Source organism: Dermacentor albipictus, chromosome 1, assembly GCF_038994185.2.
Source record: "Dermacentor albipictus isolate Rhodes 1998 colony chromosome 1, USDA_Dalb.pri_finalv2, whole genome shotgun sequence".
NCBI lineage: Eukaryota > Metazoa > Arthropoda > Arachnida > Ixodida > Ixodidae > Dermacentor > Dermacentor albipictus.
In genome coordinates this window covers 74,624,984-74,769,162 of record NC_091821.1, presented here as the reverse complement: position 1 = coordinate 74,769,162, position 144,179 = coordinate 74,624,984, and the positions used below count along the sequence as shown (strand labels likewise).

The 144,179-nt window shown below is 46.3% G+C and overlaps 2 protein-coding genes across 4 annotated transcripts in view; one reads left to right on the top strand and one right to left on the bottom strand.

Annotated features, from left to right (window-relative positions):
• The window catches only part of Ddr (discoidin domain-containing receptor 2), a 283,107-nt gene extending 238,288 nt beyond the window's left edge, over positions 1–44,819 (top strand). For 2 of the 3 annotated variants that reach the window (XM_065434481.2, XM_065434482.1), the window contains exons 4-14: positions 4,085–4,316; positions 22,959–23,106; positions 29,418–29,597; positions 31,009–31,350; positions 35,246–35,490; positions 36,689–36,842; positions 37,660–37,823; positions 38,922–39,074; positions 40,256–40,566; positions 41,897–42,131; positions 42,720–44,819. In XM_065434481.2, coding sequence (XP_065290553.1) covers positions 4,085–4,316; positions 22,959–23,106; positions 29,418–29,597; positions 31,009–31,350; positions 35,246–35,490; positions 36,689–36,842; positions 37,660–37,823; positions 38,922–39,074; positions 40,256–40,566; positions 41,897–42,131; positions 42,720–43,019 — 2,464 coding nt within the window. In that variant the 3' untranslated portion in view covers positions 43,020–44,819. The remainder of the gene's footprint in view (positions 1–4,084; positions 4,317–22,958; positions 23,107–29,417; positions 29,598–31,008; positions 31,351–35,245; positions 35,491–36,688; positions 36,843–37,659; positions 37,824–38,921; positions 39,075–40,255; positions 40,567–41,896; positions 42,132–42,719) is intronic. The other variant, XM_070522397.1, reaches the window with a different exon arrangement.
• A 25,935-nt stretch (positions 44,820–70,754) lies between these two features.
• Positions 70,755–131,424, bottom strand: LOC135903973 (O-acyltransferase like protein-like). The gene is made up of 15 exons (XM_065434490.1): positions 131,133–131,424; positions 100,792–101,018; positions 99,992–100,103; positions 97,157–97,247; positions 96,746–96,840; positions 95,559–95,729; positions 93,797–93,893; positions 89,970–90,047; positions 85,440–85,605; positions 80,414–80,493; positions 79,475–79,594; positions 77,497–77,617; positions 74,158–74,341; positions 71,358–71,500; positions 70,755–71,201 (listed from the first exon to the last, which is right to left on the bottom strand). Exons 1-15 carry the CDS (start codon positions 131,422–131,424, stop codon positions 70,755–70,757), a joined length of 2,424 nt encoding a protein of 807 aa, XP_065290562.1.
• Positions 131,425–144,179: the final 12,755 nt, after the last annotated feature.

Here is a 144,179-nt window from a genome sequence, read left to right as displayed (position 1 = left end):
GGAGGAATACTGTACGGGCCTCGGCGGCGGTCCCCGTGCCGAGTGGCTGTACTGCAGCGTAGCGCACATAAGGTCGCGCATGGCATTGGGAGCAGGGGAGGGGGAGAGGGGGGGGGGGTAGTGGTTGCTTCGGTGTGGTCAGCTTCTGCGTGGGCGGGCTCATAAAGGCAGGAGAATAAAAAAAAATTCGCAGTTTAGCGAAGGACCAAACAGCCTTGCAATAAAAGCAGATGCGTGCCGCGTGTAAAGACCAGTCTCCCCGTGGGAGAGAGACAGAAGGATCATTGTTGAAAACTTAGACGTAGAAAACACATCGGCAAGAGGGGCGAAACGCACATGCACCGACGAAATACAGACAAAAAGAAGGAGGTAATAAAGGCACGTAGTAGCGGTATGTGAGATTCTGCGAGCACTTCTGGCAAACTTTGTTTTTAGAGCAAAGCTGTATATGGCTGGCCGATTGGTCCATTCCGTCAGTCTGTCGGTCGCCTGAACGCGGAAAACTCCTCCGGCACAACCCCATGCTCATGCGCAAAAGAAGAAAAGAGAGAAAGAGAGGCGCGCGATTAGCCAACAGCACTTAGATAGCACAAAGCCTGCTTACTTCGATCCATGACGTCACGCTGCCTGGCCCGAAATTTCCATTCACAAGGCTGGCGTGATGAAAGCGGTGAGGACAAGATCACTGTTGCCTACTCAGGAGGAGCATTGCCATTAGATTCTATGGCAGCCGGGCCAGGTAACATGACGTCCTCGATCGGAATGAAAAGGCCTTGTGCACGCTATCTAGGTGGTGTTGGATTAGCTGCGCCAGTAGTGACGTCGTTGCTCTCCGTCGCAGCCGAGCATGCGCGCAGCAATTTCTCTTCGGCTCTGAAATGGGTAGGCTACGCATCATACGTACTCCTGAGGAGCAGGCAGCTTTCCATCAGCAACGCCGCGAGCAGAACCGGGAACGAGCTAGTCTACGCCATGCCGATGCTGCATCCCCGGCGCAAGAACAGGCTCTTGCAGCCTAGCGCAAGCAGCAACTGCGTACCGATGATCCGGCCGCTTACCAAGCCATCGTTTAATGAACCGCCGGGATTAATCGAGTGATAAAACATCAGGGCCGCACGTTTCAGCTTCGCTGGTTAACCATCTGTACAGAGTGCTTGGGCGGCGATATTTTTTTTAAATGCTTTTTGTGCTTCCTATCTTTGAGTTAGGCAAGGCTCCGCACTAAGGTTTTCAAAGGCAGTTCGCGTTCCATCTCGAAAAATACCTATCGGCACAAGCGTAGGATAGGGTTTCAATTTCTTTTTTTATGATGCACCAAACGTCTCATTATTTGATGGCGAATGAAGCGAAAAGCAAGTGTCAGAAGTTTCACACTTTGATTTTAGCTCAAAACAACGAGAAGCGATTGTCAGAAGGTTTGAAACGGTGACCGGCCAACCAAAGAAATGACCAGGATGTAAACAATAAGCACCTAAATAGTTTTGTTTTAATGGCGTATTGAACACCTGCTGTGTAATTTAAGTAGATCAATGTTACTCAGTGTGTTCTGACATTTACTTCAAGAAGAAAGCACTGAGAAGGGAATTTTGAAGGTACTCATCATTCTCCGGTGATTTCACTGTAAGCAACAATATTATGCTTTTAGACGAGCGATTGAGGAAAGCGGAAAGGCAAACAGTTTGTAACAGACTTTTGTTTACTTCGGGAAAAAAAATTGCAGTTTCGCCCGAGAAGCAAAGCATCGATTGCGATAGCAAATTATTGGACAGCTATACGAAATACTGATAGTAGTTTTATCGGCCGCATAAGCTTGTAAAATATAGGCACACTAATTAAATCAACAAGCGTGGCGTCACGCGCGCACAAGCAAACATGAACACATCTCACTCGATGACTGCGGTAACTCGCTGTCAAAACGCTGGCGTGTGGAAACGCGGGCGCAGCAGCGAGTGAAGTGACATTCGTGCTGTGTATCGCTTCAACGAAGAGTGAGTGTCGAGAGCACACAGCACGTTCAAAGCTACGAGTCGCCGAAGCACCTATAGACTGAAACATGCGCAGTTGCAGCCGGAGTAGAACGCCGCCCCCTCTCTCTCCCCTCGCGCCGGTGCCTCGAGCGCGACGAAAGGCGGCACGCTTCCTCCTCCCCGCTTTCGTCTCTTTCGCGCGGGCGAGATTGGGGGGCGACTGTCGGCTCTCCTCGCAAGGCTTCGCTCGCACATACAGCATAGCGCGCGCGGCGACGTGTTATCGTCCTTGGACGTTATACGGAACATCACCGCGACGGCGACGCCCACGCCGACGCTAACGGCGGAAAGGCACTTGGAGTGTCCACATAGTTACTATCGCAATAATAAAACCTCAAGGAAATACAAAACGAATGACATCAGAGAGGGATGCGCACTGGCATATATCACGCGCATCTTCATCGCGCATTCAAATTTTGAAGAAAGGATATCGTGCGCACCGCAAGGTTCGCAGCACCAAGCGACTCATTCGCTTGCACAGTTCTAAGTAGTTTACGCGCAGGAAAGATGAGCGTCATGCAACTGAGACTCGCAAATAGGGCACTTATAGTAGAAATCACCCTGTGAGACTTGCATTGAACGGTGAATCAAAGAATGAAACTTTCCAGCCCCGTCAGGTCTCCTAGCAACAGCTGTTGCCATGCTACACGCACGCGCCCACACTAACGCACGCAATAAAATATCGCTAGTTTGGAGCCAGCCTCCGTCTTGATTGCTTCCAGCAACGTGGAGATTGGAGCCGAATCGGGTTTCGAAATAACGCGGATAGTGCGAAGCGGGGAAAGAAAACTTTACGGCCGTCGCAACAGCGCCAGGCAGCGACCGCAGCCGCGTGACTTTTATCCGCCGACGCGCAAGGCGACCGCTTCTGCCGCGACTTCGGCGAGGCGCAGTCTCTGGGAGCCGCATTTATAGCAGCTTCGCGGCGGCGCTCGGCCTAAGTCAAATAACTGGCGATCTTCGCAGGCGCACTCCTCTCGGGCCTAGAGAGGTGCGCGTGCCCGCACTTCTCCGTGGCCGTGCAGGCCGAACCTAATGAATTCCATCTTGGGTCGCGCGGCGTGGTTTAATTAAAACCCGATTGTCTGTAGCCGAGGCAAGCTCGCCGGCGCCGAACGCTGGCCGCCAGATATGGCCCAGTCGAGCGGCCGCCGCCGTTCTAATGGGGTTTCCCCGGAAACACGAAATCCGGGAACAAGGGGCCGCTTTCCCGCATCGCGCACGAGAAAGACGCGCTTAGCAAAAGGGGAGCGAGCGGGTGGCAAGGCGCGCATTCCGCTGCGCTGTGCTGTGTGCCGGAGGAAGGAAGTGAGCCAGGTGCAACGTCTGCGAAACGCCTGGACAGACGCGATAGCGTTCCCTCGCAGGCTCTGGGCGCGCACCTAATGATGGAGTGCGAAGCATACGCGCGCACGCTCTGAGCGCCGATGCCATATTCCATAGGGGCTCCCGCAACTCGCCGTGGTTACTGGGGGAAACAGAAAACTTCCTTTGCGCCCCTCCTCCATCGCTTTATTTTTCTTTACGCCTTTGCAGGAAGCAGTGAGACGACAAGGAAAGGCTCATCCGCGGAGTAATCTAAGACACCATGCTGGAAAACTCGCCGCTGCAGAGCAGTTAATCCTCGCTCTCTTAGGAGCCTTCTCGCCGAGCGCTAAGGAAACCTGGCTGAATTTTGTGCGCGAGTAAGCAGTATCCAAAACTTTCACCACCTCGCTCTGGCGCACCTGCGGTAGCTATACCGTTTACCTCTGCGGTGAAGCACCTTATTAGTTTATTTCGTTCGCGTATCCACCATGGCCACAGGCTCGCAGATGCAGGAAAACCAGCTCAGTCTCCGAGATTAGAAAAAGAAAGAACTAATAAAGTTTTTCCACTCCAACTAATATTGCGGACCCAATAAAAGGAGTGGGCACGCAAAATTCAGTGTCGGCAAGTCGGTGTCAGTGCACGCCTTGCCTCCTTTCGCGAATGTGCCGTGAGTTGTGTGCGTGCGTGTGTGCACTTCCGACATCATTTGTGTTGTATCTGCATCGCGTGTGTACTTCTCCATGCAGGCTTCTTCGGGAACTGAACGGCGGCGCCTGGTGTCCGGCGCCGCAGATCTCTCCGCAGACGCACGAGTACCTGGAGGTGAACCTCCGGTCGGTGCACGTGCTCACCTCGCTGGCCACGCAGGGCCGCTTCGGCAACGGCCAGGGCCGCGAGTTCGCCGAGGAGTTCATGGTGGAGTACTGGAGGCCCGGGCTGCACAAGTGGCTGCGCTACCGAAACAGGACACACCACGAGGTGCGTTCGCATTAAGACACGCTCCCTCCCCTGTGAAAGCACTCACTCTGAGGCGCCCGTTGTTTCATATATAGAGGTAATGCTTTCCCTATACTGTCGGTGGTGGCTGGTGGAGCGCTGCGTGCGCGCAGTTCTCGCCAAAAGTTGTGCACGTGACTGTTGGGGCCACCACATAGCTGGGGCTTCTCATACAGCTGTGACAAATGGTTATAACCGAGTTCCTGCGGCTCTCCCGTCACCGCTTCACGGCCCTTCGAGAGGGTGTGGTCGACACCGGTGCTCGCCTTTTGAAGTATGCTTTTGCTATTCTAGATTTAATAGCAGCGCTGATATATAGGCAGCCCGAAATCAGCTCCCTGCATTCGTGAGGCGGCTGATACGCCCTGTGTCGATCCGCTCATATCGCCGGAGAGGCAAAGACGGATATTAGCCTGTCTGCCTGTTCAGTCCGCTGCTGCTAATGTAGGGGCGGGCGCCAGTCGACATTTCTTCAATCGCAACATAAGTTTTGTCTTTGTTTTATTTCGCATGAATTTACACGTGACATAATGAGGGAGCGAATTCAAATAAAAAAAAGTTCACGCAGAAACTCCCTAGCGGGATATCTCAGATAGGGCGTAAACATTCTTTCCAGTCGCTCACACACACACACACACACACACACACACACACACACACACACACACACACACACACACACACACACACACACACACACACATATATATATATATATATATATATATATATATATATATATATATATTGTTATGCAAGTATTGTCCGACGCTTCGAGAAGACCAACTCATGAACTAGAATTGTGGTACCTGCCACACGCAACTTTTAAGGATTTTTGAAAGCGTTCGCTGAACCACCATATATATCATTGGTGCTATGATCACCAATCACTGGTGCTATGATTTACCTACGATTTACCTAAGACTCCATCTATCAACCTAGGATTTAGTGTGGAACAAGAAGAAGCAATTGTACTTGCTTGTGCAACACAGGTGGCCTGCAGTACAGCACAGTACGTCATGCAGATTCCCATACAGCCAGGAAACAATGCAGTGTTCTCGCGTCATTGTCAAAATTCTGAACATAGAAGCACAGACGTAAGGCTGTGCCCGTGACGACGCGACACGGCAGCGTGCGGATGCACTGCATCCTTTTGAAAAAAAGGAAGGAAATTCTACCAGAAGACATCTTGCACACATACTGAATCGAAACGGACTTACACTCGTGGTTCGCGTAACTCCTGCAAAGGTATCTGTCTTCACTATCAGGAAGAATTGCTCGGCCATAAAAGCGTTTGGGAGGCATTTCACTTTTCCGAAGAAAATAAACCATGTACACTTTGTTACATTTGCATTGCATTACATTTACATTACATAGCAACGTTCAGTCACCATGCGCAAACTATTCCGAGATGGCAATGTATTTTTGAATCTACCGAATCAGGAGGATGTGGAGCTTAGCGTAAGAATTCTTTATGCGCTTTGTCTTATGGAGAAATACATTTAGAAATGGCAAAAATTACCTATATCACTGTTCGAGGGCGCGCGCAGCCTCTGCCACGTTTGTTTTGGTAGACGATGTGAAGGATGAGCTCAGATGGCAGCACAAGGTGGCGTGTTTTTTAGGCGAATGTTGCGGAAATGCAACAGTGTGTACAGGCAGCTCCAAACCGTGTTAGTTTCTGTTTTTAACGCTGTTTCATTGTAATGTTGCATAAGTGCAACAAGGTGCTGTAAAGGGATAATCATAAATCTCAGTACTCATGCGTAGTCATAACGCAGTTCATACATAGCCTATAGGAACACATGTATTCCTACACTCTCAAAGCAGTTGCACCCTTTGGGGTGTATATTTGCCACACAACGATAATCGTCATCTGTCTTGCCCGTATTTTCTTTCTTTAACGGTGTTAGCCCGGTACTTCCAAGTCACGAACGGCATGCACGTTATCAGCACGACAGAGCATTCTCGACAGGAAAGTAACTAGCGCAGCGTTTTCAAGAAAGGAAACGCAAGCAAAACAGATGACGATTATTGTTGTGTGGCAACATACGACCCAAAGGGCGTACATTTGTTCAAGAGTGTATGGAGCACATCGTGTCATGCGTTACAAACAGACGTACGGACAGAGTTCCTAGGAAAGTAGCCATAGAATGCATTAAAAACATATTCACTCGTATTATACAAACACGGTAAGAGGGGCTTATGAAATGTGACCCCCATCAGTCATCGCTCGCGGAAGTTAGGTCATTTTGTATTTTCCGGAGGAACATTTACTCGTCACTCTTTGCGCGATTCAGCGTGCAGGTTGCTGTCTCTTGCTGTCCTTTAGCCAACGATACTAAACCAAGCACAAGTGCTAGTAACATACACGTCTCTGTGCCTGAGAAAAATGAAGCAAAAAAATTGAAGGCCATTATTTATGCGTCACTGGCAAAGTTTCGGTTATACTCTGAACTTGTAACGCGAAAGAGAATAGCACTCCCATACTGTGCCGTGGATCAGAGGTCCCGTGATGGATGTGTGAAATTATTTATTTTTCGTTTTTTGTATACGCTTCAAACGGGGAGGCACTTTCTAGGTTGTGTTTGATATTATGCAGTTCTTGCTTTTAGCTCCTTCTGTAGCGTTACTGCTAAGTTGACCACCATAAAGGGTAGACAAAAATTGGACGTGGATACCACCCGTTTTCAATTACGGCGTTTTCCTTTCTTTTTCTTAATAGTTTGATTCTCGCATGACATGCTTTTACCTGCTAATGATGCTGATTATCCCCTTTAGAACAAGGACTTTAACATACCGCGTAAGTGTCGCGTAAAGTACCGCGTAAGGATTATTAAACTGAGGTACACAGGGCTCTTGTTGGTGGTGGCGCCATTCTATGCCGATAAACGCGTGCTTATCTTTATCTGCACCTCTTAGCTCTCTCTTCACCGATAGTAAACCTTTGATAAAAACCCATCTGCACCTACGCTCGTTCGCAGCTTGGCAATAAGAAGAAAATAAAAGCGAGATTCCGAGAGCTCACTGAAGTAGCTTCCTTCAGCTCACAAAGATTTGCCGAGGCTGCAGATTTGCTTGTGCGAGTCATACCAACGGCAAAGCGCATTTCCTTCTCTTGTTTCTTCTTCTTTTTCTTGTCCATGGAAAAGGCCGCATTCTTTAGCGCCAAGGCGCGTTTCAGTCGCCCACCGGACGACTGTACAATGCGAGAGTTCCTCGCGTTCTTGTCGGAGTGACTGTGCGCGGAATGCTCAGAACGCAAGGAAAGGCCTTCGCTACGGCAAGTCCATGTGGCTGCGCGAACACGCAGTCTTCGTAATTGCCGCACAAAGTGACTACCTGCGCCATGCGGGTGCTGCAACTGCTATATGCAGTGGCTGTTTTCGCGCGACTCGCCTCCTCCCCCAACTCGGGCGTCCGTCCTGCGTCCCGAAAAGGGTCTTCAGCGCAGGCTCTCCGCGCGGATTCCTCCCAGGGTTAACGGCTCCCTCACACTTGCTTCTGGCTTCTTTCTCTCTTTCTTTTTTCGACAGCACAGCTCGCAAAGCGACGCCGTTTCTGTCAGCCTTGTGTAGACTAGCGGTGTTCGAGTAGTTTGGCCCTTGGCAAACTCGTAGCGCTGTACGGCATAGCTTGAGCTCTCATACTTGCCAGATGGCATAGCAGACACACATAAACATGCATATATGTCCGTGCGCGCGCGCCAACGCCCAGCGCCTGCTCTGCCGCAAATGTCTTCTGTTTTATTGTTATTTGATGCGTGTCTGCGCTAAAAGACAACAATCATGCTTTTCGTTCATTCCCGACAAGCTTCTGGCAACTTGCACAGTGTCCGGGACGTAGCACAACTGGTACAGCGCACTAATTTTCGGTTGATTCGGATACAGCTGATTTGACCTTCCGCTTGACTCGATATCAAATGAAATCTAAAGGCCGGATTGTGTTCCCTTGGACTGGTTAATACCTGACGTAATGTGAAAAAACAGCTCCAAGGCGGGACACAGAGGACAAGAACCAGACGCAATTCATCACTTCGTTGTGTCCGTTTGCTGCCCTCTTTCAGCACTGGTCCTTTGTGCTGTTTTTTTTTTTTCAAGAAGAAATCTGAAGACCTTAGGGACACGTTTTTTTCTTACTTGCCATCTTTATTTTTACACTGTCGTCAGTATTGCTGTTGCAGTGGCAGCCACGTTGCATGTCACGTGATAAATGGCATGACGTCATCGCAGCTGAGTGTGTGTATAGTCGCAAACTGATCGATGTCACGTGTCGTTCGCTTCTCGCTGCTAGCAACGTTAACCCCGGTACAGCTGCGAATTGCCGTGACGGGCAGCCTCGAAATAGTTTAGCGCACTTGGTTTCTCAACATCTGGTCAAAATCCCAAAACTTTGGCGCACGTTTCACATTATAACATTTTTCCACGTCTGGTATATCTTCATCCCATTAGGCAATAGAGCCCGTGGGCACAGCACAGGATAAGCAACGAGAGTCAAGAGCCATTGTCGTGCGGTGGCACGCATGTCACGACAGGTTAGAGTCTGGTACAACGCTCGCCACTGTTCGGCGACTGTGAAGGAGAATGTAATAATAAAGAGGAGATTGAGAGAGAAAGAGAGAGAGAGAGAGATAATGTAAGACTCGTACAGACACCGGCCCTGACGGCGCGCCCGTCTCGCATGATGCGACGCCCCGGAGGGCTGCAGCACAGCGGGGGACTACGACCTGCGGTCCGCAGTGAGTGAGTTCGCGCGCGGTCCCACCGTCGCCGGCTTGCCGTTTTCAGCCGCGAATGAGCTCGGCACAAGCGCTGGCTGGGTCGCGCGTTCGTCGTACACGGTGCTGCAATGTCAGGCGCTCGAAAAGAAACGCCACCATCACCAGGGCTATGTACCGCGGGGGGAGAACAGAAAAAAAAAAAAGCGAACCTTCATGGGACTTGTAAGGATGACTTTGAGGATGGGGAACGCGAGCACAAGGCGTCATCTTTGTTGGTTGGCTTGGCGTCGCCATCGCCGCCTGTAATCAGACGCCGGAGTTCAGTACTGCGCCTCTTTTCGACCCTCGGAGCGCGACGCATCATCCTCCGCACTACGATGGTCTGGGCGGTCGCGTCGGGAACTTTTTCGGGGTGAATATGCACCCACGTCGCAGCTCAGACGTCGGGCGGCGAACGTCCTGCGCACATTCGTCGCGCTCCAGCAGGTACCGCGCCTGGCTAAGCAGACTCCCGAGCCAAAACTGCTGCATGGGACGCCTGGCGCTACGCGTATTCGCAGAAACGTTATTTTACCACTGGGAGGGCGGATCGTCGTTGCTTGGTCAAAAAAAAAAAAAGTTAGCAGTTTCGACTTTTAAGAACGAAAAGGTAACGGTGAAGCGGGCAAACTGTCGAAACAGCCGTTCGCGATTCCTCTTTTTTCTTTTGGCCCAAAGACCAAGCCAATTTACTTTTGCATGTTTTGTTTGTTTTCTTGTGTTGTTTCTGTCTCAAAACAATTTCTCATCTTTCCGTCCTCTTGCTATATATACATTTTCCACCGCTGTGGTCTTGTACTTCACGCTCCTTATTGGCCCGAAATATTCGTTCCACATGGCCTGCTGAAAACTTATTTCGTAATAATAATAATAATAATAATAATAATAATAATAATAATAATAATAATAATAATAATAATAATAATGTTTATTCCCACCAAGAATGCACAACAGCACGAACAGGCCTGTCTAATTGTCTCAGTTGTCTTGTAGGACTGTGCCTATGAACATGATACACATGGTGAAAGAAATACATAAGTTGATGAGACTTGTAAAACAAAGAAAAGAAAATGAATGGCAAGAAATGGAAAAGAAAAACAAGATAACATTTGGTTATTCTACTTAAAACAAAGGCAATTGAAGAAGTAAATATTATGATGCCAAAATGTTCTGGAAGTTAATTTCACCATAGCTCCTTCAATAATTCTTTCAGCGTGCTTTTTGAAGCCGCGTTAAAGATTTAATCCGGTAACTTATTAAAGATGTCCGGCACATATCCACAGCGTCTGGCCGCACCATACCTTGTGGCTGAACGAGGACCTACATAACGGACGTCTTTTCGAAGTTCCCTTGTGGCGGCATTTTTTTGTTTGAATGTGAAATTCCAATAATGTTTGACGACAACTGTTTCTATCAGCAATCATCGAAAGTTTGATAGACCAAGTTCACGGAAGGTATTTGCAGCTGCTACTATTGGGGAATTGTAGGCAAGATTTTTAAGAATACTTTTTATAATCCTGTCTACCCTGCATCTCCAACGATGCGAACAGAAGCCGAAGACTGTAATGCCGTATCTCAACACACCGTAACACAATGCATGTACAATATATTTTTTTTTACGCACTGGGGTGCAAAGCTTTTGATATTAAACAACAGCCAAGCGACTTACCTCAGTTTTGGAACAAATAAGTGATAAGTGATGTTGCCAAGATAAATTACTATCAAAAGATATTCCAAGATATTTAATACAATCCGCGCGTGGAATAGGCACACATTTACAAGAAACACAGTTCGAGTTATGTAAATAGAGAGGTATGTTAATTACAGTAGTTACAAACAAGTTGTGTTTCTTCGGCATTGGCAACAATTGCGTTGTTAGTGAACCAAAGCATTTCATTGTACACGTCGTTTTGCACCATTTCAGGGGATGTTACAAAAGAAAGATGTTATGCCAATAACACAGTGTGGTCAGCATACTGGAACACCAAACATTTTGAAATTGCCAACAGAAAGTTATTAATGCAGATGTTAAACAATAATGGCGACAAAATGGACCCTTGAGGAACTCCAGCATTCAGCGACAGCTTAGAACTAAAAACACCCTTATCATCGGTAGCGACCACTTGAAATCGGTTGTTCAAGTAATTGTCAAGAATGTTTTAAAAAGGACCACGAAATCCCCCAAAATACAGCTTATTTATCAAGATTTGAAGATTCAGGCTATCAAACGCTATCGCTACTTCGAAGAACAGTGCACACGTAAAAAGATTCTGATCGAATGCCACGAACAGTTCATCTGAATAATAATAATAATAATAATAATAATAATAATAATAATAATAATAATAATAATAATAATAATAATCGAACAGATCCGTGAGATTTCATGTAGAGGCCCAGCAGCCAGTTTTGTTTTATTCACGTGGTTTCTGCGGTGTGAATCATCTCGGTAACCTGGGCCCGCATTCACTAAAAGCTGTTACGATGCAACTGTACGGATTAGAAAATTGTGTGTGTGTGTGTGTGTGTGTGTGTGTGTGTGTATGTATGTGAGAGAGAGAGAGAGAGAGAGAGAGAGAGAGAGAGAGGCGACTTGCGCCAGTGTTCAAATCACATGGAGCTATCGATGTTCATCTGTGGTCTGTGTAAACGTCAGCAGCAAGCCCCCGACCGCAGGTAATCAGAGGGCGCCTATGTAACATCTGGTTTAGGTAACATTCAAGTGCATGTGCGTTGTACACGAGAAACGTCTTGAGTGAAGGTACATACATGCCAAGACCTGCTTTCAGTTCATCGAACGAGGCAGAGAAGAGCGCCGAAGCTTTTCGGAAATCAATAATGCGACACCAATTAGGAATGTTATAACCTATGCTGGAATTCAATAAATTGCGCTTCTAATGAGCGGGGTGGGGTTTCGGTAAGACAGAAAAGGGCACAAAACAGAAAGTTCCGCCCCCGTGTCCTCGGGGCGTCACGACACGTTGACACCGTATTCTTGGGACTACAGTTACTAGTTGATTGACTGACAACCATTATTCAACCTAGTGGTTATTGATAACCTCTTTTTCGAAACACAAACAGCCTTAATATGCGAAATTGGTTTGAGATCCGCGATGACATAGTAACGTACCGGAAATGCGGTTCAAGTTGCGAAGCTTTGCTCTTAATTTTTTTTTTTAGTAATAACCAATACTCACAAGGACGCATTTATGATTCATGGTATTCACGATGTTTGTGATTAGGTGTTCCGTGTTCCAAATACGTGTATAGTTATTATTTTATTGAGTCTCCTTTATAGCAGAAGCATGTAGCTACCATGATCTCACACCATAATCGTAATAATCATAATAACGTGCAAAGTAATCACAGTCAGGCACGTTCGTGCCGCAGTGCCGTCCTGAGGGCCGTTTCGCATTCGTCTATACACGTGAAGTAATGCTTCTTCGAAAGTGTCACCCTCGTCCGTTACTCGCGTGGGCAGAGTTTGAAAAAACAGCAAAAGAAAGAAGTGGAGGAAACACACTGTCGGCAGCGTCGAGCACATTCCCGGGAACGCGCGCCTGAGTTACATCCCGGCTTCTATTTTACGCACACCTTCAAAATTAACAAAAATAGAACAACGTATAAGAGACCGACCGCATTGAAGAAGCCGTAAACGGGGGACATTCATGCGGCGGCGCGCGAACGTTCGTTTCGCACGATGATCCGGACGCCGCCGTCAGAGCCGGCGGCCCAGCGCGGACGCGAAATGCTGCGCGCTCCCCGCGTCTTATCTCACCGAACGCATCTCCACACCCGAAATATTCGCGTCCCGAGAATTCGCCCGCTGCGCCACCCGCGTGATGGCGAAGAAGGGCGACGGCTCGTGCGGAGATCGCGCGCACGGTTCGCGAGGCGCCCGCTTTAGCAACATATTCGGCCATGCGCGCGCTATTCGGCACCGCGTAAAAATGGAGCGCGATGACAAAATGCGCCCCGAGTGCGGGTCCAGCGTCGCCGCGCGGCCAGGGGCCGCCGGCGGCGAGCGCCGGAGCGAGACGCTGTTCTATCTCGCGTCGACATCGCCTGATGCGATGTTGCAACTGCGTGCGCCGCCAGCCGCCGCTCGGGGGTGAAACCGCGCAGGTACGCACAGGCGCGCGCGCGCTCTCTTCAGCGCCCGTGCGCTGACGCAATCGCGCAATATAGCTCTGCTCGAGGCGGACGAGACTTCGCGCATGTATACGGAGGTACAGTGTACGCGATATGCGGGGTGCAACGTACTGTGAAACACGGTTCGCCGACGAGAATAACTGCGACGCGGCCGCGCTAGATACGTATAGCGGCCCGAAACTTTCACTGCGCCGAGCGGGCCCTATTTCACTGGAGGGAAAAGGCGGCCGCTTTCAATCTCGTAACAAGACGCGACACGAATGCGCAGGAATGTCTCACTCCGTGAATCCGCGAGAAGGAGCGCATAGGCCGAAAGGAGGCTGGCGCGAATGTATACTTGCTTGAGAAATTTGGACGAAAGTGTAGTGCCATTTTTTTCCCCGTTATTTGACATGCGGTGGGCGTTACTGGTTGCTTTCTATTTGCAGGCTATACAAATCTCCCAATATGTAATCCTTACCGTCATGGTGCTGTTGGGTTTCAGAACATTCGTGTTTGCTGCTGGCAGCAGCGAACGACACTGTATGATCGCGCAATGCTGAAATCGCAAGAGTTATTGTTTACTGAGGAGGCACCCAGCTTATTGGAAACAGATGGGCTGTCATTCGCAAACCAAACCTGACCGTATTCAGGTCCCCACCTTTCTCTTATACTTGTATTCTTACAGGCAAGCGGGCTTTAGTTTGACTCTGGGAGCTTGACCTGATAACAGCCATTTTCGCAGTGCTATTACCAACATTAAATCATTCCGTTTTTTTTTTTTACAAATGGAAAGCTTTTTTGAAAGCTACGGCGTGTAACGGGAACGATCTGTACCCTTCGTTTAACGACGGTATCCACTGCCACTCGCGTTACTGGCTCATACGGTGTGGACGAGATCTGGCTTCACATATAGCCGCTTGTAAAATCACTTACACCGCACTCGCGACGGGCGGGAGTTGCGAGACCACGTGCGGCCATTTGTTTGCGTATTTCGCCCGCTGGCTCAGCACGAAGTCCACGTGCTGGCAACGTGCGACCCCGCAGTTCGAGACAAAGCGTTCGCGAATCGGCGCCAAAGCCTGGCGGCGTCGAATGCTGCCTCTGCGGGGAGCGCCCGCGGTTTCGTGCCAACGCGAACGCACAGTCACGACAGAACCACTCCTACCGTACGCTCCACCCCCCACCCCCTTCCCCCACCCTCCCCTCCTCCGCTGCCTGTCCGTCCCCGCCAGGTGGCCCCAGGGTGCGAATCCGACCGGCGGGAAAATAAACACCGGCCCGTGGACCCCGTCCGAAATCGTAAAGCGGCCGCGCTTAGGAACATAAACGCTCACGCGCCGCCTTGGTCGGGCCCATAGCCTCACCCAATTGTTTTACTGCTGGCACGCATCGCTTTCTTAGCTGCAGAGCTAATTACATGCAGCATCACCGAAAGTGAGCTTCGCGTTAGGGAAGAAGAAAGCGAGGACGCGACGATAATGTATAATGTTTTAGCCATTCCATGTTTCTCGTATCAGCGCTGCCTTGAATCTGCTCCCTTTTGCCAAACTGAAAGATTTACCGTACATACTCTAACACGGCAACATCTGTAGAGCGGTGCGCGTTTTCACATCACTGTAGGCAATCGGCAGTCTTTGCTGTAGACTTACCAAATAAATACCTATATTCTCTATTTGACAGAAATTCGCCAGAAACAAGGCTAATATGTGGCCTAAACAAACCTGCAGCCTCAAGTTTACATAGAACGGAGTAAAATATCCAACAACCATCAGTTTGCATGCAACTGCGGCGCCTGTTCTCGTATTACAGCATGTATATAATATGACGCGTGGCGCTGAAGTTAAGCGCATATTTCCTCTGCAATGATCCCCAGCAACAACAACAACAACAACAACAACAACAACAACAACAACAACAACAACAACAACAACAAAACCAAGTTGACCAAACCGCGTGGCTCTTGGCATTGCATACGGCAAATAGTGCCTCTTATCTATCAGAACGTGAAAATGTGGACCTTAATCAAACTTACCGTCATAAGCTAGGGAACTAGGTGAGCTGGTTTCGTGTTTGGGCTTACCGTGTTCAGAGTGTAGGGTCATGCGGTTGTCTGTGAGTTGATGGGGCATGGCCAAACCTATTTAATTAACGCGAATGGCTCCAACGCCACCAAGAAAGCGAACTATGTTTCCAATTTGTCGTTTTTCCACGGAGGCGAACTCGCGAGCCTTGACAAATGGACAAGCATTCGAGATCACCGAGTACTCTCCGACAGTCTTCTTTGTAAACGGGCGCTGCGCTGCACGCAACTGCTCTCAGGATGCGTATAATTTAGCTTGGCACGCTGGGGCAACGCTGGCTTACTGCTGGAGCGACCCGTCACTGTTTCGCCGGCACGATTTGTGGCGCGAAGTTTTTCGTTTCGAGACGAACGCCTCTGTTTATTCTTGGCCGCGCCGGGTTGGAGATGAATGCCGCCCGGCCGTCGCTGGATGTGGCCTCGCGGAAAGGCGGGGATAAACGGCAGCGAGTGGAGGAGATTAGGAGAGGGCGATGCGGTACGGGAAGCCAGTGGTCGTAAAACGTTCTGTGCGGTGCCGACGATGAGTTGACGGATGCCAAAAATCTGGTGTTTCGATGGCCCGCTTGCCAGTTCTTCTCAGCCTTGCTTCCAAGGGAGAAAGAGGCAGGACTCAAAAACAAGGAGAAAGGCAGTGCGCTCGTTGATAGGCGGAGAAGGTGAGGCTCTACCACGCGAAAAGTCGATAAAAGTCTTCGGAGACCACAGCGGCTCGTAAATAACAGATAATTGCCTTCTGCGTTCCGACGAAGTTGACCTCAGGCGCCACCGGGTTAATATTATTTGCAGCCGCCATAGTGGTCGCTACACTACCGCGCCGTTCGCATAAAACGGAGAACAGAAGAGTGACGAAAGAAGAAAGTAAAGGAAGCTGCTCTACAGGCAACGCTTTTCAACTGTGAACTAAGACTCGCGAACTCACATTGCGTTCGCGGTGATCGCGTTCGCGCCACCGTTTGCCCGCATGAGTAGAACAACGCGTTCTTTACACTCGGTACGCCGATGCAGTTAAAAACAAGCTGGTCGTCGGCGGCTACGAAACGAGAACTTGGCGTTAAGCGTATGCGCAACTCGCCTGTTTCTGAACCATATGATTCAGCCGCTGTGCACGTTCATCTAAAGACAGTGCCTACAGCAACGCAGTGACCGAAAAAACCAGCGCTAAGCATCTCGCTTGCGCCTGCTAGCAGGACCCCGATACATTAGCGTCCCCGACGCACCTAAGTTTGTCCACGGCGCTTGCCACATAGGAGGCGTATAGCCGCGCGTGTAGAGCAAGGCACACGCGCACGCACTGACACCATAGACAGACACGGCATGCACTGACAAGCGCCGCAGGGAAGTGGTTCGCAGTGGCTGTTTATGGCGGGCAGGCGCCGGAGCATCTGTATAATGACCCCGGCGGATAGCTCCATCTGCGGCCCCTCCACTCCCCGCGTTCGATTAATCCTAAATCCAGGGCTATCCCCGCGGCTCTCACTCCCATGCCGCGGCGGCCTCTCGGTTCTTCTTTTTCTCTTGTACCACCTCCTCCCGACTCTCGCCCCCTTTTCTTTTTCTTTCTTGGCAAACGCTGACGTAAAACGAGACTGGTTTCACCTCTTCGCCTCTTCGGGATCAAAGTAGCCTCGTAGTTCCCACCGAGTGCCGCATTTTACGTGCCATACTTCCGTCGCTTGTCCTTGCTTTTCTGGCGTCTCGTCACTTTAGTGAGCAAGCGTTGTCAGTGCTCTTAGATGGGTTGTAACAAAATTTTTGCAGGCGAGAACTGTGTGCTTCAAAACTTCAAAAGAGTAGATGCATCAGGGGTACAACGAGAGATAGAAAGAGAGGGTGAGCGTTCTTGGTGGAAATGTGACGTCACTTGCGTCGTGCAATGAGGTATGGCGGAAAAAAATTGGAAAAAGGCCAGAATATTGTTCGTCCGATGTCCTCGCTTATCGTGTCTGGCACAGACGATGATCGAAAAGACGCTAACTGTTGTTACACATGCGATACCTATAAAGAAGCAACTAACGGAGTTGGCGTGGCACTTGTGACTTCCTTACTATGCTGTATACTTAGTTTTAATAGCTGAAGGGCCGCGTGAGGGACATGATGGTTAAAATTTTACTGAGTAAGAAGTGGAAGATAGAGACGATACGAATTCTGCATTTAAAGAAAGGTGCCAGCAGGAGAGAATGGGTGATTCTCCACCGAATTTACATTACAATATGTGCTACCATTTGTCCCAGAGAAATGCTTTCAGGATGCGTAAGTATTTCATAAGTGTAAGTCGACGTAGCCTGCTACCATGGCTGTTTCCGAACCATTTTGTAGTTCCGTCGTATCGGTACTGCTTCCGTAGACTGAGCGTGACGACTGCGAACGCCTTCAGAGCGTTGAAATGTAGGAGGAGCAATAGGGCCACTCTCAAATACGGCGCGTACACTTTCGCTGAAGGCAGGGCAAGTATACGCCGGCTGACTTACTGCTAGGTTCTCTATAGCCCGGTTTCGGAGTGCGCGAGCGGGCCGCATCTTCTACGCCGGTAAACGTGGCACCTCGGACTGAGGCGGTGACGAAGAGCCCAAGTGCGCTGGGGAGCGACCTAATTGGGACCTCGGGAGTTGGGGAGAACCGGACCAGTGCCGCACAGCTGAACCCCACCCGGAGGTTCAAGCTCTCGCCGTGTGCCGCCTCGTTCGCAGCGGCCTCATTTCTCTGGCCGAACGGAATGCCAGCATGATCGGAAAGGACGAACTGCCTTGCACGACGGGCGCAGGCGCGAGGCACGGTGTCTGCAGCGAAGACGGGCGATATAGAACGCATCAGTTGTTCAGGTGCGCCGACCAGCTGGGCCTTTCAGTCTGAGGACACACATACACACACAAAAAGACACTTGCGTTTCAATCTCGCTTCCGATGAGATTGGTCTGTCCAGAAAGAACGACACGGTTGTCTGCCGCGGTTCGTATGACCAAGTTCTGCCGTAGGTCCGTTCGGCACTCAAGTGTTGACGCGAAGCTTCGAGCGCAGAACCGCCGAGAAGAGACGCAACTTCGCTCCAAATCGATCAAGAAGCCGCATTCTCTGCGGACCACTTTCGCTGATATCGCTTTCTGTTCGCTTCAAATGGCGGAACCAGCGGAGGCGGCTGCGACAAAAGTGACTTGCCCGCGGGCACACTTCACGTCAGCGCTATACGTGTGTGCCTTCGCAGCGCAAATTCCCAGAATAGGGATATGGTGGGCAGGGTCGGGAAATGGACGACTTGCTTTCAGTGTGCTAGTAACGGTTCGGCCTGGACATTGCGTCATGCACGGCTGAATATATCGCATAGAGTATCTGTCTGATATTACGTATAATTTGTTTTAAACTTCTCGCTTTACATTCACGCGTTCAGGTTTCTGGGATATAATCGTCGTACATTCGTCTGCGCAGTGTCACAAACATCAAAACAAGTAGAAAAAAGCATATGAAATTTTCACTTCCAAGCATCGATTATGTGAAACTATATTGGGGACAGTGAGGGAGCCTTTAGAATTGCCGATTTACGAAAAGGGCTGCAATAAAGCTACCGCTTTAATTGCCGACCACGGTACGTACGTCTCAGATTGTGCGACTCCTTAGCCACCACTCCTCTCCGTGACGGGTGACGTGAAAGCCGTGAAGAACAAAGAGCTCCTAAAATAACTAAAATAACTAGTTTATGCACACTACCTGCCCGAACTATGGCGGATGAAATAAAGGACTGCAACTGTTGCGTTGTCGGTATCAATAAAGTCGGCTGGTGCAATGGTAGTTGTAAGTCCTTTTGTTTATTCACTCGCAATAGAAACGCATACATGCATGGCTCTTTTTCCCTCCTTTCCTGCCATAAATTGTATTGAAAAATCACATTAAAACAGCAAGAGAAACTCATACCTTTGTCGCGGAGCAGTAACTTATGCCCCCTTGTTTAAAAGCAGGGTTGCGCGTAAGAGGACGACGGGAAACAAAAGAACAGTGCTCCCGCGATGTCGTCCGACATTTTGCTGACGAGGAAGCACACAATAAAAAAAAGCATTACTGGGTGTATGAAGTTGTACAGTGTTGTCAAGCAACGCAGAACAAGGAGAAGGTGCAGGGGATGTCGTGCTGCGCCAAGGCAAGATTCCTAGTGACAGTTTTCCATTATTTATATCCCCCAGCAGGTTCAAATCAATGCCGAAAGAAGCAAGAACTAAAAAGAAGACAGACTGGAATCGAGAGGTTCGCGCTTCGCTATGAGTGGTGGAGCATTGATCACTCGCCAAAAGCGAAGCAAACAAGGAACAGGAGGAAAATGCATCTGAGACCGTCAAAACATTCTCGCTTTGGCTCTGTGAATTCTCTTCCATGGGCAAAGGACGCCCTCCAACCACGGTGTTGTACCCTATGTGAACTGAGCAAAATTCAACGTAGTTGAAACAATTCACGTTATTTATTCTGACACATTGTAGTCCATACATAGATGGCATCTCGGGAGCGTGTCGTTTAATGCACATTGACACAAGTAGAGCAGCGTGCCATAAAGAACACATTCGTCAGCCCTAACAGGATTTTTTTTCCTCTTCGCTTTAGCTGTATGTGACAAGGCCCAACTAATTGATGAAACCGAATGAGAAAGAATATTATGTACCTATATACGGGGTGATTGTTTTTAAGATTTACAGACTTTTTAAAAATCACCTGTCGCAGATAGCATGATTCTAGTCCTTTATCTGTATCATTCAATGAGGCTGACATTACTTGCAAGTGAAATGCGAATGCATAATCTACTAATAATGAAAAATTCACGAAATAACGTTTTAATTAGTCACTTTACGACAGATATTGCAATTTACGAATTCTAGCCAATGATATTGCAAGGCATATTCACTTGGAACGAATTTCGAGGATGGCACGGGCTCCTACATGTGCGCCATCAAACTGATGGTAAATATGCACTGTTGTTTATTTATTTATTTATTTATTTACAATACCCCTAAAGGCCCTCGAAGGAGGGTATTACATAAGGGGGGGGGGGCTACAAGAAGAAACACAAGTGTACATTCAGGTACAGCATACATAAAAAGAAAAAACATTTACAAGAGATTTTTTTTCCGCTCAACAAGGCAGTGTAGTTATCATATTGAATCAAGAAACCAGAAAAAAAAAAGAAAAAAGAGTAGAAACGTACATAAAAGCATCAGGAGCAAGCAACAACTCACAGAGCATCAAAAATATCAGGGAAACACACTTAAGAAAACACAACATTTTTAGCAGCACGTCACAGTAGTGCAACTTGTTTCCTTAAATTTGGCTATGTCAGTTTCCATGGCTATGTATGAGGGTAAATCGTTCCAATCGATGATAGTGCATGATACGAAGGATTGAGCGAAAGTTGATGACCGACACAAAATGAATTTCACTTTGTTAGGGTGATGGCGGCGAGGAAAGATAATCAGCGGTGACTGAAAAAAATCATCACGAAGTGAGGAGTGGTGGAAAATTTTATGAAATAGTGATAAGCGAGAATGTTTTCGACGAAGGCTCAAGGATTGCAAACCGGCACGTTTCTTTAAAGATGCAACGCTGGTGAATGTTGAATAATCTGAAAAAATAAATCGAGCAGCACGGTTCTGCAGGGCTTCAAGGTTAGAGGCTAGATATACCTGATGGGGATCCCAAATTGTCGCAGCATATTCAATTTTCGGGCGAATGATTGTGATATATGCCTGTTTTCGTACGAGTGGTGGCGCTTGCTTGAGGGTTCGTTTAACTATTCCAAGAGTACGGTTAGCAGCTGCCAGGGTTAAATTTATATGGTGATGCCACGTTAGGTCAGACTGGAAAGGAAGGCCAAGATATTTGTAGGAAGTGGAAGACTCAATCGTGCTGTTATTAATGAAGTAAGTGTATTCAATTCGATACTTTCGGCCGTTAAATGTCATTAACTTGGTTTTAGAGATATTAAGCGACATTAGCCATTTGGAGCACCATAAGATAATTGTATCAAGGTCAGATTGCAAGCATTGGCGATCGATATCAGAGGAAATTGTGCGGTAAGTTACGACATCATCGGCAAGGAGTAGAACCCAGGACGTTACGCAAGAAGGAAGATCGTTAACATATATTAAGGAAAGTAAAGGACCTAGCACGCTGCCCTGGGGGACACCGGAAGTAACGTGGGTAAAAGAAGAATTATAGTTGTTAGCGGAAGTAAACTGGAGCCTGGAGGAAAGAAAAGCTTTAACCCATACGTGGACGTTAGGGTGAATGTTTAGGCATCCAAGTTTGAGAAGTAATCTGTGGTGCGGAACGTGATCGAAAGCTTTGGAGATATCAAGTAAAACTGCATCTACTTGTAAACCAGTGTCAACGGATGAGTGTAAGTCATGAACAAACCCTGCAAGTTGTGTTTCACAAGAGTAGCCCTTGCGGAAACCGTGCTGATACTGGTATATTATGTCGTGGCTTTCTAAGTATTTGGCAATTTGGGAGTGAATGACATGTTCCATGGCCTTGCATATAGTACTTGTTAGCGAACTAGGTCTGTAGTTATCGGTTGTTCCACTTACTTTTTAACAAAACGCTACTCTATGCATTAAAGCACAAAAGTAACTGGAACGCTCATCTATTTCTTCGCAGACTTTGGCAATGAATATCTCGAAAGTGGTGTGATCCTGTAAATTCATCCGAAATGGTGGATACGCCTTGCAATGTCACCAGCTATAATATGTAAATTTCAATACATGCAATACAAACACTAATTAAAATGTTAATTAGTGTTTTAATTAGTTGGATATGTGGTTCGGTCTCTTGTGCGAGTAATGGCCCCGTCTTTGAATATTCCACCTCAAGGACTAGAATTCTGCTATCGGCCGCAGGTGACTTAAAAATTCCGTGAAACTTAAAAAGTGTCATCTGGTATAGCGTTTACTTGACAGCAAACGTTTTGAGACAGGGAGACGCGTGAAATAAAAAATTCCGCCCGGCTATACGCTTGGTGATCAATAAATATGAGGAATATGCTTGCAGAGATTGACTGAACTTTTAAACTATCTGGTGGAATCGCTGTCTCGTCCTCCGCACTTCGAAAACTTTCCCGGATGCACGTACGTTATAGGAGGACTTCTCTTTATGATTTTTTCTTGTTTCTTTTTTGTCGTTGTTTTACAACACACGCCTAACGATACTCTGTTCGCACTTTCTCAAAAAAAAAAAAAATGCCTCTTTCGGAAGCTCCGAGCAGTTCTCGAGGATGCGCGAGCGTAACGCAGCTGGACGGGGACGATGGATTTGACCGGTGATTCAAAACGCTCGCAGTTTGTGCCTTCCTAGCTGAAGGATTAGCCTCATAAAGGAAGCCAAGTTCGTTCACTCGACGTTGCGTAGTGTCTCGTCGCGCGTGGCCCACGCATTCACGGCCGTTTCTCGCACCCCACGTCGGCAAACTCCGCGCCTGATCAGCGGCGCATGGGCGCCGGCGCGCTCTCTCAATGACACGGGCGAGTGCAAGTGGCAGAGAGGGGGGGGGTCGCATTGAACTTGCAAAAGCTGGCGGTGCATAATGAGCCCCACGAGTGGCCATAAACGTCACGCGCTACGAGCCACCCGCCGCTGTCAGTGTGACTAAGTGTTTCCTGGCCGCGCCGCCTCTCTCGCAGATCTTCGAGGGCAACACCAACACGTACACGGAGGTGCGGCGCACCCTGGACCCGCCCGTGATCGCCTCCAAGGTGCGCGTGGTGCCCTACAGCAGCATCCTGCGCACGGTCTGCATGCGCATCGAGCTCTACGGCTGTCCCTGGACGCGTGAGTACACAGCCGCCACTTCGCTTCACTGCGTCCAGACCTCGCGCTGGCCGAGAGAGCAACACTCGAGGAACGCATTTCGAGGAAAATTTAATCCTGTATTATTGGACGATGTGTCACCGAATGGGCGGGAAAACAAAAACTAGAAACTATTTGATTTTGAAAAGTCCTTAAACACAAAAAAAATATATGGAGGAAAAAAAAAGCTCTCGGCATTATTCGCCGTTGTTTCCGTGGTTAAGAAATTGATGTGTGTAGCTTGCTTTGTAATCGTCACGAACACAAACCTGACGCCCTGAGCTATTAACAATTTAATAATCAATTTGAGGCAACTGAGCCGTAAGGTCGTCGTTTGAAGCTGCCCCGTGTGTCTGGAAAGTCGGACACAAATGTTCACGCAGTTTTTTCGCCAGTACCTGTTTTGCGGCAACGAGAGCTGTGAAAGTGAGCCGTCTGTGCCGTCAAGCCACGTCGGCAGCCTAGCAATCTCGTTTGGTACTCGTCTCTCTCTTCAATTACGCCAACCACCGTTACGAAGACCTTGAAGGTGTCACTGCAATTGTAACGAGAGCGGCAGTCTCGCTCGGCAGGAAGGAAAACGTCTTGGGCGGCAAACACCGCGCCGCTCAGATATCTACTTTATCTTTCTGCTCCCGGCCGCACAGTACTGTAGGAAGGGCAAATATATACACCTCGTATGCCGCTCTTGTTAGGGTGCCTAGCTCCGATCTCCAGCACAGGATTAGCGCACAGCGAACAACGCCCCCTTATGGGCACCCCCCTCCCCCCTCCCCGCCTTTTCTTTTTTTTTTCGACCCTCCCCGTCGTCGTTGGTAATCCGGGGGATTGTTCAAATTAAATTCCCCACGCATTCGGCACCCGGTCTCGCTTTCTTCTGGGCTTCCATGTCTCCTCCAGAGACAGAGCAAAATTAATTTGGAATCGTATCGCGGGAATGCGAGTACGTCGTGTAGCGGTATGGTACCGCTCACTGGCTTCTTTCTTCATGGGCGCCTTATAAGTGCGCAGGCACGCCCGATTTCGTTCCTCTTCATTGGTACGCTTTGGCTATGGTTCGCAGTAACGTTTGTATAGTTTATTTTCCCATTAAATATGTTAACTCGCGGTGTGTGTACTTGTCGTGTTTACTCCTTATCGCTCATGAGTTAGCCATGACTAAAATGTTTTTTTTTTTAAATTCTATTGGGCTTTCTCAACTCTCTGATTTGCAGCAATGGTTTTCTGTTACGTGCGATAGATATTTCGCAACCAAACCACGTGGCCGCTTTCCTGTAGTTCATCTGGTTCGGCTAGCCACTGTGCAAAATAAATCATATCGCGTTCATCTATTTCTGTAGAAAAACGCCAGTTGTCGACCATTTCAGGACATTGCGCTCATTTCACACAAATTCTTCCTGCGTTTGATCTGCGTTTATAGCTATTTCAATCACGTAGGTGTCTTCAGTAAAAAAGAAAAAAAAAGGGAAGAAAAGAGAAATTATGCATATCCTACGCATTGTGGCAATTGGTTTACCGAAGCTTTCACGAGCCAACGAGGCAAAATGGAGCATTGTACGGCAAAGAGGTCCCGCAGATTTCAGCGACGAACGCATCCTTGAGCCACCATGGTGGACCTTGCAGAGAAAGCGCAACATTTATTCAGCGTTAAAACGCTGTTCAATTACCCGACGTGCTTGACCTTGTATAAGCGTACCACAGCGCCACCGTACAATGAGACACGCGGCGAATTTTTGCCACGAATGCGCCCCTTAACTTCGGTCTTCGTCGTCAGCTAAGAGATCAGGAAGCGGTTGCTGCGGGGGCCGACGCGCCTAACGCGTCATGCGTCTCCAAGCTCTGGCTTGCACGAGGAAAATTCGTTCACGTGTTTTATTCCGCCTTTTTTAGGCATGCGTCCGTGGCGTAATGGTTAGAGCATCGGGCTTTTAACGTGATGGCGCTAAAGGCTCCGTGTCGCAGAAAATCCGGCGACCCGTGCCAGGCGCCCAGCGTCGGACGTCGCTACGGCAAAAAAGAATTTCGAACCACGCATACCCAACCACTCTTCTACCACCAAAGTTGCTCATACCTTGTCTTTCATTCTTTACAAAGTCGTTCCTGGGAATTTTGAGAACGGTAGCCCACAAACAAATGTAATGAAAAAAAAAACACCTACAGTGCATATCTTTTATGTTAGTTCTTCTCGGACCGAAATATTAAAAGTGCGGAACAACAACAGGAGATCGACCCACGCAAGAGGCCGCGTTTCTATCAGAAAGCTTGTCTTCGCGCAAAGGGTTCGCCGCCAGCGTTTCCCGGTAAACGTTACGGGTACATAAGCTCCAGTTGCCGGGAAGCATGAAAAGCAATCAGGGGTCTGTGCCTATGAATTTTTTTTTGTGTGTGTGTTCTGGGGGAACCAGCTTCGGAATCAGCCATCCGAAACGTAATTTCTTTATATATAGGTCATCCTCGAGGTCATATAAACGACCGGACAGAAACATAGTTAAAAACCGCGAAGTGAGGGAAAGAGCCAACGAAAGCTATCGCTCTGAAAAGGGTGAGTGATACATGACCGGTAGCTGAACATATTGAAAGTGGTAATGTAAGCACGGCGATCAACGGACCTGCGTTAATACGCATAACCGTCTCGGCTTGCAACCACCCAGAAAAAAAGAAAAAGAAAAATATGAGCAGTAGGGGAGCACAAACAGCGAAGCATAGATAATAATTTTACAGGCAACACGACGAAGTTTCTCGTTTAGCAAGAGCTAGGCAAGTCTGTTGCTGCGTGATTGACCGCAGCTCCGCATGAACTGGGAGCTCGTATAATTTGCTCCGCTCTGGCCCAAGTAAGGTGTTCATTAATGCAACCCACCGCGGGAAAGAAGTAAAGAAATAGCGGTACATGCACGCTGCCACGACACCTATACAGGATGCGTGTACGGCAAAAGTCATCGATTCGTGAAAGCCTTGACGAGGGACCTTCCACACGCGCGCGCGCCACACACGGCGGTGTTTTTGCCTGCATGCGCCGGGTACACCTCGCACCGTGGTGCGCTCTCGCGCTGTACGCTTCCCCGCCACCGTGGAACGGTGCGAAGCGTAATAAATCTGCAAGCTGAGGCGCGCGAGGTAAAAAAAGTAAAGAGGAAGAGTAAAAGCCGCACTTGCCTAGAGCTGCGTGCTCATTTTGGCGACGACGTTAGGCCTATATGAGCGCGCGATAGAGATGCATGGCGTAATGACTCGATAAGAATGTTACGGCGTCCGGCAATTAAGTCGACGGAGCGGGGAACGCCCCGAAAAAGGCGCCTTGATTAGCGGCGACCTCCGCGTGGCACAGCGAAGGAAAAGGTCGTTTCTGTTCGTGAATCTTTGCCCCCCTAATACGGAACAAGCCCCCTGCTCACTTGCCGCTCGCGCAGCGTGTTCAAGCGCGAAAGGCGCCGCGCTTCGCGGCTGCGACGGCGCTTACCGTGAGTCCCCTGTAGAATGAAGCGCCTTACAGAATGCGCGGGCCAATGCGTACAAAGCGGACTATGTTTCTCGTTAACCTATCTGCCTTTCTTCTGGCATGCTAAATTAGTGACCGAGGTCGGTATTCTCGGAGTGTTTCACACATGGCTTCAGTGGCACGCGCAGGAGAAAGACAAATTACGCTTAGGTATATTTTGCATGCAGGAACTGCTGCTGTTAGGTACTTTTTTTGTTATCAGATACACGCTTATAATTTATTATATTTTACATCGGCTGTCTCATGCGCACATTATGCGCACGGGTTTCTTGACATTCTCAACACGTGGTGTCTTGGCCGAAAACTTTTGTCTGTGTTACTCCCTTGTGAATGCACTGTGCAACATCGTAGAGCATTTGGTCGAAAGGAAGTTGCAAGCGCGGCTGTGTTTACAATCATCTCCAGACCCCGGCGGAGTTTGTTCGCTGTTTAGCGATTAAATTAAAGCCCGAGAAACTCGCGGATTGTCGTGGCTGTATGAAAGCTGAGGCGATGGCGCTATAGCATGGTCTCTAACATTTATAAGTTTCGGCTCACGAAGGCACAAATAATGTAACGTTTGAAGCTTGGCTTGGTAATGGTCTTAGCTTAACGGTAATGGTTTTAGCGAAATCAAAACAAGTCATGATATTATTCAACTTCCGAATGTCACGAGTTCTTATATTTGTTGCCTTAATATTTAATGCATGTGTTGTGACCAAATCAAACATGATCAGGTAGCACGTTGATACGTAACATTAATTACATGGGCTGCACTAAGTCCATAAAGCAGTTGTTTCTGTTTGAAAATAAATAAATAAATAAATAAATAAATAAATAAATAAATAAATAAATAAATAAATAAATAAATAAATAAACGAGAAAAAGAAAGCAGCGCTGTTTTGTTTGCTCCTCGGCAGGTGTCACACGGCTGTCACGACGGCCAATTCCGCCAGGTGACGCTTTGCGGCCGCCACTGCGTTCGCTTTCCAATTCTCGACGATCCTGCGCGCTTGGCCACTGCTAACGGTTCACCCGGCTTCTCGCAGCTTGCAGCCGGGGCGCGTATCGTTCTTCCAACCTCCTCTCGTCATCTCGGCGACCACGACGGAGAAATTGGGGGGGGCTGTCGCCGCGAGCGCTGTCTCGAATCAACAAAAGCTCGCGCGGCGCCGGCGCTCTCACGGCGGCCGGCCTGGTCCAGGAAAGCGCGCGCGCGAGCGTCGCCGAGATCTGTCGCGCCGTGGCCCCGACGCAGTCACCGCCACTGCTCGCTGCCGCCGACTGCTTCCGGGGTTCGTGTTTGCTCACGTGAGGCTCGCCATAGGTCCCCGCACTTCGTGAGAATCTCGGCTGCCGTGGGCTTTCATCCCAGCCTTGATGAACCGCGGCGCGCGCGCTTGAAATAGTTGGCGCCCGCTCACTCGCGCTGGTGGTGGGGGGGACCCTGTGACAGCGTAAACAAGAAAGCTCTCAACCCCTTGGGCAACGGTTGGCTGCTGCTGCTGCTGCTGCCGCCAGGAGCCACTTCCGCCGCTCAGCGACGTCTGCGACCGCTTTGCGCCAAGCCCTTGTTGCTGCGAGCGCGGCGGTTCACTGTATACAGTGTGGGGTGACAGACAGCCCAGAGAAGTGGCGGCATTTACGTCGATCGGCAATAAAACGCCTTTTCCGCAGGGGTTCAACGACCGATGGGAGATAAGCTCGCATGGCGCGCATCTATCCGACCAACTGATATGGTGGCCCACCACCCCGGCACCGACAAGTATATCACGCCGGCTAGCCTGGCGTGAAGAGGGTGGAACGCGGTGCAAGAATAACACGACGCGTCATATATCGGCCTCCGGGCACGCGGAACGCGCTCTCTCGCTCCATTGTACCTTGAGTCGCAGCGCAGAACAGAACCCAATGCCAGCGGCTCCTGCTCAAGCTTCCCGATGCGATCAGCTTCATAACACACCGTGCCTTTCATTTCCGTGCCCCTGCTTCCCATTTTACATGAAATCACGCGCGGCCTTTGTCTGAAAAGAAAAAAAGAAAAGAAGCCGATAGGAGAATCAGTGCGGCTGTGTTGTGGTTGCGTACTTCAGCCCTATTAGGAGTCATGGTGCTATGGAAAGCTATGGAGGTGTGGACGAGAATTTGCCTAACTGTATACTGACTTCAAAGATAACTGCGGATGCAACAGTAGATTAAGAAGGCGTCCCGGAGCCATATTCGGTCATGCGCGCAGTGGTTACGTTTCTTTTCACAATCACTGAACCTTTGCGAGCAAGGGCGCAAAGCATGCCTCTCTGCAGATTCCTATCTCAAGTCATTGCGCTGGCATGCGAGCCTTTCGTGGTTAAAAAATAAAGTGAAGCCATCGGCACTTCTGTGTTTTCCCTCCTCTCTAACTACGTTGCAGAGGTGCGCTGTCCCTTAACCTACCAAGAAAACAGCCCTGTAATGAAGTCTTGCTAACTATTCTTTCATTTAATTAACAGCTACCTGCTACCGCTGTTGTATCACCGGAAAAAAAATGAAGGAATTACCAAATTATCGTGATTAATTGGTGAGCCTGGAAAAGTTGTCGCGTGTCTCATGGAGAAGTAATGCCCAGGGGATGAAATAAGCATGCTCATTGAACTACCTCAGACATTTCTCGAGGGGACAGGTGTCTTAGAAGGACATATGTATTGGTGGAACTGCGGCAATCTTTGGTGGTCACTTCGCTGGCGTGAAAGTGAAGCCGATCACGCATGCTTTTGCTGGGGAACGGAGTTCAAAGGCCGTACTTATTACAGTTTATTGGGTCTTGGTTTTACGTTTGCAGAGGGAATCCTGTCCTACTCAATACCGCAAGGTGAGCGCCGAGGCACGGACGTCGACCTGTCCGACGCAACCTACGACGGCATCAAGGACGACAGCTACTTGCACGGCGGCCTCGGACAGCTCACCGACGGCGTCGCGGGCAGCGAAAACTTCAAGCTCGATGTTTCGGGATACGGCAAAGGTACATAAAATTAGTCCCTTAATGAGTGAACAGGAACATCCCATATTTGTAATCAGTACAGAGACAGGCCATGTGTCCGGCGTTTAGCCAATGAATGTGAGCACAATTAATCGAGTAGTGACTGTGTAGCCCCCTTTGTCCCGAAAACATTTATTGGCGGAAGTTTATAATTTTTGTGGCGCTTCCTTTCGCGCGCGCGCAAAAAAAAAAAAGAATGGAAGGAAAGAAAAGAAGAAGAAATGACAACTGTCATGATGCCGTGGAGGCTTCAGCGACTGCATAGTTTGGGGAAAAACCTGTTCACCATAATTAAAGTCGGCGTAGCTTCGCCGTTTTCAGTAAAGTCTGACATACACGGGCGGAAACCGGTCCTGATATTCAGAACGAAGGGTACGGTAGCTATTTAGACGACGATGTGCTGAAGACATTACTTTACCAGATGTTACGAGCTGTGGCAAGTGTAATTCGTTAATTATTTAAATAAATAAAGTAACGACAGAAAAAGAAAGAAAAGTAACTTGCTGTTGACAGCATCGCAGCTGTCTAGCCCACTCGGCTGATGGTCAGCAGTGGGGCGTAGGCAGGTAAAATGACATGAAGAGAGGATAGCAAAAAGGATAGAATAAAGAAAGTAACTATATACATATATACGACAAAGAGACTACAAGTAAGGGATATCCATAGATCGCTTGTGAAGTCACTTCATCGAAAGAGTTTGTCCCCCCGCTCCGCACACTGCGACTGCTTGGTCACGTAGAGCAGCGGGGTGTCTAGACGCACACTGTTTATTGAGCTGCCCTACGCGCGTGATTCGTACCGCATAGCTACAACTCCGCCTCGGCTCTGTCGACCGGCATCCCGTGCGAGAGGTAGCACCAGTTGCTCCCACGGTACCACGAAGCAGAGTAAACTAAAATAGCAGAGGTGGTTTCAAGCGCCATCTTCTCGCCGCAGCATTTAGACGGAAACGGTCCGGACAGGACCGGAGTGGGCTATTCTGATCCTTGCACGGTCTATTGCGCTTTGCAGATTTCCGATGAATAGCTTTGGTCATTAAATATTGCTTTAGAACAGTCGGAAAGCCACTGGTGCCGGGTATGATCCCGGCACCAGTGGCTTTTTTTTTTTTTTGTCAGCTGTGAAACTGTGAGTCCGGGGAAGGCGGGGGGGGAGAGGGGGCTCATGGGTTTCTAAAGTAACTTGTACATTTGTGCTACTTTCTCAATGCTCACTCTCTCCCTCTTTTCCTTTTTCTCTTCCTCTTTCCCTTACCCCAGTGTAGGGTAGCAAACTGGACGCTCGTCTTGTTCACCTCCCTGCCTTTCCTGTCATTGCTTTCTCTCTCTCTTTGTGCTGCTTTCTGCTGAATGAATTACTTCCCACTTTCATGCACTTTTCCTGCCTTGCGCAGGGTACGAGTGGGTCGGCTGGCGCAACGACTCGCTGCACTCTCAGCCACTCGAGCTGGTCTTCGAGTTCGACACGGTGCGAAACTTCTCGGCCGTGTTCCTGCACTGCAACAACATGCACACCCGCGACGTTCAGCCGTTTCGCGCGGCGCGACTCTCGTTCAGCGTGGGTGGAAAGCACTACCTGGGTGAACCGCAGCACTTCAACCTGATGCCGGGTCTGTTCAACGAGAAGACACGCAACGTCACCATCCGGCTGCACAACCACGTGGGTCGCTTCGTCAAGCTACAGCTTGAGTTCGCCGCCAAGTGGCTGCTCCTCAGCGAGGTCTCCTTTACCTCCGGTAAGAAATCCTTCCTCCCGCCCTTAATGGCGAAGCTGCCTGACCACACTCATTTGTCGATATTGCCGGCTAGCTTCAGAAGCAGGCTGCACACTACATAGACACCTTGAAAGGCACGACTTTTGAACAGGCGAAGGTCGCAGGCTCTCGAGTAGACAAACTGTGAGCCGCGAAGATTCGCAGCGCGCGAATGGGCACGTGATGGTGAAGGATGCTGAAATAGAAAGGCGAGCAAAATAGACAGACCTAGAAGCATCCGGTAGAAGTTGCCAATGCACGCAGAAACACGCTGCTTTCACGCTTCAGATATTTGTGGCGGGCTCTGTGTGCTGGGCTCAAATTGTGTCAGTGCTCACGCTGCGGTAGTTTTTGGTGCATACTACAGCGCCTCAGCAACCAATCTGTTTGAACGATGGAAAGAGCCCTGCTCTGGTGCGTGCCATGCCATCTCAGCTCTGTCTACCACCGTACAATTCGATGAGTATTAACGTTTGGGCACTAGCGATGCACGTGTTCGTTAGGTACCTCTGCAATGACTCTTGCTGACGAAGAGTTGGCACGACCGTTTCTTTCGCTTAACTCTTGACTCTCCAAGTGTGTGAGATTGGTCAGGTTCGGTGCAGCAATACCTGGCCATTCATGTGCAGTCATCGGGTACCTACTTTGTTTTCATCCAAGCACGCACGAATGTGCTCTCGTCTTTAACCGAAGAAGGTTCGTCCCTTAGCAGCCTTTTAAAAGTCAATTTGCCGTTCCATGTATCCTTGTTATCATACGTCAGATTAAAAAAAGAAACTCATCACACGTCATAAAGGTGGATATGCACATTGACTAAATACATTTTTTTTGCAATGTCATAATATGCAGATACTTACGTGAAAGACCATTTGCGTTTGAAACGCACTTAATTGCGCACGGGGCGCCTAAGTGCCCCCTCTGTCGTTCTGTAGTCTTCACACGAGCACGCTCCGGCTATGCGATGTACAACATTATGTCTAATGCTGAAGAAGAAAAGTCTTAATTTTTATTTGCAAATGTCCTCACGCGAGTTTGAAATATTTTATCGCAAAAATAAACATTTGCGCCATACGACGAAGCTGCAATATTTCAGTGGCCTTTCATTATAGTGTTCCCCCAGATCGGCCTAATTGAAGGTGAAAAGTGCAAGCGACACACAGGAGGAAACGGAAGGGCTTGCACGTGATTGTGCTATTTCTTACGGAGACGCGTCTTTATTATACTAATAAATGCTTACTTCACGGCAAAGGCAGTTGCGGTGTCACACGGCTTTCTTGTGATTTATGTGATGACTACCATCCAGGCTTCCCTTTCTCATTTGCGAATAGATAGTTAACTAGATACACTCGCGTATTCGCATCGTTTTTACTACCCCTGAAAATAGCTCAAATTGTAACTGAAGCGCCAGGTTCTGTTCATTTTGTTAAATTTTGTACGAACCGCTGATGTCCTTGTTGATCGCCATTTTGTGAAATTTCAAGCAAGATCGATCAAAGTAAAACTTGCTGAAAAAGCTGTCTTCGACCTGGAATGCAGACACCAGTCATTCGAAGTATGTAGAAAAAAAAAATAAACACCAAGGAGTGAACATAACACTGGCGGTTGGAAAGAGACGCAAATAAACGATATTATGTATTTGCGGTGTATATCTACATGCTGAGTTTCTCACTGTTACTTTGCTTAACATCCTTAAAAAAAAAAAAAGCTTACCAGATTGTTTGTTCTCTCCCTTAACCACGTTTTCCATTGTTTAAGCTTGTTTTACACGTTGCACATTGCGATGCTAAAAACTTTCCGTTAGCAGACGTAAAACTTACACAAGAAAACGAGCTTCAGTGTGGGGAGCAAGCATGTTGTTCGAACGGGTACGCTCGAAAGCCAAGCTCTTCTCTATCGATTCGAAAAAAAAAAAAAACACTCTTACCCCGGAACGCCAGATGGATGCTTTTGTAACTTTTCGCCTCGCACGCCGATCGGTGCAAGCGGAAGAGTTTAATCGAAGTTTTCCTCCGCGATTCCTCTGAGCGCGCAGTGCCATCAACCCTAGCTCAGGCTTCGGCTCAGCGATTTGCGAAAAGCTGCTGTCGATCTGCAAGGAACCGAGAGGGCGCCATGAGTAATCGAGCGTTGCGACGGCATCTCTGGCGCCTCGGCGTAAACTCTGGGCAAAAATTTCGGCGCATCCGCATGTCGCGTCACGACGTTATTTCTTTTTCTTTAATTTTTAGTTCGTCGCTTCACACTCTCTCCCCATCGGTTTCTAGTGGCGCGCAAAACTCCACACAGAAACAGAGTATACAAGGAAAAGACTGCTAGGATACACAGACTTTTTTTTGTCTTTCTTACGTCAATGACTTCCTAGCCATGTCGCCAAATTTTTTTCTTCGATGATGATTTTTTTTATAATTAAAGTTCAAGTGCTACCTTCACAACTACAGAGCGCCTGAAGAGGAAGTTAAATGGTGCGAGTCGGGCGGGTATTCTATTCGCTATTCCCTAAGTGAAGCTATTCATCTGTTTCTGCGGCGTCACAAAGATACGCCATAGGACGAGAAAAAGGGCATAATATATTCTCGCGTGACAGTGACTCGCAATTCTAAGCAGTACTAAGTACTCTTGCAAAGCAGCTTCCATTAGTTCAGCATACCTATATTAAACGTAGCTACGTAAAAAAAAAAAAAAAACGTCACAAGCTGGTTTTCGTTACTACAATGTTTCGCAGCCCGCGCGGTACCACAGATCTGTGTCGTTAACTCGTCTTCACAATCTGCATGACTCCTTATTTCCTGTTATAGCTTTTTACCCAAGGTTCTTTACACATATTCTGAGTTTACTGCCATGTATCGTATCATATCTGACGTCAAAAATGTTTACTCCGCGAATGCCACGGCAGTAGTTTGCTTTATTTTAAGCTATATATGGTGCTGTGAGCCCTAGCCAGCCGGACGCTTTTCTGCTTAACATCCCTGCTTTCCTCCTGTCTTTCCTCTCCTTGTCAGAGAAGAACGACAGCTCCCCCTTCTTCGACCGTCTCCCCCTTCCCTCATTCCAGGGTAGCCAGCAGGACTCTGTCCTGGTTAACTTCCTCCCTTTCTCTTTCTCGTCAATGAAAATCGTTGCCGAGAAAGACCAAGGCTGTGCACTCGCTCCGCGCGTCCAATAACTAGCCGCAGACCTGACGCACACAGCGTCGTCTCCAAGAATATCGATTCCTATAAGAGCATCGTGGGCTCCTAGTCCACTCGACGTACCTACGCGTTGACTTTTCTTTAGGAACTGCGTCTGTGGCTACGGGAATGAAAATTAATCCAAGCACGCGCTGTGCAGCGACAAAAATTGGGGTGCTGCTTTCTAACCTGATTCAAGCATGGCGTGTGAGGCGTAGAAACGGGCTTCAGCAACCGAATCCAGCAAAGAGCAAACATACGATACGCGCGCGTTCTCCGTATGCCCACGATGCAGGATTTAAGCTCTTCAGGTACTTATAAAAGCGCGTTCATCACCCGGCCATCAACTTGCTTTGATCGAGCAGAGCGAAGCCTGGTGGTTAGGCCACGTGACCGTTAAAGCTGCACCCCTTTTGAAGTGAGCCCTTTGCTTGTCACGATAGAAAACCGTTACCTTTCGCATAATGAAAAAAAATATCATAGGGAAAGTTCCAGCATGGTTTTGAGCCAGCTATGATTAACAGTTAGTGTGAACCAACGATTAACATTTAGCGCCTGTCAGACGCATTCGCGCGACCTGCTTTGCGGCAAAACTAACCTTGCAAATGTTTGCTAACGACGAGCACGAGCTTTCTCGTAGGTCGGGTGGGTGGGTTGATCATGGAAGCAGAGGACTTGCGAAATCTCATCATGCCTCGTCGCTCTCACAGTACCCGCCGTGGGCAACTTCAGCGAGGAGGAGGCCCCCGCGGCGCCCCCAATCGTGAGCACAGCCATGAGCGAGGACCCCATGTCCAAGCAGTACGTGGGACTGGTCATCGGTGTGCTGGCCGCCGTCATCCTGCTCCTGGTGCTGGTCATATTCATCATCGTGGCGCGCAACAGGCGCCGGAAGCACAGCACTCCACACGCCATCCTCAAGCCACTCGACAGCCGCGTCACCATCAACATGAAGGTGAGCAATGCGAACAAACCCGATAGCATCGCGCTAAGCGCCAGATCCCGCTGTAGTCTGCTTCGAATGCGTTGGCAAGATAAAGTATAATACAGAAGTACGGCATGGGGCGAGGGAGGCGGTTGTTGGACTAGTCGGCGTATAGATTCAGCAACATTTTTAACCTGCGCGAGGAAGGCAGGACGTAAACAGAAACTATAGGCGCACACACGAAGCGCAGATGCACACATGCTTTGTGCGCGCGTCTATGTTTCTGTTCCCGTGCTGTCTTCCTCACGCAGTTTAAAAGTGTTGCTAAAAGTATAATACTTTACTTAAGCGCAGCGTTCGGGGTTTGAACAAAACTTGATGATTTCAGCTGCTACTGTTTCGGTCCGCGCGACATGCTACACCACCATCACGCGCCACGACAACGCCAGTGCCGGTGTTTTTCACCGGTCTTTGCATTGCCAGCGCTATGGGGGACGGAAAGGTCGTGCAAAAAAAAAAATGGAACTAGCGATTAAACTCACCACAGCGCGATATGAGAAACGCTACTTCACTGCAGCGCAATAGGGTAGAAGGCTCTGTGGCACAATCTGCAACGCCAGAGTTCACCACGCTGCCGAAATTTCCCATATTGAGCCATCCCTCAACCAACCTGATCCTGATATCGCATTCGCAAAGCGACGTAGTGGCGCTTGTGGCGGCTGTTGCGCGGCGCTCGCAGTGAAGCCCATAGTTCGAAGCGGATCGGCAATACTGGTTCATAAATGTTTTGATCCCAAATGTTACTTCCACATGTCAGGTGATTTCTGGAGGCGTGAATTTGGTATGTAACATGAGTCTTTACTGCTGGGCTTGTAGCCATTTATTGACACTGCCTTAGACATCTGCCTTGTAGCTTTATGCTTCATTATACACATGCTTCATAAAAGCTTCCAACGCAAACCCTTTGAAATGGCCTTTAGGGCATTTAGAGTCTGTGGACTAGTGTAGGTTTAGGAATTCAGCACAAGAAAAAAAAAAAAAGAACAACGTACAAAGATGCTCAATTCATGACCCTAATAACGCATTTATTAGTTTCGTTGTCACATACTCTCGCTGAGTTTTTGTCTATCGAATGCTTATAAGTGACGACAAAATAGTGCCAGTAAATCTTCGATTTCCCTCCAGTGGTCTACCTGACGTGAGTGTTTGGTCCGGCTGTCTTTTGCAGGATCTTGCGTTAGCCTATTCCCCCCAGTACGTGGCACGGGAAGCTAATGGGAATCTTTATGGCCAGGTCGCCCTTGAGGACCCAGATCCTGACAAGCTGCTGTACCATGAACCCCAAGATTTTAAGCCCATCTACCCAGGAACCTACAGTAACGGTGAGAACTTCACTATCACCGTGTTTTCCGCATCGTTTAAGCTTAGACAGTTAAAAAAAAAACAAAAAAATATGAAGTGTATGCAACTATCTTGCCTCGATACATTTTTTTCTGCCTGGTGCTGCATTCACACTGTATTTCAGTACAGTCTTTTTCTTTGACGTAACAACTAGGTGGAAAATAAAAAAAATAAAACGTATGAAACACTTATGTCTAATGTTAGAAGTTAGACGTTCTAAGAGCCACTTTACCAGCATGACAAAAAGCTGTAATGAGCTGGCAAGGGACTGTGGTGATAGATGGTTTTTTAGCTCGAATACTTGTCCTTCAATCTTCGGTGAATTTCTTGTGACTTGAAATGTTTAGGATATTTCCGTTTCACCTGATTGTATGTACACCGTGCACCTAATAACCAAACGTTTGCCTGCTGCAAATGAGCGCTAGTCTACGTCTTGTCTATGTCTTTGTGCAACATCTGCGCTGGTCCCTCTCGTGACATGCAGTTATTGCCGTCGGTAGAATGGGAAAGCCAGATCACAACTTAGTTTGCGCCCGCTGTGTGTTAACTTGAAACTCGCCTCGTATGTTAGAAATATCTGCTCTTTGGGCAACTTGGTCTTCTGATAAAGATACAGCTAGACACAGTAGCTCTAGAACGAACTCGTGTTTTGTCTTGCCACTGGCGCCTTGCCCAAAACTGGTCCAATTGTGCAAGCCTACTCTGTCATCCCTACACGGGTGGCGCTGGCCCTTGAGTAACAAAGATGGGTTTGCGGCTGCACTCGCTTAACATTCTCTGCGCGTTCCTTCTCTCCAGAATCAACAACGTCCCGCGAGTACGCGGTGCCCGACATGAACAAGAGCCCCGTGCTGGGCTCGCACAAGTCGTCACCGTTTCCGCAGACGAAGCCGCCGCCCCCGCCGGCCGCTGAACAGTATTACGCTGCCACCGATGTCGTCGTAAGCCTGCCCAATATACAGGTAACTAGAATTTCTCGCCAGAATTTCTTAGGTTTGCTTTTAAGTACAATGCAAACTTTTCTGACTTCACGTAATTTGAAGTAAGCTTTATGCACATCATTGCCCCCCATTTTTTGTATGTTGTGCTTTTAACTGGCCTTCCGCTTTCTTAGGAGGTTCGCGTTTGTCCGTAGAATTCGTAACCTTTATGTGCACACACACAGTCACGATTTATAGATTGCCAGGCTCACCTCCACTAGAAAAGTGTTGTGCGCTGCCCTTGCCCACACGCTCGTAGCTTCGCCACATTATGATCGTTTGTGTAAAAATGCACGCTTTACAGGGTGACAAAACTAATTTGCGAGGGAAGAGGATTATAAATTCGTTCACAGGACGACCACTTATAGAACTCTAAGATAATACAAGCTATTGGGACAAATCTCTATGGGTTTAAGAATAAAAAATAAACAAGCAAAATCTAAACAAAAGGGCAGAAGTATCAACCTTGTCCGTGCCTAGCACCAAAAGACATTATATAAACGAAAACGGTAGAACCTGTTGGATCATGTCATCTTGGCGCCTGGTATGTGATCAAAAATGGCAAAGCTTGCATTCTCAGCAGTGAATTCAAAGAGAGGGAAAAGTTAGCCATGCGTAAGAGTGGTAGATATTTGCGGTATATACCAAACGAATCTGCAAAAAAAAAAAAGCCCGCTTTGTGAGCTACGCTTGAACAACGGGGGAATGAGAGGCTCGGAATTGAAATATTGGTTAAGAAACAAATAACGGTGCTAAACAAAAAGAAGGAAAGAAAATGTTGCTGGCTGTGTCGCTACCTACGTAGAGCAACCATAGTAAGACACATCGCTTCATTAAGTTCCACTGTTGCAAGCTTTATATCAGCTGTGATTTTATCCTAAATATACATGTAACAATATTTCACAAGCTACATTTATGGGTATATGTAGGCCACCAAAAAATGAGCTCTCTGTACTAATGTTGACATTCTTATGTTATCTATGGGGTAGCCAGAAGAAAGCTTTGCGTGAACCATTATGCGTGCAGATTCTGCATTGCAGGTGTTTGAGAAGGCTGAAAACTTCACGTTGTCACTTTCAGGGTGTGAGCGGCAACACCGTTTACTCTGTGCCGACGCTGGACCTGTCATCGGCCGAGGAGAATTCGGGAGGCGCCACACTGCCGCCCGTGCGGGAAGTGCCCCGGCACAGAATCCGCTTCATTGAGAAACTCGGCGAGGGGCAGTTCGGAGAGGTGCGTTGCGGCATGGTCTTCAGACGCGTTAATTATCGACTCACATCAATGCCTTGCGAAGAAAGGCTTCAATTTTTTAAACCGTCCAAGTTTTTATTGCATGTTTGATTAAAGAATAATAATGTGGTCGGGGTCGATTGTGCACGGGATCATGCAACCATTAAAATGTGCAGCATGCCACGTGTTATCTTCGTGCTGCAGCGTTACGTGCAGGACTTTGCGTTTGGCTATGTACGCAAAATGTAAGGTCCAGCTATTCGACGTTTTACAATACGCAAAGCTATCGAACAAGAGTAGAGGCGCATTCTACCGGCAGTTACTGTGGACTGAAATCATGGACATTGCTATCTGCTACATCTCGCAGCAGAGATGCGCGTGCTGCTCTTGACGCTATTAACTAAACACTAGCATGAACCTAATGTCAAGACATTACTTGATTCGGAGTGCCTCATAACGTGAACGTGACGATATGCCACGTACAAGAGGGCGAAAGAAATCATTGGATTTTTATGCTGTCTTTTATACCTACTCTCACCAAAGGGATGCAAAGGTAGCTTCTGAACATGGCGTTGACGTTTCTCCAGATGGGACTGTCTTACTCAGGGCAACAGCAGTTATCTTTGGGAAGCCTTATACGGGGGCTGCTTTCCGGCGGAAAATGCCCGATGTGCGCTCTGATTCACTTCAGGAAGCGCAACTGTTTTACCAAAAGAACAATTACTGGGAAATTATCGTTCAAGAGCCATCTTTCAAGTTGTATGCCTTTTTAAAGTAAAGCTGGTGCATGATATAAGGAAGTAATGAGCTCATACAGTGGTATATCGCAATCACCGGCGTAGGGTTTGCGACTGCCAGTAGCGAGCATGAGTCTTTCATTTGACTGAGGAAAAGGCTGGTCGTCAGTGACGATAGGTAGAGTTTTCATTTCAAAATTACGGTGCTCATGCCGCGCAACTTTTTTCTAAGCTTATAGCTCGTAATAATTTTTCAGAACACTAGCGCCCGCGTGAAGCCGAAGCCTCGGATCCTTTAGAACACATTGCGGGCGCCCGGAGGGATTGGCTCTAGTGCGACGTTCAGTGCTAACTTTCTGCGTACTCAAATAACTACGCACGACGCTCCCGTTTAAACGTGGCGAGAGCCAGTAAGCGAGATGTGAAAGGACGGCTCCTTGCACGCAGGTGCACCTGTGCGAGGCCGAGGGCATTCCCGAGCTCGTGGACGTGCCGGTCAGTTTTGGCACCAAGACACTGGTCGCCGTGAAGACGCTACGCAAGAACGCCACCGAGCACGCGCGCGCCGATTTCCTGAAGGAGGTGAAGATATTGTCCCGGCTTCGTGACCCCAACATCGTGCACGTATTGGGTGTGTGCACAAGGGACGAGCCGCTCACCATGGTGGTCGAGTACATGGAAAACGGAGACCTGCACCAGTTCCTGCAACACCACCTGCCCGACACGTTTGCACCACCTATCGCCAACAACGTGCTCAGGTGCGACGGCGCTCTTGATTCGTTGATACCGTCACCCTCACCTATACTAGATGGGCTCAGCAGAAACAGCACTTTCATGCTGCGAATAGTGACGTTGATTTGATTCCAAGTCAATTTGCAGTGTGCACGACTGCTCTGCGATTGCAATGGAATGAAATGCAGGTGTGCGGGAATTTCGGTGCGAGCAAAAGAACCGCAGATGGTGACCCTCTTTACGGCTTAGCGATTGTTAAGAGTGTCGGTAGGAGGGCGTCTTCTGCCGCGCACAGCGCAACGTTATCGCACGAGGCGCATGTCTCAACTATTTCGCAGCAGTGGTGAAGCCATCATTATTTGGCCTTCTAAGGTAGTCTGCTTCCCAAGTACTGAGTGCTGCTTATCTTCGGTGATCTGACGAGAACAGATGTATTTAACATTGCACAGCCAATAATCCTACGGCGTCCGTCATAGCCTAGGTGTAGCTATGGGATATTTCACTCAATCATTGTCAATCAATTCGTGCGCACGTCCCTTTACTCTCTGATTCTCAATACTGCAGGATAACGTGGAGGTAAATATACGTCTAAGGTGCGAATCTTCATCTAAGAAATTAGTTAACGGCATGGTAAAACAATTAAGCGCAAAGAAAAAAGAATACAGATGGAACGCGCGTCTTGTAGTCTATGTGAAGCGGTTAATCAAACGCTATAAATGTGCTCGTTTCATCTCTGTATATTGGCAAAGAGGAAAGTGGCACGCGAGCATGTGCCCTCGCGCACCTGTGCTACATACTCGTTGCGACACACGCGGCGATCATCTCGAAGAGCTAGTGGAAATATACAGACTGGGGTCTAATCGTTAGAGCATCGAGTTGCTGTGCTGGTGGACCGAGGTTCGACCCTACCATCGGGCATGTAATTCAATTCTTTTTTTTTTAAATTGGGAGCTATACGGTAGGACAGCAGCAGCAGCCATGGGTTGGAACAGTCCGGGAGGATTCGAAAAGAAAGCTTCGCTTCAAAAAATAGATCAGCAGTTCCAACAAAAGCGCAGTTTTATTTGTTCGCCTTGTCTCCTGTGCCTTCCTCGGGCGATTCATTGGTATTGACACAAGCGGTATTGGTCGCATAGCCGGACACATCTAAGCAATGCGGCATAAAATTTCGTCCTGTATGATGGTCTCACCGGAAACGGCTGGTATCGTTCGCCTCTCTTCTTGTCCGTATATCTGACAGGCTAATACGTCCTGCTTGCTGCATGTGCCCACAAATAATTTTAAAATTTCCGTAGATGGGGGGGACTTGCTGCTCCTAACAAGCTTATGAGATCTTTAAAATTTTCCTTCTTACAGCTACGGAAGCCTCATCTACATGGCGACACAGATAGCATCAGGAATGAAGTACTTGGAGTCACTCAACTTCGTACATCGGGACCTGGCGACGCGCAACTGTCTGGTCGGCAACGCGTTCACCATAAAGATAGCCGATTTCGGCATGAGTCGGCAGCTGTACGCCTGTGACTACTATCGTATCGAAGGCCGTGCCATGCTGCCGATCCGATGGATGGCCTGGGAAAGCGTACTCATGGTGCGTACTGATGTTTTATTTTTCTTAAATGCTATGATTATGGCAGCGGAACGACTTCTGTTAAAGCTTTCTTTTCACTCTAAATGCGGCGCTGAATATCAGTGATCCCTACTTTACTGCTTTGACTTCGCTTGCCTATAACATATGAGATTTCTCAGTGACGCTGCTTTAATTCCCTGGCAGTCCTTTATTTTTCATCCTGCTCTCAACCCCTAGCAAAAATAGCATACCGAGTACCATTCCAATGCATAATGCCTATGTAGGGCCCAACGTCTCCACTTTTTTCGGCATAAACTCTCTCTCTCTCTCTCGCTATCTGTATTACTTTCAGAAGCTGAATGTACTATGCTGTAGAAGATTCTTGTTATGGTCGCTTATGCGAAATATTCTTATTTAAGAGTGTTATATTCCGATATTTAGTGAGACCCCCACGATTACAGAGGTTTTGGTTTGGCAGTTATTAACGTTTGAGTTGGTCACTCGGATTATTATCCGTTAGCGGAGTCTCAATTGATGCATGATTTCTGACCAGTTGTCTCCAATGCGCGTGCATTTCAGTCAATTCCGCACCGTGCTCTTTATGCGCAGGGCACCTTCACGACCAAGAGCGACGTTTGGGCATTCGCCGTCACCCTGTGGGAGATTCTGACATTTGCACGCCAGCAGCCGTTCGCCTCCCTGAGTGATGAGCAGGTTATCGAGAACGTGAGCCATTTCTACCACAACGACGGCCTGCAGACGCACTTGCCACAGCCGCCAAATTGCCCCCGTGAGATCTACGACCTGATGCGCGAGTGCTGGCAGCGCAACGACTCGGAGAGGCCAAACTTTAGGGAAATCCACCTCTTCCTCCAGAGGAAGAACCTCGGATACACCCCAGAGTCGTGAACGGTCGCCCGCTTACCTGGCCTCGCCCCGTCGCGCGCCGCAGGCACCGGCATCGCGTCACGGCGCAAGCAGGCCCGTCGTACCCCAAGAAACCCTTCCTTCGTGGACCGTTTGTCTCCGACTCCCTGCAGACATCGCGTTTCTCGCGAGCAAGCGCCATTTTCACCGTGATTGTGGGACGTCGCAAATGTGTACTTTCTCACGAGACGCCGTGCGCAAATCACGCTGGCACGAATCCGAGAACGGAAAAGCACGAAGATTCGGCGCCAGAAACATTGTCGCTAAGCAAGCTTTTGTGTCGCCAGATCTTTGCGGATATTCATCACTCGCGATCGGAAGGGGGTTACCATGCCCGTGGACTCCATGAATTGAGGTGGCTAATGCAGGCAAGATCGAGTGCCCGCGGAGGCTGATGAGCTTATATTTGGGCTTAGCAGCATGCACGTGCTCGATAACCTGCCTACTACACGGATTTGTAAAATGCCCGAATACCCTGATTCCCTGAAGGCAAGTGTGCTCTGCTGAACTTTCCGATGTGGATTCTCGACGAAGAAGAAGCAAGAAGGCACCACTTCGCCAGCTTGGAATTGAGCTCCGTGCCTGCACTGAGCCACAGGCGCCTTGGTGGCAGTCTGTTGACACGAAGTCCCTCGCCGCTTCCCCATTTGTGCCATGAGACTTTTCCCCTCCCTCCTCCCCTTGTGACTCTACTGGGCACGTGAACTGCTTACCTTCCTTTGTACATACGACCAACCAAAGTATAGTAATGCCTACGTGAAGCACTCCAGAAGAGGACGCATTGCGTCGTATAAATACACTCTGCCCAGGCTGTAATATTTGAGTGGATTTTGATGTGCACGTACTTATAGATACACCATGCTTTTGTGTTGTTGGTAAACACTTTGTCAAGTGCAACTAGTGTCACTAAAAGCTAGTTCCTTTATTCTGCAATGGAATTGTTGTGTGAGTTGCCATACACATCTAGCTTTGGAATGCATCTTGATGAAATACTTTGTATATGCTTGATCAAGGCACGATGCATGTTAAAAATGAAACTGTCTTTATCCAGTAATCTGCTTGTCTTGTTATTCTCTTGTACCTATGTCTGTGAAAAAACATGGTAAAGGTTGAGCAACTCATTGTCATGCCATTTGTTGGCCTGCTTCGGACAACAACTGAGGTCACATTTACTTTCTTTTTTGCCCATCTTCCATGTGATAACGTGCTCAACCCCTGTACAGATTTTTCCTCGAGACCATGGCAATATTTCAGACTTGACTAATCTGCCCTTATTTATATACATGATTGTGAAAGTCTGACGATATATCTAGCGAGGACAAATGGCCTCATGTTTGAAAAACCAAGCGATGCAGAACTGAGGAGACCATGTTGTATGAAATAAAGTGTTGTAGGTTCACCTGTAGACAATACAATTCCTGATGAAGCTGTGTGCGAGAAAGCAATACGAGTTTTAATTATTATTTGCAGTATTGCTTCAACTTTCAATATCGATGGATCTACGATAAATGTGGCCACCTAAGGAGTCATTCTCCTTAACGAAAACAAACGTAGATTTAAAGCTAGCCAGTCCCTCCTGTTTACTGTTATTTTTATGTTTGCCCTTCCACATCAAAATTTACTATTACTGTTTCAGATGTTTTAATGATTGTGACTCGAGCCAGAAAGGTTAGTTTTTGCTTCCTTGTTTTCCTGCCTCCAATACCATTCTGCACAAGCGCAGTTGTCAGTTGTTGAAATTATGTAACAAGACCAGAAGAGAAAAAAATTCTGCCTCCATGAGATCTGTGTGCAATGAGTCAGTCGTGATCTTATTAAACGCAATATTGCAGCACTCTAATTATCCTGCTGCACTACTCCGAATCATGCAAATGTCATCATAGTGTTCCAAGCAGTGCTGTCATGCTCCCTTCTAGAAGTTGATGGTTGTTTTTTCATAACATCTTGATAATATGTTTGCAGAGCTTGAAAATATGGCAGGGACCACGTCACCTCAGACACTAGTACCCAGTCAGTTGCCTGATGTTCCTACGGACACAGTGCGCGAAAGGCATCTACAGATTGTTTTTCTTTTTGTGTGTGTGCCTGTTTTATGTTCATGCTGGTGCCCTCTACTGGTAGAAACAGTCAACACTGGCGTGAGAGAAAGAAGCATCCCGTGATAAGCTATTGCTTTCCTTTAAATTTCGACCTAAACCAGAAAAGCCTGAATGAACGAGGCACGCCGAGGTGTAGTTACCTTATTCAAACGTAAGTTCTAAAAACGTAATCGCCACAAAGTTAAGAAGGGTATAGCTTTCTGTTGCAATTACTGACGTAGAGATGTTGCGTCTGATAACCATGCGTTTTTCGACTGCTTGGCTTATTTGAGAAATGTTATATCGTATTTGCAATGTTTGAGATAAATGAGAATCAAGGAATTGTAGGACTTTAGGCGAATATCAAGAACAAACTTAGGCTATTAAAATACCCAATTTTGTCACTGTGTTGAGAACTAAAGCTTTAGCATTGTCTATGACATGTGTGCGTTTTATTTTTATTTTTTGGCAAGTAATGAGTACATAATTACAATCAATATGAAACGCATAGTGCGCATCATTCCTGTGCTGTCATCGCCTTAAATCCATAATTCTAAAGAATGTGTTTAGAGAAAGGTGTAGTTATTTCTTCGGATACTTTCCTTAATAGATATCTAATGACAGCATAGTGTAGTGTATGACGCCAGTACAACACGAAACAAGCGTTAAGCTCGTGGAAAGGGAAGTATTGGCTATTTGTGGTGATAGAAGTCTAACAATCTACGCTTTATTTCGTGCTAGACATTGTGATGCGTTGTCGTGCCAGAATATGGAGTCAGAGCGATAAAATAGTCATGACCGCATGGAGACAATATTGTCACTCAATTCAGTGGTATTCAACCACGGGATTTTCGTCAATGACAAAAAACGGAATGACCGGATTGTGATGTCTCTAACAGTCAGGTGGTGAGCGCAGACCAGGCGGAGTTCATGTTCTGGTACAGCAACTTCCGCCGGCCTACAGTTACAAATTTTCCCGGGGTGACATTTTACGTCCCTGTAAAGGTGCCCCTGAAGTTCAAATTCTCCTCAATGCGTACTCGTCACTCATACGCCACTGTATTTTATCTCAAGTTTGAAGGAAAAAACGATCAGCGAACATTTCTGGCCACTGTATGCCCATTTCTTATGTTTACCACTACATGTCGTGTAAAGCAACGCCTTTTATGTCCAATGAACTATAAAATACTCAGAAAACAGCAGCAGTGTTTTTTTCGCAAGCCATCTGCCCGTTTCGCTTGTTAAATGTGTATTAGTTGTCGAGTAACCATCCCGAGCTCATTTAAAGAGACCATTTTAAAAAAACCAGCACCGGATACAAGTCCTGCAAATGCCAGGACGTCAATAAAACAATCGTTAATCTTTCTCTCTTTCACTCTTTAACTGAGCTGTCACTATTTTGCACGCGTCACGTAGGCGATCATGCCGTGTCAGTCTACAGGGAGTAAGGCAGCCACTGTCTTGTCACTAGCACCTTCATCTGTGTCTTTGTACCCGCGGTTCATTATTTTTTCTTTCTGTCGCCGCACAGAGCAAGAGGCGACGCGTGTTTCCAAAAGCGCGCCCGCGAAATGTGGTACCCATGTGTGTGTGTGTGCATATGTGCGTGCGCGTGTGATGTGTACGTGAGTGCGAAGACGATGGCGCGGGACTGCCGACGCCCAGCTGTACTGCACCTTGGTTCCCCTGGTCACCGTTTGTGCACACTTCTCGTCGCAAGCTCTTAGGAAAATAACGGACAATCTACAGCCAATAAAGCACACGGATGAAATAAAAAAGAAGCCCTACAGCACAGAGCCTTGCACCTCCTCCTGATTTGATTTTCTTTTTCTTTTCTTTTTTTTGCGTTCAATACTTGCATTGCTTTAATTGCTACGTACGTGGTGCGGTGCTTCTGAAAGAGGCATGACGCCGGCCTCGAAGAAAGCAACGACTCAAAGGAGTGCTACTTGGCCTGCTGTCTCCAAAGTGGTTGGGATACATTTCGTCTACAAGGGGAAAATATAGTCCACTGGTCAACGGATCGTGCATTTCGCCGATGCAACTTTGAGAGGTTGATGTCGCTATCACTATCACACTATCACGCTAACTATCACATTTCTGAGCCTCATGTAGTTCGAGCTCCACGCACATGGTGTCGAATGTCAGTAACGAAAGTGTCGGCATGACGTTTGATTGGGGGACAGGCTGCCGCTGGCGTCATACACACGGTAGTGCTATAGCCCCTTCGTTATCGGTTGTTTAGATGGCGTGAAGCCAAGTCCATATAAACTTTGTAATGCGTGAACCTAAGTCCATATAGACTTTGTAATGTAGAATGGTAAGTTGCGTCTAGCCCGCGCCACTGTTTGATCGGGCTGATGTCGCACACACAGAGTAATGGTTTCGGGCCTTGCGTATCTGCAATTCTGGGAGAACATATTTTGGAATTATTTGTGCAACGAATCATCAGAATTCGAGTGCGAATCCTAATACGAGTCAATGTGTCGTGTTAGGATCCGGCCTCTAAATATTGATGGTGATAAAGGTAAGCCAAATGTTGCCTATTGTTCCTCTAAATAGTGCATCGTGGAATCACGCCAGAATGCCCCCTGTATCGTTTCTGTTCTTGCGTGTTCTTTGCTGCATTACCAAAAAGACCCGGTAAATCCACTTGTTTGTCTATACTTTGCACCCATTTCAGCCGCAGAGAACTCAAATACAGGGAAGGTCACAGAACAGAAAGCAATAGAAGCAACTGTGCTGTCACTCTCCTTGTGCGAGTCCTATCTGCACCTTAATATAATATAGTATGGGGACCCACCGCCTCGTGTTAGGTTTCGCGGGATGTGATCACAACCTCTTTTTTCTGAATAGAAGTTGTTAGATTGTGCAAAAGACTGAAGTGTTGTGTTTCGTTCAAATACTGCGCGCATAATGAATGCACAGTGCTATATCACCGCGTTAGCTCAGTACCTGTGACGTTCTGCAGCTAAGCGCGACGATGCGCATTCGATTCCCTGTCACGGCAGCTACTTCTAGATTCTGTAAGATTACAACATGCCCTCGTGCTTCTATGTTTAACATACCCAAGTGGCCACAAGTCATCTGGAACTTCCCACTACACTGTACCTCATTAGCCAATATGCAGCTTCAAGACGTGAAGCCTCATAAATTATCATTAGTTAATAGCAAAAACACTTATTAACTTCTTAAAAACAATGCGCTTATTAGGTCAGAGGCGCACTTTTTCTACCTTGTCTCTGGACACGAATGTCTTATTTCATCCCGAAAAGATTTCCTTTCTGCAGTTGAGCCTGTTTTGTGTTTGGCTAAATTTTATTATGGGATGGTAATATGAACACGTAGGCTATTTTATAGCCATCTAGCCAAAAGTTTTCAAGTCAGTAAGGAAGATCACGTACAAATGAAACGAATGCTTAAGAACAAGAAGCTCAAACGAAAAAAAAAGAAAAGAACACTAAGTGAACACACTCGGAGAAACTTGAACAAGCAAAGCAGACAGTCAGGCGAAGGGTGAAGGGGGGTGTGTTCAGGGGCACAAAAAAAGCTTAAACAGTAAAACACACAACGCGATCATTACAAAGATGCGAAACGGTTTCAAATGAAGGCTATAGGGACAAAAGTGCTTAAACTATGAAGTTTTTAGGAGACACTAAAATGACTGATGGATGGGCTTTAACCATGAAAGCAGGAAAGAGACTAGGAGGAAGCGTCACGTGACAATCTTGAAGTTTTGTCATAACAAATATTAAGGGTCATGTAAATAGGCCCTCAACATAGGATGCGCAAGCGGTAATTCCTAGCCGCCCACTGCGCGGTAACTATAGTATACCGTTACGGTATAGGGAGTAGAACGGAGAGTGGGTGGCGAGGACCGATCGCGATGAGGGCGTCACTGAAAGCTACAACGAACCAAACAATGTCTTCATACGTTCGGCAACCATGGGGGACCTAATTCGAAATATTCAGCATGCACATTTGGCACCGGTGGGAAGGAAGAACGGCGTTAGAGAAGGTTGCCTGCCTGCCTGCCATAATGCTCCCTCCCAGTCTCAATTCTTTTTTTTTCTTTTCTTCTAGCATGGGCTTGACATACGGCTCGTAGAGACGCCGAAATGAAGGGGTGTGTATTAATTTCCACCATCTGCGGTTCTTTAATGGGCACGGTTCTTTAATGCACACGAGCATTTATGCATTTCGCCATCATTAAAATGCGGGAGCCGAACTCGCGACCTTCTCAGCAGCGACACGCCCCAGTCACAGAGTCACCATGGCGTGTGGTGCGCAACTGTGACATATGATAGCATGCAGAAACAGAGGAGCCACACTATCAGGACATGAAGACATTAGAATGGACTTTATTATGTATTCAAAAATTCCATAAAAAAAGAACATGTGTTCTCGTCGCCCTTCACAGTTTTCTTTTAGATACTTGTTTATTACTGCGCTCGAATACTGCGTCTTTTTCATTTTGTAAACTACTATAAGCAATATTAGATGGCGGGAAGAACTGCTGAAGCTGGGATAACCTCGTCTACTTTCCCATGAAATATTCGTCTCGGAAATGGTCAAGCTGAGTACGACTACACCTATTGCGTGGTACCACCCATTCGACAGCGAAACAGATGGAGCGATGATTCACACTCGGCAACAATTATTTACCGAGCTACCGAGGCATATCGAACGCACCGAGTTGGTCAGGGAGAGGTGGGGGAGTTAGCGGTATTGGGATGCAGTTGGCCGACCGCTTTCAGAATGAGTGCCGATGCAAACACTCTAGCCGGAGAGTGCAGTGGCGAACAAGTAACACCAACAGCACATTTGCTTCCCTCCGACTCTCCTGCAACAAGCCGCGTCCCTGCTTTCTCCTCTCCTAGAGTACGCATGCCTCGGAGCCCAGTTTCAGCGCGATGAGGACCCAAAATAGGCGTTGTAAAACTGACTGAAGCGATGCGGCGACGCTCGAGACCTGCCAGCATCACGCGCACAGCGTTATACTTGCGCTGTGGTCTGAACGGAGCGTAGCGCTAGTACAGATAGTACAATTCTAGTGGCACTCTGAGGCTGTGGTGCATCTGACAGTTTGGGAAATTTCCTTTCGGGCCGGATGGGCGGCTACCGAGACGCAGCTTGGAGCTCTAGTTCACAGCTGCTCAGTTTGTGTTTACCATTTTATTGGACGTGTCATGACTCCCGAAACTTTCATACTTGACAAACGCGCAGACCGATTTACACGGTAGTACTTCACCGCTTTATATATACTGGGACCGTAGGCTCGGCCGTCATCCGCGCTGCGGGCCAGAACAGCACTGCGGCATTTTTTAAAGACTTGTGAGTTCTGCAACCGCCTTTGATTGCGCAGTCAACACTGTTGTATGTGCGCGCACATGTCTTGTTGCTGCTAGTTGCTGCTGACTGTTGTTTTCCTCCTCCCCTTCCTTCATTCTTTCCCGCCCACTTCCCGCTCCCCAGTGCAGGGTTAGCCTCACCGCCTGGTTAGCCTTGCGCTTTCCTTTTTTTTTTCCTTCGCTGTCTTTGAATGTTTCATGGTAAACTACACGCTCAAGAATGCTCCAGGATTTGTAGTTTCGTCTCGCAAGTATGATCATGATTCTTGGAACTCTTTTTTTTCCCCCACTCTAACGTTGTGTACCCGATACGATCCAGTACAATTGATATTGACGCTATGCAGCCTTCCCGACAGAATAATGTCCGGAACGCAGTGTTCAGTGACATGGTTATAGAGTAATAATAGGTCGTAGAGTGTAACACAGGGTTAAGCAAGTATAAGCACGCAAATGAAAATGACACCCCCCTTGTAGAACACAATTTCACTCCAACATGCGTTACATTTCTAATATCTCTATCGGCTGGGTCGTTTCCTGCCGCGTTTATAGCACAAGCGATTAACACATTTACCTAACGCTAATACCTTTGAGACAAAAGCGATTGAAAGCGTCTCCTTACAGTATTCGACAATACCCGCAAGAATCGTTTTATCGAAAGCGCCACCCGGTAGGGAAACTAGCGCCATCTAATGGAATGTCCGTTAGGCTGTCTTATTTGGCCGGCTGCAACGTTGCTTTTTCGTGCGGGAGAACGGCCAGGTGAAACGGTTTTTACTGGTATCATTTCGCCAGCTAGGGAATGCACCTTGTGCTACAGATTGCCTGTCAACATACATGTCGAGTGCATTCCAAGGTAAAAAAAAAAAAATCCTTCTATTCGTGGGACACTTCATGTTTTCACAATCATAATTTGGAAACATGAACCCCGTGCTCAGGATCGTGACGCCATTGCGACTGAGCCACAGCTGCGTGTGCCCGAAACGTAGTTCAGCGACAAAGAAGCGATACAGCTTGCAGACTGACACGCTCACCTTGTTGAATTTACATTACCTTTAGTCGTGCTTAAGCACGGTGTGTCGGATAACTTCAGCCAAGATTTAATAAAAAAGAGAACGTGCCGGTGCACTGTAGGAGGACGCGACTAAAAGCCCATTGTTCGACACTTTATTGAGGAAATCACACTATCCTTTTTATTCTGTATAATTGCATAATTATTGAGACTGTTCTAATAGGCACATGCACGAATCGATTCGAATTGAATACGAATATTCTAGAAAAACGACCTTCGGTTATCAAATCGAATACTGAATATTTTCTCATTTCTGAACAGTCATGCATAAAGTTTGCGTGGAAACCGCTTGGTGTGAGAGACTGAGAGAGACAGAGAGAGAGAGAGAAAAGAAAAGACCTAGTTACATTATTTGGTACACATGTATATGTAACGCCTTTCGCAACGGAACGTTCTGTCAAGGGAGGAGCTTGTCAGTGAGAAACAACTACCTTGAGTTATTCGGTACACCAGTGCAATGACAGTAATGAAGCAAGGGAACTGCATGTCGTGAGATGCATTTACGGTGTTGTGTTTGTCGAAGGAGAGAGATGGGGTATCACAGCAACGCACATTGTTTTAAAGTTATGCAAACAAGGTACGAATGGCCGAATAATAAATTACTTTGTTAGTATATCCATAGGTGGTGCGCAGGGTTTTCTATTAGGGTGGCCAAACTAACATGTAGCGACCGCAGTCCTCTTGGTTTTTAGCGTGCTACCCACCCTGGGGCATTTAGAGGACATTCAACGAGAAATTGAAAGCCGCCAAAGAATATAATATTTATTATTTATTCAATGATAGCTTATAACACTTCTACATTATAATGCGGTAGGTTCTTGTGCAACGTGTACGTCTTTTGTCCACAGGTCATTTTAAACGACCTGCAACCATGTGATGTGCCAGGCACTAGGATACAAACTGGTGCAAGGAAACGCGACGTTAACGGCTTCCTCTTTTTAATAAAGGGAAAATGAGACATCCACCCAAATGAAGCAAATTGCTTCAAAGGAAACCGATACGGGTTCCTCGAAAGAAAAGCCTCGCAATTGAAGAAATCTTTTTGTTAGAGTTAGAGCGCCTGCCTCAGAAAGGTGGTGGCCCCGGGTTTCCAGTCCCTGACCAGGACGAATTCTTCTTCAACTTCGAGGCTTTTCTTTCGAGGAACCCGTATGGGTTTCCTCTATAGCAAGTGCTGCGATTATTAGTTTATAAGTGTTGCAATAACTGTTAGAATAAGTGTTACAATAGCAATACTTTCCTCTTCTTGCTTTTTTATGCGTGCTATATTAGTTTCGCCTGCTGTCCTCACTTTAATGGAGGCAGCTTCGTTATGTTTGGTCACTGAAAGGGCAATTTAATGGGTTGTTTGTTTTATGGGGTTTTACGTGCCAAAACCACTTTCTGATTATGAGGCATGCAGTGGGGGACTCCGGAAATTTCGACCACCTGGGGTTCTTTAACGTGCACCCAAGCCTAAGTACACGGGTGTTTTCGCATTTCGCCCACATCGAAATGCGGCCGCCGTGGCCGGGATTCGATCCCGCGACCTCGTGCCCAGCACCCAACACCATAGCGACTGAGCAAACACGGCGGGTAATTTATTGGGTGATGTGTAGGTGAAGTACAATATAAATGGGTAACTGGGGATTTCGCAATAAATTACGTATGCAAGCACTCTAGAGTGTTACGAGCGTATCTAGCGAGCGGGGAAGAATTGAGCTCGCTGCCATGGCAGAACTGTAAAAGCCACCAAGACTAAATTTAGCGAAAGTGGCTGGTACGCTATGGAAACTGCCTGTGCAAAGTTAAATGGGGTTGCTAAAACACAGCATCTGTACAAGAAATTCTTGCAAACGTTTATTGCAACTGTTCGAAAGACACAACTTCGCCGGAAATTGGGTTGTAATTGTAAGGTCGCAAACATATGCTGTCCCTTTTCTTTGTGAATAAGGCAAGTAATGTATGTTAATTGTACTTTGTTGCGTATAACCTCAATAATAATATTACCTAAACTAGCGATACATTTATGCTGTAGACTTGAACACAAAGTGCACTTCTTTGTTAAATTAATTGTCGCAAAGGTGCACTTTTAATGTGGGCTGTACTGCTGCTACTGGGCGAGATCCTGGACCTCTGTGAGGCACTCATTGCCTATTTTGTCCCTGCATCACCTTGACACTTTATATACTTGCAAGAAATAAATGAAAATTCAAATAATTTTTCGGGCCCCCACGGTATACCATGTGTGATTAATAAGTAGGTCTATGTCGCTTAAATATAAATTTTACTGAAAGAGGCACTTCTAGGCTCTTTCACTTATTATGGACACTCCAGGTGCATTTTTGCCGTCGCTGTCGCCGTGATGTTCAATATAAAGTCTAAGGGCGTTAACACCGTCGCCGTACGTGCGAGTGAAAGCGTGCGAGAGTGATGTTGAATTCCAATGGCGGAGTCGGAGCAGCCGACGGAGTCCACGAGCGAGCACTCGACTCTGGCGCAGAGCAACGCCTCCAGATCCGCGAGTGGAACAGAACCTGCGCCGCCGGAGCAAGGCGGAAGCGGAACTTCTATCGCCTAATTACCCAGGATACCTTGCGTGTTGTCATTTCCTTCCGCTGTTTGCTACCAGCACCGGCGCACCGGTCACTTGTCTCTTCAGCGCCGTTCACCTGTTGTTTCTTTAAAAGTTCGGAATGGATATCTCGCCAAGCGTGCAGCAGCTTTTGCTTCCTCGCGAGTCGTGACCGGTGGCGCCTCCCAGCAGACAAACGTGGTAAAGGAAATACGTGACGCAGAGTTCCGGTCCACTCCGCCGATTTTGGCGGAGCATCTTTTTCTGCTCCACGGAGTGTCTCCCGCTCTGAATCCCCTCCGACTCTCTCATTGGAACACCTTACTCCCGCCCTCACTCTGCCATTGGAACAAACTTGCTCCGAAACGAGCAGAAAAACTTGCTCCGACTCCGCCATTGGAATTCAACATAAGCCGACGATCACGGCTCAATCTGGCGTGCGCAAGGGAGGAAAGCGGGGAGGAAGCGCGCCGTCTTCCGTCATGCGCAAGGAATCGGGGGGTGGGGAGGTGAGGGGGGGGGGAGGCCGTTGTACTTCGGCAGCCGCGAGCTGTCGCACATGGGCTTTATCTCGAAAGCTATCTGCTATGGGGGCATAATCTAGGTGGGCTAATGGTTCGTAGCTGTGCGTGTGCTGTGTTCTCGCCGCTAAGTTTGCGTTGAAGCGATAAAGAGCACGGTCACTTCGCTCGCTGCTGCTGCCGCGCTTCCTCACGCCAGCGTTCTGGCAGCGAGTGTCCGCCGTCATTGAGTGTTATGTGTGCATGTTTGCCTGTGCGCGCGGGCACCATGCTTGTTAATTTAGCTAGTAAGCGTGTGTTTACAAGTTTGCATGGCCGATAAAACTGCTATCCTTACTTAATACGGCTGTCTGCCAATTTACTATCGCAATCGATTCTTCGCCTTTCGGGTGAACTGCGACTTTTTGTAAACATTTTGTAACATAGCAATCTGCTATATATATATATATATATATATATATATAGCAGATTGCTATATATATATATATATATATATATATATATATATATATATATATAGAGAGAGAGAGAGAGAGAGAGAGAGAGAGAGAGAGAGAGCAGGTCGTTGGCGGTTTGCCGCCCCCCTCCCCGCCACTTGAGGCATAGTTGGTACGCCACAGACACAGTGCTCTCAATGGTGCCGCATAGTAAGAAAACACATCTTCCTACACAATACGCGGCTGCTGATAAAGTGACAGTGCAGCGACGATTTCCGATTCATCAGGCCGCACCCATTTCTCTTCGCGGCGTAATCGAGGGTGATGGGTTAATTTACCAGCCAACGCCTTCCTACTCCTACCCTCTTGGGGGCTGTGTAAGGTTAAAGGTAGTATTCGTTAATGGGCGGCACGTTTGAATCACTGCGACAGCTGCGCGCAAGTGGGTAGGCGCATGCATTTTTTTCATATTTCATTGGCTTTCTTTAGGACGTGGTACAAATTATAGCACAATAAGGAAAATGTTAAGTTCTAGTGAATCGGACATTTCCCGCAGAATAATCTGCAACACTATCATTGCAGACTTGGGAAGTTGATTAATTAGACCTGGCTTGTTATGAAATGAAATAAACACAATAACACGGTGCGACTTGCTTCTTGCAGTGACAAAGAACTTGCTTTTAGTCGCGTGCCCCTCATGTGCACCGCCATATTTATTAACCTTGGCTGACGTTAGCTGGCCCTGCCTGCATAATTGCTAAAAGAAATTTTGATCAAGCGCCGGAGAATAATGGTTTCTTAGTCAAAGGTTCATCAATCACTTTGAGGCTGCCAACGCTGTTAGAATTAGTACGATGGACAAGGCACACCAACAAAATACTGCTGATTAACTGCCGGAATATTTTTATCGGCAAGGCTTTTCTATTTCATCAGGCCTGTGCTATGCCCGACGAGTCTCTTCTACTTAGAAGTCTCATTTACTGATCCCTTCACACTCCTATCGGTCTTAGAACTCCCTCAATACTATATCGCCACCTTTCTTCTCACATTAACCTCGGTTGCTCCTTCCACTTCGTTACCTTTTTCGCAATTTATGTACTCGATCCTCGTCTCACTACATCTCCGAGTCTTCACAAGGGCATAATCAAGAAAACACACCGTAGAAGCCGCGAGAAAAATATGTACATAGAAGTTTTCCTGAGGAAGTCTTGAAGGTTATAGCAATGTTTTATTGTTTTTTCTCTATCTTTGTTTCTTTCCTTCCGTGATTCTTTCTTGCTTTCTCTTCCTTCTTTTTTCGTTTTTTTTTCTTTTTGAATAGACGTTACTATGGAGATGCTACTTGTAACGGCTATTGGTAGTCTTGTCTTGATTCTGCTAATTAATACTTCAAGAAATCGGCAGATTTCGGTGTTTACTCTCGCGCTGAACTCGTTTGCTGCGGCAGCTGCATGCTCTCACAGGGGACACAGTTTTCAAGAGGTCCTTTGCGATACGCACCGCGCAGTATTAGTCCTCTACAGTATTGCCTGTGGTGGCCCCGAAATACATGCAGAGAGACCGCCTAGCTCACGGTCCGTACGGTGCCCCGAAACCTTGCACATTTTGCCAAGGAGGAGCCTTAGGCTGTAGCCCAATGCATGGTTAGTGCGTCCGTCTCCGTAGTGCACATTGCAGCAGGAGAGACTTGAGTTCCAATTGTTGCGCCGCACTTTTCCTTTAAGTGCTTATTTGGCTGGCCCTAGTGCATATTCCGCGACCCATTTCTGGCGCCAACCGGAAAACGAACACCAAATGAAAAACAATCCAAATAGCGACGTGACCCTAGACATAGCAGTTTTTATTTACTGCTGTAGAGAGACTGAGAAAGAGAGAAGTGAAAGGCACGACTGCTGTCGAGACGCCTAGCAACTGGCGAAGTGGATAAAAGCGTGCGCTTTCACGAGAAGCCTTGAATGAAGCGAGGAATCTCTGTAAGTCAGGTCAAGTTTCATACAATCACCAGAGAAAACTGTGGCGCTAGTGTCTACGGGAGCTTAAAGTCCCTTGATAATTTGATAGTACAAGAGAGAGAGAGAGAGAGAAGTGGGTCTTGTGGGAAAGGAGGAAAGGCTGGCACTATCTTCTGCAACCCATACGGGAGCACGGCTCAGTGCCAGCAGGGTGGAGGCGATGGGATTAAAAGAAAGAGAGGGTAGGAGGGAGAAAGGTAGAGGGTCGTCCCAGCAGCATCAGAGCAGCCCGGCCGGGAGGGCCCAGTGGGTTCGACTGGAGGAGTAGGCTGGAGGTAGACCGTATCGGAGGTGGCCCAGTAGAAGTGAAGTAGTGGCGGATCAGGAAGCCCGAGGTGGTGGGATGGCCGTTAGGCCGTCCGTCTTTGTAGAAATTTCCTATAGTCTCGCCGAGGGCCCCGACGAGTCGAGGTACTCGACGACACTTAGAAAAGCTGGTAGCTGGTTACGACAGGGGAAGAGGATATCTTTCTGTCGTGAACATGGGAGCCCCAGGCGGTGGAACTCTTGCAGAAGTCGGCAGTGGCGCTGCAGGTCAGCAGGGCAGGCCAGCAGGAGGTGCTCCAGAGTCTCTGGTTCACCACAAGAGGCACAGGCTGGCAAGAGGGCTTTCCCAAGGCGGTGCCGGTGGGCTGCCGTCCAGTAGCAGCCAAATCGCAGTCCGAGCAGCAACGAGGCATCCCTTCGTAGGAGGCCGTGCTGTGAAAGAGGCCGTGGAGGCCGGCCGAGGGATACCCGTTTGTCCGGGTGGCAGGCGATGATGTGGTGGCGCAGCCTGTGTCTCGAGAAGTCTGCGGCCGTTACAGCAGTGCTGAGGGGGACGCTTGAGTAGTGGGCACTTTTTGCAAGAGTGTCCGCCTCTTCATTGCCCCAGGATGCCCACGTGTGCCGGTAGCCAATGTAGGGATAGTGAGAATCCTGCGTCCTGAAGGGTCGTCAGTCTTGAAGAGAGCAGCGCAACCCCAAGGCTAGCCCTGTCAGGGTTCTGCAGGCACAGCAGCGCCGCCTTGGAGTCGCAGAAGATGGCTGCCGGGGTCGCTGGCAGCTCCTCTACAAGTAGGTCTACAGCAAGGTGGAGTCCTGCTTGCTCTGCTGCGGTAGAGCTTGCATGTCCCGGGAGACGGCACAACTTGCTCTTTTGTAGGGCCGGTGCAACGCAGGCTGCTGTGGATGAGCCTGTCTCCGGTATCACAGATCCATCGACGAAGATGTGAAGGTGGTCCCCAAATCTCTCTTGGATTAGAGAGGCTGCCGTCTGCTGTAGGGCACATGCTGGGGAACGGTTCTACGAGACACCTGGCAGCTCCGTCGAGATAGGGATTGGTGGCCGATGTGGTGGGCGATGCTGTACAGCGTTAGCAGGCGTGTCCCCTATGACTTCCTTATAGGGGCCACACAGCCGTCCCATGTGTGATGCTGGCCGGAAGCGTAGGCGGGTCAGGAGTACTTGACAATCTGCGGCATGGTGTAGGCGATCAATGTGTCGTAGCCTCTGTTGGAGGCAGAGTAATGGCAGGGGCCAGGCACCTGCCTCAGCCAAAGTGGCGGCCACTTGTGAGGTTCGGGGAACGCCAAGACAGAGCCGTACTGCTGACCGGTGCTGCAGCTCCAGTTTCCGCAGGTGGGGTGGGGGCAGCGCCACAAGAGGGAGGGAATACAGTAGCCGTGGAGTGGCTGCAGCTTCAAATAGCTGCAGGGCCAACCTGGTGGTACAGCCCTGTGAACGGGCAAGGAGCTGTGAGGTCGCCTTGCGGACCCGAAGCGTCTGGGCGCACAGGGCCTTGGTATCCGGCAGCCAGGTCAGCCGATGGTCAATGCGCAGCCCAAGTAGGTGACTGCCTTGCTCCATGGGACCTGGACGCCGTCCAAGCGCAGCCGGGCAGCTGAGCGGTGAGCTGATGCTCTGGGATGCAGTAGCAAGGCTTCCTGGCCAAGATGGTGACGCTGATGCTGCACAAGTAGGCAGCCGCAGTGTCCAGGGCTCTTTTTAGGGCCGCACGTGCCTTGCGGATGTGTTTCGGTGGTCCCCGCACCTATATGGCGATATCCGCCACTCTTTGAACTCTGCCGCCACCGCGCGACCTCCTCGCCTCCTCCTCGCGCCTTCACGACATCATGGCGGGGGCCTGGAATCTTCGCTTTAGTAGAGAATGTTTTAAAACCACCTTTCTGCAGTGTTGTTCTGTGCGGACACTTTCTCCATTGATTTAACACGAGCCGAAATCATTGCATCAATGCGCTTTGATAACGAAGGTTGAGCAATCACTCATGACTGTGGTCGTGATGCAGTAATGCAAGAAATATTCTGCAGCCAATAATGTTTAGCACTGCAACGTATTTCGTCCTAATACACCTTCACCCTCCTTCATCGACCTTAATCCACCTTAATTCACCTTAACACGCCTTATTCCTCCTTTATACACCTTAATACATCTTAATACAATCAGCAATCAATAATTAACTCTTCTAATCAGTAATCATCTCTTATACACGGCTGGACATGCTTTGGTTCGCTTCCGGCCTTCCTTGGGTGACGTGATATTTTCTATACCTTACAACGCGACCTCCAAACAGAGATCTAAGGCTTTCGCTTAATAAGCCACATGCAGAGGGATGCGCCACAAGCAATACTAGTTCAGACGCAAAAAGTAAAGCATCTCCTCATGTGGCAGAAAAATGGACTGCAGTATCGAACTCGCCTCAAAGCTCCTTTTACATCAGTATACCACGTTTATAGGATTACAACGAAGGCGCCAAATAAAACAACGGACGAAGGAAGGAGACACGAGACAACCACTTAGGCACACTAACAAGTGAGCGTTTTATTTCTTGACACAGGAATAAATACCTGATGTCATGGATCAAAACAACAAGAAGAAACAGGGCCGTCATCTGCATCGCACAAGGAAACCACAATACAGAACATTCTGTATTGTTCTGTTCTGTAATGGTACCGTCTTCACCTGGGGCAGTGCGGCGCTTGGAGACTGAGCGTGTACCGCAGATACTCAATAGAGAAGTCTGCCTCGTCCATCTGGCAGGCAGGACCACAGCAAGAAGTTACGGTACTCTGACTTGCCGGACATAAAACGTTGACGTTTGTGATGCCACTTGACTTGGAAGAGGCGAAAAATTCTACAAATGGTTCTGCAAGAATTTTCCGTGACTGGCCGGTCCCTATGCACAATGCTGCCGTTGGAGTCCTACAGACTTTCATCATCATCATCATCATAATCATCATCATCATCATACCATCATCATCATCGTCGTCGTCGTCGTCGTCATCATCATCATCATCATCGTCATCATGGTCGTCGGCATCATCATAATCATCATCATCATCATCATAAGCAGCAGCAGCAGCAGCAGCAGCAGTAGCCTATTTTATGTCCACTGCAGGACGAAGGCCTCCCTGCGATCTCCATTACCCCTGTGCTGCGTCAACCGAATCCAACAAGCACCCGCAAATTTTCTCGTTTCATCGCCCCACCTAGTCTTCTGCCGTCCTCTACTGCGCTTCCCTTCTATTGATACTCATTCTGTCACTCTTGTCCAACGGTTATCTTATCTGCGCATTACATGACCTGCCCAGCGCCATTTCTTTCTCTTAATGTCAACTAGAATATCGTCTATACCCGTTTGTTCTCGGATCCAAACTGCTCTCTTTCTGTCTCCTAACGTTATGCCTAGCATTATTGGTTCCATCGCTCTTTCCGCGGTCCTTAACTTGTTCTCAAATTTTCTTTTTCAGTCTCCAAGCATCTGCCCCCTATGTCAGCACTGGTAAAATGCTCTGATTGTACACCTTCCTTTTCATTGATAATGGTAAGCTTCCAATCAGGTGCTCACAATGTCTACCGTATGCCATCCAACCCATTTTTATTCTTCTATCAATTTCAGTCTCATGATCATGGTTCCCTGTGATTATTAGGAGCGCGTAAAGCCTTTAGTATGCCCTATGCATTTCCGAAGCCACTTGCCGAATTCTACGAACTACATGGGGCTGCCCAGCTCTTGCGATGAAGTCGCTTAGTGTGCTGGCGTATGTCTGCATCAAGGCGGTTATACAGGGCCACGTCGGGGCTACTTTTATAGCTCTGCGTTGTCCTGTAAGCGCGGCGTCGGCAGGCGCGGAGCCTCAAAATCTTCAGATCATGGTTTGGTTTGTCTGTGCTCCGCCGTCGTCATACCGTAGCTTGTTGTAGAGAATCACTCACAAGCTTAAACAGCCTGTTATGTGGTGGCGCTTATGAAATCAGTTCACGAAACTTGCGTCAGTTTTTCACCGAGTTTGTCACCGAGCAGTGTCTGGGGTCTCGAAGTGTCTTATGACATCAACCAAATGGGCAGGTGTTCTGAGCTCCATGGGTCAGCTTCACATTAGCAGGCCAGGCACACCTCTGTCGTTGATATCGCAAGGTCTATGGTGGAATGCTGTTTTCATCTGCCCACAAATTTAGGTGATCTTTCACTGGGTGTTTGAAGATTATGTTTGACATTAAGCTCCTTAATCTCGATTATTAAATCTCTTTTCGGAACATATCGCTAACGTCCTCTCAGCTATCATTAACCTGATTTTTAAAACCGGTGTTTTACCACGTGAAATCAAACGCGGTCGAGTCATTCCCGTTTTCAAAAAAGGTAATCGCACGCTTACACGGAATTATTGACCCATTTGCGTTCTTCCATTTTTTAATAAAGTTATTGAAAAACTTCTCGAAAAACGTTTAACAAAATATTTAGACAAATTTAGTATTCTTTCCCCTTTTCAGTTCGGCTTTCGTTCAGGCTTTTCAAATAATCTGGCACTTATATCTCTTACTGATTATCTCAAAAAGCAATTGATGAAGGTAAATTTGCAGCCTCTATATTCGTTGACCTGTCCAAGGCCTTCGACTCAATTAATCACACAATTCTTTGTGCTAAACTTGAAGCCATCGGAATAACTGGTCCGCCTCTACTTCTAATCCGCAGTTACTTACAAGATAGAATTAATAATATTTGGGGTTTTACGTGCCAAAACCACTTTCTGATTATGAGGCACGCCGTAGTGGAGGACTCCGGAAATTTTGACCACCTGGGGTTCTTTAACGTGCACCTAAATCTAAGCACACGGGTGTTTTCGCATTTCGCCCCCATCGAAATGCGGCCGCCGTGGCCGGGATTCGATCCCGCGACCTCGTGCTCAGCAGCCCAACACCATAGCCACTGAGCAACCACGGCGGGTACTTACAAGATAGAAAACAAGTCATTAATATTTCTGGGTACTACTCTAAAGAAGCTACTACTAACATTGGTGTACCACAGGGGTCCATATTAGGTCCTCTACTTTTCCTAATTTATATTAATGATCTGCCCAGTTGCCTCTCCTCATCGAAGTGTATTCTGTACGCAGATGATACTACTATATTTAGCTTTAACAATTGTATATCAACGCTAACACGCGAGCTCAATGAAGATCTCGTGAAAATTTCCACATAGTGTGAACTTAACAAGCTACAGATTAACCATAATAAGACCAATTTTGTCGTTTTTGCCTCACATCAGTGATCGCCTTAGCTCCTTCAGTCTATTTCAATCAACAATCACCTAATCAATGCAGTTGATCATTGCACCTATTTAGGTGTGGAATTTGACCGCCATCTCAAATTTCACCTTCACATTGCTAATGTTAAAAAGAAAATGGCATACGGGATACGCGTTTTAATCAAAGCACGACCATATTTATCATTCTCTACTCTCATGTCGCTTTATTATGCTTTTGTTCATTCTCATATTAACTATAACATTGAATCATGGGGAAACACTTATAACAGTCACCTAACTTCGTTGCAAGTCATTCAGAATCGAGCTATTCGGCTAATAACATTTTCACCTCGTAGCATTAGCGCAACTCGGCTGTTACATGCACATAATATTTTGAATGTGACTGACCTTGTTAAATATAACCTGGCCATATTTATTTTTAGGGCATTAAACAATGATATTCCAGTAACCATCATACCGAAGACATCCCTTACTAATACTAATAATACTAGATTTGCTGAAGATATTAACTTCATTTTACCCTTAGTTCGCCCCAACCATGGTAAGCAATCACTACACTTTTCAGCTTTATCTCTGTGGATTACATTACCATTACCTTCAAAATTGTTCAAAGCTCACAGATTTCGTACAGAACTTAAGCATTTTCTTTTAGCTTCCTCTTCTTTGTCTCTTGATTTCGTTCCCGCATATATATGTGTATATATATATATATATATATATATATATATATAAATATATATATATATATATATATATATATATATATATATATATATATATATATATATATATATATATATATAAATTCTATATATATATATATATATATATATATATATATATATATATATATATAGATATATATATATATATATATATATGTGTATATATTACTTTCTTTCTTTTCGCTATTTTTGTAGTTTCACCTTTCGTTGACTAAGTCAAAGCCTTGTTTTTTGTTTAATACGTACATATATGCTGCTTTTCTGTTCACCTAAAACCTTTATTCGAAAATTTTTCATGTTGCCATTGTTGTATGTATTATTAATTCTAGTCATCATGCACAGGAGGTCCCATTTCAGTTTCTAACTACGGGACCTCCTTCTGTATATACATATGTCGTAATTATCCTCATTTTGTCATGAATAAAAACTGATTCTGATTCTGGTTCTTAATCTCTCCTTGAGGGCTATTTATTTAGAATGTGGAAGAGCAGAGAGAAGACCTGCTCTGTCCTGAACTGCAAGAACAGTGACAGACATGAAGGTGCGGGATGAGACTGTGCCGAGTTTCATTCACTTCACCTGCGCAAGGAGTCTCCGTGTTCATGAACGTTCATCATGCACGCCTTTCCACAAAGCACGCACAACAAGCTCAACCACCAGTGACGGATAGCCACTTGCCAGCAATGACTGCCAGGCTAACACCGCCTGCAGCAACAACGAGGCGTTACCGCGTTACCACCACCGCTGGCACAAAATATCACCGAATGTTGAACTTCGATAGGCATGCAAGTCTGCGCTACGTCCTCCCCACGCAAGTGCATCTAACATACCCAAGAAGCTTCACTTTCCACAGCAGCGAAGTCAAACGTAGAATAATAGGCGGATGCCGTGAGTTCTTTCTCGGTGTTGTGAATCAAACAGCTGGCCGGTGATCGCTCGCTCACTTGAAACGTTTTTGTGCCCGCGTAAGCGAATACATTTTAATGTACGCTATAAGTAATCAGAAAACCTTTCCCAAGTTATCTGATCAGCGCTGACGACAAGAATGACGCTGTCGGAATCAACCACCGTGGCTGGAGCTGGTAGCAAAGAGGCATTTTCTGCGCGAGCACACACGTCTTTCCCCGAATGAAGTTGCTGCACGAGTAGTTGACGACAACAGGCGCAAAGCCGTAACAGCCTTGGAGATCTGAGGCTGTAAAGAGTGCAATATAAATGTCAAAAGGCTGTTTAACTGAGCTAGTTGGTTCATTTTTCGAGGACTGTAGCAGCAGAAATTATAGAATACAGACAAAGAAAGGAGCGAGCAGACGTGTACGTAGCTGGTTGAATTTTCTTGTCGCATGCTGCTAAGCACAAATCACTCATCATTGGTGGTATTTTCGAGCAGCTGCATCCACGTCTGTTCATTCCTTTCTGTGTCTTGTGTTCTACAATATCTGCTGGTACAATCCGAACCAACTAGCCCGGCAAGTGCCGTAGGAAATCCTCGAAGAACGCAATATAAAGTGTAGGAGCAAACACCGAGCTGCGGCATTCGTCGCATTCAGCTGGCAAGCTTGCACAGTATTAATATTATGGTGCACGCAGAACGGATAAGTGAATGGCGTACTTCCACTGCTTCTGCAGCTTTGGCCAATCTCTTGTCGTCTAGCGACCTACTGCTCACCGCGGCGGCCAAAATAGCAGCTGTAAGAGTCGTGCTTGCGGCCGCCGTGGCCATTGTAAGCGAGCGAGCAAACGATGATCAGAAGGCGCTCAATGGCGGGCGCTGTCACGTGACTAAAGACGGTGGCGCCCATGCGTATGGTGCTGTAAACGGCCTATACATGGCTGATTGTGAAATAACAGCGCGAAGGCAGGATACTGAGGGTAGAAAACAGACACGAGTTTATACGAAACCCGAAACAGACGCAACAAATTAGCGATGAGGACGACGGTTGTCGTAGACCTCGTAAGCCTAACGGTGAGCAAGGACAACGCAAACCCAGTTTCGAGCTTTTAAAGGCTGTCGCCAGTAACATCTTGACTTTTCGAATGATGCATCAATGGTTAATGCATGTATACACAATGTTTTAATGATATGACCATGACCACTACAGTAACACTGCTGTTGTCTTAGAAATTGCGCAAATAACGAGAGTGCAGTGATAATAACCATTAGTTGGTTTCACTATATGACGCTATGTGTTAGCTTGACTTGGTAAATACAGCGTAAGCCTTACAATGGAGGGCGCTGCCCAGGAACTCTTCTTGCATGTGACTTTCAAAGCGCGAAGAAATGTGAAAGTTATGGACAAAGTGTTACCTCCACAAAACTCTATAATTGTTTCCAAGCACCGAGGAAAGTACGTTAATAGAGGTATTAGTCCCTCATGATGTTTCAAATAATCTGCTTATTATTACCATTTGTGCAGGTTATATGCATGAATTATGCCTTGTCACATCTGAACTTTCGATTGTAGATGTAGAATTTTGAGAAGCCGGCCGCAAAAGATTCATATAAAAAAGGGATTTTGAGCTTGTTTCGTTGATTATCTGCAATAGAAGGTAGTGAAGGCCTTGATACAGCAGGCAATTGCTTGGTATTGAAACTGAGTTGAACATTGTGGCCGACAAGCGTCAGCTAAAGATTGCCTGACCGAAAACGCGAGAAAACAAAGTCATTGCTGTTCAAAGAACTTGAAAGCATGGCTGAAAAAAAATCCAAAAGAAATACTTAGAACTATCACGTGAAATTTTACGGCAAATCTGTTCTGCGGAAGCCCAGAAGCTGCAGGAAAGTTCATGAAAGAGAAATTTACATCCACCCGCTTTGTAGCATGGCACTACTAAGGGAACCCATGCAGGTTTCTCACAATGAAAGCTTTGCAGTTGCAGAAAAATTCGCCCTGGTAGGGGATATATATTTACCTTAACCTCTCCTTGCTGAGGCCGTGCAATGAGTCTTCTGAGGAATGCATGCATCTCGGTGCTTGTTGTTTCTCGCTGTGTCGTTTCGACATTTTCAAAACTTCTCGTAATAGAGGGTGAGCGTAAGCAATGTTAGGGCGCAGGGTGTTGCAGATTGCCTGAAAGCTGTATTCGAACATGTCTTCTCGCTCCGTATATTACGGCAGTCATGGCTACAACTCTGTCTTTCACAACAGTCTGTCGCACTTTGGGAAATATCTGTAGTTCAGTATACACTTTATTTCCCTGTTCCATATGTTGAAGGCTCCGAATAGCCGCGCAAAGGTACATAACCTATGCATGCTATATCAATATCTGACGCAATGAATCATGACTCCTGGGTCTTTCACTTTTAAACGTTTCGTAAGTAGTATTAGATGACATCCAGGGGGAGCCCGTATTTTATTTTTCATCTTTTTCTTCCGACACTAATTAGATGAAACAATTATATGCCTCTTTCACATGGGAAATGAGCATAAAATCGCGAACGATTTACTTGTAAAATCACCTCGTATGCTACTTTTTCCGATTTCATGTTGGTGGTGTAGGGATGACTTGAGTATTTGCACCATCCGTTAATATGACACTGTAACAACGAGCTCTCGGTTCGTCGCCCCACCAGTCTTTGAAGGCTAAACATTTCAAGGTTGACGGGCCTTTTTCCGAGTGCCTTTGACAATGTAGCATTGTCCTTGCATATTTGTTTGTTTACCAAGCTTTCACCCGCCGTGGTTGCTCAGTGGCTATGGTGTTGGGCTGCTGAGCACGAGGTCGCGGGATCGAATGCCGGCCACGGCGGCCGCATTTCGATGGGGGCGAAATGCGAAAACACCCGTGTACTTAGATTTAGGTGCACGTTAAAGAACCCCAGGTGGTCGAAATTTCCGGAGTCCTCCACTACGGCGTGCCTCATAATCAGAAAGTAGTTTTGGCACGTAAAACCCTATAGTTAAGTTTTTTTTTCCAAGATTTCCATTACTCTTATTGAAAGCTAAAGCAACCGATATCTTATAAAGACAGAATTTCACTTAGCTGTTCACAAGCGACCATCTACCATGCGTGGCTTAACAAAACATCTTATAGAAGGGACGCGAACACGGACAGGCGCTATTTTGTAGTTGTCTCGCTTGCGGCACGTTTTATTAAGCTATGCACCAACTATTCAAGCAGCGTGTTTGACCTAGTGACTCACTGATACCGTTGTCCTGGCCATTGATGATTGCCGGCTATACGTAGATGTTGTGCCAGCCAACATGTATGTATGTATGTATGTATGTATGTATGTATGTATGTATGTATGTATGTATGTATGTATGTATGTATGTATGTATGTATGTATGTATGTATGTATGTATGTATGTATGTATGTATGTATGTATGTATGTATGTATGTATGTATGTATGTATGTATGTATGTATGTATGTATGTATGTATGTATGTATGTATGTATGTATGTATGTATGTATGTATGTATGTATGTATGTATGTATGTATGTATGTATGTATGTATGTATGTATGTATGTATGTATGTATGTGTGTGTGTGTGTGTGTGTGTGTGTATTCGTTGTCGAAAGCTTCGTAAATCCAGGCGTTGCCTACTAGCAGGTAGCGGCAGCATGAATTGGAATCATTAACGACGTTTACATTCCCAAAGGGCAAAGAAACAATAGTGAGGAACAGTATGTTTCAGACAAACATTTATTTACAGAATGTTTCCAGAATGATGAAGACATAAGCTCCATAAAAAGCTATGTACACTATCATACAACTTCGATGTAAAAAAACATATTTGTGGTTTTGCTACGGTTGGTTCTGATTAGGCTCCAAAAAAAGTGAAGAGCTTAGTTCCACTGAAGAAAAAAGCGAAAGATGACACAAAATGAATCGGCTAAATAAAGCGTTCCCAGGTCACACGCGTATCATGAAGTCGACAACTTGTAACGAAGTAAGTCCACGTAAACAGCGTCACTGTATGGATGGCATTAAGGTTTACTTCACCATGACACCCTGATGAGGAGCGGCAAAAGTTGAGATACTAAGCTATGCCATACAAAAAAAAATAATAAGAGAGAAAGAGATAAAGGATGGGGGAAAGGAAGGTGGCTCTTCAGATAGATAAAAGCAAAATTCCAAATTAACAACAATTTTTATTCTCTATTTATTTATTGCAAATAACTTTTGAATACCTCTTTAGTTTGTAGGCAGCAGTAACAATATTTAGTCTTCGAGGAAATGATGTCCAGGAGAATTGTTTCAAAAATCACTGACATTTTTTTTTTAAATTTGAGAACCAAAATAACATGACATTGATATACCAATTCAGTTCCACCCCTGTTCTTTTCGGATTTCATGAATTGGCACCTGGCGAGGGGGCGGGGGGGGGGGGGACGAGGTTGTTATCAGGATAGAACAGTCGGCGCTGCAGCTAACGAGTGGAATATAGTCGACAAAAATGGAATCACTGCGTTATGCCGGCCTATGTTTGTATCGCTTTTACCCAATGCTTAAAGTCGCCGAATTCAGTGTGCTGCTAAGTTAAGGATAGCCGCATTTCAGCAGTCATTGTATTTCACGAAAGTGTTGCTCTAAGGATTCTTAACGAGTATTTCTCTAGAAAAAATCGGCTTGGCCTTCATAAATGTCGCCCAGTTTTCTGAACAGTGCTTCTTCAGCCAAAAGGCTAGAACACCGCTAAGGCACCACTAAGGTACTAAGGTGCTTGTGTGATCTTGCGTACAACAACTTCCTCAATATTGATTAGACGACAGATCATTAGTATAGGCACTACTTCCCTTCGATAATGACGCTCACAGATCAAATCAAGAGCGTGATGCCCTGCCGTCGCCTTCAGCGCACAGCACACTTGTAAAGGTAGTGGTGAAAGAAACATTTAGTAAGTTTAGGCTTCGAGTTAGGCATGTATCATGACGAAGAGCTAATCATCAGCATGATGACGGGATCATCATCAATTGGCTACGCTGCTACATGAAGCAAGTGTAGAACTTACCAAATGTGACGCACTTATTTCGCACTAAATAAAGTTACGGCAGCATTGATGTTACCAGGCATTGATAAAAAAAGTTGAGTTACAAAAAAAAATGTGAGTAGCGTACATTTTCTGAAGTATGTTCGGAAAGTGTTTTAGTTGTAAAAACGTGAACATGACAGTACAACAAAGAAAAGTAAATACGTCCTTAAACTCACATGTATCACAAGTTTCTTTTGTTGCTTACGCGCATCGCATGCATCGCAGTTAAAGCCCTAAGAAGTGCTGAAACATCATCAGCCAACGCGATCAGCCAACAGGCATCAGACCGAAGCAAGTCTGATGCCTGTGCAACTACGGGTGGATGTACCCTTGCGCTTTTGAATAGCCACCTTAATTAGATTTGATGCTATCCACGAGCTGTAATTGATAGCACCAAGGTTTCGATGGAGTTAACACTGAACCCATGAGAAGACACTTCAATGGAGAATAGATGCAATGTGACCCCTCGCATGCCACAACTTCCACATTCACATGTCATTATTGCGATGTGCACTTCCCTGAATACGACTGCTGTAAGGAAATGAAGGTAAAAAACAGAAAGAAAAAACTTGTAAGGGCACAAAGTACAAAATGAATATTCCCTGCTTGCTTCATAACTCCACGTTCATTCCCTTGTTTTGAAGCAGCAAACAAGAATGCGGGCAACATGAGTGGTACTTTGACAGACAGTCAAGTCAAGGGTGACCGTATCCTGTCGAGTCGCGGGTAATTACACTTATCAAAGAACAGAGACTAACGAAATTAACACTCTTAAAGCATCCAAGTGTCTCATTGATTCTTTCAATTGGTCATTACATTTTAAAGTATGATGAGGCAGAACACGTGAATCACTCGCCTTATTCATGACGAATAACATGAATGGCCTGACACCACGTCCACGTGAATTGAAGCATTGTGGGGATTTCATTTAGTTGGAAACAGAGTAAACGCATCGGAAACGTTCTAGGATCACGCCAGCAAACTGCTGGAGGCTATCTATATTGCTTGGAGTCCGTGCGCCCTTCAAGGGGGGACCACAGAATTCTGGAATTGAATTGTGAGAAATTTCATCTACTTGAAGGACTTTTCACCTTCGTTCTTCTAGCTTCACGCACTTATTGCTCAAGTGCATTACTCGGGCTGCTGTATTTGGTAAACATCGTGCGCCATCAGATCTATCTAGAACTCGGAATTCCTTGCCCGTTGCGCAGCGCACAGCAACACGCGACATGAAACACTCAGAATAAAGAATGACAGAGACCCTTCTCCGAGTACCGAGTCTGATAAAGAGGCCCAGTTCCGCCAAATCATTGCCCGTGCAAAGCGTGTGCCATGTCACTGACAGTAGCACAAGTCTCCCCTTCGAGCACCGTTCAAGCGTGTTCACTGTCCATAAAAAAGACAGCCACCTCCTGCAGCCAACGTGAGTGCACCATCTGTCTCACACGGCAGCTTCCGGGCTGCCAACGGAATCCCTGTGAGCATCCCTCGCGACGTGGGACGTGTCCTTGCCATTTTCCTTGATTACGGCCACTTCGGTGCCGTTCTCTAGCTGCCGGCCGACGTCCACGTCGATGGCGACATCAGTGTGGTGATTGTCCAGCTGCTGCTGCTGCTGCTGCTGTTGTGACGGCTGCTGGGCCTTCTTACCGCCCTCAGGTGCCTCTTTCTTGCCTGATGCAGCCTGCCGCTGCTGCCTCTCCCGGCGATGCAGCTGGGTGGCCATGCCGGCGTATATGTTCTGCGTAAGCTGCTTGAGCCTGGGCGGGCACGTGATTTCGCACGAGCTGAGAAGCTCGCCTAACTGAGCGAACGGCTCCTCCACGCCCAGGTGCACGAAGAATGACAGCACCAAGGTGACGGCGTAGTGGCCAAAGAAGAGGTGCATCTGCGAATAAAATAAAAGCTCTAGTTGGCCTAGACACCCCTAAATTGTAGACAAGTGCCTCTTGAATTTTCTGCCAACTCTCGTGCTGGAGCTTATGAGTAGAAACGGAGGCACATGCAAAACTACTTATGTGAAGCCAGTCATCCCACTACGCACCATGTCGAAGTGCGAGAAGAAGGTGATGTGCCGGTTCTGCGACTTTTGTGACACGATGACCAGGGGGTGGACCAAGAGCATGCAGTAGCTCAACCGGCCGACAACCTTCAGGGGCCCCCACGAGAGCCACTCGTTCAACAAGCCTGTAAACATTCGAACTGTTATATAAGTGCCTATGTATCTGCGAACGGTTGAAGGTTACACAGATATCGATGCTTGCAACATCACAAAAATGTAGACAAATAATTTCACTGCAACACTTCAACGGTGGGCAATCTGTTGAATTAAAACGTATATTGTACTTCGATTGTCATCAAAAATGGCCAGATGACTGCATAAGCAAATAACTTTCCGAAGTCACGTAATGTCGAAACATGAACGTTTTAAGTCGTATTCCTTATTCAAAAAGTGCAAACATATCGCCTGCATTAAGTATGCAATAGAAACTGCTCACCCAGAGATTTCGGCATCGGCGGTTTAATGAAGACAAAGGTGATGTAGAAATAAACACTAGATGCAAGGTAATGATGAGTCGAAACGTTCTTAGACCTTGGTCATGCCATGGTCATGGCTCATTATAGCCTAAGTCACTTTTGCACAAAAAAGCCCGATTTAACTTACTAACATGGACATGCTTTGTGTCTTAAAGCTCTATGGCAGTTTCTCGTGGACCATGACTTGACCGATCCTCTGTGGGCAGTAGTATAGTATGTGCGTCTTAATGCGAAACTTCCTTGACCGCCATTATCTGTGGACTAGTTTCTATATAATATTTTTTTTATTATTTCAACATAGACATGTATTGACCGCGTTTTGTAAAGTTGATTACCTTTTTTTGTTGTTGTTGCTCTTTGCAACTAAGATTTCTGGGTAACTAGTCTTTCAGTGGCCAAGCTCCCAGTATTCCACAGTTAATAAAGATGAAGAAGAATAACGTGTCAGTGGGCGCTCACCAATATGCAAAGTGTCCTAATGTCTTTGCAAGCTGGTGGATTTAAAGACACATAATTTGAGCTGGTGTTTCAGATACCTTAGTTGTGTTAACATCCCGTGTTTTGCTGCTGTATAGACATATGGTCTATAACAAATAAAAAATTGATTTTAATGCAAGAATATCTTAATATCTATGAAAACTTCTAGCGCGCCGAGCTCATAAGACGTACCCCTTGACACGTTACCTGGTGCTCACCAAATGTAAAATAGACTGGAATGTGCTGGATACGACAGATGCGAAGGGCAACGTTCCGGGAAAAGCAAATAATGACGCTCTTACTGTTTACAAGAAACCATATTTGAAAGCAATCTTGAATTACAGTTAGACACCGTTTTACAAGTAAACTCTTACGTAAAGTCTGCAAGAAGTGTTGCACACATGTGATCGATAAAGGAGGTGTATCTTTTTTCTTATTTATGAGCACATAGAGAAGAAGGCCTATATCCCCATGTGAGCAAAAACTACTATTTGTCCAGCAGCTTTGATATACGATGACAAGTTACCTGTGGTCGCAGGCACACCATTGCTATCGGGCTTAGGAACATGTCTATATATAAGTTAGCGCAAAGGACAACCAACGAAGCTAATCGGAGTTAGTTCAGTTATCTGTTTCTCGCACGAGAAGAAAGCAGCCACAAATGTAAAAATGACGAGGAATAATAGAAACAGGCTACACGTGGGAGGTTCAGTCCTATGCGAGCGCAGATGCTTTGCTTTTGTAAAAGCCGATCGCAAAGGGCTGGCGACCTCGGGATGCTGATCAACTCAATTCATGCCTGCAAGCTGGTTCGACTTATTTAAAAATAAGTAGGCCGCAACTTAGCACTAGTAAGTATGCGATAGCAATCTTAGACGGGGCTTTCCCTACAGTTGCATGCGCGTGCTTCTCGCGCAAGCTTGCCCACTCTCAATTACTAAAGTGACATTTTTATGCCGCATATCTCTTAAAAACTTGCGATTTCGTGCTTACTGTGACAGGCTCACGTACGCTCACCTCGAGTTTTCTGCTAGATACCTCTAATGTGGGGGACGTCCACCTCTAGAGCTGCAAAGGACTGCGTGATCGATGGTGGGATCGAACCGCTGTCTTCCAGCAGAGCAGCCCAATGCTTTAACCATCAGGCCACGATCGCTCATATGCTTCCCTCGAGCGACTCTTTGAAACTTCTGGCGCATGCTTCACGTGCCAATTTCTCGCGTTCTTCCCACGCGACAGCTGGCACTGTGAAGGGCTGTGTTAGACTGTAATGCCTCAGGGATCGGCCCATATTTCCCGTTAGACACCTCCAAACGGGTTAAAGTTCACCCATAATGCTAGCGCATTAGAATATTAGACAATTTGTTTAGAATGGTGCAACTGTGGACGCGGTAGTCAGGCTTTTTGTTGATGAACAAAGCCTCAGTTTTACCATTGCCCTTGGTTGTGGATTCATACTGGCACATACCCTTACGGACTGCTCAGTCTTACGTCGTAAAATCAGCTGCCAATTAAGCATTAACTAAGCAAAAGCGTAAGCGTCAATCTTCTTCTTTTTACTTTATAAGAAATCGGTTCAAATTGCATTTGAATATGTAGGCTGAAGTAGTAAGTATGGTTAAAGTGAAGCTCGCAAAATATTTTTTTCTTATTTTGGCAAGTTCCCATGACAGAAAGCACCCATGTCTGGTTGGAGTTCAACTGCCTTTTACACACACGAGGAGGGGACACCAATCTTACGAACTCAACGAATCACGAGGCATGTCGAGCAATGTCAACGTAAAAAAAAATAATAATAATCCACAATGCACGGTATCAACTGCACTGACGGGCGTGTAAGGTGCAACAGGCGTAGAGGACCCAGGCGACGGCCAGTGCCCATAGGGTCCGGTGCAACGCCGCGTACAACGAGGCTCCCGCTGGACTGGCCGGCTCAACGCTCCAGCCGAAGCCGCAGTGGAAGAGCACACTGGTCGTCGTCAGGCTTGCCACCCAACCCATGGCGTACGCCAACTGCAACGACAGCAGCAGGGTTGTTTTATTTCCTTCTTACTTCGTGTTTCATTTTTTTTTCGCTTCTCAAGGCGCAACGTTTCCACGCACTAGAGCTGAAGTAAAGCAGCGCGTGGTGCGTGGCTCCTCACACCATTGCTTCCCACCCGTCGAGGAACTCTATTAACTGAGTCGTGCTTTATCTGACGTTGACCGCGACTGAGGCAGCTCCGCACGAGCGCGAAAGTTTGTAACTTCTGCTTGTCGCTTATCTCATTCAAGGGCGCTTGAGTTGGGCGCCCGTTCGCCGAATACGCGCAACGGTGAAAAAAAATGTGGCGAAGCGCATTCTCCGATGGCACTGTCTGCGCTGAGCAGCGCGGCTCCGGAGAAAGGAAGGCCGGACTCAGACGGGGACGTTGCACTCTTTATCCGATTAAGTGCTGCGGCATGACCAGCACCCAAAGGGCTTCCTGCTGATGACACAGCATTATCGCGAGCCCTTATAAGAGCGTGTAACAAGACGAGCGTTAGAAAGGCTTCCCTTTCCACTTGCTTGTTACTTGTTTTTAAAGATAAATGTCCAATTTGGTACGCTGCACACTCTGTCACGAAATCGGTACAGCACTTCGAACGCTGTCAGATAAAAGAGAGTCGGAGGTTCAACTTGGAAAGCTTTTCATTTTGAAAAAAGTAATTTGCCATTGGGGCCAAGCGCCTTCGTTAATTATATGCTCGCTATCACAAGTGACCGTCGCCTCTTCTTACTAACTCCTCTGGCATATGAACGGCTTTGTTAAAACGACCCAGGATACGTGTCGACAGATCAGGTATGCCTTGTTATTCATTCATGAGATTTGACATCCCAGAGACGCAAATGGGAAATGGGGAGAACTCCGAAATAATTTAGACCACTTGAGGTTCTTTAACGTGGGCCGAATGTCGGCACATGAGTGGCTGCGCATTACTAGCGCATCGCGAATGCGGTTGCCGCAGACGGAAATTTGTCCCGCTAGAGTGGGTCACACCAGGATTGGACTACTCTAGAAATGTCAATGGCGCCCAAGATTTGCCTAGGAAGGGCAGATTATTTTCTAATGTATTGCGTGCGACATTTCACTAATGTGCTACTAGTTAAGAAAAATCTTTAGCTAAATTGTAGATTAAATTCGGGGGTTTTACGGGTCAAAACTACGACATCATTATGGGGGCACGTTGTAGTATTGGGCTCCGGATAAATTTTGACCACCTGGTGTTGTTTAACGTGCACTCAGTCCAGAGCTTATGAATTTCGCCTCCATCGGAATGCGGTCGCTGCAGCCTGGATGTGATCTCCTGGTCTGGTGCGTAGCAGCGCAACGCCAAAGCCACTACGCCACCACGGTGGGTGGGCAAGCTACGGGGCCAACTTTGATTTTTCAATTACAACACAAGCGAAACGTTCAATTGCTCTGAATACGCAACGGCAAACCTATTTTAAGAAATTTGCCGTGTGTAATAGGCGCAAGTTAGGTTCTACGGATTGCATGAAGCAAAATTTTGAAGCAAAACCACAACCTTATTTAGAAAAATTGGCATGAATCAGCAAATTACTAAAGAAAATTAAAGCTCAAAGCCTAGAATGTCGTACACTGCGCGAAAAGCAGCGATCGAAATTTTGTAAGCGGCACACCCGTTAGATCGTGTAAACGGGACAAATAAGATGTATGTCTGGAGCTTATAAGAAATCGTTACACTGAATGTGTCGCGTTTGAAAAAGTCATACTCACAAATAATTGGTTCGATTCAGATCTGAGCATACTCCAATACTGTCCGCTAGATATCGCAAGGTGCAGCGTACAGAATTACGGTATTGTCATTCTCTCTCTCTCTTCTTCTTCTTCTTCTTTTTTTGCTGAGTTACGGAGTTGTAAACTTGATGCCTCAGTTTTTTCGTTGTCTTTTTATTTTCACTCTTAGCAATTTTTGTACTAATAGGATGGACCACCTAAAAAAAATCTGCTATGGGTGGATTTCAGATTTTTTCTTTAGATGCAACAAACCTCATCAAAATCACCTAAGAATAGCGCGCAACTAAATAGGGCAGCAAAAGAAAGAGGACAATGCAGGCGCTCGCTCGAAACTGAGTTTACTCACGGAACGTTTGCGCACGAAATGACTCCGTCAAATGCGCTCCCACCCCTTTCCTTATTTATGCACGCAAACTTAACTGAATCTATTAGTGAGCATGTGTTCCATGAATAATCTCATTTGCATGCGCGCCCTTGTATTGTCGTATTTTTGTTTTTCAGTTGAGTTAAAAAATTAAATTATGGGGTTTTACGTGCCAAAACCACTTTCTGATTATGAGGCACGCCGTAGTGGAGGACTCCGGAAATTTTGACCACCTGGGGTTCTTTAACGTGCACCTAAATCTAAGTACACGGGTGTTTTCGTATTTCGCCCCCATCGAAATGCGGCCGCCGTGGCCGGGATTCGATCCCGCGACCTCGTGCTCAGCAGCCTAACACTTTCAGTTGAGTTGCCACGCGGAATAGCTTCATAATGGATTTAACTATAAGCATGCAGGCCCGTTTCACAAAGATACTGCAACAGTGACTGACAAAAATTGTTGTACATAATCCGTCTTTCATTGTCTTCGACTTGATCATTGTTCACTTTCACACCTTTAATACGGTAATTAGCGAAAGTGTGGTATTTCTTGTGCAGTCCTTTTTAATTGCATGCTATTTTTGGACTACCATGAGACAACTAGTCGAGCACGAATGTCATCTCATCAAATCTGCATGACGCAGTGGATCCCTAGGAAAACAATTTCTCTTCCCCCGTTTATTTTGATAGCAACTCAGGAGGTAAACCCTTCTCTTAATACTCAAGGCCTGTATACACACAGCTTTTCGTTCGTACGTGCTTTTTACCACTGGCCGGTAGCAACGCGATCATCTGGCAGCTGCACTTACGAACCGTTTTAGTGTGAGATATTTTATGTGAATTCGGGCCCATAATTGTAACTATTGCTGTCTGATCGGCTGCTACAACGGTGGAGGATGTTAGCATTGCAACTGAACGGGACACAAGTACACAGAGACACCGCGAGCGCTGGCTGCGCTCAGGGTATTGAAACATACAACTGTGTAGCGGAACAAAGTAACAGGTAAGAAGTGGTTGGCGCGTACCTTGGAAAGCCGATTTTTGTCGAAGTGACTAAGGAGACAGCCCAGGCCAAGGCCAACGCAAAACGAGCCCAGGTGCGTGTACGGTTTGTGGTATATCCACGTAGACAGGCGCTCGACTTCCCTGAAAGCGGACGAACATTGACATAGTGAAGGCACTTCGTTGCACTCGCAGTGCGAAGTGATGCTACCACCAGCAAATTACCTTCATAGCAAGAGTGCATGCAAAGCGTGAAGAGACAGAGAGAGAGAGGAGTCATAAGGGAAAGGCAGGGAGAGTGGCCTGGTTGAGCCAGGTAGGAGCTACCCTGCACTAGGGAAAGGGGGTTGAAAGACGACAAGGAAGAGTGAAGTTCACACTTTGCACGGGTGCACATACAATCAAGTGTTCATCGCTGAGTCAATCACAAGCGTTCAGAAAGGCTGGCGAATTTCAAGAAACGCAGCCGCACGAGGCGACGGCGCTAAGATCTTCTGTGAAAGGCCTGTCATCGAAGCTCCCCAAAGCTGTCCGAAGGGCAATACTCTCATCTTCGTATGCTGGGCAGTCGCACAGGAGGTGTTTGATAGTTTCTCCAACACCATATGAGCTGCAATTGGCACTGTCCACCATTTCAATTAGGAGTGAGCAGGCGTTTGTGAAAGAAACTCCTAGTCGCTCTTATATGCGGAAGCTCGCGCGCACGTATACATGCAACAAAGATGCGGACATACGCGTACACTATAGAAACAACTGTGATCCCACTCGTGAGTTAATGATAGGCCTTAAAATTACATAACGAGCGTAGTTACATCAGACAAGCAAAATAGCGGAATTCACTAACGAAAGTATGGGGTGAGGGTTTTGTACTGCGTCGGGTGTCAGTTTCAAGCAGGTTATGTTACTGGTGGCTTGAATCTAATAGCATATATAGTGCCGCAAGAAAGTAATCTAAGATAGCGAATCGCCTCATGCAATTAACACCAATGACAAACATGCAAGTAAATAATCCCCGCACGCCAAACAACTCTATACCAGACAAGTAATAGGCTGCTGCGCAAACAATATTCAACATTTTTTGACGAAGGGCTAGATAAATCTTCTCAACTCAGCATAAAATGATGTGTGTGCGTTCAAACCCGAGTACCGCGCTTACCTCTGTCTCATCCATGTATTACCCGGTAGCCTGTGAAAATGCCAGTTGGAGCAGTGAACTGTGTAGCATAACACGCGTGTCGCATACAAGCGCCACCGGCTTTTTGCTATTATTTGTGCTTTAGTCAGCGTCTAACCGTAACGCACAATATAACGGTTGCGATGAAGTGTTATGCCTGGTCTGCATGTATCTTTCATAAAAAACGAAGGGGGAAGCATGCTGGCTGGATTTATTGAAGATGTTATCCTGCATATAAAAATAGATTAGCGCCACACGATCATGTTTTCTGAAGATTAGAGAACGAATAAAAGAACAATCTTTCTCCGCAGAAAGCTTCGTGATAACCGTGCCAGAAAAACAAAGCACTTGAATCAGCGTTTTTAATGCAAAAAATTTGGCCGCCAGACCTCGCCCATGACCACCGATTTGCTTCCCCAAAGGTATATGCTTTCCTGCTACAAGGAACACAGGTTTTCCGGGAACTTGGCAATGAGTTGTGACCAAATGAGTAAATGGGGGCTTGGGGAAGCGTACTTGGGATAGTGTACACAACACTTTGTGCCGCAAAATTATAGACACTAACTTAGATACTTGTGGCGATAATGTGTAAATTTAGTCAATATACATGCCCCCTCAAATGTTACATCTTAAATAATTTTCTGTCTCCTGGATGCCTTCTAACTCTGTCCTACTTGAACAAAAACAGTCCACATCAGTTAATAAGTGCAATATTTCTAATAAAAATGCGCTTTTAACCATACAATAACGGAATGGCTTCTGTTACCAGGCTTCAACGGTGTATTGCAAGCGAAGACACTTGGATCATGCAGCATCAGGCTGTGTACCTGTAATTCGGCTCGAAGATGTTTCCTGGAGGCAAATCCTTGGCAAATGTGATGGCCCCAGTTACCACGCACCCGGCGAGAGCAAAGCCGAGAACGCTCGAATAGCCAACCTTAGCGTTTCTGCGAGAAATTGTGGGGTTGAAAAAAACATTTTTCTCACGCATACATGACCCAATTGAAGTTATAACTTCTTAATATCAATCAAAACGTTAACGAGCGCATTAACAAAGATGAATGACTCTTCCCCCTCCCCCTTCTTGGCCCCTATGTATTTCTGTTAGGTGACAACGTTGTTCCTTGTTCATGGCGTTGCTTCAGACCAAATTTATGTAAATCCTGTGCACACACACGCAAGCATGCTAGCGTGCACGGCCACCCATGCAAGCCTGCACAACAATGAAAACGGCAGCAGGTGAATTACCAAAGCAAACTTGCTTTCATATCTTAGATCTGAAACTAACACGCCGATGTCGGTCTTCAAGTCATTATGAAATTGGTATTTTTCTGCAATCTCGTGCCTAGCGCTGGGAACCCTGTCCCCTTTATAAATTCAGTTGCTTTTTTTTTCGATGATTGGCTTCAGACAATAAAATAACATATAGTAAATGCTGTACACGAACTCGGAAGCCCTAAGTCCATCTAAGGCCGACAATATACGCTCATAATTTATTCAAAGCTTCGCGCCAAGGATCACGAAATGAAAGAACTATGCACAACGCCCCCATATTATTAAAAATATGGTTCGCGCGTTCTTAATATGGGATAAATATTTGGTCGACAAGAAAACAAAGACCAAAGCTATGGCCCAAACTATGTGGCATGCAAATTCGAGCATACTATAATTCGAGACTTCATTATGAAGTCATGCAAAGAATGATGTACAGAAAGGATTGCAAAATATCAGAGCTGGTCGATAAGTCTGAACAAAACTGACGTTACCTTTTTATGACAATAAGAAAGATGAGCCCTATGATGGTAAATTGAATAACCGTAGCTGGGTACCATGTCACGAACAGGCACTGAAATAGAAAATATGTTTTAGATGAAAGAAAGATAGGTAAAGGGCATAAGTCATGAAAGACATTGTTCTTTTTTTAATTTTGCAAGCACACATAGATCACTAAACTTTTAATGTGCTCGAATACTTTCGACCTCGCCACACTCTACAGTCAAAACCGAAGTCATGTTTCGAACCAACCCATTAGAATCAGGGTAGGCTTTTTTCAGCACACTTGATCGGCTTCAGGTGGGCATTGCATTCTTCATTCTTGATGCGCTTGTTGGGCGTCTGATATTGATGGGAAGATGACTAAAACAGGAAACAATTTTCAGCGTATGTCCTACACAGCGTGCTAATCTTTAGCATGAACGCAACATCCAATATTGTTTGTGGCAGCACTACAAATGGGGCAAGAAGTGGCTCTCACACAAAACACTATTTGAAATTGAACAAAACGCAAACAAACAATTGCAAACCTGCTAAACAAAGCTTGATGTTACTGCGTGGCGGTCACAATGAATCGTTAAACAGGCTTCTTTAGCAGTCGTAGCCGTGAATCAAACTTAATGAAGCTTCTGAGCTCCATCTGCCACTCGGGTCAAAATTTTCACAATAGCAGCCTCTTTTCAAGAACTCCCATCCCTCTTTCAACTTCCGCGCGACCACGTATATCGATGTAACCGCTCAAGGTATCAAAGGCCGCGACAGCCTTGAACGTCCATTGAACGTCCAGCCATGAACGTGCCAGCCAGCGTCCATGAACGTGCATTGGTGTAGATAGACTGCTTGTGCCTTCGTTCACCCTAACTGCTCTTTTCTTTTTCGATGTCGTGAACAGTTTAGAGATCAGTGACAATGTCCGACACGATCAGTGTTCCGATGTCTCAAAACCATCTTTTAGAAACACATATTCACGATTAGTGACATTGCCTTCTGTTCATGCCACAGCATCCTCAAGGTTCCTGCACCACATCGGCAGATTCATCAACTTTGACGGTGCATTGCACATCCTCGGAATTTCCGTCAGCGTTGCACTTGCAACGAGTTTCTGGTAGAATTGCAAAACTGATGTCAATGTTTGGAGGGCCAATTTGCTTTTGCAAGAGCCAAAAAGCCTCCAAGCATTGAAACCCCTACTTTAACAAGCACTGCTGAATAGTCACACTAGAAGCAGTGTTCCACTATGCAGGGAGTGAATTTATCGCATCGTTAGTAGTGCACTTTCCCAGTTTTTGGAGAAAACATGTGGGAACGGAAGAGTAACAATCGGGAAGCTAATACGCATGAAGGGTAAGTGAACTAACTAAGACCAGCATTTCAGAGTGTAAGATGCCGAGAAAACGCAGCAAATAGGAACGTCTTAACGAGGTTTCATGGAATATCGAATTAGAAACAGACGTCTTGCATTTATTTTAAGTATTGTTGACTAATAACATACCTAATACATGTTGCATGTAACAAACATTAAAAAAATTAAGTACACCGCACAAATCAGACCCTATGCAGTGTTAAAATGAACACAGCGTGTTTTATGTTGTCATGCATAAAATGATTGTTGCTGTAATTCAGTCGGCATTTTAATTGCAAATGATCAGAGAGCTCATTGTAGCGCATCAAAGAAAACTTGTATTAGGCCCGTTATCATGAATAAATTCATAGATGTCATGAAGGTTTACATCCCAAGGTAACGCTTTAGCTACGAGAGACTCCGCAATAGGGTGGCTGTATTCATTTCGACCGTACGTAGTTCTTTAGTTATATACACAAGTGTTTGTTTACATTCCACTTCTAGCGGAATGTGGCCGCTGCTTGGAATCCAACCTACGACTTCGTGCAGAATAGCGTGGCGCCATAGCCACTGAGCCACCACGCCGGGTTAAAACTAAACGCTCTCTTTGGAACGTTTCGTAGGTTTATAGCCGCTGCATACGAGTCCAGACACGATTTCATATGTTTGCACCCATTAAGACCGCATCGGTAAAGCTGGCTTCTCCACGTTAAGATGTTACGTGAGGAGAAAGTAGCTTATGTAATTCCTCTCACTTTAGAGGCGACAGCCTTCCTACATACGTATACAGGATGTATTTCTGTGTATGTGTAATGCAGAAGGTTATGATAGAAATTGCAAGAGTTGTTATAAAAAAATGATTAATAAAACCATATCAGTCGGGATCGAACTTGGATCCTTTTGGTTCTTAGCCTGGCGTCAGCCTGGCGTCAGCCATACGCAAGAGACACTCTTGCGTATTACGCGCGCCGTGGTAGAAAGCACGCGCCGTAAGCAGAATACTGACAGTGATCGCAGTGTGCCGTAGGAGCAAAATGGGGCGACAAATATCAGCGCATTGAAGAGGTGGCAAATGAAGCAAAGATACATGTGTGGCGCAATATTCTGCGAGCCTAACGATTGTCTGAAGTATCTCAGGAGTATCGAATGCAATCACGCAATTGTCAGAGATTACCCGAATGCTTTTGAAGGGTAGTGGAAGGCAACCGAATGCACCGGAAAGGAGCGTCGTGGCGGAGCGGGAGGACTTCAGAAACGGTCCCGGCCATCGGCTGTCCTTTCTGTGACATCGAACTGCCAAGGATCCGAAAATGTTCTTTCTCAATGTTGGATCATTACCATAGGAATCATTTTAGAATTTGAGTTCCTCTATTGTGAATCTGAAGTCAGCTGAGATAGCTATTACGGCACTCCCGACTTTGAGCACAGAGGGTCGCGCAGACTGCATGCGGTCATCCACGCTCTGTTATACCTCTAGACCATTGTTTGCTTTATACGAGCGTGGAGGAATGTTTAATTGCTTAAGGCGTTTTGAATGTCAGTCGTTCAACTTGATGTCTGACAGCTTCCGGCTTGAAAAGTTTCGCGCCACTTGGGTGAAACGTTCATCCCCGACAGTTTTCGCAACTTAATTCATTACAAACACAATTAGCTTTACATACAGTAAGTGGCTTTGCCAACAGGCTCATCTTTTCGGCTATGAAAAAGCCCCTATGAATACGCCATTAGAATGGCGCTCAAGTCAGTATGCAGTCATTGAAATATAGTAAAGCCAATATAACTATGCGAATGGAAGGTGCATGCGAACCAGGCCGTCCAGCATTGTAGAGACTAGGGCTATTGCGGGAAAACTAACACTTGAAATTGAAAAAAAAAAAGGAAGAGAGAGAGAGAGAGAGAACACTTTACACGCACTTTGTTAACGTAATGTATGCAGTTTATAAGACCTCTTCAGGCATCTTACGCACTATTTTGACTCGTCATAGATCTTCCCTATAGCCTAACACCAGGCACTTCAGAGAAAACTTGCAAGCAAATAAAAATCAGAGTAGTAGAGCGAAAGAGTTTATTTGATTGGAATCGCGTATTATTCGGACCTATGGTAATCGGAAACAGTTAGTGATTATCCATTCAACTCAACTAATACCGAATACATGACTTTTAATCACTTACTCAGAGAACATGCTGCAGTTACGGTACCTGCTTGTACCTGCTCAGTGCATCACCACTTGAGATGCATCAACAGACTAGCACCAGTTTCGAGATATTCGCTAGAAAATTTGGTGTGAAATGGAGTGGCGTTCCACACTTTCCTCCTTCCTGTTTCACTGCAGGACAAAATTACATGAACACGAAAGCTTCTTTTCGGAGATCTTTAGGACAAGTATGCTGAAAGTGGTGCTACTCTTAGGATTCCTAATAAGTGCACATAGTGTATGCAGTAATCACGAGTAATCTACGATTTATTTATAGCGTAGAACGTTTAATGAAAACTCTGTAGACTGTTGGTAAATGTCCACAGAGTTTTAATAAATTTGAGACACAGTGTATCAGGGATTATAAACGCTTCCTGACTGGCCAGCGCTTACGCTACAGCAGTTTTCATTAATGTGTTAATTCAGAGCTTGGGCACCGGCGAGTCACAAACACTTCATGTGCGCAGCCGACAGAGCTTGTGGATTCAGGAGGCGATGCCACTTCCACTTTACATAACGTACCACGGTATTTATTGAAATTGTAGATATGTGGCGTTGTCTCCACGTCGTTTATGTTAGCGGACATGACAACTAGTGTTGTTTAGTCGGAGGCACGCCTCTGGCTACTCAACGTGACATACGCTTGGGCAGTGTGGGTTGCTTTTTCGGTTGCTTTTTTTGTTGTCGTCGGTCTGAAAAGGTCGTGTCGGATTCCAAAGCACACGGTCAGATGCCAGGCATCACGAACCGCGCATACCTTTTCACCAATTTAGTAATTCTGTTGGGTAATGCTGTGTTAACTTGACGCGATCGAAAAAACGCGCAAGCGTCCTGTATTCAGTAATATGAACCGGGAAATCTCGGCATTATAGGACTAGGATTACTCTACCCTCTGTTCAGGCCATCCCGTCAACAAGGACGTTTTTGACGCTACTGCTATGCTACAGACGCATCAGCGTAGTTTTCGGGCAAAGTCTTGACGCATGTCCCGGAATGCCTACTCACCCCTACTTCCACAATAATTGCGTTCACATCAAAGTGAGCTTCGACTTAGCCTATATTGCAAGTCGACAATACGCCAAAGTCAGTTAAGACTAGTCCCCATTCATGTGCGGGACACTTTGGAAAAAGACAAACAAACAAACTAAGGCCTTATGTCGAAACGCTCATGTCACAGCTCATCTTTATATCCTGGGAAAGCCATATTTCCAGTGACAAACTAGTATCAAATGAACTCGCAAAAAGCGATATTACATAATGCTGTGTAAAAGATGCGTAAGAGAAACAGTGTTGGGTAGCAACGCCGGCGAAGGGTGACTAACCGAGATGCCAGTCGGGGCATTCACTCATCTTTCGTTAAGTGGCCCTTCGCCGATTTGAATTGCCCAGCGGCATTTAAGAACCTCTAGAAGGGCTCATGCAACATTGCAAATGGTGCCCGGCATCTTTTGCTTCCCTGGCCTATGAGAAGTTGTCACTCACCATGCTTTCTGCGTTCCAGAAGTTGCTAATATAGAACAGGTTGGTCCACCACACCGCCGAGCAACGTTCGATCTCAGTACCAGCATAGTCCTGCCAGAAGGGCCCGTCGTTGGTCAGCGGCAGCAGCAGGAGGACGCTCAGCACGGCCAGGAACGGCGGCGTCATGCTGTGCCCCGACATGCCCCCGCAAGTCATTAGCAAACACTATTTTACAATTAAATCACTTGATACCCTTTTTTCCCACTGGCAAAATTTCACCACGGTGCCTCCAGCCATTTCAACGAAACTTTGCTTACATACGAAAACATTGACGTTGGCTTGTTCCCAGGTGCAAGTCGACATAATAGCGACTGAGTGCACATGGTCGGGCTCGGAAAGTAGGAAGACATTTTAGGGAGAAAAGAAAACTTGATATTTTCGTATTTGCACTTCATCGATAAAAAAAAAATGGCAAGAGGAAATAACAGTGTCACAATACCAGTGAAATGAAGCACGTAAATTGTGTGAAACATTCGTTATCATTTGTTTAGTATACACATTCCTTCCAGTCAAAAGTTTTGAGTAATATCTCTGTGAATCGGTGTGCAATAGCTCCAAAGTTCGCTACTTTCTTATTAAATAGCTTGCCATGAAACGCAAAATGGGTGGTGCATCTTTATATATATATATATATATATATATATATATATATATATATATATATTTATATATACATACCGTATTCTGTTCTGTTCGATAATGCCCAACAGGGTCAACAGCGTCTGCCACGAATCTATAATGTTCGTCCAGTGGGCAACCTCTGAGCCACAAGCCCAACATCCATTGTCACTGTACATACGATCCGGCCGTTGCGGATGAAAAACAGCAGCAAGGACAGTTGCAGTTATGTTCTCATTCTATGAGATTCAGCAAAAGCTGGCTTGGAAAGCAGTGTTGATGTTGCAAATAAACATCCATATGACTTGAATACTTGAATCAGACACCCCGCCTCATTTCTTGAAGGATTTTTGGGCTGGCCTTAAGAACGAAATTGTCACTTCATTTCATGAAGTTCCGAGGTGCATGTGAGGTGAAAGATTGGCATATCAGTGCAGCGTTATTTAATAACTGCACCGTAAGTCTGACACTCGTCGTGGAAACAAACGTGCTATCATATAGCTTTAATTTCGCTGTCATCGGCGGTGGCACAAAAGCGTAGCTGAGTAACTATAATAAACAACTACAGTGGCTGTTGTCTGTTACTGACAAAGTAGTGCCGCTAATATACCGGGTGTTTAAAATTAAGCTTCATGATTCTCAAAAAATTAAGCACTGGGAGGCATGCGAAGACCACCCATACAAATAATTTATGCGGCTAGGGGGACAAAGTGAGATGATAATTATCGCTGTCAGCAGCCCAATAACCTAAAACTGAATAATTAACTTTTTGTTGACTGCAGTAACTGGGTATGGTTGTATTCAAAAATTAGAGGCAGTTGTGTTTCTACACAGTATCAGTTGTAAGAATTCTGCTAGCGTGTCTGTGCTCCGAGATATCCAACTCCGATTTCTAATTGTCGTTCGCATGATTACGCATGCAAGATAGGGAGGATCGGCGCAAAGCTGCTGCCTGATGTGACGCCCTCGTTGCAGGCTGCGCGGTCGCGTGTTACGAAAGCGGTTCGGGGATCTCCTATTTGTTATTTCGCCAGCCGAGAGGGGAAGGGAGACTGTTATATCTTTGCCTAAGCCTCCTCCCTGTTGTTAGACTAAACGCCGCATGCAACACCGCGTCACATCAGGGAGGAGCCTTGCGCTGATCGTAACTCTCTTGCATGCGTAATCATGCGAACGACGATTAAAATTTGGAGTCGGATACCTCGGAGCATAGACACGCTAGAAGAGTTCTTCCGACTGATACTGAAACATGACTGCCTCTAACTTTTCAATACAAACATGCCCACTTACTGCAGTCAACAAAAAGTTAATTATTTAACTTTAATTATTTAACTTTAGCCTCCCAGTGCCTAATTTTAAGAAAACCATAAAGCACAATTCTGAACACCCTGTAGATAATTTTGTTAAGACCTCATCGAGTGTCGATTGGCTTTTGGTTTTGTTCTGTCAAGGAAAGGCTTCATGAGATGTCGTTGTCATTTGCTTTAAATTTCTACAGAAGTGTTCATGCTGTCGTTTTCCGATACTGCGCTTTCTGGTTGCGTGATCTGATTAACTCCTAGAGCAAAATTTTCAAGAGTGTGACTTCAGACAAAACCTCTTATTTACAATGCTTGATTTCCAGTAAATCGGGCACTTTGGACATCTCACAAAGATTAGCCGTAATGGAGTCGTTGGATGAAATATTCGTATGACTAGAGCTTTGCGCCCACTTGACAAGCCTAAATTCGACCAGATGCTTCCTGTCTGTCTCACTAAGGCAGGCACTCCTTTATGAAAACAAGAAGTTTTCACGGTCGACCAGGTGGGTATCCTAATAACCTCCAAACATTTCTGAGCGGATTAAAAGGATGAGAAGATGAAAAAAAAGTATTCCACTTTATGGATTGCATAAAATTAGCCCTCAAACCCTTCACCCAAACCTTTTTTGTCGCTGTAAGGGCGCAGGTGTTCGAAACTTGCGCATCACGATTCTTTTCGTTGTATGCGCGATAAAAATACGAGAGAGAGCTGCGACAGACGCAAGCAATTTTTTTATGGACTCATTGGTCAATAGCAGCGCCGCAAGTGGTTCAGTCAGGCAAATGCCCTAAATAAACCCCTCTTTATCGCATTGTGACTGCGAACGTTTGCTATGTTGCAGAAAAAAGAAAGCCACTCGACTCTGTCTGGGGCCAACTCTTAAGGTTGAGCAGAGTTCTCGGCCCTTCCTCCTATAGCACCTCAAATCAGCGGTACAGTTGAGCTTTAGATGTTCCTTGTAACGCATGTAACAAAGAACAACTTCGTGCAGACGTTGTACAGATTGCGCAGAACAACGTGCACCTGTTACCCTCTCTTTTTCTTCCTTTGTTAGTTGGGGTTCTGAAATGTATAGTTTTGACATGCAATGGAAAAGGAGAGCGTACACAAGATCAAGTCTGTGCAAGATAAAATCAATTGTCCCTAGAAAATGCGGCGAGCTCACAAAGAAATCGAGCGAGGTTGTTCTCGTGCTTCTTCTTGTGCACCATGTAATATTCGTTCCCCACCAAGGGAACGAAAGCACGACCAGCCTTGTGTTTTGCGAACTTGCGAAACATATACGAAGAAACTCAAGAGCGTAAGGAAGGCTGAAAAGCTATCAACATGCTCCATTACGATGTTGTTATCTTTATTTGTTTCATTCAATTCTGATTTATTTATTTCTCTTAGCATTATCGTTTATTTCTTTATTTATTTACTTATTTTGCAGCACAATACAGAGAAAAGGAGTAGCCGAGACACTCTTCACCTCAATCTCTCCGCAACAGTTCATACGTGTCAGAACAGAACAGAACAGAACAGAACAGAACTTTTAGGATCAAAGTTCAGGCAATATGCAACCTATGTATTAATATATCTGCCCCCAAACGTTCATGATGTACCTGAAATGTATACTGAATACTATAAAAAATTGTGCCTTCTGAATGTTCGTTTTTTTTTTTCATGGTCATGCTACTATCATATACGTATTTCTTATCCTTCCTTCCTGTCTCTCATTTATCTCGAAATTCACATTCACAATTTCAATTCAATTTCATTCACTATGTCCTCGCATTTCAGATTCAGTAAGTCATATATTTCACTGTATTTTAGTTGTACTCCGGTGATGCAGGAGATGCAGCTTAAATTTCCCATTTGATATTTGTATATGATTTATCCTTCATGAAACAATGACGCAGGAAACAAGCTACTCTGACTGATTCATAGTGTCAATGAAATTTAACCTCTCTACGCAAAATTGACCTGCACAAAAACGGGAAATCACACGCATGTTTAGAGTCCCTCTTCTAGGAGCCAATCCGCGGTTTACTGCGACTCGTTAAAAAAGCTTCGCTACCTCTTTATTAACTTTTAATTTTCCGATAGCATGATTGCATATGGAAAGCTGGAACATTCTGTACAGCTGTTACCATCAGACATGTTGAATACGCCGCCTGAACACACCTTCCACATCCTGGCCGGCGGCATAGAGAGCAGCGTCACGCCAGCCGTCTCGGAGGCCATGCATCGGTGTCTGTGTTACCCTCGCTGCTTCTCAGGCAGCGCTACTAGTCCGCTTTAGAAAACAAGGAGTGCGTTTCCGCGGTAGTTTCTTCTCCATTTAGAATCGGCTGTTCCAAATTGTTTGGGATAAGGGCACCAGAATCAAGTACTCAGTGTTACAGTAGCAGTTGTAAATTACATAATTCATGCTAGCAAATAAACTATCGTCTGAAAAAAAAATCATAAACCTGGTTCCAGCTAGGGCAATCAACCCATGCGAGCGACTGACACAGATGAGCGTCTCACCAACCGTGAAAAGGATAGCATGCAGCCGTGAATGCACAAAATAGCCTTGCGCGCACTTACCGGAAGTATTTCTGCAGGAGAATGCTGAAGACCGACTTGTAAGAGTACAGCTCGCACTTGTAGGCCAAAAATAGGCCGCTGCAAACAGATGAGATCAAGTAAATTAAATTTCTCTTTGACAGCACGTACCAGACAGCTTTGTAGAATCGACTATTGTCTCGACTGCTGTGTACGCACAGGCGATACGGAAGCAGACACAAACATGCAAATGCATGGGAGTGACGGAAAGAAAAAGGTAAGAAAAAAGTTAAGCGCGGAGTATAACTTTTAAGAAATGGCAAGAACCTGAATAAAAAGACAGTATGAGAAAAAAAAAAGGTTATCTGCTTTTACTATGACCCCTCTGCTTTGAAGCTGCACGGTAATAATGTAACATTTGAGCAAAGTTTTATGACCCGCTGTCACCGTCAATCACAACGGCACGAAGTTCGTTACGAAACAAGTACGAAAGAGGGCCGCTATCATGAAACCAACCAGAGAAATAGAAATGAGAAATGCAGAGGTGAACATTATTTTAGTATCGTTGCTGTAAGAAAACGGTGTAGCATTTCTGCTTGAAGAAAGGTTTCCCGACGTCCACGGGATACCGCCTATTAACTGTTGAAAGTACTTTTCCAAATTCATAAGTATTAATTCGAAAGTGTTAATTGTGAGTGGTCGCGCGTTCAACGCCGCTGTCACATGCGCAAAGGCTGTTTCTCAGTGAGGTTGGAGGATGCAGGGAGGTGGCCTGCAGGAGCGCATTGGAAAAGTTCCCCATGAACACTGCCTGCCGGGAAAACGTTAGGAGGCTACAAGGAGCACGTCGGGTGCTGCCACCTAGTTGTTTGGAACTTTACGTCGCTGGGACTGGCGCTTGTGTTTTTGCAAGGCCACACAGGTCGGCCGGTTTTCCTCTACCTCAATGCGCGCCTAATATCGAGTGCCGCCGCCATTAGACGCATTGGCGCGTATACGCGCCGTGACGCGTCATTGCGTACGTGTGGCTATTACTGAGAAAACAAAGCGAAGCAAAAGAACACACGAGTGCATAAATGAATAATAATGGCTCTTTACTCGTCATATATTAAAGAATACTGTTTTAGCGCAGACTTGTAATACGTCAATTCTTTCGGCAATCGCTCAACCACAGTGATCGGCGTCGGTTACCAACATACGAGGTCGACGCTATGTAGCAACAGCCAACCAGTACCTTGAGTGAGTGCCGAAAGCATCACATGACAAGTGCGTAGGTGAGATGTTTCGCGTACACCGAATCCCGCAAACAGATGCATTATGTCTGCGGAATGATATGCAAAAGGAGAGACAGAAAGAAAGAAAGGACGGCAATCTGTGATGCCGCCATTTCTCTGGCGTCCGCGAAAAATACCTCGAACGCCTGCCATTTTTGAACGGTTCACTATTGGCCGTTCTGTTCCCTCTACTTTTATTCCACACATACTAATGTGGCAACGCCTACTCACGCCGACATATATCTTTGGTTAACAGGGCCAACGTAGTGTAGCAATCATTTCCGCACGTTTCTAATTCTGGTCCCTTGTCATAGTTGGCCGCTGCGCTACATTCTGGATATGACATAGGATATGACGCGCCATGATGAAACATAACCTCGAATGTGAATCGCTCTGCTGGCCTTGCTGGGCCTACACCGATTCTAATAAAGCTCAGTTGATAGTCCGGTCGTTGTGGTGTGAACCTCTCCTCTTGTCCTTTGTGTTTTTTGACTGGTTTTTTCCTTCACGCTCATATGACCACAGAGACCGCATCCGGAAAGCTTTTGTTTGTTTGCTTGCTTGTTTGTTTGTTCTGTTTTGTTTTGTAAGCGCTGCTTTTAATGGGTCGGAAACTTTCGCTGTCATCATTGGGTGGCACCAAAAGCGTTCCGTCCTGCAGGCGAAACAGGCGGACGCATAGGGAATCACTACGGGAAAGACGCGGCGCACCTCTTTGCCTATCAGCGTTCACGAGTAGGTGGCTTGATTTACACTTCAATGTTAATAACATCGCTCAATGAACTTTCAGCAACTGATTACTAATCGATGAGAAATTACGGAATTATGCGAGACGGTAAGTACAGTGTCCGCATTTCGTTGCATCTATCCGCGTTTTATTCAGGACGCTTGGTTGTGTTAAATGAATCTAGGCGAATAAAAAGACCAAGGATTGAATTGACTAAGCGTTTTATTCGTACGAAATCTTCACCGCCTTCACTGATAATATGTTCGCTGTCATGATTGGCCGGCTCTACGATGTACGAACCGTTGCAGCGTAGGAAGTGCTTTGTGAATGCGGGCCAAGTTTTTACCTTCAAACTGCAGAATAATATTCATGTTGCGTTGTTTCCTGTGCTAGCTCGCAGATGTGGGACGCTTTCCAAAATTTTCCTTAACACTTCCACAAATTGATGCAACCATGTCTCGCCCCCCCCCACCCTTGCGATATTGCCATCCTGCAAGCAAAGTACCTTTATAACAAACAGCCCATAAGCAACGGGTACTATATATGTAATACAAGCAAAATGTCCACCGCAAGATCTGCAGCAGGCTAGAACCCCAACAAACGCCACGCGTTTCTAGGCCAAGGCGACTGGCCACCAAAAGTCGAGAGGAGATTTATGGGTCGGCTTTTATAAGCTCCATAATGCGACCATATTTCCAGACGTCCGATGCAGAAGATAGCGTTGTACGCAAAAAAGCAGGATCTCACGTACTTCTCTCGCGATATGAAACGGCGCGGAGCGCATTGAGGCCGATTATTGCGGCATCCATCGTCTGCAACAGGAGTTCCGTATGAAGGCAGTCGTCGTACATTGGTGTGGTGTGCAACGTCCAGATGATGCACTTGCACAAAACGTGATTTTACCAGAATTATGTAGTATTTGTCAACAACATCGCCCTCGGATATTGTATACCTGGCGTTTATTTATTTATTTATTTATTTATTTTATGTTCATGAACAAATTTTATCAAAATTACCCAAACAAGAGGATGCGGCACAACTCAAGGTATACAATAACCTGGTTAACAGTGTTTTATTAATTAACCCTAATTATTTACTTAACGATGCACGTTAAAATTTCCAAATTCAACCACGACATTTTTAAGGCTTGTTCCTCTAGAAGGAAGCCTGATAAATCAGTCTCCGAAAAGCACCCTAAAACGCATAATAGAATTCTAGGTTGTTTTCTATCGCAATGCGCAAGAAAAGTTTTTCGGGAAAATAATAAGCAGAACGGCGGTGCATTCAATCACAAAGTGAGTGATAAACGGATATCTCGAGCTAGTGGTTTCGGTTTGAGATTCCTGCGATGACTGGAAGCTGCAATTAGGCAATCGCAACATGAGCTTTAATAAAATGGTTCAAGATTACTTCGGGAAATAGTATTAACTTAGTTTATTGCATCGCGTGGCCGTAATTTCTGCTGCTGAAGCTTATTCATACAATCCAGTCCAGGTGGCGGCGCTGAGCTTCTCCCAAAGACAAATTTTAAACTTCTGGTAACCTTAACAAATGTGGAAGTGCTACCCGTATCTGTTATGCCTGAGTAATCTGTCCCAAGAAATGCTGTAATGGCACGCGCAGAAAAAGTTCCGCTTTCCTGGCATCGAATTATTTAGCAACAGAACAGAACTCAATCTCCACCCGACACTCATTTACTGGAGATGAATGGCACAGTGAACGAAGACAAGGTTTCTCAGCCTCCTGACAGGTAAAAATGCCTTCAGGCCACAGACAGCGCTGATTGCCCCGCCCCCCATGCAATAAGTTATACTTGATAAAACGCTGCCCACTGGCATCGATCAGAAGTGATATTTTGTCTTACGCACGTGGCAAGGAAGAAGGTGTTGGCAGCCAGGGTGTAGTTCACAAAAGGCGAGAAGAAGATGTCACTTGAGATGTTGTCGTAGGCCCTCAGCAATCCACCTGAACGAAACAGAACCAGCGAGTTGGGCCCCTTTGCAGTGCTCGTCATAGACTGTAAAGATAGCTTGAAAATCAGGGTCCGTGTTCACAAAATGTTCTTAGACTAAAAACGCTAATTCCAGTCAATAGTGATGTAGGACATATTATTAGCGAAGGCGATCAGCCAATGAAAAACAGCACTTACGAACGAAAAGCTTTGTGAATTTGGCCTCAGGGCCCTCCGTATTCCCACAGAAAAATAACCCTTTTTTGCTAGAACTGTTCGTAGAAGCACATGTCAGCCAATCAGGATGCAGAACACATTATCGGTGAACGCGGCCAGCCAATGGCGAGGACCATTTACGAACGAAAAGCTTTGTGAATTCACTGCCAGGGTCCACATTCACAAAGGAGCACTTAAGCATTGTTCGTAACAGCAGTTGTCAGCCAATCATGACTTTGGACGTATTATTGAAGACGGCTGGCCAATAGCATACGGCACTTACGGAGAAAAAATGTTTCTGAATTCATCCCCGAATAGCCGAATTCACAATGGCATGGACAACTAGCCAGCGGTTAAGCATATAAAATGCCGATGGTCCTGTCCATGGTCCCTGTAAGGTAAAACTATTCCAATCTGTTTTTATTTCAATCTCCTGACGTCAAATTTACGTAACCACCGACGGCAGCATCGGGCGGTAACCCGTAGCGTTGTTTGAAAAGCCCAATCAAACACGCTTCTCGTTTATAGGATGTCGCTTTCTTTTGCTTTCAAAGCGAATAACATGGCCTGCATTGAGCAGTTTTTCTTATCTAATTGGTTGGTAAGAGGCGACTAGTACGCTCAAGTGGAGAGAGTTTCGATGGGGCCGAGCCAGCACAGTGAAAGTAGATAACCGAATGAGGAGAGTGGTGTCCGCGTCTGCGATTGGTCCGCTTCCGCTTGCTTAGCTTGCGGTGGCTGGTCGAAAATCGCGGCGGCGTGCAACGGAACGTTAAAAATGTTGCCTGAACGGATCCTCGGCAAAGAAGAGTTGGTAAATTGATGTCGTATGTGTGCCGAAAGGACTCGATGACATTATACTGCCACGGAAAAATGTTGATTATGCGCAAATAAATCCATGCTCCCCGGCAGCTCCGAGTAGCTAGTGCCAGAGCAATCGATGGGCAGGCATCTTTTATTCCTTTCAGAACAGGACAGTCTCCGGCTATTCAGAAAAAAAATTAAGTTTTGTTCGGCATATGAATGCGTATTTAACGCGTGCATGTCACTTGGACTCGCTGAGTTTTCGCGGTTTTGTGTCGTCACGTGACAGAGGCGAAGGGCTCGCAGCCCGAAAACGTTTGAGCGAAGGCAGAGTATTATGGCGAAAAAGGCGTTGAATCAGAAATAATTATTTTTCTTTCGTTCGGTCTAATCACGCATAATCAGTGTGCACACATCCTATCATATGGGGCGTTTTCGTGGTTTTCGTGAAGTCGCGTGAGACAGGCGAAGTGGGGGTAGTCGAAAATGATTTGACCAATCATGCAGGACTGATTGAAGAATTAGAATAGAAAAGTTTCGAATAGCTTTACGTTATAGCGCTCCATGTGTTTCTCAAGAATGAGACATAAAAAACAAACGAAAACAAAAGCACAAACAAGGACACGTGTACAAAGGAAAGAAACGAACAGCTCGCTTACTGAACATGTGCGTGTTCTCAGTGAGGAAGTAGGTGTGTCCACATATGAGCCAAGCCATGCTAATCGCCTGCACACCCTGTGCTGCACCCAACTCCGGAGGCTCCACGGGGTCCGTGAGACGGCGCAGGTTGCGAGCGAATGAGAACGACAGCAGACAGTTGGTCAGGCAACCTGTGCAGCGGTAGTCAGAAAAGCGCATAGAAATGAGAGTCTGGCGAGAATAGAAAAACCACAGAGTTTCCGATGAGTCTGCTTCGAATGATTCAACAGTGAAATTCTGCTCACTCAAAACAAGAGTGCGCTTAAGCAAGTCGCAAGATGACTATCTAAAAAAAAAAAACGCTCCGTCATATTTTTGGTATAGCCTACATTGTTGCTCGTTTTTATTTTTGTATGTACCGGCTATTCTTTATCGACGGATGCATTCGCTGACTCATAGTGCGATTCGCTCTGGTCTGCATTTAGTAAGTTTTCGTGGGTCCAAATGAGCAAGACTTATGACACAATCTTGGTCCTGATTTTACGACGAACTGTCTCTAAAGGATGACAAAATTTCTGCTTCGTCGATTCGCCCTACAAGCTAGCGCTGAAAATCAGAAAGCATTCCTAAGTTCAACCCAAATTTTGCCATAGACAGCTGTTTTTATGTATATTTTATTGTAATCATGATATCACAGGCAACTAGATTACGCTGTATCCAGCGATATATCGTGAGAATTCACTGCTGATAAAGCAGCAATATGCACAAATCAATTAAAATGAGTAACCCATAGCACAACAAAAAGAGTGAAACTGTACACGCGCAAATGCTCTTGTTACGAATGTCACGATATGTGGACACGATAAGCATCCAAATAGGTGTGCACACTAAAGCTATCATCCAGAAAATAGAAATACCATGATTAGAAATAACATATAAGGAAAAGCGTGAACGTTCTGAATCCGGAAGGGAACCAAGTTCAGTCGCGCAAAAACATTAAGCACTAACAAAAAAACAATGCAAAGGAAGCATCAACCTGAAACTACAACAAAAAATAGAAACGTTCTTCAAGCACCACAAAGAGCCAATAATGAGGCTACGGTCTGCTAGAAAATGTCGAACACACTTAAGTATACGCCTCTACTCAGCAGCCTAACTCCACGGTCCGGCCATTGTGTTTAAAGTAATACATAAATGTACCCAGTACCTGCACCAGGCAGAGCTTTCTGCGCGTTGTCCTCCACCCGCATGTCTAGAATAGTAGCCACAAGTATGACGCTTACAAGCACGCACAGAGTGATTCTGAAAAAAAAAGAAAGATACAGCCGTCAAACAGTCACTCAACAAACAGGCCTGGCTGTTTGCATGCACGAACAATATTTCGTAGAATCTTTAAAAACAAAGAAAGAGAAAGCATCATGGCTCTCAATCTAGTACTTACGTAACCCATAAAGTAAATTTGTTACGACTACATCAGACTGTCAGTAAATGCAGTGTAGATTTACGTAATTTAAGTCTGATACGTTTTTTTCTTCTTCTTGAGCACGAATGATATGCATTTGACAAGTGCTGACATCTCGAACTAAGACATGCAGGTGCAGTGGTTCGGGCAACTTACATGAGGAAGACCTGCAGTCCGCTAATCGACACGTCTTCTTTGACTACACAGCGACTAACTTGTGTCTTCGCACCAATCGACTTCGAAGATGCTGCGAGGATAAACAAAAGGGCAGAAATTGTGTTAGATCGCTGACTCATTCACCAGCATTTTTAAACATAGAATGTTCTTAGCTCGTATTCAGGGTTACTTCAACGCTATAGAGCGTCCACTCAGCTTAGCAACATTCCCCAAACCGCAAGCGGTAATTTGCATCGCAGTGTGCATTCATCAGCGAAACGTTGCAGGTTCAGGTTATCCAGTAGAGCCATTCATAGAACCTGAAGCTTTACGATACTGATAAACGCGCTGTAAGTTTGTCGATCACGGAAGGTTCTCGAAATGAGTGTACTATAGAGTGGTAGAATACATAATGAGTGCCAAATGACGAGAGCGACAGCGAGAGCTGTACACATTACCTTAGCTCTAAGCCTGTAAACAGCATAGATAAACAAATAGCGTGCTAGCATGTCCTAGCGTGATTGTTTAAGTGCACGGGTACGATGCATACTCAGGGCGATTTTTTGATTCAAGGATAATTTAAAGTGAAAGGTTGTCATAATACGCGTGTTTTGCTATTCCCGCCTTCTTTCTTTTTTTTTTTGTTATCAACAGAGGTCGTTGCACTGCTCCGTAGCGAAGAATGCAGCTAAGAACACGAGCTAAGTCTATTGCGTTTCATCCACTGCTGACCACACCGATTGCATATCTTATTATGCTTAGTCTTTACCTCAGCTTAGAGACAGGCCCTCTACTTCTTTCCATGAAGCGGTTATGCACAGCACCCACAAATACCTAGATAAATTACAAGCCAGCACATCACGTGATATATACTAACGTCACGACGCAAAGGCCAACTATTGCCAATTGTGCTTTGCAAAAGGGTTTGTAGACGCCAAATGTCACCGGTGTCTGCCTTTCGAAGTATGGTCCACCGGCGGGCATTGACAGATTCTGATACGCTACATGACTTGCATGCCCGGAATTTATCTTAGGTAACCCGGGAATCACTACTTGCACTGCTTGACTGCGTTCCCGAGACTTTGTTGGGAAAGCCACGTGCTCACCAGCGCAAGCGTTTCCTCAGGGAAGCTAGCAATGCGTGCAAACTGAGTGCTGCGCGCCGGGATACCGGAGCGAACAGCACCGTTACAACCATGAACGACACTTCCTTTGATGCGAAAGCATCAACCATAAATAGCCATAAATCTGGCGTCTGTCGCAGAGAAACGGCACCTAACGTCCCATTGGCTGCGACCCCACGTCACGTGAGCGCCAGGACGGAGCATAACGGGCAGAACGGAACACCTGTTGTTCACCTGCTGCTCACCTGATGCAACATCTGGTATTGCATGAAGGGAGAGGGAATCGCCGCGACGCCACGTCAACCTCACTCTCGCTCTTGGAAGCCTGTGTTTCCGCGCGTTTCTTGTCTGCGCAAGTTCTCGCCTGCGTTCTAACTTCGCCTCGGTAATCGCTATAAAGAAATTAATGCACAAAAAGGATAAATTCCAAAGGAAAAACATTGGCGGTAGTGAGTCCCGAACCTACCATCCCCCGCTCAGAAGCCGAGTGTCTTACTAACTGGGGTAAACCACCGCCTCTTGGATAGCAGGCCTGTGCAGTCCGCTTTATGACATCATGCTACTTGGACCGAAATTTCCATTGCCAAGCCTGGCGTGACGAAGGCGGTGACATCAAAATCGCCGCGGCTTACTCGGGAGCGTCCCAATTAGGTTCTATGGCAGTCGGGCAAGGTAGCATAATCTCCCGGATCGAAGTGCATCGGCCTTGCGCTAGACAGGAGACGTTGGCCGAGCATCTCAACGCGGTCGCTTGCCCGCGAGGAGTTCATAACCCGTAAGACCGCTCAGCGGCGTTCTACAAGGCATTAATGCTTTCGCATTCACAACTCATAAGAAGTATTTAGGAGTCCTTGGACTTTTTATTACTTTGCACTTCACGTAAACATTACGAGAAGCAGAGCCAAAGCGCGTCTTGAAACGAGCCTGGTCTGACGACGAGGGCGCTTCTCATCTACTCATCGATTACCCAAGGCAGGATACACATAAACGACAATTGGAAAAAAGCACTACTCGTAACTGATCCCCACCCAGCCTTTCACACTCGTAAAATTGCTCGATCCATGGCCATCGAAAACAGCACAGAGAAAAGCACTAAATGCACTTGCACGTGTCATTAAAGAAACTGGAATAATAAACGTGTACTAGCGGCCGCATCGGGTGATGTTATGTAAGGACAATCCACCTTCATCATTTGTATTTACGCATGCTTGTTGTTTAATATGTGCATCATGCTCATATTTGTGCGGCTTGTGTGGTGTAACCCAATTTTTACTGTTGTGTCTCTGTGTGTATGATCGATGTACTTTGTTCATCTGTACGCCTGTTCATCTTGTACCGCACAATAGTCTCGTGCACGCGTTCTCGCCTTTTATCTTTGTATATTCCAGTGTGTCTAGGACTATATGTGGACTTCATTTGCCCTATCTAACTCCGCCCTAGATTTTCCGAACATGTGGCATTATTTCTTATTTTGCAATATTTGTTCTTATTAATATTACTAATACATGAAAAAGAGTAGCCGTAACCACTATAACAGACTTAATCTCTTTCTTTTATTTTTGTTTCGATAAAAATAAGGACCAAACGTCTGTTTACACAAAACTGTAGGTTTGCGTGTGTGACCATTCACTCTCATACATATTCACCTTCACATTGATCACCAGTAGAAATAGGACGCCAAGACAAACCTGCACGTGAGGGTGGTACTTACTGTGAGCGACCACATTTTGCACGTCGTCGAGAGTGCAAACAGAGGGCACGCAGACACCCAGCCGAAACTTGCGGCTCTCCGGAGAGACGCGGTACACGATCCGAGTCATCCGCTGTGGGAGCACAAATGAAGCAGCTTGTGAAAAGAGGGTCAACGCGCAAGGCATGGACTGTTTCTTAAAATGCATGTGCTCTGTTAGGCGTCCATTCGGGACAGTGCCTGCCGATCAGGAAGTGAACCTGGCTAGCCAATGAAAAAGAGTCCCCCCAAATGAAAAAAAAAAGTCTCGTAAATTTGGCACAGATCCTAAAGCCACGAAAATATTTAGTTTGTAAGGAATGTTTTAATGGTTGGCGCCTTCGCTCTCATCTAGTTCACACTATTATGACTGGCCGGCATCCATCCTCAAGAATCCTTCTTTGGTAAAAAAAAAAGAGGAAAAAGAAGAGTTGGGAATTGCGGGCCAAATTCACAAAGCATTTTGTTGCGAGATGTGTTTGTCAAAGACCGCCGGCTCCGGCACCTCTCGTTTTCTGTCATTATTGGCTGTATCGAACAGTTCTCAGACATGTCAACTTTTTAAATCGAGGCGTGGTCCGCGCACGCGCCGAGAGCCGAATTCGCGAAGCTTTTCGTTCGTAAACTTCGTTTGTCATTGTCCGGCCACCTTCGCGAATTATATGACCTACATCACGATTGCTTGGCGTTTGTTCAAAGTTATAGTGTAAGGCATCTTTTTTATATACGGGCCCTGCAGCCACTTGCGATCGAGCTTGCGGTTCCACGGTGACCGTACTTGCCTTAGGGTGCCTGAGCAGAGTCGACAGGTGCGCCGAGGCGTCAGTCTCGTTGTTGAACATCTCCTGTACATTGTGGCCCGATGAGAGGAACACGGTGCAGTACTTGCCACGGTACAGCTCCTGCGTCTTGTACTCGGCGATCAGGTCGAGACATTCGTCGTAGGAGCCGATGGACGCCATACGCCCTTCCAGAAGGCCCTCGGGTAGCTTGCCCGATGCATCCATCACTGCGCAAGAAACCGGAGGTTGTGACTCAGATGGCACTGAGCTTGTTCGCAATCTGAGAAATTAGCTCTACAGCCGGGGACTATAGACGTGCCCTTTAGAAACAGCCGCATGCGGTTGTGACAGGGGACTTGAGAAATCTGCCACTTTTGTATTTCTGCTATTTGTTTTGAGAAAGCAACTATTCCCCATCTAAAAGATAACTGAACACGCCGTCAATTCCTTGGAACATCTAGCGCAGCTTTCTCTTCAAATTGAAATAAGGAAAGGACATAATAATGAAGTCACTATTCAGAAACTCACGTGCGAGTTGCCCCCCGCGACCTCGCGGATCGTGAAACTTTAGCGGTGATTTGGTGCAGTCTGGAAACTTCATATTTGCCGGCATACAAGCTTGTCAAGATCCCGCAAACAAAGCATTATTTGATACTATTCCTCCCCCCTTTGTCATCGATTTTACGCTGCTTGCAGAAATCCGATTGACGCTGGGGAACGGGTTTCAACTAAATTCAATTACTTGCAAGCACTTAACCTCACTAACGATACTGATTCTCAACAATCACTCATTGTGGGTTATATATATATATATATATATATATATATATATATATATATATATATATATATATATATATATATATATATATATATATACATACAGTATCCATATGCTTGCGAAAGCAATTCTACAATACATGTATCCGGCAACTGAAGAGTTCCGTGGCCAATTACTTTCCGCAAAAGAAGACGTACGTAAAAAAATCGAACTTTCACCATGCGACAATTCGCTGCGCCACAACAACGTCTTTTATTGTTTTGGGGGGCGGGGGCACCGGACTGAAAAAAAAATAAAACGCAAAGGAAAGCATGTTGGCCACAATCGAATGAATACTTTGGGCACCTTATGTGGCTATCGAAGGAATATCGAAAAAAAAAAAACGGGAGAAGCCTGGGCCTCTGAGAACCACATGCATATTGCTCGGTATCCTACATCTGGCGAGACAAAAGACTTTCCGGAGAGATTTCACGAACATCGAACTGCAGGTGATGCCCTCGAGCGAACGCGTTGCAATCCGTAGAATCCCCACAGTGATGACGGCGAGCAACCATTGCTTCTTTTTCTCCTCTGCCAGCCACAAAGCGTCCAAAATTCTGCCACGCCAAAATCCCCTCGGCCAGAGAAGAACGAACGCGCATGGAAGTGGGCCGCGCGGTGGTCGGGGCAGCACGAGAAAAACGCATGCGCTCTGGCTGGCTCTGGCAGCCCACAGGTAGCGAGAACAAGAAAAGTGAAGAGGCTCAAAGTGTCCTCGCGAATAAAAGTCAAAGTAGAAAAATAAGTAAGAACGTACTTACATATCCTGGTTTTAGTGTTTAGACATGGGTACGTTGATGCACGTGCAAAAAATTTTAATATTTTTTCTGTGACTCGATGGAACAAATTAACCACCACAACACTTCTTCTCATCGGTCCTCGCTGCCTGCTTTTTCAACTTGTCTGATAATGTGTTGATTTGGCTTGACTCGTTGTATGGTCCAATGTACGACTTTAGAATAGAATGCACTTTTGGCGTTAAATGTTTATAAGAAAATTAAATTCTCCTTGTGGAACGTAGGAAGTTTTCAAAACAACTTAGACTCGTATCTATGCTTTTGCATTCCAGATGGACTCTGCTGTCGCGAAGCTACCCTGCTTTGTCGAATATGGGTAGGGGTGGCCTTCACTAAGTCTTTTGCATACCGAATCGGATTGCCCGACGACGCCTCGTGTGATGACTGTGGTAGCCAGGAGACTCTTCAACACCTTCTCTGTTACTTTCCTCTCTACAATTTACAGAGACGATCGCTCGCAATCGCGATAGCGCGCTTTGACTAAAAACCTCTAACAGAAGAGCTTATTCTAGAATGCGAACATCACAAGCCATCCCAGCGGAGAGAGACGAGGGCATTGTTGCAATTTTTATGGGCAACAGAATTGGACAAGTGGCTGCAGCCTGAACAGATGTTCATAGTGCTGCAAGTGCTACTGTGCTGTGCGGTGACGGTATGCGGTGACAGTGACCGACTGTGATTCTGTCTATACTCCTTTCTTTCTTTATCGCTACTTTGCTATCACTTTATCTACCCCTCCCCTCTCTCCCCAGCGTAGGGTAGCAAACCGGATCTTCCCAGCTGGTTAACGTCCCTGCCTTTCTCCTTTCTTCTCTCTCTAAACCCAGAAAGTTCCGGAATTGAAAATGTAAAGCACGACCTTGTAAATGTCAGTGCACCTTTCGCATCAAAAGTTTACGAGAACTTTATACACATAAAGTTTCGGAATTGAAACCCATGCGCTCCGTAAATTCTGTGGCGTTGACGAGTCTGCGACGAGCCCGCGCGCCATCAAAATGCCTTTGAAACTTTTCGCTCACTCGGATGGGTCTCCTTGCGTTATGTGACTCCAGGTGCATGGAAACTGCCACGAAATGAAGCCCGAGTTCGCAATGTTTGCACCGAAATGTCTTTTCGAGCGCGAGAAAGACATTCTAGACAAAATCTAGAATAATTTCCAACGCCGGGAGTTGTTTTGGTCGACGGTGCATGACAGGCCGAAAAAATTTTGGAGGGAGGGGGGCTGAAGCCAATAAGCCCCCCCCCTCCCCCCGCCCCCTCTGGCTACGCCCTGGCACCAAGATATCAGACACATCTATATGAGCTCAGCAGTAATCGACGAAATGGTCGGTATAGCCTGGCACTGCGGCGAGGATGATGCAACAAAGACAGAGGTCCTTAATAGGCGACCTGCTACAAGAAAGGCAGAGTTACGAGCGAGCAAAGCAACGCTCACTCGTTGCGCTCATTCGTTGTGGCAGAGCACCCGACACGAATATGTGCACAGACTGAAAGGAGGTCGTCAGCTCGTGAGGGTGTCGCAGGACATAGAGTAAAAAAGATTAGGCGACTGACGCGTGAGTTGCAAGCATGCGAACATATACTCACTTTACACTGGATTTCCAACCGTACCATGAGCTTCCAGGAAATCAGCGGGCTCACGAGGCCGCGAGGGAGAAGCTAGTGAACACCCCCGTACAAGTCCCACACAAGGCCCCGCGAAAACAGTACAGGAATAGCGTCACATGAAGAATAACAGTGCGACCATGAATACAGCTGAAATTGTCAAAGCACAACCCAAAACTGCGTTTGAAAACCTGCTGCCGGAAGGGCCTGACCCTATGCTGCAAGGATATGGACGAGCGGCCAAAGTCAGCCTGCGCAGAGTGAGAACTGGCACGGCGGTTGAGGTTAGCCCCCTTCCATAAGAGAAGCTGCAGTGCAGCTCAGTATTACGGACGACTGTTTAAGATGCAGCAGCGGAGCACACGCACACACCTTTCACCTAGTGTGTAATTGCCCACGGCCTACAAGGCAGGGACGTAAAATTATCCAGAAGCTACTACCAAAATTCTACGGCTGGCAAATTTGCAGCAGTGGATAAGGCCAAGCGGGCAACCAGAGCACCGAAAACGCATCTTTGACTCCCCCCAAGAAACATGGTTGTTCATGTACTTTTAACCACAACCCTTCAAAAGAACCCCGGCCCCTTTTCCTTACCCTTCCTCCCCAGATGGTAAATACCAAGATGGAAGGTCGTACCCGTGTATAGGAAATAAAACATTTTTTATCATCATCACCTCCCGTTTATGACATAAAATTGTGGTATTAGACACCGCACTTTATATAACACCTGCTTCATTTCTGATTTCTCCTGGTAGTAAAATACAGGGTGATAATTTTGAACTTTTATGGAATTTCTAAATGTAGCCTGTTGCGGATAACGTAATTCTAGTCCTTGGGCTGGATTATTCAGAGAGGCGCATATTGCTTGCGAGATAAATAGAAACGCATATTCAACTAATTAACAAAAATCAATTAACTAGTTTCTAAATTAATTAATTTGTGGCACATATTCCAATTTACCAATTGTAACCGGTGAGTTTGCAAGGCGTACCCACATGGAAGGAATTTACAGAATGACGACTGGAAATACGCCCAAGGGGTGGTCTGCCCTGTGCATTGGCAGACCGCCGACCATGAAAATGGGCGAAAGAGCCAAAGAAAACTTATTCACTTTAAAAAAGTGTGCTCGGCACTTAACACGCACGACCGTTCAGCTGTATAGTGGGCAGCGTGGTGGAGCTGTTGTGGCGTATGCCCTGGCGCTGCATCGGCTGTCAAGGCGTGGCGCCTCGCGTTTGTCCCAGGCACCTCTCCCTTTGAACGCATAAGGGGCCTCAGGCTCTCTCACTCTCCGCTTTCTCTGAGGTACGCAAAGAAGTCAGTATCACAGTACTCCCAATTCGTAAATTTCAGTTTGTACCGTAATGTAATAAAGAAGTTAATGAGGAATTTTTCGTCAATTACTTGAACACGTGTTTCGATTTCTCGCGCTAGTAATGACCGCTTCTTCGAATACTCCGCCTCAAGGACAAGAATCAAGCTATCTGCAGCAGGTGATTCTTTAAAATTACACAAATCTTAAATACGATCATCTAGTGTATGAATAAGCAGAAAGAAAGCCGGTGTCCACCTGCTGTCGCAGTTTATTTGGTCCTGTTTGTGCAATGCCATCTGGACCTCCAAATAAGGAAGGAACGCTTCCCCCTTCCTCGACACATACGCACCGTCTAGCGAAGATACCACCGCGCATGCGCTTCAGTTTTCACCCATTTGTTAGGCAAACAAAGTTGGTTCGGGTTTATCTCGCTTGCGTGGTACATTTTAGTTTTCATTTCTATTTTTGTTGGGGATCTCTCTTTCAGAAAATCCCGTAGCCCACATTTGGCTCGCACTGCGCTGGCTTCGTTTCCAAACCGGTCGCCGCCAGGATCTCCTCGTTCGAGCCGAACCTTCCTCGAGCGTCTCGTTCCGCGTTGTGGCTCGATCGACGACGCACGCTAAGTGGTCGGCAGAAAACGCGCGCAAAATGTTCTCCGCTGTGGAGCGCCACAAACATTCCCGGTCGCGAGTTCGCACTGCACGGTGACGGCCAGTGGCGTAGCCAGAAATTTTTTTCGCGCCAGAAGGGGGTGACGGGGGCTAGGCGGATGTTGTCGCACATCGTTTTAGTCAGGTATCCCAGTACAGATAAATTAAGGGTGGGGGGTGTGGAGGGAGAGAGAGAGAGAGATGAAGAGGGAAGGCAGGGAGGTTAACCAGATATTAGTCTCCGGTTTGCTACCCTACACTGGGGTTGGTAGATAGGGGTTAGAAAGAGCACAGATAGGAAAGGGTTAAAGAAATTTCACACACAGAGACACACAAAGGGCGTTCCCGTTAGAGACGTTCACAAATGTCGGTAGATCGCAAGAAGCGCAGTAGCGCTTGCACGGCCTCCTTCTGCGATGTTAGGTCCCGTCGATGGTGTAAAATTCCTTCTCCCGATCGTGGTCGGTCATCCAGCTGGTTGAGTTTGTGGCGAAGGGATTCCCTCTGTGGACAGTGCTGCGGGCGTGCGCACAAAATATAGCCAGTCGATTCTTCATGGCCGCAGTGGTCACAGGTTGCGGTGTCGGCCATCCCTGTGCGGAACGCATAGGCTTTGGTAAAAGGAACGCCCAACCACAGTCGATACAAAAGCATGGCGTTTCCACGGCGAAGCTTTGATGGGACGCGAAGGCCTAATGTGAGATGAAGGAAGTATAGTCGGGAATCACTGAAATGTGGTGCATTCTATTACGACGTGGTGCAGCGAGCTAGCAGGCGGAGCTTCCGTGCTGCGTCAGTTTTAGAAAGTGCTATTGGCACGCGGTGGTCCTCAGTATGGGCTGAACGGGCAGCTTGATCGGCCCGTTCATTGCCGATAATCCCGCAGTGACTTGGAAGCCAATGGAAAGTTATTTCATGGCCTGGATCAGTTATATGGTGCATCGTCTCTGTGATCTGAAACACTAGTTGTTCGTGAAGTCCGCGTCGTAAAGGTGACTGTAGAGAGTGCAGTGCCGCCTTTGAATCGCAGAAGATCGTCCACTTGTGTGGCGGTTCATCACCGATGTAATGAAGGACGGTAAGGCTCACTGCGAGCTCTGCTGCCTTCGATGATGTCGCGTGAGTCGTCTTAAATTTGATGGTTGTAACTTTCGCTGGTATCACGATTGCCGCAGCGGAATTGTTGGGAGGACAGATCCATTCGTGTAGATATGCGTAGAGTTACGATAGTTCTTGTACAAAAGTAGTAGCGTGAGCTGTTTAAGTGCTGGTGATGATAGATCGGCTTTTTTTGTGATGCGAGGTATTATCAGTTTGATTTTTCGCTGAGCGAAGCACCATGGAGGAATTGAAGGTCTTGCAGCAGGAGTGAAACAAGCTGACAATGATTCACCATGCGCGGTTATCGTTTGGCTGAAAGAGGTGCGCGGTCGGTCCGCTGATAGAGAGGCTAGGTGGTGACGAGGAGTCCTGGCAAGATGCCTTGTATGGGTCCTCAGCGCTTCAATTTCAATGTAGGTCTTGACAAAGTGATCTCTAGCGATTGCTATAGTCGCCATTGTTGATGCACACTGAGGCACGCCTAGGCAGATCCGGAGCGCTTGAACCTAAACACTTTGTATCGTGCGTAGATTCGTTTTGCCTGTGTTGGTTATTGCTGGCAAGCTGTACTGCCACGCGCCTTATGATGGGCACCCCTCCCTGGCTGCACCCTGGTTTCCTGCCCAACGTGCGCGCTGCTCCAGCACAGAGCTTGAGCAAAGCTGTATATGTACACAGGGTATGGCAGCTGTCACGTTGTTTGAGTGATCGTTTCCCCACCATTCAAGTGTAAGAGTGGCATAGCTACAGGACTTCGCTATACCATCTTGATCAATACCTCGTTAAACATGTGGCTTCTTGACTATACGGAAGAATGCTCTGTTCATGGCGATTTGACAAGTACAGTACTAAAGAAAAGAAAGGAAATGTGTTATTCTGCTACAGTCTTCCTTGTTTCTTTTGGCTTCAAATCTTGTAGCCGTGTCGACACTTGGCTTTCCAGGATGAAAACTGCTAAGTATGTCGGCTTTCAAAAGAATAATTGGTTATGTTAGTAAATGCGTTAGTTGTCAGCGGCGGGATGAATTCCGCATGAATGTGAAAGCTTCGGTGTGAAAACACTTCGTGTAGTCTGGTATCAGCAGGGAGCTTAGCTACAATCATACGGCCTATCAGAGCTTACTGTTCAGTTAAACACATTCACAAAAAGCCTATCATACATGTGGGCTCTCTCTCTCTCTCTCTTTCTAGTTCTTATCTTTCTACCGCCCCATCTCCCCAGTGTAGGCTAGTAAACCAGATTTGCCGTTCTAGGCGACCCATCTGCCTGTCCCCCTTTCTTTCACACACACACACACACACACACACACACACACACACACACACACACACACACACACACACACACACACACACACACACACACACACACACACACACATATATATATATATATATATATATATATATATATTGTATATATATATTGAAAGGTGTAGATGATATTGAATGAAGCCGCCATGTAATCATTTCAGAAAGATTTAGAACAAACAGATAGACAGACAAACAGTAGATATATAGATAAATATTGCACCCGTCGAGGAAGGTAGCAGCATGAACAGACATTTATGGCTTCGTACAGTAACAAGAAAGAAACGCCAAAGTTTACAATATATATAAAAAAAACATTACCTGATTATGAGGCATGCCACAGTGAGGGGCTCAAGATTAATTTGGGCCACCTGGGCTTGTTTAATGTGCACCTAAATCTAAGCACATGGGTGTTTTCGCATTTCGCCCCCAAAGACATACGGCGGCCGTGGCCGGGATTTGATCCCGCGACCTTCGTGCTTAGCAGCCCTTGGTGCTTAGAGCAATTCTTTTCGATAGTATGTCAAAAGAAAACATGAACACCTTCGTTATCTTCGACAACCGATGTAAACATCCACTCATCGATGTGGCCTGTTTACTATTATTGATGCGCCCGGCAAGCCCAACAATGTACTTTTAGTTCTAACAATAACAACGAGACCTGGAGCCCTATAACACAAAACTATTCCAATTTGTTTTTATTTCAATCTTCTCAAGTCAAATTTATGTAACCACTGACGCAAACATAATGTGGTATCCCGCAGCGTTGTTTGAAAAGTCCAATCAAGCGCGCTTCTCGTTTGTAGGAAGTTACTTTCTTTTGCTTTCAAAGAGAATAAAATTGCCTGCATTGAGCACTCTTTCTTATCTAATTGGCTGAGAAGAGGCGAGTAGCACGCTCAAGTAGAGAGAGTTTCTATGGGGTCAAGCAAGCACAGTGAATGTAGATGACCGGATGAGGAGGGTGGTGCCGGCGTCTGCGATTGTTCCACTTCCCCTTACTTAGCTTGCAGTGGCTGGTCGAAAATCGTGGCGGCGTGCAACCGAACTTTAGAAATGCCGCTAAAACGGACCCTCAGCAAAGTAAAGTTGGCAGAGCAATATCGTATGCGTGCTGATAGGTGTCCATAACGTTATACTGCCACGCAAAATTTTTTTATTACACGCAAATCAATTCGTGTTCCCCGGCAGCTCCCAGTAGCCAGTGCCACAGCGAGTGGCGGGCAGCCATCTTCTATTCCTTTCTGAACGGAGCAGTCTCCGGCTATTCAGAAGATTAATCTCAGTTTTGTTCGGCATATTAATGCGTCTTTAACGCGCACACGTCACTTTGAGGTGGTGAGTTTTCACGGTTTTGAGGCGCCGCGTGAGAGATGGGCAAAGTGGATGGTGGCTTGAAAATTTTTTGACCGATCGCAGAAGCACAACACCGAAATGCAAGATATCTCCATGTAATATATGCGAGTCTGCAAAACTATGGCATCGGGGCACAGAATACGATAAATTATACATTTGTAAGCGTATTGTACGTTTACATGCCCATAAAAGAGCTGTCGAGAGAAACGTGCGCTTTTGTATCGCACGCGTGCTTCAAGTAGCTATAACCGTTTGCGTTCTCAACCTTGCGCGAGGCTGGGGAGAACCTCCGTCGAGTGAATGGGTTGCGATCTGTTAACTCTCCACCGCTTGTCGCGTATCATTCGGTGTGTCTTCACATGTTACTATCAGTAGCGAAGCTGAAATAGCGGTATGGACTACAGAGGCTAACACGAGTCGCTTCTGACCACCAAGGTTCTTGAATTTTTCCCTGAATTGGCATCGACAACGGAAAATGCCATTGCTTGCATACAATAGAGCACTCTCGATGTCAGTCGACGATAGTTTGCCATAGATTCGTGGCGTGCGCGCGCTATCATCGTCACAATGACAATAGTGGGGCGATGGTGCGGAATGGCCTTTCTTTCTCGATCCATTACCCGCTAGACACCTGACCCCAGATCGATTGCGAAACCCTTGAATCGTTCTGCCTGCTCGTTGCCCTCTTCTTGCATCTCTAATACGTTCATGCAGCTGGGTCTGCAGCCAACTTGCGGTCCACGCGTCTTGTCGATGAGGCTGCAGTGTTTCTTTTTTATATATTATTATTCGGTAGACTTGCCGCAAGGCATATTTACCAGCAAAAAGAAAGTAGCAAGCGATGGTATTGCAACAATGAATTAGCGCACTTGTCCGTTATCCAACAGGCAAAGTCATCTGAGACATTCGGCTTTAGTATTGGCACCCTAAGCATATTGTGCCTAATGGCCTTAGCAGCAGGACATGGCTACAAGACCTGACTACTGTCCTAGGAACAGCCGCCGCAGAGGCTTAGCGGCTATGGTGTTGCGTTGCTAAGCACCATATCGCGGGATCAAACCCCGGCCGTGGCGGCCGCACTGCCATGGGAACGAAACGCAAAAACGCCCGCGTCCCGTGCATTGAGGGCGCGTTAAAGATTCCCTGGTGGTCAAACTTAATCCGGAGTTCCCCCCTACGGCGTGGTTCAAAATCAAAATCGTGGTTTTGGCACGTAAAACCCCAGAATTCAAATTCCGCGGTAGACACAGGTGCCGGACACTTAGCACACGTAGGGTTGTCACTTCCAGATTACCAGGCGAGGCAATTCTGCCTACGCGTTTTCATCTTCCCAGCCGCGTTCACATAGAGAGAGAAGTCATAAGGGAAAGGCAGGGAGGTTAACCAGGCTGAGCCTAGTAGGGTACTCTGCCCTGGAGAAGGGGGAAAGGGTTGTGGAAGAGGAGAGAGAAGAAATAAGTTCACAGTTTGCGTTGTTACACACGCAAGCGTTCATCGCTGAGTCAGTCACAGGCGGTCATACAGGCTGGTGCATTACAAGAAACGGCCCAGCACCTTTGTGGCCTTGACACAGCAGACGCATCCCAGCAGACACACAGCAGACACATCCCCTCTGAGAGAAGCCTGTCGTCTAAGTGCCCCAAAGCTGTCCGAATTGAACTTCTCTCATCTTCATATATGGGGCAGCCACACAGGTGATTTTTGGTCTTTTCTTTGATCCTATACGCGTTCACAAAAGCGCATTGCACCTCAATGCTCTTCACACGTTCGGCGTAGTCTCAGTCCAAGAATGCAAGCACACAGAGCCGTTGACGACTAAGCGCGTTGTCGTGAACTTTATCGCGCGTTACCAGTGGACAGGTTCTACTCCATTTCAGGTTATGTACTATTGCATCTTAGCATAAAGGTGCTGCAAGCTTTATTTATTAGGTTTTCAGTGCTAGCGACGTGCAGCTGTAAAAGACAAAACAAAAGAAGCACGACGATATAAACGTTCAATCACTATACGTTTGTCATGCCGTCCATACGCTGCAAATTTTGTGAGATTATATTTCCAAGAGAATTTGCTGCAGGAATAGTTGGAAAAATAGCCATTTAGAACGAAAACAGGAGGAACTAACGGGATAAGAAAAGAAGACAAACGTCTCTCTCCTTTTTCCCGTCAGAGGGCACTGTTATCGTTCTAAATGACTACGCTTCCACCATCTCTAATTTCAGTTATCTGGTGATGACGGATGACTGTTATACACTGACATGTAAATATATTTCCTCAGGTCTGCGGGACATAATAAACGAATAAAAAGAGGGCATCTATGACACGGACCCTATTGCAAAACCCAGTGCCACTGGGACCCAGTGCGCCTGATTATGGGCCCAGTGCAGCGCGCTGGATGCTGGGGCGCTGGGAACGCGCAGCGTGCTGGGAGGCACTGGTTACTCGCGCGAAAAACAGCTCTAGCGCGTTAAATATGTGGTTCCTGGACGCCGTATATATTTTTTTGAATACAGAAAGCAACAAGGAGCCTTTTGGTGCAATAAAAAAAGAAAAAAAAACGCAACAATAAAAATGCTACGACCAGGATTCGACCGTCCGACCTACAGATCCGAAGCCCGACACCTTACCACTACGCCACGCCAGCAGACGGAAACACGAGCGTAATTTACCATATCAAAGCCGAGAAGCAGTTTCTTTCGCAAAGCTACGTCTTGGACAGGCATGGTTGATGCGCTATCGCCCAGCAACTAAAACTCACGCCTGTACCAGAAAGAAAAGGTTGCTGTCCGTATTCAGCAGTATGCTTGGAAGTGCCAGAACATCGATTTTCACTTGCGATCACTATTTTAACTTCGAAAAAAGTCCTAAATGAACCGCCGACCCGGGACGGTGTATGGGCTGTTTCTGCCGATTTCGATAGCCGTTTCTGGTTCTTCACGCAAAGGATGTGCAACGTTTCCTTAGTTCAGTGATTCCTTTCAGTCAACACACCTGTCTAGTCATATATCTTCGTCAGAGAAGTGCAGGCTAGTGCTGGGAGCCTTCGGCGATAGCGCATATACCTGTGTTTATGACGCGTCACGTCAGCGGTCATCGCTTCTTGTGCTGACACTGTACACATGAAAAAATTGTTTATTTAAGAACACCGATGCGAAAGCCTAAATATAGAGTGATTTATCCTTGTTATATTTCTTGATACCTGAGCCTAGACGCGCCGATAGCGTGAGGACGGACTCGGCTGATACGCTAGGCCTAAGCTTCGGTGGGGACCGATCTCGGCGCGGGTAGCTGGCGAAAGCTAAGAAGTGCGTATTTTAGCCTCAAAACTTTTTTCAGTACAATAGGGAAAGTGGAAGCGCACGAATCACTTCAGCTTTGTTATCGGTGCGATAATATCATTCAGCGATAAGCTTCGAACTCGGGGTCCGTCACGCGTCTGAACGACTTCTGCATTTCATGTCCACTCCACAACACTGCGACAATTCCCAGTCATACGTTACGTGCGAACTACTTAAAAACGCGGCGTCCTCTGCGTTTACGTGGTTTCGTTCAAGAATTTAGCTATCCGCCAAGTCCAAAGGGAAAATAAAAAAAGCGAAAGTGATTTTCAGTTTCAAGTGCGCATGAATAAACATGGGCAGCTCACGCACCTTTATTCCAAGCTGGGACACGAAATAGGGTTTTATAACCCCAAGATATAGCGTTATTTAGGACAAGAGACTAGTATCAAGCGATAAAATTGTATAAATTAAGTATTAAATATTCAGCAGCGCTCGTCCATGCGTATGGAACCAGCGCGGCACAAACACAACCAGCGCAGTTTCCAGTGCGAACCAGCGAACTGCAGCGAGAACCAGCGCCTGTACAGCACAAACCAGTGCGCCCCAGCGTCATGGCAGTGGAACCAGCGTCTCTTCCAGTGTGACCCAGCTCTTATCCAGCGTTCTCACTGGTGTCCCAGTGAGTCCCAGAGAGTGCCAGCGTACCCAGTGCGACCCAGCGCCAAAAAGCGCGCTGGTTTCACGCTGGAAGACGCTGGTTTTTGCAATAGGGGAGCATTCGCAGACAAGTGAAAACAAAAAGTTTGAGCTGTTCTTTACAAACAAGTTCTATTGTCTTGCAACCAGCACAATGTCCGGCAGCACTCCTACAAAGGCACAAAGAAAGTTGTACCTCTCTCTCGCTGACGGCACGTGATGCAAGCGCCAAGCTCGGAGGCAGCGAGCGTAACTTCAATCGTTCGCAGAGTCTGTGGCCTCTGGCCTTCGCTTAAAGCTCTTCTGACCCCGAAATGAAACCGGGACAGCCAGTCAGTCCCTGCGAATGTGGCATTCGAACAAAGCCCCGTAGACTGTCCCGATACTTTGCATCCATTGATTTCACATTGATGCTCCACAGTTTGTAGCGGGGACTTTTCACTTGCGTTTGTCGAAATAACGCCCACCTATGGTCTCACCTTTGGTTAAGGCAATCAATTTCTCTACCACTATTCCCCTTGGGCTTGCTTAGCAGCGTCACAGCGCTGCCGCGCTCACGCGTAAGCTTATCCACAGTGAGATTTTGTTTTTGTATTCCCGAGTGGTCACTCTCTCGGTATCCACCCGCACTGTTTTAGAAGAGTGCGTAAAGAGACTTTATATTTCATGCACAAGGTGTGTCGCATGCACATTTATTGAGTTGTGCAATAAGCACACACAGAAACACACTCACTATCTCTCTCTCCGACACACCCGCACGCACACACTTTTGAGTGCACTCTGAGTCTTCAGTCGTAGTACTACTGAAGTGCATCCTGGTGAAGTTACATAGGTTAATTTCTTCGAATGCATTGGTAGTAAAGTAATCACTTGTTTTATAACAGGTCTTCACCCATTGCTAAGCGGCGATATGCTCGTGACTGTGCATAGAAAGCTGCCTAGTGTTTGCCTGTGATTACGCAAATATTGGTTGTTTAATTCCAAGCACACCATAATTATAACTACTATAGCTCTATCTCCTGACGATCATATCCCGTAATTGACTCCCCATATGCAAGCTTTCTGGGTCCTTTGAACCGTAAAGACAAAAAAGCGAGACAGATTTCATAATGGAAAGGCGGGGAGGTTAACCAAGCTGAGCCCAGTAGGCTACCCTGCACTGAGGAAAGAGGAAAGGGGAATGAAATATGTTTAAAGAACCCTGTGGTAAGGCGTTTCTGTAGATTAGGTCACTTCCGACGCACACATGTCCCCGCAATGTCTTTTTCTGAGTGTACTAGCTAGCGATTGACTTCTTGAGATGCGGCGTTTATTACGCGGATATACAACTTTCCCGGTGAAGTGAGTGTGTGCGCTGCCATTAGTTGCTCTTCTGGGCGCATGACACGAATACTCGATTCCATTCTGGTCGTAAGCCCAGTTCGCAACTGCGCTCACAACCGACACGCCTTCAGTCAGCTATTCTGCTCAGTGGCGCCCTCTCTTGTTGCATTTTTTTCCCCTCGCATTACGTTTTCTTTTTCCAAATGGTTGACGCCCTCTCTCATAAAGAAGGACTCTGCGCAGCGGAGCTTACAACACAGTATATGATCCGTCAAGCACATCTAAAAAAAAAAAGAGAATGAAAGAAATTAAAGCAACGAAAACAACTGTTATTTCAACAACAGCGGTTACTAACTCGACGACAACTTAGCATTATGAAGTGATACCGATTATTCACTCTCATTATCTAGCAAATGTCAGTGACCTTACAAATGTTAATTGATGACAACCTTGACTTGAGACAGCTTTCGTTTCCATCGTTTCCCCGTAAGTGTACACTTAACAAAGTACCCACGTGGCCAACCGCTATTGTGCCAGTGAGAAAATGCGTTGCTCACAAGGATTTAGACCTGCGCACTCAGGAGGTCACGTTCTTTTGTTGAAGTCGATGGCAGCTGTCATTTCTAATATTTCAGACACCGCAGCAACTCTAGATGATAATATATGCTAAAATTAGGTCAGCGCCTACAAACAAAGTAACTTCATGAGTCCGATGGGGATGAAATGCAAAACGGACTCAGGTACTTAGATTTAGGCGCGCGCTAAAGAAGAACCCCCGGTGGTCACAATAATTCCGGAGTCCCCCACTACGGCGCGCCTCCTAATCATATTGTGGCTGTCGCACTTACTACCCCAGATTTTTGTTTCAGGTTCATGAGCCAAAGTGCTCAGTCAGGCTATGACCACAGTATAGACCATAATATTTTTGGAACAGGTGTTACATGCAATATGATCCAGTCTTAATGATGGATTCACACGGCGGACCGCATCGCTGATTCAGTCTAAGGCGAGGGTGTCGTGGCTGAGCTGCAATGAATCACGCCGCCAAAAGCTCCTTTGCGGCATCCTTGCATGCGGCATATTCAGCGGCACTGAACCACGTAATGCGCGTCTACAGAATGAGGTTCACTGTCTCAATTCAGTTTAAGGGAAAATAAAATAAACGTAACTGGGCAACATGCGTTCAGCTTCATCAGAAAAGAAACATTTAAAAAGTGGCTGGAATAAATAGGTTAGGCAGACACGCCTACGTAAAGTAAAAAAAAAAATTATATGCAGGTCTTTACGCCATAACTCAGCTGTAATCGATAGCATAATACCCTATAACGTAAAACTATTCCAATATGTTTCTATTCCAATCTCCTGACGTCAAATTTACGTAACCACCAACGCAAGGACCGGGCGGTCACCCGTAGGGTTGTGTGAACAGACCAATCAAATGCTCTCCTCATTCATAGGCGGTCACTTTTGTTTGCTTGAAAAACTAATAAAATTGCCTACACTGAGCGGCTTGTCGTATCTAATTGGCTGACAAGAGGCGAGGAGAGTGCTCAAGTGGAGAGGAATTCGATGGCGCCGAGCCACTGCACTGAAAGTCGACAACCAGATGAAGAAGGTGGTGCCGGCGTCTACGATTGGTCGCCCTTCCCTTAGCTTGCGGTGGCCGGTCGAAAACCGCGGCGGCATGGAACGGAAGCTCCAGAATGACGCTAAAACGGACCCTCAGCAAAGAAGAGTTGGCAGAATGAGGGGGTAAACGTGCCGAAAGTGCTCGAAAACGTTACACGACCACGCAAGAAGTTTTATTATACGCAAATACACCCCTGCTCTCCGGCAGGTGCGAGTAGCCAGCGTCTGAGCGATCGGCGGCAGCCATCTTCTATTCCTTTCGGAACGGGGCAGCCTGCGGCTATTTCGAAGAAAATTCAGTTTTGTTCGGCATATTAATGCATCTTTATCGCGTATACGTCACTTTTACGCGGTGAGTTCGTGCGGTTTTGTGACGTCGGGTGACAGGCAGGTGAAGTGGGTGCAGCCCGAAAACTTTTTACCAATAGCCGAGGGCTAATGGCGAAAACGGGTCGAATCAGAAATAACAGTTTTTCTTTTTTCTGTGAAATCATGCATAATCAGTGCGTACATGTCATATCAGATGGGGAGCTATCGCGGCTTTCGTGACGTCGCGTGACAGACCGGTGAAGTGGGGGTGGTCGAAAAAAGTTTTTGACCAATCGTGGAGGGCTGATAGCAGAATTGGAATAGAAAAGTTTGGAATAGTTTTACGTTATAGCGCCCTTGTTTACATATACTGTGTGAGTACCAGCGATCGACAATTGACGACTACCTTAAGTATTGGAGGCGTACATGCAGTTGGAACGTCTTACCTTGACAAAGTCTGCGACATCACTATGGTGCATTAATTTGCCCATTTCCTCTCTTTGCCTACTGTTTTTCGCATGCTCCGTTCAATATCGTCCACAATTTCAGGCTTTGTCACCGTCATCTTCACGAAATACGCATAAGACTTACGGAACACAATAAGTGCCACGCAGCAAAGTGAAATTACTAAATAACGCCCAGCAGCTGAAGTATAAGCCAAGCAATGACTGCCTTTTACAACTTTCTTTAAAGGGACGCTTTCTCTGTCTATCCTCCTGGCTTTGGCGGGGAAGCTACTGCTACTGTCTAGCACCGGGTCGGTCGGCAGCGCGGCGTACATACGTGGTTGTAGATAATATACGAAGGTTATATCTACGCCGAATGCTAGTATCCCCACACGGTCTGATATAACTCCTGTATGCTGACCGACAAACTAGTGCCAGTAAGCGCAGCTTCGTTCTGCGTAATAAAAATAATTCTACATAAAAGTTGAACATATAATGTCGGCTCATAGGTATCTCTAAAGCGCACTGACCACTTAACAGAACAACGCGGTGCATCGAACGAATTATTTGATTTACTTAATTTTCTTTTATTTCGCCATTCGGTATGTACACCCGGCAACAAAGTATTGCAGGGCACGAGATTTGAGAAACAGCCGAATATCTCCGCAACCTCCCAACGCGCTCTGGTATTTGCATTTCGAGTCTCGACTAGAATATGCTAATAGTGTAGTATACAGTTTTACTGGCTGCTGCTACAGGCTGCTCGGGAGTTGAACGTTTTCTGAGATCCCGTGGTCTGTGAACTTTTGTCGCTGGGTGTACAACTGGGTGTAGAATGGATATGTGCCATTACAGAACAGTAGGTGAAAAATCCTTAAATATGGTTACATATGTATCGTACCTTTGTGTGCATACAAGTGTCATCGCTATTCTTCCCTCGACAAGCATCATACACGGCCTTCGCCCTCGTAGCATCGTTTCGTCGACGTATCGCAATCCACCTGGTTTGGTGTTTGCGTTTTTCGGCATAGCTTGTGAGCGACCAAGAGCATGAACGTAACAAGGGCAGGAGATTAAAGTTATGATCCGTGTGGCATACCAACATTAAAATTGCATGAGCTTGCACGCTTTACAGGATGAGAGTAAACACAGTTGTATGCATAGGCGGTTAGTTGTAGAGAACCTAATGCACGCAGCTTGACAAAAAAGCTCCACTCCACAGATTCCATGATGTGCGTTGGATTTACGCATTCTTTTTGTTCTGTTTTTTTTTTTTGCGTGACAGTTTCTTACCATTAGCCAAGCAACGCAGATTTCTTGCGGAATCTTGTCGTTGGAAAACGTTAAACAAAATTTTCGCATTAGCAGGAATGTGCCCGCGCCTTCGTGCCTACTGAATGCTCGCTTATGTTTTGAGTCGCAGATGTCGGCTTGTGTATGCACGTGGTTCTGTGCGTGAGCGCGCGGTCGCGTGCGTTGGCAACGTGTATGTCGTGACTGCTGTGGGCGCGCATCCTTGAAGGAAAAGGAAGCAGGAAGCGCGCACAGATTGAGAACGCCTCTCGGGGAGGATATGCAGGACGCGCGGTCGCCGCAGACAAGTGCCCCTTGGCGGCACCCACAGCCGCGCGCAGTCGTCCTCGCAGCTGCGTACTCGGAGAACAGCGCACCTGGGCGGTCATTCGCTGACACGTGAACACACCTGAACAGCGTAACATCTCGAGCCACCACACCGACCCGATCAAGCAACTTCTCCCCAGTGTAGACGATTTTGAAACTATATATACGATGTATAGCGCCGAGACAAGCGCCACCTCCTTTTCCTCTTCTCCCGGAGCTTCGAGAAAAAAACTCGCAACGATAGTGCGCGCCTAAACTAAACGTAAGGAAACTATCGAATCGGGCCGCGCAGATCCCGCGCACCGCTTGCCGTTTCATCCGGGCTGCTTTCCTAGTGGCACCTCTGCTGCAGTGCGCCGTCGGCATGGTTGTACCATTACAATCAAAGTTGAATTGTAGGAAGTGTCTGCGTCAAATTCAGAAAAGACGTCTCACGATTTAGAAGGGGATGACTGAAGTCGATTGCTGGGCTTGTTTTGCGCTCGTGTTTTCAAGGGGTCCTTGTTTTCTAAGGCAGCTGTATGAAAACAGCTCGACGGAAAATATACTGGTTTACGAATAACAGTTTCAGAAGAGCGCGAGCTGTGCTGTTTTGTTGTATTTTATTATTTACATTTAGTGCTACGAAAGCGAAGCTGGCGTTTCTAAGGTCTACTAGGCCCAACGAAACTTTGTAAATAACACTATGAGGTATGTGCGTGCTTGCAAGCACATGTGATCACGGTGTATGCCGTAGCTATCACCCAGTACCCGGAGTAGAATGCCTGGCGAACAGCCAGGTTAGCATCTCAAGATTTTTGTTAAAGTCCCCCTCTCTCTCTCTCTCTCACTATCTATCTATCTATCTATCTATCTATCTATCTATCTATCTATCTATCTATCTATCTATCTATCTATCTATCTATCTATCTATCTATCTATCTATCTATCTATCTATCTATCTATCTATCTATCTATCTATCTATCTATCTATCTATCTATCTATCTATCTATCTATCTATCTATCTATCTATCTATCTATCTATCTATCTATCTATCTATCTATCTATCTATCTATCTATCTATCTATCTATCTATCTATCTATCTATCTATCTATCTATCTATCTATCTATCTATCTATCTATCTATCTATCTATCTATCTATCTATCTATCTATCTAATCTATTCCCTCTTTATTTTTGTTTGTTAATGACCCTTTTACTGTCGTAATCGGAATGGGCGCTGAGAACTGAAACAGCGTGAGGCAATCCACTAAAGAGCCAAGAACAAAATATTTTTGTTTCATCAGTAGGGATTTTTTTGTGTCAAACGCATAGCTTTTGCCTAGAGCGACAACATCCTGTGCAACTAAAATGATGAGTCGTTGAGGCATGCATTTTGGCACGCTCTTTGATGATGATTATTTATTTTTTACAGGAAATTTGTGGCAATTAAACCTGACGATAGCTGCGACTGACAAGACGAAAACTGCGTGAAATAAATATTAATAACTATCGCTCTCACTCTCTCGTGTCAGGCATTTTGGTGCGCACCAGGTTGTCCCAATTATTACGCAGTTTTCAACTACGCCTTGTCTCATGAGAGCTGTAGTTCGAGCTCGCTGTCGTGTATGCAATAAAATTTGTACAGCCTTAAGGATAAGGGCGGTAGCCATCAAGCCCAGGACAAACCAGCGTCCTTAAGCGTGTTAAATATTATGCCATTAATAAGGATTAGCCGAGCCAAGCGTTCTGTGCTGCCTCTTTCCGTCGGTGGTGCGTGACCTTGCTGAACGGTGAGGTTGGCGGGTAGATTCGCCGGAAGGCAACGCGTAAATGACCCCCGCTTCCTCTCGGACGAGTAAGTGTGAACACTCCTTAGAGGGACACTAAAGAAAACATTGGGTTAAAAATAGACTTAAGTTGGCGTATGTTGCACCAGGTGACATTTACCAAGGATGGAGGCTTGGATATATGACTGAAAACGTCGTAAAATAAGCTACGGCTAGCGACGCTGCCTTGATGTTACATCACGAGCAGCCTGTGATCTCACAGGTCATAGGTACGTCTCACCGAATATATTATAAAATGATAAAAGTTACTCCACTACCTTCCAAAATGAATGGTGACACAACGTGGCCCCTTTGGTAAACGTCTGTGTCCAAAAAATTATTTATGAAACCTTACTTAATGAGTCTTTCTGATGAGCCTTTCTAAGACTTTGTGCTTTCCTTTTTTAATGGCTGTTAATATTATTCCTGTGGCCTTTATTCTGTTGAATGTCACACTAGGGTGTTCATCTTCAGGTGTCAGTTCTAGGTTCCGCCATCTTACAATTGTGTATACCAAAAGAAAATGATTACAAAAGACCAAATTACTGCAAGATCACTGATGTGCCATCACACGACACGTGTGTTTTAGTAGATAAAAGATGGGATGCTTAAAGTTAGTTTTTTTTGTTCAGATAAACTACCCTTTCCTAAGCAATAATAATAATAATAATAATAATAATAATAATAATAATAATAATAATAATAATAATAATAATAATAATAATAATAATAATAAGAAGAAGAAGAAGAAGAAGAAGAAGAAAAAGAAGACGAAAGGTTTTGAGTAATAAATTGCTTGTCTAACAAGATTTCGTGTCACAGTTGAGCAGTTCTTTCAAGAAATAATGCCAAGGCAGCACCTCATATTGACCTCAGTGAATTTGTCTTGAACGTGGTGGCGGGGTATCTCAATGACCGAAAACTAATTCACTGAGCAAGAAGAGGCACACTGACCTGGGTCCTCTCAATGATCGCATACTGCTTTTGCCACTCGTAGAACATTAAACACGCCCTAATACCTGAGCTCTAGAGAGAACGTAGTGAGAACCTTGAAGTACAATACGTTTGCGTCAATGGTTATTTGAGTACATGAATGCGTGCCTGCGCACACGCATGAAACACAGGCGCTCAGGTACGCACACAATTAGTGAGACAAAAATACTTATGTAGCCCAAGCAAGTACATAATAGATAATGTGACCTACCATGGTTCTCTTTTCAATTCTGCGTTGTCTTGAAGAAACGCGAAACCGTTGGCACGTGCAGCTGCCATACGCATGCAGATGAATTCAGCCAGCCAATCTACAGAACGGTCAGGCACTGGCATTTGTGTTATATTTCGCACAGAAGTTTTTCATATCTTCGTGATGAATCAATAAAATACTGATGCTGAATTCACTGTTATGCAAGTGACACCGCGAAAACCGATTTTTCCGCGATCCGTAACGAATCAGTGGACAGCTAGAAACGACGCTTGAGTTCTAGAATAAATACGCAAGTCGCTATTGTAGATAAAGAAGCAACCTTAGCCTACACCGATAGCTTTCACGTGTTGTAGTTACAACGTGTGCGTCTAGTACAGACCCTTAAGCATAAGAACAACAACAACGAGATATCAGAAGTGACACAAAAAAAATGGCAGGATGTTGAAAGAGGGGACGGGAATAACACGGAGTAGTGATGCTCGGCGTCTGGTGCGCGAAAAAAAATAAGGTTGAAGTGCGAGTCAGTGAACCGAGTACCATATGCCAGCGCGGGTGTCTTCGACATTCCAGCCGCATAGTCCGCCGTTGGTCGCCGTGCGCGTCTTTCCTGAGCTGTTTGTCATTTGTTGCAACGCGGCAACTAAATTTATCGTAAACGAATAGCGTTCACTGTCAGGAGAGGCAAATGGGCGAAACGCGAGAGGCTGTCTCTAGCCTGGTGCCCGAGGGCATTACAACCGGGCAGCAGACCGTGTCGCAGTTAACCCAGTTTTCGACGCGAGCCATTTATGAAAGCGGCAGCCAGTGCAAGCGGACTTATCCAAGACGCAATGCGCGACTTGGCCACCCGAGGGCTATGATTGCTTTCGACATTCCAAAAGCGATGGCATTGTCCTTCTTGAAGTTCAAAGAAAGGCAAAATATATAAACATGAAAAGAACTGCGCGTTGGCGTAAACAAACGAAAGACTTAATCGATAGGTCGAAGAAACAGGTTTTAAACACAAATGAAATTAGTGTCCCGAAAAAGCGTGCGACGAACCGTTCTCCTCTCCGAACGCGGCTCTCGTGCCGAGCACCGTGTGTTTAGTTTGCGCAGTAGCGTCGCGTGACTCTGGAAAAGGTGTTCGGAGGCTGAATTTACACGGCTTTCTGCTCTATATTGAAACTTTCCGTCACTGGCGAAAAGTTGCCGTCATGATTTATTGGCATCGGTTCTTTCGAGGCTCACTGCTTGGTAAATACGGACGGGCGCAGAATCAGAAACGTTAAGTAAAAATGCTCTAAAGCTTAGCCTTCCATAGAGAACACCAGTCACGCTTACGCTGCGCTTTTCTTCTTTTTTCCAGATGTCTAGTAGCGGGTGAAAAGGAATGCATCTATAGTTGCCAGCCAACGCAGCTCTCTTTCTAGGCAAGTGTTTATTTGTGCTCGTCATAAAAAGGCAAACTCCCGTGTCTGCTGGGACTATGAGTCGCAATGATTCGTTAGCACTTTTTTTTATCTGACAAAGATAGCACATATTAGAACTTTTACACAAATTAGCATATCTTATGTCAACTCACGTTGGGTAAATTATGTGGGCGTATCGTAAGCACACGTTTGTCATAGAAGCCGTCAGAAGTTAATACCAGGCTTTCTTCACCTATCGCAAATGCGGTATTTGCTAGCGGCGAAACTGTAAGCAGGTCAATCAAATGATTTGAGGACAGACTCTTAGGTGAGTGCTTCGTGGCTGGCTGGTGTTACATATCGCAGCGACATTAAGAAGTTAGCTTGTCCATTACACAATGCATTTTCTGTCTATTGGGTGTATATACTGACGACGGACATCCGTAGATTGGTACAGGACGAGCAGTCGCCTAGCGTTCATGTTGCGACCGGCAACGCGCCAATCAAGGTACGGAAATAACGTTTGGTAGATATTTTGAGCATTGCTCTTCACTCTGCGACTTGTTAGTGGAAAACCGCGGCACACAAAAACAGCTTTATAGGAAAAAAAAACAAATAAAAAGAAACAACCTGAAGTTACCGGCATATTAATTAGATAAACATATGTAGGAAAGAAAACGTGTGTAATATGTATATGAAAACATTTGTGCAACGACGTATGTAGAAAGAGTTGCGCGGAATACACCCACAGGATAACACCACTAAAGAACCGCCCTTAGAAGTTACAAACAAACAAACAAACAAACAAACAAACAAACAAACAAACAAACAAACAAACAAACAAACAAACAAACAAACAAACAAACAAACAAACAAACAAACAAACAAACCAGCAAGCGAGCGAACAAACAAACAAACAAACAAGCATGCAAGCAAGCAATCAAGCAAGCAAAAAACGCCTGTCCAGTGTAAAGAATAGCCTGTTCCTCTTTTGCCCTGGCAACGACCTCTAGTCGGCCGCTACGGGAAACAGGATCGTAATGGAGACGCCCCATGCATACGAGGTGGCCTCCGCTCCCGACATCGCCTTGTGATTACGGGGTCCCCGCGAGAGCTTATAGCAACGCAGACAAGGCACGCGCAGGTGGACGCGCCTTAGGAGTTCTTCTTTCTGTTTATTCCTTAAAAGCTACGAGTGTCCTACATCTTACTCCCCTGCTTGCCACGAGTATATTTTTTATTACAGTATAAACACACACGCACGCACAAACACACTCATCTCATGAACGAACGCACACACGCACACACAAGACGTATCGGTTGGACCATCTTGTTGAGCTTCTTCTTGCGTAATTTTTGTGGGCTCACGTGACCAACCGAACAGGTCAGCAAGTGATCCTGGCACCTGTATGGCGGCCTCCTCGCGGTGCTAGCGTGCGGTAAGCGCCTAAGCGGCGGCATGCGATTGCGTCGAGGTGCGCCTCTCTGTTTCGTGGCAGTTCAGAGAGTCATGCAAGCGTTCCTCGTCCACCTTCTACGGCGTGAAGTGCTAGGCGCCGATACAGTGCTTATACGTTGTCACGGGGAGCCTCTTGCACTTGTCGCATGTGTTGGGTCACTTGAGTTTTGCCCTTCAAGCACGGCTTCAGTTTTTAAAGACAATGCCTTTCTTAGCAAGTTATCTCCATTTTTCCGAATCGGGTATCTGAATATATAGATTTATTCGTGGACTGATGTCGAAGATAGTGGACAGATCCAGAAGGTAACGCAGTCAAAATATTCTCGCAGTCCGACGCTCCTCTTACTCCCCTCAGGCGAGGGGTGACGAAATAGAGCGCCGTACGCAGTCACTACTCCGGATTTTCAGTCCCAACTCACACAGGCCAAATTCACTTCCATGCATCGACTTCACCTGGAGGTTGAATCCCCTTGCAACTTTTTTGAAAATCATTTTCGTGAAGCTCCCTCACGCGTTGTTTGTACTCTAGATTCGAGGTTCACCTCTGGGTGTACGCGCAGTTAGCGTCATCTCTGCCGACCTTTCTTTCTCTCTTCTCATCAGTTTCTTTAGTATTTGTCACAGTACCCACAGCGCCAGTTTGGAATTAAAGGGGAGGGGGGGTTACATATATCAATGACAAATAATAGCAGCTAATATGGAACACATGAAGAGAAAATTTACACTTCAGGGCAAATCACTGACTCAAAAAAAAAAAAACAGATAGGCAGAGCATAATCGTACATGCGCGAAGCGAAACAAAGCGGTTCTGGTGACGCAAGCTCAAAGTACAGAAAGATAATGCAAATCACATGACTGAAGTGAAGGCATCACTTGAATATAGTGATACAACATCACGAGGCAACCTGTTCCATTCACTGACCGTCTTAGCAAAAAAAGACATCCTTAAAAGCTCTGTTCTACATCTATACCCTTTAATCTTAAGTAGGTGATCGCGCCTTGCAGAAGTGTACTCTGGTGCCTTTATGCAGCTGTCACGATTGAGGCCGCTTTTAACTAATTTAACTCACTTAACTCATTTCCATATCGTAGGGTAGCAAACTGGACTCACGTGTAGTACGATCTCAATGCGTTTCCTTGTCTTTGCTTTGTTTCTCTCACTGTCAGGTTGAGGAGGGTAAATTTCCCGACGTGGTCTCAGTGTCGACATGATAAACCGTTCAGTAACAACGTGGTTTGCTTTTGGCTTTGTGTTGTTAGGCGCATAAAAGAAATCAGTGCCCGAGGAAATAAGGGCGCAAAGGCTCAGCTGAAATACTTTTGCGACGGCGGCCTTGTATAAACGTGACTCTCCAAACTAGGTAAGGCTTTCAAAACCATAAACCCAAATCTGACTTACAGTGCAGAGACGCGTTATTCTAGTATTCTTTTTTTGTACTTTTTGTTAAAAACTCGATGACTTCGAGTACTATACGTTCTTATATATTGAACCAGACAACACTATCAGAAATACCGAGCATAAGTGCGGGAAATATTACCTTCGAAGTACGACAACTGGTCATGTTTGCATTGAAGCCTTCGACAGCGACTGGTGTACAAAACGTGCTGGTTCCTCGTGCGTATGAATCGTTCACTCAAGTTCGAGATAAAAAGAAAAAAAATTCACACACGCGTCAAAGGAATTTAGGGAAGAAATGCAACTTCCTGCCAGAGAAACGCCTTGCTCTAGTTCTCATATTTATAGCAATTCTTTTAAGTTGTTTTATGATATTAGTGAATATTAAGTGCGATGCATGGTAGGGCTCCTATACGTCAATTTACTCGAAGGAGAAGACTTGTAGCCACGAACTATTTTACTACATATTTGTCCACAGTGATTGCAACTAAAGCCAGCACGACTGTATTCAATGAGATCATACGGGTGTGCGGTGCTGACACAATTTCAGTAGCCTTGAAGCAGCGGACCATCGCACTGCGAAGAGCCTATACGGTGATAAAAAATTCAGACCGGACCCCCCTCCCCCGGCCCGCCTTCCAAAGGATGAATGACCATCGCTGCTTGCATATTACATTGTGACCATTTGTGTCTCTCATTGCGATGACTCAAGTGCCTTACAAAATTTAGTATTTGGTCCCTACGTTCAATTGGCAGTGCTGAGGATTATCATTCAGAAGGTAATATCCATTTTTTTAGAATTCTGTTACCATCTTTGTGGAGGTTTATTTGCCCAACTTTGATAAGAGAACATTAAAATATACCACGCCACTACCAACTTGTACTTCACGGCAGCAGTGCTCCGAAACGCATTGCAACGAATCAGCTCGTATTCGTGAGAGCAAATACCAGCCAATCCAGATGTTCGACATATCATTAGTTAAGGGTGCCAGCCAATCATAAAAAGGCACTTACGAACGAAGGCCCATATTCACAAAAAGCTCTTACGCTAGAATTGTTCGCAAGAGCAAATTCCAGCCAATCGTGAAGCTGAACATATTATTGGTGAAGGCGGCCGGCCAATGGATGCATCCCTTACGTACGAAAAGCTTTGTGAATGCGGCCAGAGAAGCTTTGTGAAATGGTATGCAATGCTGTATCTCTTGTCTGACCGAGTTTTTGTGCGCTGCACAACAAGTGAATATCATCGACCATGGAGTTTCGTCCTAATATTACTAGAGCAAAACCTGTCGTTGCTCGTTCCACCACTCGGAGAATCACGGGTAGCGACAAATTTTTATCATTATTTGTCTCGGCTTTGCAGGAAATGCACACTGCGTCTTCTTTATTGTTCACTGTGGTTTAATCGTGTTGGGCGCTGCCCTGGCAACATTTCTTTAGGAAAGCTCAGTGCTTCGTGTTTGGATTAAATAAATATAGCGAGGCACATCGAGACTTGTGCGTAGCAAAATTTAGACGATATTTGAACAGTAACACTCACTATGGGAAAATTATTGGTATTATTTCCGATCACTACTTTCGTATGCCATATGTCTCAAAAATAGTCGAATGGTAGCATCGGGTGTCTTCGTGGGGCTCATCATTGCTATAAAACGAATTTGCGATGACAAACTAACTTCAAGAAGAGCAGTGCGGTCAACAAAGACGTTAGAAGACAGGAGGACGAAGTTTGACACCAATCATCATATTGTGCATCCTTCCTTGGTCGATTTAAGAGGAAGCTTTAGCTCGAGTGCTCCTATCTGAATACATGTAAAGGGATAATTAGGTTTTTGGGGCAACCACTGCACCGAATTTGACGAGGTTTGTTGCATATAAAAGAAAAACTTAAACTCTAGTGACTGTCGGTTTCGAATTCCTGAGTTAAGTCAAAAATTGTTTATTAAAAATCGGCGAAAAATAAAAAAATGTGCAAAAAACGAGACTATCAAGTTTACAACTCTGTAACTCAACAACAAAAAAGGATAATACAATTCTGTGAATTGCATCAAATAGTACATCTAAAGCAGACAAAATTGATATGTTACACATGAATATAAAAAAACAATTAGTAATATGGAAATTCAGCTTTTGCAGAACCCTTGCAACCAACTTAACAAATCACGTAAGATGTAAAATGACAAATCGAGTTTGTCCGCGTTGAATGACCTTACGGATGCCATTTACAGAACCGCGATATCTGTTTTCGATGCAGAGCTATGAATTTGTAAACGTTGTGCTTCTATTTTTTTCAAATGGTCGAATATTTAAAGATCTTTTTAACACTATTGAGGCCCTAAATTGAAATGCAACAGATTTCATTAAAATCGGTTCAGGGGTTATCTCAGAAGAACGTTTTTGCGTTTTACATGTATTTGAATAGGCCGCGTCGGAGTTGGGCCCAAGCTAAAGCTTCCTCTTAAACTGCCATGCCGGGCGGGTGGCTTGCACAGACGTTAGCGCCAGCTCTTCTTCTCTCCCTATTTGTTTTAGCATAAGGCTTTAAGACAAGCCCTGACGCGCACCACTAGGTTGCCATAGGAATTACATAATGTAAATTATTGCTAGTTGCCGGCTATAGTGAGAGAGATAGAGAGAAAGAGAGGAAAGTAGGTAGCTTAACCAGGGTATATCTCCACTTGGCTGCCCTGTAGTGGAAAAAGAAAAAAAATGGTATGAAAGACGAGAGAAAAGAAAAGGAAACAAGTAAAGAACACCGATTACAGCTTGCGCTGACATATAAATGTTATACCGATCGGTAGCAGTGTGGGAGGTTTTGACTTGCGGTCTCACGCTGGAGCGACGATTGACGAATGAGGAGTTCACCATGATCAGTGACTCCCTATCGCTTCTATGGGACTGAAGAAAAAGGTCAAATGTAGGGAAGCTCTTTCTTAGCGTGTTTAACGGCAGAGTCCGAACAAGCAAATCGCTGTCGCCTACTGACGCTTTCTCTTCAACGCAGTAAATAAATTAGACTTCGCGATAGCTAACGAGGTGAAAATAAATATATTTGATGTATTTTATGACAATTTACAAATTTATGACATAATTATGGGCCGAAAGTCAATATTTAAGACATATTAATGAATGAGGAAACGCATTAGGTTCAAAACAAATACTATACCGTGCCTTGTGGAAGGCTGCTGGTATCAATGCTACAGTAGTTCCACCGGAACAAATTTTCTTGTCATCTTTCAAATGGCTGCACCTACGTACACTGCTCACAGAATGAAATAGGACACGGAGCATTTAGTAGAACCCTACATACGTGCAAAGTACGCGAGAGCACCATGTCATGTCGCTAAGAATTTGGTCACCAAAGGTGACGAGGACTCCGATGTAAGTGTACGCGCCAGAATTACGTCGATGTGACACGAACTGCAGCCGCTTGAAACGAAAGTATGCGCATTACTTAGCCCTAAATTGACGCGTTTCATTCCGTGAGCACTGTACATCTATGTCTATATGTTCTATTCTGGGTTAATTCCTTCTCAATTTTTATTGCCTTTCTAAAATTACACATCCGATGATATTACGCCAATTATATGTCCTCCAGCCGCATGCTGCTACCTCATACCATCCAAAAGATTCCTGTAGTGTACCATGCATAATTTCAAGAAAGAAAGAAAGAAAGAAAGAAAGAAAAGAGGCTGGATGGGGGGAGAAATCAGCTAATTAATCAAGCACAAAGGCTTTTCAGAACAAATTTAAATTGTTGAAGGAGTGCAAGAGAGTTGTGCATGTCACGTGCAGAGCACGAAGCACTGTGCCAAAGGCTGGTAAGTGCAGTTGAGCAAGTTTTCACTGCCACCACTATTTATTTTGTTTTTAACCTGAGGAACATCTAGTCCAATGTAACACGACATGTGCAATGAAACAGTTTCTTACGAAGCTTTTATGTGCACTTATAAACACAAGCAAGAAAAACAGCCAGCAGTTTTGTGGAAATAGTGCGGTGCTCAGAAGGTGCCTACAGTGACCAGCCGACCTGTGAACTGTCGCCTGATACCGAAGCCTGAGCTGAACTTACAAGCACACCTAAGTGGTGTTTACTAAAAATCTGTTTTAGTGAATGCTAAATGTGCTGGCGTGGTCATATATGCCAACATCTCACTGCGAACAACTGTACTTAACGACACTGCTCGGACACAGTCTGAGCTTTGTGTATAGCAATGCTCTACAATATTACTTTTTACAGTACTTTACAATATAGCCAAATAGTTATTAATAAAGAGCACTGGTCTATGTTGCTTACTTCCAGTATCCAAGAGCATTCATACGTCGTCAGGCACATCTGAGCATGAACGACATGACATCGCTTTGAGGGGGATGAAACCATCGGAACATGTGAGGTAACCTCAGGCCGTTTCAAAAAGAAGCGTACTAACTGTTTAAAACCCCGGTTGGACAAAAGCGATCAGCGCATGCATTTCAGCAAACATCAATGCTTTCATGAGACTGCTAATATGCCCAGCGAAAGCACTGATCAAAACTGACGCGCGCGCATGTTCGCGTTCCGCTAAACAGCATCTCAAATTTTGCAAAATGTTCAAACTACGTATGTTGTTATACCCCGCCACTCTTTGTTGTTTTACGAAGCGCGATAGGAACCCGGAGACATGGCAGTTTTCCGCTGTAAGGTGCAAGGAAATAAAATGACATTTACAAACGGCAGGCACTAAATTCGATAGATGACATGCGCAAGTACAGCAGCGGTTAGTTCCTTCTCAACAGCTGCGTACTGAGCGCAAGAGCACGTGCACACGGCGGAAACTACTCACGTCTAACGGCCCATCCCCTGAGGTCTCGGAAGGCCTTGAAGGTCTTGAGCAACGCCGTCATGCAGTCAACCGAGACGTCGAGTTCCGACGAGCCTTCCACAACGTAGGGGAAGATCTCGTTGGCGACAGCGTCGATGTTGACCTTGGACTTGTTGACTTGATCTTCCCACGAGGTGTTGGTCATCGCGTCTTGGAGGCCCTGAAACGGGCCCTGAGCATGGCCGCCGTGACAGACAGCGATGCACAGGAAGAAGAGGACAAGGACCGCGCAGCCGATGACGCGCCGCTCCATGGCACCACGTATAGGGACCACCTGGCCGAAGAACTTCGCTAAGCGCTGTAGCTGCCGAGCTGGCGAGGGCGATCTCGAAGCGCTCCGCGGTCGTCCGGAGCTGCCTCTGGCAGGGCGCAGAGGAGCCGCTGCATCTGGGCTGCGTGGCCCCAATTATTGACCTGGTTCGCCGCGCGCACTCCGCGCGCAGGTACTTTCTCTGTGTTGCTCACCGCGCTCTCTCGCCCCGCTATCCCGACCGCCGCGCTGGTTCGAAAAGTGTTCCTTTTCCTTCTCCGAGCCGAACAAGATGCGAGAAGGTTCCTCCTTTTTCGTGCCCCTAAGTTTTTTTTTCTCTCTCTCTGTTAACTTTTGTTCATCTCCCTGTTGCTGGTCTCTGGCACTGCATCACGGCGCCTGCTCGCTCTCTGGTTCTGTATTCTATTTCGCTTCGTTCCGTCGGCATTTTTTCGCTGCACGAGGCCAGGCACGGAGCTGTGCTGCTCAGAGATGATCTTCATCTAATGGTGTTTTAGATGAAGGTTCTTATACGGCTCGTGATGCGACTTTCCTCCCTGTGGTCAGACGGGCGCGAGTCACTGGATACCGGGAGTATGAGCGCGCGCGCGTGTGTGCTGGCCGGTTGCAGTCGTTTTTGGGATACGGGGCCGCCGTCGTCTGGTACGAGCGTGACTTTATGTTTCGTCAGTCTCCCTTTCCTGTATTTCGTCCGCTGTAGCGCGCTATGGCGTGGAATCTACGGAGACGGGTGCGATGGTTGCGACCCTGCATAGGTTCTGTACGGTCGACTCTGCTTTCCCTTCTCGGTCTATGCAAAAAGAAAAGCAAGAAGATATTGCTTCACACTGAAAGCTTAGAAGTGGTCCGGCCGCGCCGCTCGAAACTTTTCCCGGTGCATCTTAACGCGTGGAATTAGAGAGAGAGAGGGAAAAGAATCACGCGTTCTTGTTATGGCAACAACGACGACTCCACTTGAGCCATTTATTGTTCACTGGTGAAACGCCTGCTTCTTTATCGCCGGCTACATTTACTGCCATTCCATCAGTACAGCGCGTCGACGAAAGAGCATTTAATGCGGCAAAGGTTAGTGTACCATAACAATTTGATTGAGAAGTTCAGGCCTTCTCCCAAGGGCTATCGAGCTGACTACTGCTGAGAACTATCGGGTATGCAAAGTAGCGGCGAGGCGTAGTAGCAAATGACTCGATATAACCCGAAACATTGTATAGACTTCGAGACGCACGCATCTCAGCAACCTCCCATGACAATGCTAGATTATAAATCAAGGTGACAGTTACGATGACCTCTAGCAGAAAGCTAGAGTTGCCTGGACAGTTCGACTTGCCGATCTCCACACTGTAAAAGCAACGGAGTGCAGGTAACTCCTTCGCGTAGTTGTGACTGTGTGTCTAATATTTCTCTCCCTTTTCCACAGCTATTTAACTCAAAAATTGAGTACGTTTACTTTGTACCCACAGTCAGTGAACTCATTTTATAATTAAGTACAATAATTCTAAAAAAAATAGAGCTATCTATTGGAAGACAACTCACTCCCACGAAGCAGTTAGCAACCCGTTTGCTCTAGTGCACGAACTCACGCACGCTAGAACTGGGGTACTTATTGCCCGAGAAGTCTTTCTAAAGCACAACAGGAAAGCTTGAATTCAGCAGCTCAGAATGAATAGCGTTGAAACGAAAAAAAAAAAGCAAATACAGCTCCCAGGCTGAAGGGTCCCGAAATAATACGTGAGTTTACCATCAAAGTCTGCGCCACGTTATCATGTGTCAAAAACACACTGAGCCTTCATCTCCCATGTTGAGGGTTAGGGTTTCAAACCCATAAAGCCATGACCGGGTTTGTCGGTCTGTGCGTCTACCCATCCCAGTATTTTCCTGATATATCCGTCCGTAAAACATGATAAATGAGAAAAAGGTACCTTCATCGCTTCCATCTGGATCTCGAACCCGGAGCCTCATGATTTATGAAGCCATCGCTTGGCTGACAGAGTGGAGACATTTTTAAAGAAATTTCTCGCGGTCACCATCTTATTGGATGTGGAATACATCACACAGTTCGTATGACGAAGACGACCAAGGCTACATGGGCAGAGACAGCAAATCTATAAATACGGGTAGCAGGCATGTAATTTGCGCGGCAACCGTCATTGCACCGTCGATGGCCTATGAGTTCGGACAGTGCTTCTTCCGCCAGGACAATATGCGGGTAATGCTAGTATGCTCAAAGGCTGTCATATACGCCTTAACGCTTGAAGCTTACCAATACCTTTGGTGTCTAGATAGGTCCTTTCTTAGATACATTCCATTATGCAGGCCGGAATGATGAGGAAGATTACAAGACGACCTTTGTGAGAGGCTTGCACAACTTCAGGAGAACTGATAGTTGGGCGAGTCGGTACGAATTCAAGCGCTCGTGTATCCCCCTTCACTGTGTCCCTGTCAATTGTGCGCGCTAAATATTTTACTACGAATTCCATAGCTTCCTTACAAATGTTCTTCCACTACGTCATTCATTCGTCCTTATTTCTTTCATCATTTATGGTCTGGCATGACATTCAACCCGCGCCTAATAGAGTTCTTTTACTGACATTTATATCTTACGCATCTTTGTTTCCCTTCGCGAACAGAAATTTTGCGTTTCAATTGATGTAAACCAAGGCGTACGGAGAACGTTTTTTGGGAAACCCCCTATTTATGTTTATTTCGCCATCTGCTTTTACCTGTTTTTCCTTTCTTCACAGTCATAATATCTCCTTCAACTGACCAAGCTTTGGTTGCAGTGAAACAGAGTCTCAGCTTTCTCTCTCTCTCTCTTCCTTTAACAACATCGTCTTAATGTACACGTCTGCTCTCAAGTCTCAATGCTCCTTTCCTCGTGAGTTGCAGCCTCGTTGGCGTTTCACTTTAACGGTCATGCTTTCACGTGACTGTCCCGCTTACAGCGCAGACGAACTAAGGAGAAAGAAGACAACAAATAAAAACCTCTGCCCTCCAACCTTGTGAAACATGCGGCGGCCTGATGGCCACTCCGCACGGCGTCGCCATTCACTCCTTGTCGCTGCTGCACGCACTTGGGCCGCGAAATTTCTCGGTGCTATTGTCCCAGCCGTGCAAGTGTTTTAGAGAAGAGAGGCCACAGGCTGGAGGGAAAAAAACGAAAAAAAAAGAGAAGAAAAACAGGGTGGAGGCGTCGGTGCTGAGGTTTGGTTTGTGCTTGTGCCAACGCTGGCTCGTGCTTGGGGGGTCGAGGGAGGGTTGCGCGGCGCAATAGCGACCTCGCAACCCCTGCGGGAAAATGAGGAGGGTGTGCAACGCGTAACGGTCGGCCCCGAATCACCGCACGAGAAGACCCACGGCAACGTGTGTTCAGTGGCCATGTATAGCCACGGCGGGACGCCATGTCGGCCCGCTGAAAGAAAGGGGCCGAAATGTAAATAAATACCCAGGTGTGAGTCAACGACCGCCTTGTGTCACATTCGAACAACCGCTGTCTTCCGAAAACATTTGCGTTCCTACGCGACGAACTGTAGGTATACCTATACAGAACCAGGTGCATCGACGTGGGTCTGGTAGGCCTTCCATCCTTAGTTTACTACCATGAGCGTGCGCGTATGCGTGCTTGTGTGTGTTCGTATTACAAGCACACTAGAGAAAGAAAGAGAGAAGTGACGTCAGGGAACTTTAACCAGGTTTTCTACCCTATACTATGAGAAGTGAAAGCGAGAAGAATAAAGGCGAAGCTAAATTAGAATTACGTTTAATAGTACCGACACACGGAAGCATTTGCCCAAGATTTAAATGTGGACGCTCAGTTCCCATGTTGTTATGAAAGGCAGCAGCGCTATAGCCTTTTCATGCAGAACTGAGGCCTCAGATCATTGTCACAAAACATTTCGGTCAGTGGATGGTCGATTGCCTAACCGGTCTAGGCTAGCAGGAAGAGAGCCTTTGGGCGCCTGAAGAAAAGCCACTCACTAATAGCGTGCCCCGTAGCTCCGTCGCTACCACTGGTACTATGTGTAGCACTGTCAGCAGCTCGGATAAGGAGTGAATACGCATCAGTGAAAGCCACGCCCAGTCAAAGGCGACACAGTATCCAGGCTTCGCAGCTTAAGCGTCCGGGCGATATCTGAGGTCGCAGCGAGTGTTGAATGAGCGCCAATGGAGTATTGGAAAATTTGTCTTAGCTTCGCAGTTGCAATGCTGTTTGTTGAGCAAGTCAGTGAAAACCATCGCGTAGCACCCGTTCTTGATAGGGGCATTTTTTTTTTTTGCGATAAAGGCTTGCCCTTAGGGCATAATTCTTGGAGCGTATATGTGTATTGTATGTGTGCTGTGAGGCCTGTGTTGTGTATGAACTGAAGCAGTGTTTTGTGGAATCTGTTGTCATGTATCCAGCGGTCATAGCTGGTTGTCACACTGTAGCGGAGGCCGGCTTGCAGTAGGAGACGCGAGCGTTCCGATTGTAAACCCGTACATGAACGCGCATGCAGCTTTTTGGTGGGCAGACCGCAATGCATTATTTGCACTCTTTACTCTCAAGCATGCTTCACAGCCAAACGAATAGGATGTCGTGTCAACAGCACAATAGTGCATTTTCCTAATTTTGAAAAGTACCAGCTCAAAACATTCAAATTTTTGGCGCCGGGCTGTTTACAGATTAACAAAACCACCATAGAATCTCAAAATGTAAACCATTGGTTAGTTATGTATTCACTGGCAATCAACATTAAAACAAGTTCTGAACCTATCGATGCCATGGTCATAAATACTAGACTAAAGTTCACAAAAACAAGACTTTGATGAAGTGATTGCGTCACAGTGGAAGTACGTCGCTGCAACACAAAACCATCGATTTAATTATGATTGTGGCGAGAATACGACTCGTAGAACAAGAAAGAGGTAACGTGAAACACCCTCACGAATGCACAAACGCGAATTTGATGAGGCTGAATAAAACATACTAAATTCTGAGTGCATTTGTCAAGCCGATAGATGTGGTCAGCAGCGACAACACTGCAGAGCGCTATCTGTAATCTCCAATCTGGAGGACAAGCCAGATGGTGAGATCGGATCCAGCTGGTAGAAAAATGTGAACACGAAGTCTGCCAGTGGTTCCACGGCATTAACAGCGGATGAACAAAGGCGCGCGAGCCAAATTTTCGACACGAACGACAAAGGCTGGTTGTTGCTCTGACGAAAACAGGCCACCTTGCCGAAACCCCGTTAGCTCCGGCCGAAGACATTCCTTGATCTCCCATTGTTGATCCCTTCAAGTCTCCACCTTCCAGTGAAACACTTTGCCTTGCTTGAACGGTATACATTTTGCTTGCCGCATCGGACTGGCTTACAGTGCTGCCTGTAAAGACTGCAGAAGTGAGGAAACCATCGAACATCTCCTGTGTCATTGTACTCACTACAGTGTTTATAGACATTCGCTCGTGACAGTGTTGGCGCAACTCGATCACCAGCCACTTTCTGAGCCGACGAGTTTGTAATGCCGCCTAATGTACGGTCCCCCCATAAGAAAGCGACGAATGTGCTAGTGAAGTTCCTACGTTCAAGCGACCAAGTTGAACGACTTTGATACTCCCGAGTTCATATTTATGTTTGTGCGGGTGTACGTGTTTTCTCTCTCTCTCTCTCTCTCTCTCTGTGTAGTCTTTCTCTTTTCATCTTTCAGTCTCCCTTTAACCTTTCTACAATGCAGGGTGGCCACCTGGATGTTTGTATTCCGGTCCACCTGCCCGCTTTTCGCAACTCTATCTATCTATCTATCTATCTATCTATCTATCTATCTATCTATCTATCTATCTATCTATCTATCTATCTATCTATCTATCTATCTATCTATCTATCTATCTATCTATCTATCTATCTATCTATCTATCTATCTATCTATCTATCTATCTATCTATCTATCTATCTATCTATCTATCTACCTATCTATCTATCTATCTGTCTGTCTGTCTATCTATCTATCTATCTATCTATCTATCTATCTATCTATCTATCTATCTATCTATCTATCTATCTATCTATCTATCTATCTATCTATCTATCTATCTATCTATCTATCTATCTATATATCTATCTATCTATCTATCTATCTATCTATCTATCTATCTATCTATCTATCTATCTATCTATCTATCTATCTATCTATCTATCTATCTATCTATCTATCTATCTATCTATCTATCTATCTATCTATCTCCTGCATGGTATATACTGGCTAACTCTGGCCAATAGCAGTTGTAAAGGCAGTTGATGCCCATGGGAAAAGCCCGCGACATGTCAGTAAATCTAGGAATAGTACGCTTTACATACTAAGCAGCTTGGTATTGCTTGCGCATCATAGCAAGGTTGTGGCCTAGAAATCTAGAAATAGCGCTCTGTGGAACTGCGATATCGAACGTATAGATAGTCAAGGATGCATTTGAGCAGTTGGATAATGGAAGTGAGCGCCTTCTTGAAAGAACCAGCATAAGGGCCACACAAAAGGTTAAACCTGATGAGCCCTAAAAATTTGTAGATTTTTTTTTGTAAGTAACCGTTGATGGATACGGGTGATGACGTCTTCAATTTTCAGGTAACTGTTTCTAGCAAAAATCTTTTTCTTTCGTACAAATACCTGTTCCTTGCCTTCGATGGTACACGCACGTCACTATATATAGCCGACTTTTGCAGCCGACTTCTGCAGCCTTGTACACACGTGCATTCTTGAAACGCATTGCTAAAAGGGCTCTCGAGCATCGACCCAAGATCATCTGGTTACCCCGACTAGAAAAAGAAAAGTGTAGCTTAGCTCCAGGTGTGGGTAAGTTTACGCCATTCAACTCAGTCACGTATCCGTTAGCGTAGGTAGCTCACTGAGCGGGAAGTAGAGACACAGGTGTGCTAAGACCCAGCAAACTGGAACGTCACGTAAAACGGACTTTCTTTTTTTTGTAATCTTGTGCCCGCAAACGCACGTGCGTGATAAAACAAATTGACTCTCGTCCCCGTTTCTCTTGCTCTTGCAACTCCCGCGTGAAAGACGCTACGCACCGTAGTGAACCCAGAGCGGCGTGCATATTCAGCCAGAAACGTGGCTTTTCCGTTTCCGTTGCGCTCGAGAACTAACACACGCCTGTCGGTTGAAAGCATAAGCGGAGCAGGCGAACGATAAAAGAAGGTCCTTCATCGCGCCAAGAGCGCAGCTGTTTATGCAGATTAGTATTATGTATGATTAGAACCCCCCATTCAAAGAAAAAGAAAACAGTTTACACAACTTCATCCCATTCCCTTTAAGGAATTTGGAGCGCCATCCTCGACGGCTAACATCTACCATAAGTGTTCCTTCTCGCTCTTTTATCGTATGGCTCAACCTCCCTGCTTCCACGTGGCCATTCAGTTCGCGCCGTCTGCCAATCCTAATTATCTTTTTCAGGACATTTTGTTACTTAGGTGTATCTTCGCGGAACGCCCAGGTCTCCAGAAAATATCTTGAATAAACATAATAGGTACACTTGTATGATGCAGATAATTGTATCATTTTCTCTCACTGCATTTTAGTGCGCTTCCTTACTGCTGAGTTGCGACTTGTGTTCCTTCTCTTGCTCGACGATTTCTTTTAACTGCTCCTATTGCACAAGGCCATCAGTGCGAGCGCACGCACGCGCACTGGTATAGATGGAGATAGATCCCTATATTGGGATGTTGTAGTCGAACCCACTGTAACGAGGCTCCAGGAATATCCTGGGAAAGTGAATTTAATTGAGATGCTGCTGTGAACAGGTTGATCTCGCAGTTCGCTCATTCGGCTTCCGTCTAGCGGCAAGTGCGCAGGTTCAGCCTGATGGAGATGCTTAAGGAAAGCCATACGAAAACTGTTCTCTCTTTTGTCTCACAACACACACACAGACACACATGCGCGCGCACGCACGCGCACGCGCACTCACTAACACACATACGCATGTACACACAAGCACGCGTGCGCGCACTAACACACACACACGCATGTACGCACACACTAACACACGCACACGTGCACGCGCACGCACGGACACACGTACGCACACGCATGTAGGCGCACATGCGCATGTGCACGCACACAAATGCAGGCGCACGCGCATACACACGCATGCACTAACACACGCACACACAGGAATGCACACACACACACACACACACACACACACACACACACACACACACACACACACACAAACGCACGCACGCTCCCAAATGAACGCGCACACGCACGCACACATGGTTGCGCATACACACGCATGCACGCGCGCACGCACTGACATACGCACGCACACACATGAACTCACACGTAGGCGCGCACTAACGCACGCACGCAGACACGCACGATCGCGCGCGCATGCAACATGCACTAACACACGCACTAACACGCACTAAGGCGCGCACACGCACGCATGCACATATACGCGCACGCACGCAGACACTATATGATCGTCTCCGTTGACCGACCAACCCGAGCTTTGATCGAGAGTTCGTGCTGCATATGACGAGGGCGAGTGAGTGGATGTCGTAGGCGACAATAACGGACAACCTTAAGAGGAAGCTTTAGCTGGGGTGCTCCTATCTAAATGCATGTAAAAGGAGAATTCGTTTTTCTCGGCAACCACTGCGCCAAATTTGATTAGGTTTGTTCCATATAAAAAAAAAACTTAAAATCTATTGACTGTTGGTTTTGAATTTTCGTTTTAGGTCATAAAGTTTTAATTAGAAATTGGCAAAAGTTGAAACTTTTCAAAAAACGAAACTATCAAGTTTACAACGCTGTAACTCAGCAACGCAAAATGATAATGCAATTCTGTGAATTGCATCTAATAGATCGTCTAAAGCGGACAAACTTGATGTGTTACACATGAATATCAAGAAAATTTGTAATATGAAAATGCAGCTTTTGCAGAACCCCTGTAGAAACGCAACAAATTCACGTAAGATGTTAAATATATCGAATTTGTCCGCTTTCATTGATCTAATGGGTGCCGTTCACAGAATCCCGATATCTGTTCTTGATGCAGAGCTATGAATTTGTAGTCTTCGTGCTTCTATTCCGGAATATGCGGAATATCCAACTATCTTTAACGTGCCCCCATTGCATGGGACACGGGTGTTTTTGCATTTCGCCTCCGTCGAAACGCGGCCGCGCCGCGGCCGGAATTTGATCCCGCGACCTTTTAAAAAACTAAACCACCGTGTATATTCGTATAGGCAAATATGGATGAATATTTTTCTGCCCTCTAAATGAAATGGGGGAGCCGGAAACTTGCTACTTCCAAACTTTCGAGATAAAGCCTTTAATCCTATACCAGTCGTTCCACTGCCGGCGCTGCTGAATCCCGCTGTTTTGTCTAGTCTTGCGATCCTGTGTTCCCGGATTGGCATTAACGGGTATTACATCGTCTACGATTGGATCGAAGCAGGAAGCAGGGCGGGATTCGACAGCAGTGAAACTTCTCGAAGAGCACAGCCGCATAAGTGCAAAACGCACAGCCCACTGCTGTGGCTATAGGGCACGAAGCGGCTGAGCTCCTATATGGTCGTTTGGTTCGCAGACTGGAAAATCCACATAGGCGGAAAACTTCCTTTTTAAGTATGCGTGCAGCTACTTGGAGTAGGAACGGTATTGAGATGTAGTTCAGAATCCAGTTCTTTAATACTCGATTGCTGGATGTGTAATTCGAAATATGGCGGCCAGTCACTTCAGTTTTTCAGCGAGCACTTGCCTAGTCTACATACAGTAAGAGAAGGGAAATCATCAACATGATTCTCGGTTTCAAACACTGCATAAACATCAGCGCTTTTCCCGCCAGAAGTAAAGTACAAGACAAACAGTCCTCAAACAGTGTACGTCGTCGTAAAATTGCTTCCAACAATGCATGACGCATCAGAACCTTTCTTTTCTTCTCGCACACCTCGCCTGTCACGACGATAACAGTACGATGAAAAGCGCTCGACGTCGCTTCACGCGCACGCGCAGTTTGCTTTTCCTATGCAACGATTGCAAGTGAAGGCCCGGCGGAACAGGCCGCATGTTTACTCGGCCGCACCGCCCGCGCTAACGGAAGGACCGCTTGCCCTCGCAGCCGTCTAATCTGGGTCCCTTGAACTTGGACTCGTTCAGCGCGGAGCGCATTCACGGCCAAGACGGCGCACGGCCGCCGGTGTGAAACGGCACCCGAGGAGCGAACCGGTCGACTCCGCCGGCGATGCACCACTTCGCGCCAGCGGATCTTGCCTCTTCTCCCCTCGAGCGTAGATTCTCTCTCTCTCAAGGCAACCCACGCGCGCGCTGCTTGTGTAATCGGCGGCCATCTTTCGGTGCGACGCGCCCTGGAGAAGCCAGACGACGGCCAGAAATCGCGTGGCGCCCGGAGGAGGATGCTGCACGCACGCACGCACGCAGCCCAGGGACCCCGGCGATCGCTCCGAATCAGCCCGACCCGCGGGAAAGAAGAGCAACAGCCTGTCTGGCCTTTTTTTACTAGGCTAACGAGGAAACGACGCGCTAGAAACGCCGCTCAACTGCCCCCCTCTTCCCTGCCAGAAACTCGCCCCGTGCTTCTCGAATCTCCTGCGCTTCTGCAGGCCGGATGCCGCGAGCACCCCCCGAGTTGCTGCGGCTGCAGTGGTCCAACAGGCTGAGTTCGACGTTTTTTCGGCGGAGAAACAGGGTCACACGCGGTCCGCCCCTCTCGACTGCCCCCCGAGGCAGACCTCTCTGCCGCCGCCGGCGCGAATTGCATTAAATGTGTGTACGCGCTTGGTGCCCGTCGGTCCGCCCCTGGAGCTTCTTCTCACTGCGTCATGGCGCAACGGACGCGACGTGTTGCGGCGATGCATTCTTGCGTCGAGCCGCGGACGTTATCGAAGCCGGCCAAACGAGGCCCGATTCCGTGGAATGTTGATGGTTTTCCTCTGATTGTGTGGTGGGAGAATGTTTCCCTTCCTGAGGCGAGGACAGTGGGTCTTGGGCACGGTGTGTTCTGACAAGAGAGGACGGCGCGTGCCACTGAAGCTGTTTCAAGCGCGTTGTCTAAAGCGTGCTTGGTTCAATGCATGATCGATAAGGGTGTTTTCAGTGGTGTGGGCCGGCGCAATGGCAGCATGCAGAAGATAGCGAGAAGAACTGAAACTGCATAGAAAAGCAAACATTAGGAGACTGATGTCTTCATTCACTGGTTTGCGCTGCCGCAAATTACTTTATGGGACCTATATTGTCGAAGTCCATAAAAACAAGATTGAACAGCTCCTAAGGGTGCTACAGTAAGGTCTTAAGCAGAAGGTCTTAATTGCTGCAGCCGGCCGGGACAAGCTGCTTAGAGGAGACGGCGGGAACAACCAAATAAACTTCAGATGGCAGTCGTATCTGCTGAGATGGGTCGAGTTGTACCGTAGAGTACTTCGGTTAAATCTTGTGTGCAATGCGCTTTCCAAAACGTGCTTTGCGCCACTTTTTCTGACCAAACTATGGACGATATCTTATTTTCAAAGTGCGCCAGAGTGGTTTCAATTTTCTTCTTTTCGCCTCTGGCAGACTAAATCGAGCCACCTGTGCGTAATCTGTACCATGCTTCTTGCATGGAAGCGGGACTAATATTTGTTCGTCTCATTTTAACTAGTGATTGGCAGAGCTGACAGGTAACAGTGCAATCAGTAGTCAGCAAGCATTAAAGATATACGATTGCCGAAAAAAAACTTTTAAAAAGTGGCACTACAGTGCGACGAACGCTACTTCAACAAATGTTCTTCATAATGGCTCATTTAAGCGACGTCAGGGCCACTTAAAGCTACGTTGACATTAGGAGAGCGCAGGCTTAATATGTGTGCATAAGGGGACATTGCACTAGCACGTAAAAAAGGACACGGATAGGAACATGAAAAAGACACACCAACCACTAGACTAGCGTTCGGTGTGTCTTTTTCATGCCCCTGTCCGTGTCCCTCTTTTATTTTTACGCGGTAGTGCAAATGTCCCTTTATACGAATAACCACCAACTAGCCCAGCTTTCTGCTTTAAATAAATTAATATATGCCACAATTGGTTTCACATCATCATTCGCCATGGGAAATCCCGTTGGGTCCCTACGTACAGCGTTATTTTTGATGGATATATTTTTGCCCTATTAATTCACAAGCATTCAAATGACAGCGATCGTTTTGTTGTAGCGCGTGAAATGGATCCCAAGATTATTGATATATATTGAAAGAACAGCAGGCCCACGCACAGAAAAAAAAACAAAAACATTTTATGTCGACGTTGCGGTCCGGGTCTGGCCCTCATCAAGAGTGCTATTGCAAACACCCAGGGATCAAGTTACACATTGTTTCAATATATATATATATATATATATATATATATATATATATATATATATATATATATATATATATATATATATATATATATATATATACATATATATATATACATATATATATATATATATATATATATATATAGGTCGGCAAAGTCGCATGGCATGACCCGAGTACAAGATCGTCACAAGAAGTAGCCGCGGCAGTGAGATGCACCCACCTTGACCTTAAAAGCGCTGGTGTTCTCTCGCCCTCGGCCTGCATCCGTAGGAATACACCGCAGGCAGGACAAGGGGAACAACTACAGTTCGACCTCCTGTAATCGCGATCGATGGCGGCTGCGGCCTCACTATACACCAAGCGCATATTTTCGGCGCCAGAGAGCGCGTTTCTTCTTT

Bases quoted from the DNA above. Each gene is read 5' to 3' on its own strand.
- LOC135903973 (XM_065434490.1), bottom strand. From the start codon at position 131,424: ATGGAGCGGCGCGTCATCGGCTGCGCGGTCCTTGTCCTCTTCTTCCTG. The intron at 100,104-100,791 runs GCAAGTACGGTC...GTGCTCCCACAG, and splicing joins CTCTGCTCAGGCACCCTAAG to CGGATGACTCGGATCGTGTA. The intron at 77,618-79,474 runs GTACACAGCCTG...GTCCGCTTTCAG, and splicing joins ATCTTCGAGCCGAATTACAG to GGAAGTCGAGCGCCTGTCTA.